Genomic DNA, 144179 nt, shown 5'->3' with positions numbered 1-144179 from the left:
TCTACTTAAAGTATATATATAAGAATACTTATCTTTTTTTTTTTATCATGTTGTTATCCAGGTTAAGAATCTCTGTTGCTTTTCCTCGGGCTACCATATAAATCTTACCTCATGCTATTGTTGCATGTGTACTCTGAGTAATATTTAAAACAGGCTCTTTCATTTGTGTAATACTTTGTACATAGGCTCATGTCAAAACAATGCTAACCGCTTCCTTCTTTCCCTCTATTGTATACTTATGCTCATTTCTATCCAAATGATTTTTCCTCATTTAATCAAGGGATGGGAAGTGGGGCAAAAAGTGAGAGGAAGATGTGTGATTTCATTATAGTAGGGACATTCCTAATGAGAAAATGCCTAATGAGAAAATTCAGGTCGGCAGCTCTTCTGCAACTCAGTCTTAGAGATTTTCCTTGGGGTCACTGAGAAGTTTTGACTTGCCTGGGTTCACAGAATCAGCATCTATCAGAAGTATTACTTGACCCCATATCTTCCTTATTTTCTTGCAAACTTTCTATCCCCTACACTATGCTGCTTCTAGTTTAATAAGTAAGCCCTTACTTTTTTTCTAGAAAGGGGTAGTTGAGTCAAGTTCTAGCTCCAAACCTATTTTTTTCCCATGAAGCCCTTAATACTTATTCCATACAATTCTGATTCCTTCTTGTTCTGAATGCCCTTTAGGATCATTGCCAGTCTTGTAGGTGTTATCTTGTTGCTGGTGTGTCAGTTATGTGTTCTGAGATTATTAGTTTTTGGAAAGCAGGAATACTGCCATGCATCTTTTTCATCCAATGTCCTCCTCTTCAAATTCTTTGCCTTAATTGAGGCACTGACTGACCCATTCTATTAACAGGTTCATGCCCTGCTAATAAACTATTATATTGCTTGGAAAAATGTGCCTCAGTCTACCTTTGCTGAATTTCACTCTCAAAAGTACATGAACAGGGGCAGCCAGATGGTGCAGTGGATAAAGCACTGGCCCTGGATCCATGAGGAACTGATTTCAAATCTGACCTCAGACACTTCACACTTAATAGCTGTGTGACCCTGGGCAAGTCACTGAACCCTCATTGTCCTGCAAAAAAAAAAGTACATGAACTTGGGCCAAATTTTCTTATCATATGCATCATATTCTTTTTCTCTCTTCCCATCCCATTTTAATCCCATTTATTTAGAATTTCATTTTTCCCCAAATTACCTGTAAAATTTTTAAATTTTTATTTAAAATTTTCCCCAAGTTACTTGTAAAAAAATAAAAACACAATTATTGACATGGATTTTTTTAAATTTTGTGTTCTAAATTTTCTTCCTCCCTCCTCAGTCCTCCCTTTGAAATCAAGCAATTCAATATGAGTCATACATGTGCAGTTATGTAAAATATCTTCACATTAGTCAGGTTGTAAAAGAAGATAGAAAAAAGAACTTTAGACAGAGGAACTAACAAATAAAATTACGCTACATCTGTATTTAGATACCATCAGTTCTTCTGTTGATGGTTTGCATTTTTTCATACGTCCTTCTGATATCATCCTGCTCATCATTTCTTTCACAATTACCATTGCTAACTGAATTACCCTCTATCCTATTCCCTCCCCTTGATATTTACTCTATTTTCTATTTTCCTTCATACTATCCCTCTTCAAAAGTGTTTTGCATTTTACTGCCCCCTCCCCCAATCTGCCTTCCCTTCCTTTGGCTCATCCCCCCCCCCATCCCTTTCCCCTCTCACTTTCCCTCAGGGCAAAATATATTACCATACCCACTTGAGTGTATATGTTATTCTCTCTTCGAGTCAATTCAGATGAGAGTAAGGATCGCTCACTCCTCTGCTCCTTGCCCATCTTCCCCTCCACTCCATAAGCTTTTTCTTGTTTCTTTTATGAGAGTTACTTTCCCCAGTCTACCTCCCCCTCTTCCTTTCTTCCAATGCATTCCTCTTAACCCTTAACTTATTTTAAAGATGTCAACATGGGTCAACTAGGTGACACAGTGGACAAAGCACCAGTCCTGGACCCAGGAGTCCCCAAGCCCAAATCCAGACCCAGACATAAGCCACCCCACCCTTCCTGCCCCACAAAAAAAACAAGGATAAACAAAAAAATAAATGCTTTATAACTATCATCCCTTCATATTCAAGTCACACCTATGCCATCTGAGTATATTCCTTTCAACTGCCCTAATACTGAGAAAGTTCTTATAAGTTAGAAGTATTATCTTCCCAGGTAGGAATGTAAACAGGTTAACCTTTTAATATGCCTAATGATTTCTTTTTCATGTTTAACTTTTTTTTTTCTTTTTTTGTCGAGGCAATTGGTGTTAAGCGACTTGCCCAGGGTCACACAGCTAATAAATGTCGAGTCAGGTCCTCCTAAGTCCAGGGTTGTTGTTCTACCCACTGCACCACCTAGCTGCCCCTACTGTTTACATTTTTATGCTTCTCTAGGTTCTTATATTTGAAAGTCAAATGTTCTATTCAGTTCAGGTCTTTTCATCACCTATACCTAAAAGTCTTCTTTTTAATTGAAGTCCTATTTCTTCCCCTGAAAGATTATACTCAGTTTTGCTGGGTATGTAGTTCTTGGTTGTAGTCCCAGTTCCTTTGCCGTCCAAATATCATATCCCATTCCCTCTGGTGCTTTAATGTGGATGCTGCTAGATCTGGGGTTATCCTGACTGTAGCTCCACAGTCTTTGAATTCCTTTTCTCTGTCTGCTTATAATACTTTCTCCTTGACCTGGGATCTCTGGAATTTGACTATAATATTCCTGGAAGTTTGCCGTTTAGGATCTCTTTCTGGGGGTAATCAATGGATTCTTTCAATTTCCATTTTACCTTCTGCTTCTACAATATCAGGGTAATTTTCCCTGACAATTTCTTGGAACTTGATGTCTAAACTCTTATTTTGATCATGGTTTTCGAGTAGTCCAGTGATTTTCAAATTATTTCTCCTGTACCTATTTTCTAGGTCAGCTGTTTTTTCAAGGAGTTATTTCATATTGCCCTCTATTTTTTATTCATTTGAATTTGCTTTATTGTTTCTTGGTTTCTCATAAAGTCACTAGTTTACATTTGTTCAATCTTAATTCTTAGACAATTATTTTTTTCTGAAAGATTTTGTATCTCCTTTTCCATTTGGCTTTTCAAGATGTTCACTTTTTTCTCATGACTCTTATGCATCACTCTAATTTCTCTTTCCATCTGTTCCTCCTTCTTTCTAAATGTTCCTTCTATGTTTTTAAATTTCTCTTCAAAGTCCATTTTGAGTGCTCCCATGACCTGAGACCAATTCATATTTTTCTTGGAAGCTTTAGATGTTGGAGCTTTACTTTGTTATTATCTTCTTCTGAGGGTATATTCTGGTCTACTTGGTCCCCAAAAAAGCTTTCTATAGTCTGCTGCTTTCTCTCCTTACTCATCTTGACCCTGAAGCAGATGTCTGATTGAAATATGATTCTCTGTGACTGGAAGCTTGGTGTGCCTGTGCCCCACCCCCACTGGGCCTCCTCCATTAGAGTCAGCCCCCTGACTCAGAACCTGGGCACTTTGCCCCAGCTCCAGCAGAGGCTGAAGCCACTTCTCCCAGGCCAACTGCCAAACCCCTTCACCAGTCTGTGAGCTGAGCCTCAGAAGAAGTTGCTGGCACAGAAGACTCTGAGGCCCTGGAGGCTTGGTCTGTCCAGGGCTGTGTCTGCACTGTGTGATGTGCTCTTCTCTCAGCCTGAGCAGCAGGTAATCCCAGTCATCCAATTAAGCTGTCTTTGGCTGGAAAATAGTCTCACTGTGTTCTTTTGTGGGTTGGGCTGATATGGGAGTTATCTTATGGAATTAATTTTGGAAGTGTGTGGATGGGTTGTTGGGAGCTTGGGGGAGTCACAGCCTCTCCTCTGCCATCTTGGCTCTGCCCCCATAAAACTATTTTTAACATTGATTCTTAAGACTTTGTGTTCCAAATTCTCTGCCTCCCTCCCTCCATGCCTCCCCCTTAAGAACACAAGCAATTCAATATAAGTTATACATGTATTGTTATGTAAAACATTTCCACATTAGGTTGTAAAAGGAAACAGACAAAAAAATTAAGAAAAATAAATGTTTAAAATTATGCTTCAATTTGTACTCAGAAACCATCAGTTCTTTCCCTGGAGATGGATTGCATTTTTCGTAATTCCTTCGGAGTTTTCGCGGATCATTGTTTTACTGAAAATAGCTGTCATTCAAAACTAATCATCTTACAATATTCCTGTTACTTTGTATACAATACATTTTACTTTGCATCAGCTCAGAAAATCTTTCCAGGTTTTTTCTGATAGCATCCTCCTCATCATTTCTTATGCACAATAGTGTTGCATCACAATCTCATCCCACAATTTGTTCAGCCATTCCTCAATTGATGGGCAACTCTTCAATTTCAAATTCAACATTTTGTTGCTTTATCTCTTTTTGGATACCAACCTAGTAGTGGTATTACTAAGTTAAAGAATATACATGGTAGGGGCAGCTAGGTGGCACAGTGGATAGAGCACCGGCTCTGGATTCAGGAGTACCTGAGTTCTAATCCGGCCTCAGACACTTGACACTAACTAGCTGTGTGACCCTGGGCAAGTCACTTAACCCTCAATGCCCAACCAAAAAAAAAGGGGGCAGCTGGGTGGCACAGTGGATAGAGCACTGGCCATGGAGTCAGGAGTACCTGAGTTCAAATCTGGCCTCAGACACTTAACACTTACTAGCTGTGTGACCCTAGGCAAGTCACTTAACACCAATTGCCTCACTAAAAAAAAAAAAAAAAAAAAATTAAATGGCCTTGCCTCCTCTTTCAGAAATTCTTGTTTGTCTTGTGTAGAATTCATCTTGGCTTTGCCCCCTCTTTCAGAAATTCTTGTTTGTCTTGTGTAGAATTCATATTTTTTTTCTTTGAGGCTTTGTTTGTTCCTATCATTATAGTTACTCCTTATGTTTGTGTTCTTTATTTTTCTGTTGTTTGCTTATTTTTCCAACCTATTTCTTGACTTAGAACTTTATGCTAAAGTTGGGTTTAAGAGAGGTACTTTGATTATCTATAGGAAATCACATAGCACCTTTAATTACTTTGGCATTCTCTCTCAAACATTCAGGTTTTATTTTTCCCCCAATGGTGGGATCTATATGAAAATTATGTAATACCGTCTTTCCTGACAAATTAAAATTTTGGTTTACTAAAAGGGCAATGAAGAGATGCTTAAAGAATATGAGCAAGCTGCAACATGTAACTAATAAGGAATTTTAAGAGACAATCACTGTAAACATTTGTGCCTGAGACGTGAGACACTAATGTAGTGAGAGGAAAGGATTAGCACTGGAAAAACCCACATCTTCAAGTGGTGTCTATAATGTCAAGAAATCTGCAGGATACCATATACAGTATTTTTAGGACTTAGTGAAGAATTTAATAGAATAGCAATCCATAGTTGGGCATACTTATATTGATGAAATAATAGATCATAAAATCATAGATTTCAAGATGGAAAGAAAGTCAGAGATCCCCAAGTTCAGCACTTTCCTATTACAGATTAGAAGAGTATATTTGAAGTGACTGAGGAAGAATCATGCAAATTTTAAATATTTTAGGTAGAATTTAAACCTGGCATTCCTGATCCCAAAATCCACTGTTTTATCCACTACATAATTCTGCCTCTCAATTATTGAAGAAGTGTTCATATTTGAGTGTGTGCTTGTGTGTGTATGTGTTAAGAATTTATAGCTATAAGTGAATAATTTCTATCAGGTCCTAAGAACACAAAGGAAGATTGAGACTTGGATAATCTAAGAATAGATAGTGAACTAAAATGAGAAAGAAACTTCAAGAGTTAAATTAAGTATGACCTTCCCTAAAAATTAAAATGTTATAAGTGAGATTTCTTGGAAACAATGAGAAATGAGGAATCCGAAATTTAAGAAACATCCTTTAAATCAAAGAAAAGAATGTTATTATAGACTTCATGAATTCAACATGAAACTGGAATATTTCTGCTTGAAGGTTAAGAAAATTATACCATCCTGGGGCTTTAGAATTGATCTTGCCTTATGGAGATATATTTTTTTAATTAGTAATCTTTAAGATTGAAATCTTTTTAATTTATTTTCACTCTCTCAGAGTGGGAACATTTTGACTTTTATTTTATTTCTCCAAACATAAAGAGACATCTTTTTAAAGCCTATCCCTAGAGGATAGAAATAGTATTTGTATGTGTTTGCATATGTGTTTACCTTCCTCTTTGAGAAGGACTTCTCTCTTTCTGACATATCCCTTTTCACGAAGGCTCAGAGAATGGAGACAGTCCCCCACTTTGAGGAATTATGCTATGTCCCCAGTGACATGTCTTTGTAAAATGCATTTCACCCCAGCACAATTGTTTTTTTAGTGAGGCAATTGGGGTTAAGTGACTTGCCCAGGGCCCCACAGGCAGTAAGTGTTTAGTGTCTGAGGCCGGATTTGAACTCAAGTACTCCTGAATCCAGGGCTGGTGCTCTATCCACTGTGCCATCTAGCTGCCCCCCGCCAGCACAAATTTAAAAAGAGCATGAAATGATTTTCTGTGGTGTGTGTGTGTGTGTGTGTGTATGTGTGTGTATGTATACATACACATATATTTGTGTATCTGTGTCTCTGCTTTTATTTATATTTATATATATATATATATATATATATATATATATATATATATAAAGGTATATGTGTATATGCATGTGTGTGTAAATACATACATGTATATATACTTATGTGTGTATGTATTTTTTTTCTTTGAACAGTAAATGAGATAGACTATTCATTTTTGGAGCCAAGAAACCTTTAATTCATTTTATTCTACCCTGGAGACTTTTTAACTTCTTGTAATATATTCTTCCCCAAGAAAAAAACAGGTTTCTTACCTTTATATTTTTTAACGTATTAATCCCATAGAAGAGGTATTAAAGATTTCTTACTTCATACCTTTAATTGGTATAATCAGTATATTTACTTCCATACTGAATCATGTGAGAGAATTTTCAAATTTTATTTCTATCTGCCAGCATATATGTACATACAAATAAAAAGATTTTCAGTCTCGAGGGATAAAAGTTCTTGTGTAAATAATGAACCTTCTCAAAACTTTAGAAGACACCATTCTTTCCAATGTACTTGATTTGGACTGCACTTCCCTTTATGTTCTAGTTCTAGCTTTTCTTTCTGGTTAACACTTGCATTCAGATTGGCAGGGTAACCTCATGCAGAGGAGCATTTGTTTGTATCCAAAGATCAGTTCTCTTAGGGCTGAAGTTTATACCACAGTGAGAAGTAACCTAGCCTAATGGATAACTCCTGCTTGATCCACACATGACAGTAACTCCTGGATCATCTCAGCATTTTTAACTGAATTATTACGGTTAATATTAACAACCACATTATTTCTTTAAATTTGCTAATAGTTTCTCATTTTAAAATCTCTTTCTCCTACATTTCATTACTTCAGTGTAGGACAAATTCCCTGCCACCCTCCACCACCCCCCCCACCCCTCCAACCTGGTATTATCAGTGAGAAAACTGCGACTCAGATTGGGGAAAGGGAAAAGGAAGAGCATAGATATTTATTATTTCCCCAGTATGTGCCAGGCAATGGGCTAAGCGCTTTACAAGTATCTCATTTGACCCTCAACAAAGTAGGTCCTGTTATTTTCCTAATTTTCCCAATGAGGAACCTGAGGCAGACAGATTAAATTACTTGTCCTGTGTAACAAAGTTAGAAAGTGTCTGAGGCCGATCTGAATCCAGGCCTTCCTCATGCCAAGGCTCTACTCACTTTACTATCTTACTGTCAGATTACATTAATTTCTACTCCTGTTAAATGAAGGCTAGATCTTCTGATTCCAAGTCCTATGCTGTTCATACATTGTCTGAGGGGAATTGAGGGGAGTTTACACCCTCATTTGGTGCAGCTTTTTCAACAGATAAACAACGAGGGATGATAGAAGCATATGAAGGAAGGAAAGAAACAAGGAAGGAAGGAATGAACGAAGGAAGGAAAGGAAGAAATGAAAGAGGATTTATTTGGCGCTTATCATGTATTAGGTACTATGTCAAACACTGCGGATACAGATGCAAGAGAACAAGACAGAGCCTACACTCAAGGATCTTACATTTGAATGGGGGACTCAGTATATAAAGAGAAGGTAGAATGTGGAGAAGGAAGAATGGAGGAAAGAATTTATAAAAATTACCAGCAATTTTTTTTTTTTTTGGTGAGGCAATTGGGATTAAGTGACTTGCCCAGGGTCACACAGCTAGTAAGTGTTAAGTGTCTGAGGTCAAATTTGAACTCAGGTCCTCCTGACTCCAGGGCCGGTGCTCTATCCACTGCGCCATCTAGCTGCCCCTAAGGTGCTAGTATTTATGAGCTAATAAGTATTTCTTTAATCTCTATAATCTTCCAACATTATGTTAGATCCTGGCAATACAAATCAACAACAACAACAACAACAACAACAAAACACAAAACACAAAAAGCCCTGGAAACACAAGTAGAAGAAATTATCAATAACAACATAGAACATAAAAATGAGAATGAAATTAATAAAATATATGAATGTTCATTGGAGACCATACACACATTGAATTAAGCACAAATATCTTATACTTCATCATAAACCTACACAAATACAACTAGCTATATAACTTATTTGAGAACTGTGCAGAGAGAGAAGATGCCAGATTTCATAGATTTTAGAATGTAGCACTGGAAGGAAACTTAGAGATCAGCTAGTACAACACTGTCAATTTACTAAAAAGGAAACTGAGATTCACAGGGGTTAATTGAATTTTTCATGGTTACCCAGGTAATAAGTAGCAAAGATGGGATTTGAACCCAAGTCTTCAACATTTATTTCTTTCACTAAGTATTAAGAGAAGAAACACACATACTCTAGACACTATAAATGTTCTTTTCGGGCAAGTGGGGCTCATTAGCCTTGGCAGGCAACCCACCTAGGGGAAGGAACCCTGATTTTAAACCTCCACTGCCTTGCAGCTATACCCATACATGGGAAAGGCTCCAGGAGTAACCTCGAGGAAAAATTAGGAGTCGGAGTCCCTTAGGCAGTTGGATGTTGGACATCACATCCCTCTGGTAACTCCTGTGGCGGCACTGGTGCCAAATTGTATTGGCTCTGCCTCTCCTTTGGATCCACCAATGTCACAGAGAGGGAAAACCTGCTGCAAGGGCAACAGCTTGTTTTCCATATTGATCTGCCCAGGCCTGCACCCTGGAGAGGACAGTCCAGCTACTCCTCTGGGGTAGATACAACACGGGAAGCGGCAGTTGCCGGTTATAGGTCACTCGGGAGCTGCAGTTCCCACATCAGACTGCACAGCCACACTGTGCCCTGTGGCTCTTCCAGGCACTGATCCATGGGTGTCTGTGACTGGTGGAGGCCTACTATAAATGTTTCATACAGTTGCAATGATAATGAACTTGCTCTTCTTATTTGAATACTGCCTGTTTATATTTTTTGACTATGTATCCATTAGGAAGTGCCTCATTCTTATAGACTTGATTCATTTCACTTTGTATCTTAGATACAAAATCCTTATCAGAGAAATTTGTTGCCAGGATATGTTGGTTTTGAAAAATATTAATTTCATACAAAGAAATTTCCCCATTTATCCTTTGTAATCCTCTCTAGTCTTTGTTTTGGTATGAACTTTTCCTCTATAGAGCAAAGAGTTAACATCTTCCTTGCTTCTCACATTTATTAATGATACTACCTTTATTTCATTTAGTATTATGTTGGTTAGCTTCTATGTTGTTTGCATGATCTGTACCTTTAATCCACCTTTCTTTCTTTATTCTTTAGCCAGTACACATTCATTTTTATGACTACTGTTTTTTCAGTATTGATTGAGGTCTGATAGTTCCAGTCAGCTTTCTATCCAACCTTCGTTTTTTTTTTAAGTTTTGTTCTTCCAGATAATTTTTTTATTATTTTCTTGAGTTCTATAATGTGGTTCTTTAGCAGTTTCATTAGTGTGGCACTGAACAAATTAATTTAGATAGTTTCCATTCTCTCCATTTACTCAGGAACCATTAATATTTCTCCATATTTCTTTTTGGTATTGGCTGCCCCTATAGAGTACTGCATAGTTGGATTCATATATTTCCTGTGTATGCCTTGAGAGACTCATGAATATTTTATGTAGTCCATAGTTATTTTGAAAGGAATTTATTTTTTTTTCTATTTTTCCTGCTGGGGTGTACTGGCATCAGGAATGTTGATAATGACATTGATTAATTTTATATCTGTTGGATTGTTTTTTAAATTAATTTTATTTAAGTCTTTAGGATTCTCTATTTAGACCAATATTATCATCCACCAAAAGTTATAACTTTGTTTCCTCTTTGCCTATTGCTTATTCCCTTGATTATTTTCTTTCTTTCTTGACATGTTACATTTAGTATTGCTAGCACTGTTAGTTATTGTGATAATATGCATCCTGATTTATCCCTGGTCTTATTGAAAAGCTTTTTAAATTTTGTATATTCCCAATAATGTTTGCTTTTGGACACATACATACACACATATACACACATATATGTATATTTGCATATATGTATATATAATATACACTATTTACAAGATTATTGCAATTTCATTTATCTTATGCCTTGTGGCATTTTTTTTTAAAGAAATAGAAATTAGTACTAGATTTTGTGAAAGCGTTTGTCAGGGCCTACTTATAAGATCATGTAGTATTTATTGTATCTATAGTCTGTATTTTTCTGATTCAACCTAGCATTACTGTTATAAATCTAAACTGGTCAAAATGTATAATCTTTTTTTAATATGTCATTGTAGCCTATCTGATAATAGTTTCATTTAAAATTCTATCAATATTAATTAACAATTTTTCTCTCTAATGTTCTTTAACTGGATTGTCTCTCCCTGATTTAAATATCAAGATATTATGTTAAAGAAAGAGATTGGAAGGGTCTATTTTCCTAATTTTCAAACAGTTTAAGAAATATTAAAATTATTTTTTTATTTGAGTGAAATTCATTATATTTCAATTTTAATGAAATTCACTTATAACTTTACTTGATCATTGAGGTTTTGAAGTTAATTTATAACTTGTTCTTTTTAATTTTTATATGGGGTCATTTATATAATTTTAAAAAAATATGTGTATCTTATTTTTTGGAGAAATGTCTTCCTTTTTATTTCTTTTGTTGATATCAACTTGATAAAATTACTTTTGATACTTTTCTTTGTTCTTAATTTTTGGTGAATTTTCCTTTATCATCTTGATATAACGAATATTGATTTCTCTCTTTTTTATAAAGTCAGAAAAATAAACTTGCTCTATTTTGTTATTTTTAAATATCCCATAATTTTATGAGTTCAATGGCATTTTCATTTAAAATTTTAAAAATCTCTTCGACTTTTAGAATTTCCTCTTTGTAGTTCATTTGGAAAGATTTGGTTTGATGTTATTCCAGTTTCCTTTTTGATTATGTTCCTAGTTTAATGATTTGTTCTATTTCATTTGTTGAAAAAACTTTTAGAGCTATACCATTTTCCCTAATGAGTACTTTACTATATGCCCTATATTATTTGCTATAGTGTCTCATTATTGTTATTTTCTTTGAAGAAATTTTCTGCAGTTTCTATGATCTGTTGTTTAAACACAATGATTATTATTATTCAAAAACATGAGGAAAAAAATGTCAGATCCTATAGTGTCTTCTGAGTAATCCACAAAAGGAATAAATAGTGTCAAATACAGTAGTGAGAACCACATTAATGATGAAGGAGAATTTGAAATTTTAATCTATCAGTAAGTTCTCTATCAGGATGGTACCACTGCTAGGTCTGCATCCCAAAAAGACCATAGAAAAGAGAAAAGGACCCACATGTACAAAAATATTTATAGCTGCTCTCTTTGTGGAGGCAAAGAATTGGAAATGAAGGGAATGCCCATCAATAGGGAAATGGCTAAGCAAGTTGTGGTATATGAATGTAATGGAATACTATTGTACTGTAAGAAATAATGAACAAGAGAAGTTCAGAGAAATCTGAAAGGACTTACATGAACTGATGCTGACTGAGAGGTGCAGAACCAGGAGAACATTGTACACAGTAACAGCAACATTGTGTGATGAACAATGGTGATAGACTTGGCTCTTCTTAGCAGTGCAATGATCCAAAAAGTTTCAAAGACCTCATGATAGAAAATGTTCTCAACATTCAGAAAAAAAAACTGTGAATTATGAATGCAGATTGAACCATACTGCTTCTACTTTTGGACTTTTTTTTCCTTCTATTTTGAGGCTTTTCCCTTGTGCTCTAATTCTTGTTTCACAAGATGACTAATGTAGGAATATGTTTAATGTGATTGTACATTTACAGCCTATATCAGACTGCTTTCCATCTTGGGGAGGAGGGAGGGAAGAGAGGGTGGGAAGAAAATTTGGAACTAAAAATCATGTGAAAACAAACCAAAATGCATGTTGTCATGCTTTCTCCAATTTATAGTCAGAGAACTGCCTAAAAAGCACTGATAAGTTCAGTGATTTGAATAATGTGCTGACTGTATTAACTGTTCCATGCTGCCCCTCATGGATTACAAAGTTTCATAAAATTAGTATATGGTAAAGAATATAATATGTATAATTTATGTTCAGTGCCCTTAGGGAACATGATACAAGTTTCATTATTTTTCCCTATTCAAAACAATTTAACCCCTTTAGATAAATATATCCTTTGTAGGCCCTAGAAATTATTATGTACTTATCTGCCTTTACTTTATATCCTACCATCCCATTCATCTGCCCTAAGAGAATGTTTACTCAGTATGGGAATAGTTTCAGGTTTTTCTCTTTTCATCTTCAGCACCTATATAGTACCTGGACTTCATGGACATTCGATAAAAATGTACCTGCTGAATTGAATTGAATTTTTGTTTTGTTTTATTTTGGTTTTTTGTTTGTTTTTTTGTGCAGGGCAATGAGGGTAAGGTGACTTGCCCAGGGTCACACAGCTAGTAAGTGTCAAATGTCTGAAACCAGATTTGAACTCATGTCCTCCTGAATCCAGGGCTGGTCCTTTATCCACTGTGCCACCTAGCCACCGAATTGAATGTTCTTACTAGCATTTCTATCCATTCATAACTGAGATACTCACACATTCTACATTTATAATTTCTATTGCAACTTCCAATTAAAAAAAGTTTGTTTAAATTACATAGTCTAAACATCAAATATACATTTGTACTTTAATGTGCAAATCAATGATGTTTAAAAAATATGAACTTGGAATTCATATGCATCTTGATCCCAATTTTTCTTTGATGAAGATTATTGAAACTTACAGGTGTTTCTGATCATTGGCTGTTCTAAATCAAAACAGTAAGTTACTAGTCATGTTAAAATGAAGCTGTTTGGAATTACAGTGCTGATTAACTTTTTAAAAAAATAATGCTGCTGCACTGAAAACATATCTTGACTTTAAAAAAATAAGTCTTTTTCCTCTAGGCCTATGGACAACTATAATTGCATTTAGTTGACCTATAAGGTTTTTCAGTGAAGTCATGATGACTATGCATTTTATATTATTTTGAAATGGAATAAAAACACCGGCAAGGCATAGCTAATCACTTGGAAGATGGAATTTGTTAGCATATTTTATGAATATTCCTGGAAAGCCAATGGAAATTAATTTGTGCTTACTATGTCTTTTTAAAAAAATCTTACATATAATTTGTAGTTAAGTTCATGAATATAAATGAAAATGGCTCCTAGTTCTGCTTGCTTACTTTTCCATAAATTCATAGAAGTCTTTCTGGCCATCCTTTAAACTATTGCTTGTGAGATCATAATATTTTCTCATATTCATATTTTGTTCATTCCTACTTTGTTTCTAATTCTCTGCTGCAATGAAAGATCTGTTATACATATCTTTCCACATAAAGGTCCATTCCCTCCATTTTTTACCCCCTCTGGGTTATAACTTTTAATTGGTTTCTTTGGGGTAGGGCTGACATAACAGTAAGAGTAGCTGGATCAAAAAGGTTAAGAGGTATAGTAATTTTGGGGTTTCATGCAAAATTACTTTCCAGAATGGTTAGACAAATTGATGCCTCCACAAATGATGCATCAATGTGTCTGTTCTTTCACAGTCTTTCCAACACTTGCTACTTTAATTTATTATTATCTTTCTTGATCTTTTGGATTTGAAAAGTACCTAGAATTGTTTTAATTTGTATTTATTTTATTCTTAGTGCATTGGAATTGAGAGGGCTAAGATCAATCAAAAAGATTGAAAGGACTCAACATTTCCTATAACTAGGAAAGTATTTTTTAAAAAAGTTTCTCATATTATTATAATAATACTGAAAAGTAGGCACTGCCATTACACCATTTTATAGATGTGGATACTGGGACAAAGAGATCAAAATGGTAACATAGCTAGTGTCTGACCAAGATTCAAAGTTGAGGTTTCCTGATCCCAATTCCAGCATTCTCTATATTGCGCCATCTCGCTCCATCCATACCATTATGTAATTGTGGATAGCTTGTCTTCATTTTCTTCCCCCTCATCCCCATAGCCCACATAATGCAGAAAAGGAAAAATCATTTATTAATCGGCTACTATGTACTAGACACTGTGCTCAGCACTTTTACATGTATTTACTCTTATGTTCCTCACCGCAGCTTATCTTTTTTGCATCACTTGAAACATTAAGAACACGATTCTAGAAAAGTCATAGGAACTGATGAGTGATGGCATGGGGGTGACCAACAATATGGTACAACATAGTTATCTTTGTCCATTGCTTCCTAACTTCTATCTTTAAAGGACTTCCCCTTGTGGGGGTTATGAGACTTGATTTAAACTCAGGTATTCCTGTATTCCTGACACCAGCTCTAGCACTAACGTAGTAGATACTTAGGCCTCACATTCAACTTCATCTGGAACAATTATGGTGCTTGAAATGACAAGGATATGAAGCAGACAAGGGGAGGAAGGTAGCAGAAAAAGAGTGTAGTCTAACAAGCTTAGCTCCTAGGGCTAAGAGTTAGGAGACATTCATCAAAGGGGTCTATGAACTGATTAGGCAGGTCCTTGAGGGATGGTGAGGGGAGGAAACAGTGGAAACACCAAGAGCCTGGGCTTGGAATAAGCAACGTAATAAGAAGCATGTGGGAAATAGGGTTGGAGTTGGAAGTGTAGAGGAAAGAAGAAAATTTGGCTAGGAGAAAGATAACCTTCTTTCTTTGAACATTTCCTGTTCATTTAAAAATATTTAATATTTATCTTTTTGAGAATAATAACTTCATCCTATATATTTTAATGAATTCCCTGAAATTTGCTGCACAGATTTAGTCCCAGTTAACTTTTCTCCTTCCAGTTCTTATTATATTGATTTAGTTTATGCAAAAGCTTTTCAACTTCATGTAAACAAAGTTCTTTTCTGCTCATTTTTATCACTGATTTAATTAAGAAATTCCCACTATTCATAGCTGTGAGGCTTATCTTCTTTTTCTATAAAGTTGTTTATATTTTACATTTAAATTATATTATATTTGGAGCTTATTGTGGAATATTGTATGAGAGTTGATCTAAAACTAATTTCTACCAGATTTTTTTCCAGATTTTCTTTCAAATAGGGAGTATTTACCCTGGTATTCATGGCCTTAAGTTTATCCAACACAAGTTGACAATGTTCATTTGCTCTAGCCCAGTCAGTGGCCTCCAAACTTTTTTGATTGTGCATCCCTATGAGTAAATATTTATTTAGCATTAATCTTCAATTTATGTATATTTTTCTGTTATATATTAATATCTACAATGATGTATTATTTATACTATACAACATATGTAATAGAAATAAAATGAGTGAAATAGGAAATTTATTTATACTTTTATTTATTTAAATTATTAAAGGTGCAAAACATTTTTCTCTCACTAAAAATAGTAACAACAATATTTTTATTGATTGAAATGATTGAATGGAATTCAATATTTTTTAATAAAACTAACATGGGCAAGAGGTGGGACTTAACAGTTAATTTAAATAAAATATATCTGGTCAAGCAGATGAATTTATTTTTAAGATACTTTTTTTCTTGAATGATATACACCATATTAATCAGATTATAGGTCCCTACAGTCATTGAACATAAAAAAGCTTTATGTAGGATTCATGTTCCCATCTGTGGATGTTCACCATACACAATGAAAAACAATAAATAAAGGTCAGTTGTCTATGATTACATCTTAGCAGAAGTTTTCAATGTATATCCATTTCTCTTCTATACATTATTTTTATTTAGTGACTTCATTTTATATTTATGTTTGTGTTTCTGATCATGCTTTTTATAAGTTTCAACCATAACAAAAAGGCCAGTTTAGCTGGACCATAGAATTTAGGAATGACTACAATGAATCATAAGGTTGAAAAGAGGAAGGGGCCACATTGTGAAAAGCTTGAAACATTATGAAAAGGAATTAGGAAAAGCCCTCTGCCAGATACATGCATGATGGACTCTTAGGAGTCTACTGAAGAAGTCTAGGCAAGTGGCCATGAAGACCTGAACAAAAGTAGAAGATACGTTTATTGAGAAAAGAGGAGAGATGCTTTGTAGTCAGAAACATAAAGATTTGGCAACTACATGGATATATGTAAAGCATAAGTCTGACCATGTCACATATATATCCTATTCCCCTCTGGCCTCTTTCCAGGCTTTTTACACATTATCAATGTACTCTCCAAATACAAAATCTCACTTACAGTTCCTCCAACATGACAGTTCACCTACCATCTCCCATCCAGCCTTTGCTCTTGCAACATTCACCCCCAGCACACTACACAAACACACACACACACACACACACACCTATACCTGTCACCTTCTCCTCAGTTTCCTTGGCTTCCTTCAAGACTCAAAATATATCACACCTTCTACAAGAGGTCATCCTTGCCCCCCACTTCATCGTTTATTCTTCATTGTAATATTCTCTTCTTGAGAGTGGGTACTGTGATTTTTTGTTATTATTATGATTATGATTTTTTATTTTGACTTTTTTGTCTTTTTTTGTATTCTTAATGACTAGCACATTGACAAGCAAATAGTGATGGCTAAGTAATATTTTTTTAAAAGTGAATAATAACAATTATAACTTTAATTTAGTACATAGTATGTGCCTAGCACTGTAATGTGCTTTACAAATATTATCTAAATTGATTCTCACAATAACCCTGGGAGGTAAATGCTATTATTATCTCCATTTTACAGATTAGGAAACTGAGACAAACAGAGGTGAGATGATTTTCTAATAGGTGTCTTATGTCAGGCTTGAACTTGGGCCTTCCTGAATATGGGTCAGGCACTCTAACCACTGCAATAAAGAGCTGCATAAATTCTTTCTGAATGACTGACTTGTTGAGTGATGAGTTGAAGATGATACCAAAGATGAAAACCTGAATAATTAGGGGTGGCTAGGTGGCGCAGTGGATAAAGCACCGGCCCTGGAGTCAGGAGTACCTGAGTTCAAATCCGGCCTCAGACACTTAACACTTACTAGCTGTGTGACCCTGGGCATGTCACTTAACCCCACTTGCCTCACTAAAAAAAAAAAAAAGAAAGAAAACCTGAATAATTGGAAGGAAGATTGAATCCTTGGTAAAAATAGGGAAGTTTGGAAGAAATGTGGGTCGAAAGGGAAAATTAATATAAAAAATTCTATGAAGTCAATTGCAATCTATCCATGTCTACCATGTTTATACTATTCCAATTTTAAAATGGAGGTTGAGCTCAGTCACTGGTCATAGGACATGCCCTCCAAAGGGCATTTGCCAAAGTCATGATATGATCTAGGGGGTAGGAAAAAGTTATGTTGTGAGGACTGAGTGAGGATTTTCAGATTCTGATAGAGATTCTCAGATTATAATTAGGTTATTACAGTTAGTCTATTGTTAGGCTTCAAGGGGACTTGGATAATAAGGGTAGAAGTTAGAATGATGGAGTATTAGCAGGGAAATGGGTAAGTTCCATGACTGGCTATTATAGTATGGGTAAGAGGTAAACCAACTTCCTACTCTCTCACTGTTCGATCATATACGACTTAGGGCCATGATTCCCACTTTGCAGACCACTGCTTCAGACCACTGTGCTAATTTACTTTCAGGCTAAGTTTCTAAATTGTTACAATTATAGAACCCTCCTCATTGACCTTCTTGGTGTTTAGTAGTCAGATTATAGGACCAATATGCCCCTGATCATTAATCAACAAAAAATAATCTTAGATTTCTAGTTTATGAATTGAAACTTTTAAAAAATACAACTAAATTCTGATCACCTGAACATTAATATATTAGATTACTAATATAAATGTAAATATAAACACGTATAAATATATATGTATATATGTGTGTGTGTATATATACACACACACACACACACACACACACACACACACACACATATATATATATATATATATATATGAGCCTAAAGAGAGAGGGACAGAGTGCCCAGTGCCAAATCATTAAAACTTTATCTAGCCAAGTGTCTTGCATAGAATTGACTTTCTGTAAATGCTACATGAAAAAGTAATTGAAAATAAAGTCTAATCATGAAAAGTAGAGAAAACATGAATTCTTATCCACTACCTACTTTTCCTGACTACTACTGATTATAATAAACCTTTTTTTCCTATTCTCTGTTTTCTCCCCCAGCAGTGTCCCACTTGTTTCATAATATACTGTGACTATGATCCTTGTTTTATTCTTTTTCTCCATCAGAATTATGATTCACTTGACTTTCTTATTTTTCCCCCAATGCATACCAAATTTCTTCAAAGCATAGAATCTCAGAGCTGGAAGATGCCTCATATAAAATAATTTTAAATGGCCAGAGAATTTCCATTGTTTTCCCAATGCTATATACCTAGATAGTACTAGACAGTGGTTTTAAGGAGTTTTGGTCTAGTGCATTTTCCACTCTATACAGGAATGTTCTTGACTTAGCAAACATAATGGCAGCACATTTTTAATGGACAAAAAACCAAACAAACACTTCCTTCATCCCTTTTGTCCTGTCTTCTAGACAATGTTATTGCAAATACAGAATGCATCATTCGGTTTCATTTACACATCAATCATGTTCAAACAGTCTACATTGGCGTAATTTAATTATTTTTAATATTAAGTATTCTGCTATGTGAGGTGTACCTCTGGGTATGGCTGTTTGCCAGGGCAGACTGTATTTTATAATTCATGAGATATTAATAAGAGCTTGTAATGAATAAACGTGGGACCATTTATAATTATTCATCAGCAGTTCATGAGCAGCAAGTCTAAATGTTTACCAATGATGTTTATGAGGTTGGTACATGTACATCTTTAAGAAACTGATAAAAAGCTAATGATCATTCATCACTAATTTCTTTATATATGGCGTGACAATATTTATCTGGAAATCTGATTGTAGTGGACAGGTTTGTAGATGCATAAAGAATGTATTTTCAGTGACCAACTAGACAAAGAAAGGAATTTACCTTTTTTATCTAGGATATGTAGAATTATGTTTATTTGTATTGTTAGTCTTAATAAGACATAGAGAACAGATGAGAGTCAGGAAAATCTGTACTCAGATTCCTCATTTCAAACTAACTGGTGCAATTATGGAAAAGTTTCTTAACCTAAATCTCAAGCAACTGAGTTGTAAAGTAATACCTTCTGCAGAGCAGGGTTAGTCTTTCGTCTTTCTTTGCATATGTAGTGGTTAGCACAGCGCCAGCACTTCATAGACACTTAATATTTGTTATTTAGTTACTGGATTGTGATTTGCTTGGTAGAGGGAATTCTCATCATCAGAAAATCACAGGCCTTTAACATATTACTGTTATTACTGAAAATATATTTCTTCAACCCCTAGCAACATTACCTGCATAAAATAGAAACTCCATAAATGTTTGTTGATTGATAAATAGCTTCAAATTAGGGAAGGAGAAAATGCAATAATTGGATTTACTAGTGGGAAAAAGTTAACAGGAATGATATAAACAATCAGGTGTAGGAGACAGTGGATTTCCTTTGTACCTTGATATCCAACGTCCTACAATTTGTCAGCATGAGTACTTTCTCCTCTAATCCAGATTACAACACATTTACATGTGGGGAGATAATCTTCATGAGTTGCTCTAGCCAAGAATATATTGATCTGCTGCCAATCCAGTGATTCATTTCAATTTATTTAAATAAATTTTCATTAAGTTTTATTAGTCCTCTTGTATGAGCAATTTAAGTAACCTGCTAATTAGCCTCTCTGCTTCTAACTTTCCCCTCTCCCATCCATCTTCTGCAAAGTTGCCAAATTGATATTCCTAAAGCATAGGAACGACCATGTTACTCTAACAGTTTTAAAGTTCCCATGGAGCAGTAGTTAGAGTGATGGGCCAGGAATCAGGAACACCTAAATTCAAATCTCACACATTTACTAGCTGAGATCTTAGGCAAGTCACTTAACCTCTGTTTGTCTCTCTTTCCTCATCTATAAAATTGTAGAACTTCCCTCTGTTTTCTTGATGATAAAATGATATCATATTTTTTTCTTTTTTCTTTTTTTGGTGGGGCAATGAGGCTTAAGTGACTTTCCCAGGGTCACATAGCTAGTTAAGTGTCTCAGCTGGATTTGAACTCAGGTCTTCCTGAATCCAGGGCCAGTGCTTTTTCCACTGAGCCACCTAGCTGCCCACTGAGATCATATTTTTTAAAAGTTTAGCATAAAGCCAACAAATAGTAAACATTCCTTCCCATTTACCTTTAGTATACAACTCAAATTCCTGCTTGGAATTTAATGTCTTTCACAACCTGTCTCCAACCTACCTTCACAACCAAATTTGCATGTTTCTATCCTTCAAATGTGTTACATATTCAGCCAACGTGGCAGTTTTGCACTTCTTTGCACAAGATATTCTACTTCTCATTTCTGTCTTTGGGGACATTGTGCCCTTAGTTTGGACAACCACTTCTTACCTCCAAGTCTCACCTCAAAGTCTGAGAATTTCTTGCTTCTTACAATGCTTACTTCATATATCATTTCCTATATGAGTCATAGCCTGATCACACCAGTTGCTGAGCTCTTCCCTCACCCACCAGATAGTCCCTATTTTTTCATACTTATTAGGTATTTTTCTTTATTTCATGGAAAAACTTTCTGTATCATGTAATATAAGATTAATGATAAGACAACTATACAAACAATTGTAAATTATAAACCAGCACTGATTGCTTTGGAGGAAGTGGTAGAAAAAAATATATGAAGAACTTAAAAAGAACCTCTAAATGCAATCAACACAGATCCTTGGTGACTTCAAAGCAAAGGAGGTAAACAGTAAAGATGAGGAGAACTATATGGGAAAGCATGGCCAAAAAATGAAACTAATACCTCCTTGAGAAATATTCTCCATAATTAGTTTCCACCTTTTTTTTTTTTGTGAGGCAATTGGGGTTAAGTGACTTGTCCAGGGTCACACAGCTAGTAAGTGCTAAGTGTCTGAGGCCGGATTTGAACTCAGGTCCTCCTGAATCCGGGGCCAGTGCTCTATCCACTGCTCCATCTAGCTGCCCCTAGTTTCCACCTTTTAAAGGTAAGATGTGTGAACTGTAGAAATTTAACTTACTATGGTAAAGACAGATTCCAAATACACTAACTTGTTACCCAATATGTTATCTATTATTTCTATCTTTGTACTATCATCTACAAAGGCCTACATTCCATATATATTCTATCTATGAGTTCCATTATAATTAAGAAGACTTAAAATATCAACAATTAGGATTTACATAGTGCTTTAAGGCTTGCAAAATGCTTTACATGTATTATTTCTTTTCATTCTTATAACAAGCCTTTGTGGTAGGTGCTACTATTATTCCTGTGTTACAGATGAGTAAGCTAAGAATATGAGCGATTAAGTGAATCACAAGTTATAAGTACCCAAGGTAGGATTTTTTTTGGTTTTGTTTTGTTTTGTTTTTTTTTGTGGGGCAAATGAGGGTTAAGTGACTTGCCCAGGGTCACACAGGTAGTAAGTATCAAGTGTCTGAGACTAGATTTAGTTTATCCACTGCATCACCTAGTTGCCCCCTTCAAGGTAGGATTTGAACAGAGGTCCTGACTCCCAGGACATCACCTCACCAAAAAAAAAAAAAAAAAAAAGGGTAAATGAGACTAGATAGGCATAATGTATTCTTTTTTTTTTTTTTTAATGAGGCAATGAGGGTTAAGTGACTTGCCCAGGGTCACAAAGATAGTAAGTGTCAAGTGTCTGAGACCAGATTTGAACTCAGGTCCTCCTGAATCCAAGGCTGATGCTTTATCCACTGCACCACCTAGCTTCCCTCCCCCCCCTCTCTCCCTCATAATGTATTCTTGATGAAATCATGCTGCCTCACTATTTCCTTTTCCAGACCATATTTTATATCTCATCAAGGACAATCAGGTTCTCTTTTACTACCTCCTTACTCCTTCTAGGTATCAATGTAGTATTAGACCACTGTTGTTCTGCCCTTCTGAATCCAAATATCATTCTTCTCAGTAGAGAGAATTGAAACAAAGAAAAAAAATTGCGTGCCCTTCTTGACAACTTCTTCTAACATTGTCCCATCTACCCCCAGCATCAATCCTATGTTTTCCATGATCCTTCTATCTTCACTAATATAAGTTAAAAAACAAACATTTTAAAAATGTTCTTTATCTTTATTTGCCAACAGCAATTCATCTTTACCTTTAACTTTTCTGACAGTATTATATCAGGAGTATTCCTTCATCTTCAGTTCTATGTACCTGTTTATATATTCTGTGTATATTGTGACATTTAAAATCTAATGTGTGGTCCCCCTTTTTCTGTTCCCAGTGTGTGGGGAAGCTAGGTAGAATTTACTTATTAATTTGAAGCTTCAGCAACAGTTTAGGCATTAACCACTTATTAAAGTATTTTACAGGTTAGCAAGGAGAGAACATGTGGAATTCAGAAAAATAGGAAACCTATCTACCCTAGAGGAGAGATCAAGAGTTCAGTCTGGCCTTCTTCTTCTGCCACCAATGACAGATCCTGCAAAAAAGAGAAAGAGAGAGAGAGAGAGAGAGGGGGGGGGGGAGAGGGGGAGAGGGGGAGAGAGAGAGAGGGAGAGAGAGGGAACAGCATTTCCTGAGTCCCCTCCCCGCCCCCCCCAAGAGGTGGTCCTTCAAGCTGATTCAAACTAATTGGCTGGTAGCATTCAAGCCCATTAATTGACATGACTTGAAGGCAGTCCATGAATAGAATGTGCTGAGGTCATAGTTCAGATCTTCTGGGAGCAACAAGGAACTTCCTGATGCTGGTGTAAAAACCTTCAGCCAGGCTCTCTCAGCAAGGGGCCCCTAGTAATAATTTTCTCACAATATAAAATAAATTGATTGATTAATTCCATGTGCAACCACTTCTCTCCTGTTAGGCTATTCTCCCTTTGTTCTTACTCAAAATTATCTCCCTTGTGTCTTCAATATTTAATTGACAAAATCATTTCACCCAACCTTGGCTCACTCCTATTGAATTTTAGAATCTTGTGTCATACTCATCCTGTCTCTGAACCCTTTGCAATCATGTTCTTTAATAAGTAGGGCTTCTGTCAAACTATGCCTGCCTTTTCTCTTCTCTCTCACAAATTTTAAGATAGAATAATAACTATCTCCCAAGGTTCATATCATTTATACCTCAACAGCCACATGCTTTTAATGAGAATCATATCTATAATAGAAAATTCCCTCATTAGTTCCTCTACTTCCTAAAGGATGAAATTCTTATTAAGGCATATTAAGAAATTAATAGCTTCTCTGTTGTGAGCAGGCATAGAGCTCCAACAGATGTCCAGATAATTGAAGTCCTCTATCACTTCTCTATTTTGGCCCTGAGTCACACTTGTGATCTGTTTCCCAAATTCCTTATCCAAATTCTTTCTATTTATTATCATCTGGGTTTACTTTGTTATTACTATTCATTTTATATTTGCCTTTATTGATTTCTCTGAATTTTTAAACAAACCCTCTACAATGCTTCTTATTTCTAAATTTTCTCCTTTAAATATATTGCCTTAATATGCATTTCTTACCTTATCATCTTGACCCCTTTATATCTCCTATTCGTTTAGAAGAAGGTAGACTATATGAAGGTCATATTCTAGCCATGGTTCTTATCTCATCCAGAAGTATACTTTAACGGGGCAGCTAGGTGGCGCAGTGGATAGAACACCGGCCCTGGATTCAGGAGGACCTGAATTCAAATCTGGCCTCAGACGCTTAACACTTACTAGCTTTGTGACCCTGGGCAAGTCACTTAACCCCAATTGCCTCACCAAAAAAGAAAACAAAACAAAAAAAGAAGTATACTTTAGAAATATCAGAGTAGGGGGCATCTAGTTTGTGGATAAAGCACCAGCCCTGGATTGAGGAGGACCTGAGTTCAAATCAGGCCTCAGACACTTGACATTTACTTAGCTCTGTGACACTGAGTAAATCGCTTAACCCTCATTGTCCTGCCAAAAAAATAAAAAAATAAAAAATAAAAATACATATGTGTGTATGTATATATATATATATATATGTATATGTATAAATATACATATATATATCACAGAGAAAAATGATGTGGGGATTTTTGTTTCAATTTGTTAACTATATTTTGTGCATTTTTACTTAAACGAACTGAAACTAGGATTTCTAAATCTTTTATCATACTGTGTTTTTCTATGACTTTTTGAATGTCTCTACCAGAAATTTTCATCTCTTTCTTGTACTGTGTTTCTTATAAATTACTGACACAATTTCTTATATTTATTTGTAGCTTCTCTCTAAAGTATCTAGGTTTCTTCTTATAAATGTTTTTCCCCTCCATTCTCTTTCCTTTTTGAGATTAATGGCAATTTAATTACCTATTAAAGATTCTAGGCAAATGCATTCCTACCATCCCCTGAGATGAATTCCACCACTCACAAGGAATCTGTTACAGCATTTTATTTTATTTTTTAATTCATTTTGAGCTTAAATGCAAAAAGACATGAAAAAGAATATTTCCATAAATGTAGCACAACATAAGAGTATTCAATATAAAATCATGAATTTCCATTTCACACCATTTAGTTTTTTAAAGAACTGTGTAATAAATAATACATATCATTTTCAAAGCTATCCTACTTTTCTGTGCTTCTTTCTAAGTTTTCTTTTGTTTTTTTAATGTGTATTGTTTTTATTTTTTCTCCCTCCCCACTCTGCCCTAATGAAGGATACTATTAGACACAAATATGTGTGTACACACACAAACACACACACACATTGTGTGTACAACATTCTTTTGGTTCTGCTTATTTTGCTTTTCATTATTTCATATAAGGCTTTCCATGCCATACCATTTTAAGCTGTGTTCTTCCACTATCTTGGTTTTCTTCCTCTGGTTATTATCCTATTTACCAACATCCATTTTAATGCCCTTTCCTGTTTCTTCTGTTCTTCCATCTCTAATTCACTCACTGCCTGGGTTCTCCTTCTATACGCCCTACAAACATCATCCTAAACAAGTCCTTCTCATCATCTTGGAGTATGTCTCTTTTAGTTTCAGTATTTTTCTTTCAACTCCAACCATTTTCCTCCTCCTTAAATGTGCCAAACTTTTCAAATCACTGCCCCCCACCAAAAAAAAAATAGTTCAAGGCTTTCATAGTTTCAAATGTCTCAAGTTCTACTTTGCAATCATCTTTCTTTCTGTTCCTCTTTCTGCTTAAATCTTTCTTCTCTTCCTCCCATATAATATATTCCCCCTCAAGCTGGAAGCCAAATTAAATTCAAAGAATGTCAAATATACAGAAAAATTTTAAAGACCTACTATGTGCATATAGGAAAATGTAGGTGATAGGTTGTAGGAACCTTTCACTAGAGTATTGCATTGTGTCTTTTGAAAAAAAATGTTTCAAGGGTGGGAGCTGTACATATGTGGCTCATGAGGTATTTAATAGTGAAGACATAGACCTTAGTGTGACAATAAGTCATTTGATCATCAGATTCAAGGCTATTAGCATATCCTTTGCCTATGTAAAGCCTGTCCTCCTCTCATACAAAAGAAATAGAATTGCACTCAAGACCCTGAGGAAGAATCTTATCATATCTCCATGAATGTTGTATTTATGCAATAAATGTGTAAAGCAGGATTTCACAAGGCTCAAGAAAAACACTGATATAATGCATATATTCATGTGTTAAAATACTCTAATCAAAATTTGTGAACAATATAATTTTTTGATGTATTAAGGTTTCTTTTCCCACTCTAGATCTAGTTCTTAAACACAGATCTCAGTCATTTCAGTTTATCTCATCTACCTTTCAGGAATCATACTCTTTATTCTAACTACTGTCCTATATTAAAGGTTTCTTCAGTTTAATTGGATTACAGACAATACCTATATTGAAAGAAAGACACAATTCTCTTCAAATCAGATACCTTTATTGAAAAAAGAAATAGACTCTGAGAAGCTTTTTTCCTAATTTACCTTAAATATTTCTGCCCTTGGGCCTTCTAAGGTCCTTCTACCATTAAGGAACTCTGATGTTTTAGGAGCAAATAAATGAACTGGAGAAACTTCCTACTCTTCTGTTTTGTTGTTCTGAACATTGGACACATAGTTTGGGCCATTTGAGGTCTTAGATATATGAGTCCCTTGGAATCTGGTCAATCAAATGCTTCCTAAGAGAGAACTGACAAAACTATCAATGGTGAGGTCTTTTGATTTATTTAAGTATATCTGTTACTGGCATATTAAGTAAAGGTTAAAATTAAATTCTTTTCTCATTAATATAAAGTCAAATATTACATGTACCTAACATAATTTGTTCAAAATTTATATATTATGGGAAATTGTTCTAATTCACCCTTTCAACCAAGAAAAATCTCATGAAAATAAATAAATAAATAAATAAATGCAATATTCTCTAGTCATTTTATATGCCAATAGAAATATCTCTAAGTATTATGGGTTCCCAAACTTTGGCTTCTATTGTAAGGATGTTCCTCTTCATTGACAAATAGGGTTACAAAGTCCAAAATAGAGAAGCAGAAGGAATATATTAATTCTAATTAACCTTTACAATCATCTCTTAATACCCAGTTGTTATTAAGTACCAATTAATATATCTGTGTATTTGCATAAATCAAAATGGATAAAGTTGCAGAATTATGATGTACTAAGAATAAGATTGTGATGCTTGTTATTAATTTACTTCAGGGCATGTGAGGAGGATAAAGATAAGAGAAGTTAGTTTTCATAGCTCAATAAAGTATATGGAAATGAATGCATTCATTAAAAATTGAATCAGAAATAATAACACGATACTATTTTTCTAATAGAATTTTATCAGCTACAGACCATTAATTTGATGAGGTGATCTCTAAGTTAAATGCCTTTCTACCTCAACAATACCGGGATCATAAAGTAGGTTTATCTTTTGCTGAAGCCATGTTGCTTCATCTCCCACCTCTCCATATTGCATTGATGATATGGGCCTTGGTTTTACTAGGTAACTTTGTTGATCCTTTTCAATTTATAATCCCACTTTATGTGCTCCACAATATGCCATATAATCAGTGATACTAAGGGAGTTGTTTTGTATTGTGTGTCTTAGTATCATTCTGAGGCTTACTAACATGATGTCTGCTATGAAACTTTTGAGAAAATATCTAAAATAATGGAATTATAAAATATGGAGTGGGGGCAACTATGTGGTGCAGTGGATAAAGCATTGGCCCTGGATTCAGGGGGACCTGAATTCAAATTCAGCCTCAGACACTTACTATCTCTTACTAGCTGTGTGACCCTGGGCAAGTCATTTAACCCTCATTGTCCCACAAGAAATAAAAAAGGTCTTTGATTCAGTAGCAGGAGCACAGCCAGGGATGAATGCAATAATTAAGAAAAATACTTCATATAAACCCATAGACTTTTTGGAGAAAAGATAGAATTAGAAATTACCCCATTTCCATTTATTCCCAATAATTTTCAGGATAAAAACTGACAAAATGGATATGCTTTCAGAAATGTGTAGAATAGTTTTCAGAAAAATTTTCATAATGCCCTTAGGAATCAACAACACTTTACTTACTCTCAAAAATGTTATGCTATAATGGCCTTTTTGGTTCTTATAATGACATAGTCTGATTTGAGAAAAGTAAAATAATCCAGTTTAGTTAGAGAAAACAATTTTTTATAATCAATGATTTTGTTTGTCAGCATTTTGGCACTTTTACCTTTCTGGAAATGTGGGTATCACAGAGACATATGCAGTAATGATAATAATAACTCTTATAAATGTTTTGTTTAAAAGTTTGAAAAGTTATTTACATATGATGCCTTGTTTTAATCATACAAAAATCCAGTGAGTATATGATGATGATGCTAACCCCCATTTTATAGTTGAGGAAATTGAGTGGCTTGCTGAGAATCATGCAGATATTAAATGTCAGAATTCAGGTCTTCTTTAAGTCCAGTGCTCTAGATGCAATGATTTTTTGCTTTCAACTTGTTGTGAATATTTAATCAGCCAAAAAATACTTTTGATATATGATTTAATTTGGAAAGTATAACTGGGGGCAGCTAGGTGGTGAAGTGAATAAAGCACCAGCCCTGGATTCAGGAGGACCTGAGTTCAAATCTGGCTTCTGATGCTTGACACTTATTAACTGTGTGGCCCTGGGTGAGTCATTTAACTATCATTTCCCTGGGGAAAAAAAGTATAACTAGGCAAAAAATTAGAGATCCTTTCTTGGTAAAAAACCAGGGTGCAGACCAGAAGAGCTATAACCACACCTTTCCCAAAATCACACTACCTTGTAAACACTGCAAACTCCCAAATTCCCAAAACTAGCTCTGAAACCAGAAGTTCACAAAGTCCTGAAGTTGAGAGAGTGTCTCTTCCCACACTCTATGTTGATGACATAGTACAGCATTATTAAAAAGTTCCAAATCAGAAAATTGGGTGGAAAATGAGCAAAAAATACTCCAACGTGACCATAAAAAATCTCAAGACACAAACTCAATATAAAACAACAATGTCAAAAGAGCTACATGGAACACTTTAAAGACAAATACTAATTGGATCCAAAGCAAGCAAGAATTCCTGGAAGAGTTAAAGAAACAGATAAGAGGCATAGAGGAAAAGTTGGGGAAATAAATGATAGTGATTCAAGAAAATTTTCAATGAGAAATAACACTTTGGTGAATGAGGTACAAAAACATACCAAAGAAAAGAACACCCATAAAAAACAACATTAGTCTAATGGTAAAAGAGACTCAAAAATTCTTTGAAGAATCTCTTAAAGAAGCAGGATTACACAAATAAAAAAGAGTTACAAAAGTTAACTTAAGAAGACAATTCCTTAAACCTTAGAAAAATAAAATAAAGCCAAAAGAATGAAAGAAGAAAAAATATAAAATGCCTCATTGGGAAAATAACATACCTGAAAAAATGATTCAATGAGAGATACTTAAAGAATTATTAGACTACCTGAAAGCCATGTAACTAAGAGCCAATGCAACACATTTCAAAAGTTCAAGGAAAGATGCCCTTGTATCTTAAATGCACAGCATAAAATTGAAATTGAAGGGATGCATTGATCATGGCCTTAAAGAGATCCCAAAATGAGAGCTCCTAGAAATATTAAAGCCCAATGCCAGAGCTCCCAGGTCAAGCAGAAAGCATTATAAACAGCCAGAAATAAACAATTCAATTATGAAGACACAGTGATTATTGCATAATATTCAGCTGCTTAGACATTAGAGAAGCAGAGAGCTTGGGACGTTATGTTCCAGAAGGCAAGGGAATTAGGATTACAACCAAGAATCATCTACAAGAAAAACTGAATATAGTCCTCCATTGGAAAAAAAATAGAAATTTAGTGAAATAGATTTCTAAGCATTCTTGATGAAAAGACCAGAGTTGAATAGAAAGTTTGACATTCAAACAGAAGACTCAAGAAAAACAGAGAAAAGGTAAACATGAAAGAGTAATCATGTGGAACTCAAAGTTAAACTTTTTAAATTCCTGTATAGAAAAAAATATATATTTGTAATACCTAAGAACTAAATCATTATCGGGGCAATTATAAGTAATCTGCATAGTCAGAGCATGTGGGAATATCAATTATGTTGGAATGATCACCAAAAGAACAATATAGGGGCGAAAAAGAGGGATCCACTTGAAGTAGGGAGAGGTAGAATGGGGAAATTTTTCTTACATAAAAATCTAAGAGCAGAATGAATTAGAAACCAGAATCCAATAATATGTTCTGTACAAGAGATACACTTGAAAGAGAAAGACACATAGAGTTAAAATAAAAGTTTGGAGCAGAATCTATTATGGTTCAGCTGAAGTAAAAAAAGAGAGAGGCAGCAATTAAGGTATCAGACAAAGCAAAAGCAAAAATAGACTTGATTAAAAGAGACAATCAGGAAAACTACATTTGCTAAAAGGTACCATAGACAATAAAGTAATATTTTTTTAAATTAAAGCAAGTTTCTCTGTTAAAGACATCATTTTTAAAAAATTTATAGGGAACTGAGTCAAATTTATAAAAAGTAAGCACTGATCTCCAACTGATAAATGGTGTATCTGTATGAACAGGTAATTTTTTAGAAGAAATTATATAAATATTTAAATTAGTATTGATTAGAAAAAGACATATTAAAATCATTCTGAGGTACTTACATCAAACCTATCAGAAATGAAAAATGCGGAAAGGGATGAGAAGGAATAAGTACATGAATGGTTGGTGGAGTAGCTAACTGTTCCAACTATTGTGGAGAAAAAGCTAATACTATGTCAACATGACATCTCTGATCAATTATCTAAGACAATTCTAATGATTTCATAATGAAAAATGCTACTCACATACACAGAGAAAACTGATTAACTCTAATGCCAAATTGAAGTATAATTTTCTCTTTTTATTTTTTGCTTTTTTTGTGATATGGCTAAAATGGAACTGTTTCCCATGATTTCATATGTGTAATTGATATCATATTGTTTGTTTTCTAATTGGCTGGAAGGTGGGTGGAGGGGAGGAAAAGAATCTGGCATTCAAAATTTAAAAAGAAAAGAGTGTCTAAAATAATTTTAAATCTTTTAAACATAAATATAAATAAATTGACAATTTTCAAAATTCTAACAGTAGAAACATTCTCATTCTTTTTTTTCTTTCTATAGTTTGGTAATATTAATTTGTACTATGAACATGAAGCTAAATTAATTGCCCAGGTATTAATAGTGTGAGAAGAGAGAATAAAGTACTTGAAAGAAACAATGTTTCTTTTATAAATTCTTACTTGGAAAAAAAGAGATTTCTAAGATTTACAAGGATATAAATCAAAATGTGCTCACTATGATTGAATACACAAGGTTGGATCCCCAAAGCCACAGTGCAAGGAGAACAAATTGTGAAAAGCTGTGATATTGTTCCATTCAAATAAAAATGATTAGCTGCTTGTGTCACAATTATTTCTCTAACTAAAGGCATGGTTATAATGAAACATGATGATGATAATAGCAGCTGAATTATGTTCCTCCTTCCCCTGTCCTCATCCTCAATCAAGAGCTACAATCATCACAAGCATTAATTAACCTGAAAATTGTTCCATTGTGGGTTGGTTCATTTTCTTATAGCAAATGTCTGGGCCAATGGGCAGGTTTCTGTTTATCAGATGTAACACAAATTAAAACATTGAAACAAGAAATAGTTTACTCTGATAACATTTTCCCTGAAGGAACAATGAGTAACATTTCAAGAGTTTATTTTTTCAATGCAATTTTTTTCAATTAACAAAAAATGATTTTTCTCTCTTCTTTCTCTACCTCCCCCCACTGGTAGGAGGAGGAAAAAGAAAAACTCATAATAAATATGCATATTTAAGCAAAGCCCATTCTTACAAATATAGGTCAAAGTATATGTACAGTTTAATGACATTTTGGAAATAGTTATAAACTGTTTTCCAGAATAGTAAAGCCAAGCTATAGTTCCATGAAGAGTACATTAACCTGCCTTTTTTCAACATTTGTCATCCCCCCCCACACTTTTTAGGGGTTACTTTGCAAAAAATGATGACTATAAGGTAAAATCTGAGAATTTTGTAACTTATATTTACCCAAGTATTTGCTATTTTAAGAATTTCTCGTGTCTACTGATAGTTTGGATTTCTTCCTTTGAAAACCACCTGTTCATAATAATTGATTTATTTAGGGAATGAGTCTTGTTGCTATAAATTTATATGTTACTTATACATCTTGTAAATGAAATGCTTTTTAGAAAACTTGCTGCCAAGACTTACTTTTTCAAGCTACCTACTTTCCATTTAATCTCAACTACATTGATTTGTGTGTTCTAAAATTTTTAGCCTCGTATAAGCAACATTATGTACCTTATTTTCTCTGATCTTGACATAAAAATATTTATTAATTCTTTCATTAACCATTGATTAGAAAGTTAATTTCTTTCTTGGTCCTGTAATTTGTTCATGTTATTAATCATTGTATTTTGGGTGTTTTTTTAAAGCTAATTTTGCAATATAGTATGACATATGGGCCTATATTTAGTCAGACTGCTTTCATGTATTCCCAGCATTGTCTCCCTAGTAAGAGGTTCTTAGTCAAGTTATTTGGGATCTTTTGATTTATCAAAAAAACCTACTTTGTTCAGTTTGTTTTAATAATGTTGACTGAATCTGTTCTGATCATCTTCTCTATCTCTTAAAAATACAAAATTGTTTCGATGATTGGTGCTTTGTAATACAACTTTTCCCTTAAGGTTCTCAATCTTGTTCATTCAGATATTTTTTTCTAGTTTGTTATAGTAAGACTTTCATAGTTAGTATAGTACTTTGCTAACTAATAATGGTAAAAATGAATATACTTGTTTAACCACTCATTATATTGGGAATACTTATACTTTATCACCTTATATGGTAGTTCTGGTACTTAGAAAAATATCACTTACCTTGTTAAAGAAATGTCCATCTGTCCCTATGTTTTCTAGGTGTTTTGTTGGTTTTTTTTATATTATGTGTGTTGTACTTCATCAAAAATTTTTTTCTAAATATATTTATGTAATTATGTAATTTATGTTGTTCTTTTTAAAATTGGCTCTATTCTTATATTTTTCTAATATTGAAACAAACCAGTATTTCTGGTATAAATTCAATGTAGTCATAGACAAAGGGAAGGAAAAAAAATATATAGAAGGTACATTATGCTAGACATTGTGGAAGCACTCTTACAAATATTTCCTTTGATCTTCACAATAACTCTCTTAGGTGATTACTATTATTATTTCCATTTTATATTTCTGAAAACTGAAGCAAGGTTGAATGATTTGTCCAGGATCACATAACTAGTAAATGTCTGAGAACAGATTAGATCTCAGATTTTCCTGCCCCTGACTCTAGACCCAGCATTCTATCTACTACACAACTTGCTACATGATAGTGTATTTTATTTTTATATGCTTCTGCAGTATCTTTGGTAATATTTTAATTTTGAAAATTTATATCACTGTTTGTTAGGGCTATTGGTCTATAGTTTTTCTTTCTCTCCTTTGATTATATTTGGTTAGGTGTCAAGACCATGTTTGTATCATAGAAGGTAGGGCACCTCTTTTTCATATTTCATGTACTCTGTCTTTACTGGAATTAATTACTGTGAATATTATATTTAATTTGCTCATAAATCCATCTAGCCTCAGGGTTTTTCCTCCATCCAGAAATTTACTTATGGACTGCTCAATTGTTTTTGCTGAGATTGTGTTGTTTAAACTTTCCAGTCTTGTTCTATTAATCTAAAGATTTGATATTTTTATACAGTGATGGAGGTAGGGTTGAAAATTTAAGAAGATAGAGAAAAAAATTCTAATACTCACTGTGCAGAATCAATAAGGGATGGGTAGAAGACTTGCCAAGCATCTGTGAGACCTCAGTTAAGATTATGCACCATGAATTTAGAAGTGGCGAAGCCAGCAAAATCTCAATTTTCTAGGAAATTCCTTTTGTGTATTCGTGATACTTGTGAAGGGTTATAGATTTTCCAGTATGACCATCTGTGACTTTGCTAATGGGTATACCCATTGCAACAAGTTAAGTCATAAGTATGTATTAAATGCTCACAATTTACCAGTCACTGTATTAAGTGTTGGGAATACAAAGAAAAGCAAAAACACTCCCTGCCCTCATGGAGATATTATTTAATGGATAGTCAAATGACTGTGTAAAACCAATATATATGCAGGTTAATTTGGACGTAAGTTTAGAAGGAAGCCATTAGCATTAAGGGATATTGGGAAAGGGTTATTTCAGGTGATATTTTGGCTGAGACTTGATGTAAATCAGACAAACCAGGATATACATATGATGTAGGAGAGAAGTCTAGGTATGGGATATGATGTAGGAGAGAAGTCTACATATGATGAAAATTCATAGAGTCAGGAAATGGAGTGTATTGTTTTGAAGAACAGTTGGAAGAAGTGTATCATAGAGTATATGGAAAGGAGTAAAGGGGAAGAAGCCTAGAAAAATAAGAAGGGACCAGGCTATCACGGGCTTGAAAATCAGTTTTCAATACTTCATTGCTGACTTTCACTCACCCTGATTTTGCCATGTTGAGAATTGAGGATTTGGGAAATGAAAGCTTTACCCTAATAACTCAGTGTATCTCCCTGATCTTCATATTGGGTTACAGATTGGCACCATATGTGGATATAAGGAATGAATTCCAAAGCAAATGAAGGAAAGGAGATTGTTTTATTAGCCAAACCATTTCTGTTGATTCAATGCCAAATATCTGAAGCATCCTTATTGTCACTACTTATGCTGACTCAGAAATTCTCTATCCTACTTGCAAAATAAAATAACAATACTTAAAACAACATAAATTTATAATTCACTGATTTCAATCAAACAGATATATTTTATCCTTTTCTAAATCAGAAATAAAGAATTCATCAAAACACTATTGCTCTGACAGGATAGAAAATATGACTTTCCCTTGTGATTTTTACCTTTTAATCATGTGTTGTAGGTTTAGAGACTGAGCAGCTTAGAAGGTACTGTTATGCCAGAATAATATCTTTTGTTTTTTAATCTAACTATTTTTTTTTTAGTGAGGCAATTGGGGTTAAGTGACTAGCTCAGGGTCACACAGCTAGTAAGTGTTAAGTGTCTGAGGCTGTATTTGAACTCAGGTCCTCCTGACTCCAGGGCCAGTACTCTATCCACTGTGCCACCTAACTGCCCAAATAATACCTTTTTTAAAACAAAATTTTGTAGTGAATTGAAAGTTCAAAACAAACCAATGAACCTTATTCTTTCTATAACTATGCAGTGTTCTTGTTTTTCTTTCTTTCTTCTTTTTTTTTTTTTTTTTTTTTTTTGCAGGGCAATGAGGGTTAAGTGATTTGCCTAGGGTCACACAGCTAGTAAGTGTCAAATGTCTGAGGCCAGATTTGAACTCAAGTATTCCTGAATCTAGGGCTGGTGCTTTACCACTCTGCCATCTAGCTGCCCCCTCAGAGTTCTTGTTTTTGTTGTTCTTGCTGTTTTGTTTTGACTACTGTCTTTTGCTTTGAGGTTAGACTAAGAAACTAAAAGATTTAACTTTGTGAGTAAAGTAAGTTCATTTCCTTTTTTTTTTTTTTTTTTTTTTTTTTAGGCAATGGGGGTTAAGTGACTTGCCCATGGTCACACAGCTAGTAAGTGTCAAGTGTCTGAGGCTGGATTTGGACTAAGGTACTCCTGAATCCAGGGCCGGTGCTTTAACCACTGCGCCATCTAGCTGCCCCCAGTTCATTTCCTTTATGACTTTTTCATAACATTTCTAAAGAAAAATATAATTTTGTCATTGGCATTGATACTGGATCTTCATTGCTGGTGGATATTTACATAAACAGCAGTTAACACTGCAAAGGACTTAGAGATATATTCCTTAATTTAGAAATAAAGAAACTGAGGTCAAGAGATGTAAAGTGATTTTCTAATGGTGAGTTAATGGCACAGTCAAGCCTAAAACACAATGATAAGGAAACCATTTCTTTTTTTTTTCTTTTCTTTTTAGGCTATGTGGGTTAAGTGACTTGCCCAGAGTCACACAGCTAGTAAGTGTCAAGTGTCTGAGGCTGGACCTGAACCCAGGTCCTCCAGAATCCAGGGCCAGTGCTCCATCCACTGTGCCACCTAGCTGCCCCCAGGAAATCATTTCTTTACAGTTTATTATTATCACTGTTAATTGTCAATGACAGATAATTTGCTATGATATGTAAAAGCAAGACTTTTGTTTCTCTAACAAATAGGTTAGCCCTCTAACATCAACTAGCTGTGTGACTATGATCAGATCCCTTATCCCTTTCTTACCCAAGCAATCTCTCTAAGAAATAAGTTTCAGATGAAATGTTTTCTGCATTATTGGAACAAGTTCCCATACTGGGGATTCTCCTAATGTGTTGAATCACAAGGCTAGACCCCCAAAAAACAATATTGATAATATCTAATTACTAATAATATATAGAACAGTCATTAGCATAAAACTTGTCTGAAACATTGTCAGAATTACATTACTATTTTAAAGGCCTGAAGAGAAATATTTTGTAAAGCTTAAATAAAATAAGTTTATTACATTTTGTCTTACTTTTTGGGGTTTTTTGGGGGTGAGTTTTATTTTTGTGGGGCAATGAGGATTGTGACTTGCCCAGGGTCACACTGCTAGTTGCCCAGGGTCACACAGTTAGTTGTTTTACTTTTGATGTTGCAAATTCGCACCCCTTTCTTAATACTAAAAAAACTTCCTAACTTCACTAGAAATATTAGAAAGCATATATATGAATTTGTATACATACATATCTATGGAGTAGGAATATATCCGTGTTAAACTTTTAGGAAATATATCATTTTGGGGATTTGTTATTGGTCACAGGACAAACAAAAATACTTCCATTGGTAGCTACTGTTGACTATTAAGACAACCCCTCCTTTGAGTAGCAGGAACACCAAAAGTCAGATCCATCCATCTTCCCACCATTCCCAGATTAATTTTCCTCAGACATTACTTGGTATATGCCAGTCTCTTATTTAACCACTTTTAAAGCTCTTGGTTTTGTTTTCTGTAGGGTAAAATAAAAAATAAATAACCATTTAACCTGAAATTCAAATCTCTGCAATATACCTATTTTTATCACTTTACTCCTTCTAGTCCTTTGCAACGAACCCACTATTGCAAAAAATGGCCTATTTGCTGTCCTCTGAGAATGGTGTATGCATTCACACTTTACACCAAGTTATCTACTGATAATACTCTATTTCAGGCATTTGGTACTCTATTACACAAGCATCTTGCAGTGATTTTGTGCCCAGTATTATTTAACACCATTAACAGACGAAAGAGTATCAATATGGAGACAAAGGACCTAAGTTAGTGTCCCAGGTCTGCAAGTGTGTTACTTTGGACAAGCCCCATAAACTTTCTGAACTTCAGTTTTCCCATCAGTAAAATGATATGATTGGAACAAATGATCTCTAAGGTCTCTTCCAGCTGTACATCTAAGATAATAATGATAATAACAACAATAATAATAACTGTCATTTATTTAGTGAATTTAAAGGTTGTAAATCCCTTTACATATATTTTCTCATTCGACACTTACAATAATCCAGTTGGGTTGGTATGATTAATATAATGCCCATTATAAAGAAAATTATATTCATTTTAAAGATGAGTTAACTGATGCTGAGAGGTTAAATGATTTTCCCAGGATCTTATAACAAGTAAATGAATGAGATAGCATTACAGTGCAGGTCTTCCTGTCTCCACATTCAGCATTCTAGCCTCTGGGACAGATGGCTGTCTAAGATCATTTGTCTCTGTGCAGATAGTTTTACTTTATTATAATGCAACATGAACTTCAATGCATCATATTAGTGACAGCCAGGATCTAAGTCCCTGCAGAGTGTGTGACACAATTAGTTACTATGTGCTTAGAAAGACATAGCAAAAAAAAAAGAAAGAAAGAAAGAAAAAGAAACAGTGTCTAAACTCAGGTATCACATAGCAAAGTAACAAAATAGGAAAATGTGCCATTCATATAAACATTGAAAAGGAGGTTGGAATGTACTAGTTTGTAGAGAAAGGTGAAAGCATGGCTTAGATAGGAAGCAGATTGTGCCCTAAAAGGAGGATTATACCTTGATAACCCTAGTGATTGATGCACCACAGAGCAATGCTAAACATTTTATCGTTATCCTGGTATCTCTGCCTCATATAGTTCAGCATCGATTGCTCCCATCGAGCAACCTCCTGGATGACTGCACACTTTGCAAAGCTCTCCTCAGCATTCTCCCTTCCAACCCAGATCAGGTCTAGAATTAGAGAAGTAGAGAAGTAGTCTGTAGTTCTTATCTTCTCTGGGTTGAATAGAGTAAACAAAACAAAACAAAACAAAACAAAACAAAAAAACCTTACCCTTTTCTTAGTTCACAGAATTACGGAGCTTTATCTAATAGTAAGTATCCTACTTCCAGTGTTGGAGATGCTTTCCTTGAAGGGAAAAGTAGTCTTAAATGGAATAATTATGCTTCCTTCACATGATTATGTAGAAGTACTGTTATCTAGGAAAAAAATTACTAAATTGGAGTCAGGATTAACTGGATTCAAATCCTCCATCTTTGCATTTAAGAATAAACACGCATCTATTAAATGCTTACTCTGGGACATTCATTATGTTAAGCACTGGTGATACAAAAAATGGTCACTATCTGACCCTTTGAAAGTTTTGTGACCTCAGAATATCTTTCTAGGACTTGTCTCTTCAGTGGAGAGAACTGATACCTTAAGAGTTCCCCTTAACTTATGAACAGCAAATTTTCCCCACATTATTTGCTTATGCTTTGCTAAAGAACAATTATTTGTTCAGTATTATGTATAGCTTTCAGTATAACTTATATTCTTATTCAGAATCACATTTAATGCTTTGAACAAGCCTGTGAGGAGCTATGTGAATTAGGTAGTGAGAGTAAAATAATTTTATAGATGCAAAAAAACAAAACTTGTTTAAAAAGATTAAGAAAAAAAAAGGGTGGCAGCTAGGTGGCGCAGTGGATAGAGCACCGGCCCTGGAGTCAGGAGTACCTGAATTCAAATCCGGCCTCAGACACTTAATACTTACTAGCTGTGTGACCCTGGGCAAGTCACTTAACCCCAATTGCATCACTAAAAAAAAAAAAAAAAAGATTAGGTGTGGGGCAGCTAGGTGGCACAGTGGATAAAGCACCAGCCCTGGATTGAGGAGGACCTGAGTTCAAATCTGACCTCAGACACTTGACACTTACTCTGTGTGACCCTGGGCAAGCCACTTAACCTTCATTGCCTTGTAAAAATAAATTAAAAAATAAATAGAGAGATAGATAAGATAGGATGAAGATAAATAAAAATAAAAAGATTAGATGAATTTATCCCTGTCACACAGCTCATAAGTGACTAATCAAGGACTCAAATCTCAGTTTCTAGACTGTGTTCTCCATGATAAAACATTGACCTCTTTCCTCTCTTGTACCATGGTTAGCCTTCCTCCTTTTTCCTCTAGTGATTTAATTTCATCTGTGTCAGTAGGAATTTTGTGTACTTATGTATATAAAAATAGTTTACAATTTTGGTCAGCATATTTTTTTTCCTCACAGCTAAAATGTCTAGATTCTTAGAGATGTAATTTTATAATCAAATTGCAAGTCATTATCCCAATATTACAAACTCATTTGAGAAGATAATTTGTATTTGCAGACATTTGAGTGAAGATGTTTACAAGAAATTTATAGTTGAACTGTCATGATGCAGCATGGGTATGAAATGATCATTTCATACATATTCCATTTCACAACTAAAATATTATGTCCATATACATTTAAATGTACACATTTGACAAAAATGACCATGGCACTATTTTTACATTTTATTTATAATTAGGTGGTGATATTTGACAATTTGTTATCCTATAGAATATAAATATTACATTGATACTTTTTTTGATAAGGCAATGAGGGTTAAGTGACTTGCCAAGGTCACACTGCTAGTAAGTGTTAAGTGTCTGAGGCCACATTTGAACTCAGGTCCTCCTGACTCCAGGGCCAGTGCTTTATCCACTGTGCCACCTAGCTGCCCCCAACATTTATGCCTTTACATATTTATTATTTAGTAGCATTGTGTCATGGAAAAACCATCTAATCAGATATTTGCACTTTATAGAAAAGAAACTGAGTCCTAGAAACAAAAATGTATTTGTTCCTAGGTCACAACCTAGAAGGAGTGTTGGAAGACATCTAATCCAACCTCATTTTACAGATGAGGAAACAGAGGCCAGAAATATGAAATGACTTACCAAAGATCACATGGGTACTAAGTGACTGAGGCAGATTTTGCACACAGGTCTTCTGATTTCAATCTCAATACCTTTTCATTGAACCATGATGTTTTACTCTGAATCATCATTACTATTAACTAAAGCAATATCACTTCCATAAGGTTTATATTGTCTCTACTAAGGTCATATAAATCAATGCATTTCTCTTTAAAATTTCAGTCTCAAGTTAACTATTATTCACACATTTGAATATGACTACACTCTGCAATCCTTGTATCATCCCAATTCGAGCAATCTATCCTGAATCTTGCTACATGATTAAATTTCTTGTAATAGAGTCTTCATCATACCACTCTCTCAGAAAATTTCAAAGGTTCATTATTGCCTACATCAAGCATAAAATTCTCTGCTACTCCCATTCAACCTGCCTAATTTTACCAGACTAATCTTTATACAATACATTTTGTCATATCACTATCTTGCTCAAAAATCTTCAAAGAGTTCCTTTTACCTACAACATCAAATATAATATTCTATGTCTGAATTTCAAGATACTCCCAAATCTAGCCTCAATCAAAACTTATTTTCAATTACTTTTTCCTCTCCATTTATTTTAGACTAAAATAATACTAGTATCTTCACAATACTTTGAACTGTACTCTTTTCTATGTTCATAACTTTGCTAATAATGTTTCTGTTGCCTATTATGTCCATTTCTTTCTGTCTAGCCCATTCAATTACTACCTATTATTCTGAAGAATGTAGTAATGCATTGATGACACAAGATAGAAACAACCAATCATTGTCAATCCAATGGAGGGAAGAGAGATGGGGAGAAAAAAAGATAATTGACATGTAGTTGGAAGTTGGATTTCTGAAGAAGGGTATCTGACATAAAATTGTCAATTGTGGCTACTGTTTGCATTAGAGCAATGTAACATGAAGGCTACAAAGCAAGATAAGGTTTGAATGAAATGAAAAAGTACAGTTCAAAGTATTTGTACACTGTACAGCCACAGGGAACTGAAGTTTGAAATTTGTAAGTAGAGAGGAGGAATTGTTTCTTTGGCAGGTAGTTGACATGGCATAAAGAATGCTGTATTTAAAGTAAGTTCAACCCGAATTTGAATCCTCTTGAAACATTTACTACCTATATGACCTTAGGCTAGACATTTAACCTTCTTTTGCCTTAATTTCCTTATCATTAACATAAATAAAATAATAGTACCTACTTTCTTATGTTGTTCTGAGGATCAAATTATATAACATGTTTTGTGTGTGTGTGTGTGTGTGTGTGTGTGTGTGTGTGTGTGTGTGTTTGTGTTAGCTATTATTATTGCATTCTGCTGTGGTTCTTCCAAAAGAATGAACGTCTATATATTTTTAAAATCTAAGTTGGTCTTCTTACTAAAGAATGAAATAAAATTGTTGGAGAAACTCTTCTCTACTCCTTAACTTGTCAAGACTAAAATTTTGCTTAAAAAGAATAGTAAAAATAATTTGAAAAAGACCTTTGGGTGCAGAGGGAACTTTGACCAAGTTTGGAAGTTTGGAAAATAGGAAAATGAAAGTAAGAGGGAAAATAGGGGAAAATATAGAATTATTGGAGTTACATATTAGATTTAAGGTCCAACCGGACCTAGTAAAGAAGAAGCAATTTTCTGATCTTATCAGAATATTTGAGCATATCAAAAGATACTAGTAGGATTGAGAATATGAAGATTTTGATGATTGGAACTGGTAGCTCTATTGAAAGCAGCAGAGATCCCAAAATGTTTACACGAAATGAAGGTAGGACATATACTACCTTCTGGGGGCATGGATTTTTGATGTGATAAAAAGTCCCCTAATACTTGTCAATCCTGATACACAAAACTGTGTTATAGTGATTGATGTGGAGATGAATAAAATTATTATCAATAAACCCAGAGGAGAGGCATTATATAGGGAGGAAAAAGTAGTCATCAGTGTTAAATGCAATACATAGTTGAAGAAGAATGAAGAATGAGCAAAGATCATCAGATCTGGTACATTGATAACTTTGCACAGAGTAGATTTCAAAGGGTTAAAGAGTTAGTAAGAGGATAAAAAATATGTAGAAAAGTAGACAGCTTTTTCAAGGTTTTTTTTTTCTTTGTGGAGAGAGGGAGATGTAGGACAATAGCTTAAAGACCTCTTGTTCAAATAATCTACAATTGATACATATCCCCTCAAATTCCAATTTTTTGCCACCACCAAAAGACCTGCAATAAATTTTTTTGTACATGTAAAACCTTTTCATTTTTCTTTGATCTCTGGGGGATACAGACCTAGTAATGGTATTGCTGGGTCAAAGAGTAGCAAGGATTTATTGCCCTTTGGACATATTTCTAAATCATTCTCCAGAATGGTTAGACCAGTTCACAATCTCACAACACATTATTGTACTTATTTTCCCTATCCACTATGACAGTTTTCATTTTACTTTTCTGTCATGTTAGCCAAGTTGCTTTAATTTGCTATTCACTCATCAACAGTGAGTTAGAGCATTTTCATATAACTATTGAAAGCTTGCATTTCTTCTGAAAACTGACTTTTTATATCAAACAGGCAGTTTTCAAAAGAAGAAATTCAAGCTATAAATAGGCATATTTAAATATATATATATATAAATCACTAATATTTAGATAAATTATATTTAAAGCAATTTTTAATTTCCCCTACACAAGATCGGCAAAGGTGACAAAAGAGAAAAAATTAAATTTTGTTCAAGGGTATGTGGTAAAATAGGTACACTGTTGGTTGAGCTACTAATTGGTCCAGCTATTATGAAAAGCAAATTGGAACTATGCCAAGAAAATTTCTAAACTATATTTATGCTTTGGCCTAGATATGTATCATCATTAAACTTATACCTCAAAGAAATCAAGAAGAAAATAATTTATCTGTATAAAATATGAAGATAGGCACAAGTCTTCATGTATGCAAGTATATTATATAGATATATACATATAGGTGTATGTTTGTATGTGTGTACACACATACCTGTATATGTGTGTATTATTTTCATGGTAAACAAGCATTGGATATTAAATACTTTTTCTCTTGGGTAATGACTAAAATTTTGATAGATGAATGGAAAGGGAAGTCATTGTATCATAAGAAATGCTCATATGTATAATTTCTTTTTTTGTTTAATAGTATTTTTCTAATTATATGTGAAGAGAGTTTTCAACATTCATTTTTGTAAGATTTGGAGTACCAAAGTTTTCTCCCTCTTCCCCTTCCCTCCTACCTGTCAAAGACTCATATGTATAATTTCAAAAGAAACTTGTGCGACACTTATGAATTCAGACAGGTTAATCGAACTGGGAAAAATATACATCAGTAACAACCTTTTTTTTTTTTTTTTTTTTGGTGAGGCAATGGGGGTTAAGTGACTTGTCCTGGGCCACACAGCTAGTGTCAAGTGTCTGAGGCCAGATTTGAACTCAGGTACTCCTGAATCCAGGGCCAATGCTTTACCACTGCACCATCTAGCTGCCCCCATCAGTAACAACTTTAATGAAAAATGACTAGAAAAAACTTGACAATTTTGATCAACATTATAATAAAATGATTAATTATTCAGAAACTATATGTCAATTTTTATATGTCATAATTCCAGAAGATTGGATATGATCTATACCATTCACCTCCTAAAAGAGAGGCGATTAATTTTTAATGCAGAAACAGTCATTTTTTAGATATGTGTAATAATATTTTTTTTGCTGTAGTATATAGGTATAGCTTTGGAAATTTGAGTATTTTTTCAATTAATGTGGAAAGAACAGATTAATTTAAAACTATTTTTTACATGAAAAAAGTTAAAATGGCTCTGAGACTATCTTTGCTCAAAATTCATCATTTACTGGTTTTTGTTGTTGTTGTTTGTTTGTTTGTTTGTTTGTTTCTTTTTGTGGGGCAATGAAGGTTAAGGGTCAAATGTCTGGATCCGGATTTGAATTCAGGTCCTCCTGAATCCAGGGCCAGTGCCACCTAGCTCCCCCCCCCCCATCATTTACTGTTTACATCTAAAGTTCAAATTTATGAAGGCTGCTTTGGGTAGCCACTATGATCTATGTTTTATCATTTGTAGTTGTATGATATAAATTTAGATGTTAATTTTAGCCTAATGTCATATCCTGCTTATGAATCAGATAAACTGTTTAGAATGCACAATGCAAAGTTCTAAATGATAAGATCTCTGCCCATTGGGACCTTGCAACCAATTGCAAAACAAATATGAGCATAGAGTAAGATCAAGTGAAACATTTTTCCCTGAATTTAATGAAGGATGGGAACAGTTTTCTTAAATTTTCCCTTAGGGTTTTCATATTCTTCAGGGCTCACTCAGCTGTGTCTGATGACACTGCATTTATCTATTTTTATTAACTCTATTACATGGGGCATTAACTGTCTATATTATGAATTATCCCATATCATGAGAACAACTGGATTTTGGCAACAGGTTATAACTTTGTGCCAATTGAGATAATTCTTCCTGTTCTCACCTAGGCATGATGACCAGGCAAATTAACAACTAACTTGAAAACTTTATTTTGCTAGAACTTTATTTTTTAAAAAATAGCAAATAAGCCATAACACACAAAAAATCTCTGTGTTAAATTCTACTAACTTCATCAGAAAAGTGTGACAAATATATACTGCTATACAGTGGAAGAAACTTACAATGAAAGCTCTGGGTCATCATTCTTCCAATGAGACAAACAGAGAAGTAAAAAGATGAGTTGTTCAAAAAGGATTCACCTGAAATTAAAGATCAAAGCTGATTTATTAACAAACTTTTTTCTAGGAACTTCTGCTATACTAGAAAAAGTAAGACACACAAATACTAATAGAGTGTATATAAAGGAGGCCCATATTTCTTGACAATTCAGGGGAGTTATTGTTCACTTTTCATTGGAGGGAAAAGCTATAATGCTTCATGCATTTGAGCAATGCCATTACAAATAGGCAAGACTTCCACAGATTGAGGTTGGGAAGGGAGAAGGAAAGGCATGAGAAAAGTTAAAGGAGTACATATTTAAAGATGGGATATCCTTTAGAGATTATCAAATTCAGCTGTCTTATTTTAAACATAAGGGAAGTTTGGCCCAGACAAGTTAAAAAACTTGTCCAACATCAAAAATTAATTGGCAAAGTTACTTGAAGTTAAACATCCTGAGGAGATACATGTGATAACTAAAGACAATTTTAAGATCTGAGGAACTATTTGTAAGGATAAGAGGCACCTATATGTCTATGCTTGTGATTCAAGAAAAGTGGATATAGACAGGTGTTTGTTTTTTTTCTTTATGAAGCAAAAAGGAAACAATTAATTGACTAAAATCCTAGAAGAATTAAGAAAGAATTAGAATCTATTGTATAGGTGGAGTGGTTTGTTTGAGAAAGAAAATATTATTTGTTGATAGAGTTATGAACTGATATCACCATTCTGGAGAGCAATTTGGAACTATGCCCTGTGATGTTTAAAATTTAATCTGTGGTCACCTTAAATTAGAAGCTTTAGCACCGGTCTTTGGGCATTAAGCATTTATTAAATCATACTAGGTATTCGTAAAAAGGAAAACATGTGAAGTTCAGAAAGTTAAGGAAAGGCCTATCTAGCCTAGAGTTCCAGCCTGGTCTGGTTCTTCCTCAAGTCCTCCACCATGAACCTGCTTCAATCACAAACTCCCCAGAAAACTGAATGTGGAAGCTTTTATAGGTCCAGAGTATAGGCAATACTTACACACTGCTTCAAGCTGGATTGGTGAATGTCATCCAAATCCATTGGTTCACTGGACTTGAAGATGATCTCAAGTTGAGTTCAAAGTCCTTAGCTTCTGAGAACAATACCTTCTTAAGGGCTAATCAAGTGTGGTTAAGATCTAGTAAACTTAAAATAGGCTAATCAGCAGTCAATCACTCTCACTTAATTCAAAGAGTTTATATTAATCTCCAGATGGGCCTTTGAGTATCTACCAAATCCCATTATTTTCTCACAGCCCAAAAGGCTATAAAAAATGCAAACCCTTTGACATAGAAATACCTAAGAATACTAGGTCTATATCCCAAAGATACCATGAAAAAGGGAAAGGACCTACATGCACGATAATATTTATAGAAGCTATTTTTGAGGGCAAATAATTGTATATTAAGGGGATGCCCATCAATAGTGAAATGGCTGAAGGAATTGTGTTATATAGGGGGCGGCTAGGTGGCACAGTGGATGAAGCACTGGCCCTGGATTCAGGAGTACCTGAGTTCAAATCTGGCCTCAGACACTTGACACTTAACTAGCTGTGTGACCTTGGGCAAGTCACTTAACCCCCATTATCCTGCAAAGAAAAAGAAAAAGAAAAGAAATTGTGTCATATGAATATAATGCAATACTATTATGTTATAAGAAATCATGAGCAGGTAGATTGCATAAAAACCTGGAAATACTTACATGATGCGATATTCAGTGAAGTGATCAGAACCAGAACATTATACACAGTAACAGCAACATTGTATGATGATTAACTATGATAGACTTAGCTCTTGTCACCAACATAATGATCCAAGACAATTTCATAAGACTCAAAATGGAAAATGTTATCTACATTCAGAGAAAGAACTATGGAATCTGAATGCAGACTGAAGCATATTATTTTCACTTCTTATTTTTTTCTTTTTGTGGGTTTTCCTTTTTGTTCTGATTTTTCTTTCATAACGACTAATGTGGAGAATTGTTTAACATGTTTGTACATCTGTAACCTAAAAAGAAAGAAAAAATGTTAATTCATTTGATATGGGAAAGAAGAAAGATTAAATAAAAATACAGGTGAATTTGGAGGTATTCAGGAGACATATTTGAAAAGCATTTCTGTCTTTCCTCAAAAGAAGATTGTGAGAGACAAATGTCAAGAAACCATTCTTTCCCAGAACAGGTGCTAAAGAAGTAGATTAAACCAGGCCAGAACTAAATAGGAAGTAGAAATCAGTGTGAATTGTGTTTAGGGGATTTTGAAGGGCTTCCAATGATCGCAAATTTCTCACTTTCACCACCAGTACCTTTTGTTTGTTTTTAAACAAGTATGTGTAAGGGATGCTAACTGACTCCAATCATGTGACATCACAACCACAGAAGGAAAGAAAAATTCACATGACTGAAATGGCAACAGAAAGATACATGGTAGATCACAGTATGCTTTTAACAATGACATACACGCAGAAAGTAGCAAAAATTATATGATGACCAGAATAGGAGTTGGGATTGCCATGTATCGAGAGTAAAAGATATAGGTGGCCAGTGTTCTGATCTGTTATCAACAAAAATATTAAAAGATACAGCGTAAGGGCTCCAGGACATGTGGAAGTTTATATACAAAGGATTTTTAAAAGGATAATAACAGTGGATGAGAAGGTATCAAGTATTTGTATACATATTGTGGGAGAACATAAATTCTAATGAGATAATGGGTCCCTCAATGTATTGAGTATTAGTAAAAAGAAAAAAAAAACTTACAAAAAAACATTCGATCCAAGGAACAAGGAAACAGCAACTGATTAACTAGGACAGGGTCAGTTTTCAGATAAGACATATCAGTAGCTTACAACTTATAACTGTCAGAAAACTCCTTCAACAAAGTTCAAATCTGAGTTTTTGATCAGCATGAACATGTAAAGATGGTCCAGCTTCCCAGCCATTCAGAGCTATATTGATACAATTCAATAGTTATTTTACAATTCCCATAATTGAATAAAGTTTTCTCACAAGATAGAAATTGAGCTAGACCCATAATTGAATAGAAAGGGAAATTAGCTAGATACAAAATTGTCACAAGATGGAGTCAGGTTAGTTCATTCAATTCCCACAATTCTCTCAGTAGCTAAAAGCAAAAGGCACTATACTATTTATTAATGATCTTTAAAATTAAGAGACAAATAGCACTAGAAGAAAGGAAAATCTGGAAATATATTTTCAGGCTTAGGTTTTTAGGTTAGAAAGCCAGAGAAGCTTACTATAAGCAAGGGGAACTGCCAATAAAAATGCCCCAAAATTGATGGAAGGTTTTGTTTGAGAAACAAGCAAGTCAGAGTCACTTGATCCCATAGTACTTTGTGAGCCTGGGGTGGGGTGGGGGGATACAAGGTATAAGAAGACTGAAAAGGTAAGGAGAGGTTATGAGGGATTTTGAACACCAAAAATAGAATTTTATATATGATCTTGGAAGTTATAAGGAGCCACTGAATTTTACTGAATAGGAGTATGACATAGTCAGACTTCAGATTTAGAAATAGTTTGTTAGAATTTATGAAATGCAGCCAAAGTAGTATGTTGGAGAGAATTTATATCCCTAAACACATCAACAAAATAGAGAAAGAAATCAACCAGAAAATGAACAAATTAAAAATGCCAAATTGAACACCAAATTAACAATTCTTAAAATCAAAGGAGAGATTAATAAAATTGAAAGTAAGCAAATGATTGAACTAATAAATAAAACTAGGAGCTGGTTTTATGAAAAAAATGAAACAGATAAAACTTTTAATTTGGTTAAAGAAACTAGTATAAAAATGAAAAGGGTGAATTCACCATAAAGAAGAAAATTAAAGCAATTATTAGGAGCTATTTTGCCCATTTATATGCTAATAAATCTGACAATCTAAGTGAATGCATATTTAATACAAAACACTTCACGCAAAGATCTAAAAAATTAGAGAAATGCTAACTATTCATGGGTAGGCCAATAAAATAAAAATGACAATTCTACCTAAATGTATTTAGTTATTCAGTGATATACCCATCAAACTACTAAAATGTATTTTATAGAGTTAGAAAAAATAACAAAATTCATCTGAAAGAACAAATGATCAAGAATATGAAGGGAATAAACCAAAAAAAAAAATGTGAAGGACAGTGGCCTATTTGAATCAGAACTCAAACCATAATACAAAGTGCTGATCATTAAAATAATCTGGTATTAGAAAATAAATAGAGGAGTTGATTAGGTACACAGTAGTAAGTGATCATAGTAATCTAGTGTTTGTCAAACACAAATATCCAAACATTTGGGACAAGATCTCAATGTCTAGCAAAAATTGCTGAGAAAACTTGAAAGCAGTTTGACAGAAACTAGGCTTAGACTACAATTTAACACTATATACCAAAAATAGTTGCATGATTTAGACATAAATGGAGACAGCATGAGAAAATTAGAGCCCCAATGAATATCTTACCTGTCAATATGTGGATAAAGGAATTTTATGATAAAAGAAGAATTAGGGAGCATTACCAGAAGTGAATAATATTGATTAGAATAAATTCAAAAGGTTTTTGCACAAACAAATACAATACAACCAATATTAGAATAAAATCAGAAAATGGGAAAATAATTTTATAGCAATTATCTCTGATAAAAGCCTAATTTCTCAAATTTATCAAGAACTGTGAGCTATAAGAGGATTATAAAACTGTGCATACTCTTTGATGCACAATACTAGGTGTATATACCAAAAAGATCTAAGAAAGAGAAAAGGAATAGGACCTATATGTCCACATGGCATCTCTTTTGGTGGTAGCAAAGAATTGGAAATTTAAGGGATTTCCATCAATTAGGGAATGGCTGAATAAGTTGAGGTATATGGTTGTAATGTAATACTATTAGGCTCTAAAAATAGGAAGGTTTCAGAAAAATCTGGAAAAACTTATGTGCAGTTTTGCAAAGTGAAGTGAACAGGACCAGGAGAATGATGTATACAGCAAAATTGTACAATGATCAAATGTGAACTAGCTATTCTCAGCAATATGACCCAAGAGAATTCCAAAGTACTTTGAGGAAAGATGCTATACACCTCCAGAGAAGGAACTGCCAGGATCCAAATAGAGATTGAAGTATGCATTTCTAACTTTCTTTATTTTTAAGTTTTCTGTTTTTTTCTGGTCACTTTTCTTTCACAACATTTCCAATATGGAATAATGTTTACATGGCTACACATGTATAAGTCTATATCAAATTGCTTTCCTTCTCAGAAAAGGAGGATGAGTAGGGAAGGAAATAGAGAATTTGAAACTCAAAATTTTAGAAAATAAATTTTAAAGTTGTTTTTCCATGTGGTTGGAAATTATTGAAAAAGGAAATATCACTTTGAAAGCTGATGGACTACAAATTGGAGAGATTTTTGGCAGAGAAATCAACTAGCAGGTAATTATAATCTAAGAATGAGGTGATAAGATCTTGAGCCAGGATGGTAGCAGTGCCAGAGAGATAAGTGCATATGAGAGATCCTGAAGAGTTAAAATTGATAGAACTTAGCAAAAGATTTGATATGTGGAGAGAGATTCATGAATTGAGAGTAATAGCAAGGTTGAGAACCTTGGTGATTTCAGGAGTATGTTGGTATCCTTGAAAGTAATGAGGAAGTTCATAAGAAAGAAGGTTTATGGGGTTTTTTTGTTTGTTATTTTGGTTAGGCAATTGGGGTTAAGTGACTTGCCCAGGGTCACACAGCTAATAAGTATCAAGTGTCTGAGGCCGGATTTGAACTTAGGTCCTTCTGAATTCAGGGCCAGTGCTCTATCCACTGCACCACCTAGCTGCCCCAGAAAGGAGGTTTTTATTTTTAAAAAATTAGTTCAATTGTTGAGTACATGTTGAGTTTAAGATGCCAGTAGGACTTCAAGTTGAAGATGTCAAATAGGCATTTGGATATGCTAAACTGGAAGTCAAGAGACAGATTGGGTGGATAAATAGAATTAAAAATAATCAGCACAGAATTGACATATACAGTATGATAGTATAGAGTGAAATAGGATAGAGAAGAGAGGCAAAGTCAGAGGGATACTCACTACTATAGTATGTGACTTGGATAAAAATAAATGAGTTCACAAATAGGAAGAGAACCAAGAGAATAGTGTCATAAACATCTAGAGAGAAGATAATTTTGAGGAGCAGAGAGTGATCATGCAAGTCAAAGGCTACAGAGTGAGTCAAAAATGATAAAGATTAAGAAAAGTCCATTTGATTTGGCAATGAAGAGGTCATTGTTAAATTCAGAAAGAACATTTTCAGTTGATTGATAAAGATGGAAGTCAGATGGTAGAGTTAAGAAGAGAGTGGGAGGAAAGAGTGGTGGAATCCATTTAAAATGGCCTTCTGAAAGGGTTAAACACAAAAGAGGAGAGAAGTATGGTATAATAGCTAGGGGGATATTTTTTTTCCTTTTATTTTTTGGGGGGTATTTTTTTGAGAATGAACACAACTTCGATAAGCTTTTTGATAATAAGATGTTAATTTTTTGTTGTTTTTTGTTTCTTCTTTCTTATTGTTTTTCTCTTTTGTTCTGATTCTTCTCTCACAACATGACTAATGTGGAAATATGTTTAACATGGAGGTACTGTATAACCTATATCAAATTATTTGCTTTCTTGGGGAGGGGAGAGGAAGGGAGGGAGGAAGAAAACTCTGAAACTCAAAATCGTACAAAATTGAATGTTGAAAACTTTCTTTACATGTAATTGCAAATAAAATACAATTTCAAATAAAATAAAATAAGTAATATGCAATAAGAATGCATTTAGTAAAAGGGAGATTGAAGTTCAGAGAGAGTGCAAATGATAGGGCAATTTGCTGGAGTAGTTGTAATAGAATAGAGCCTATTGCCTTGGTAATTGTTGTTTTTCATGTGAGACAGGCATGAAGGAAGAGATTCTAAGAGAAGACATTTGAATGATGCAAGGGTAGGAGTGTGGGACAGCTATTAAAATCTAAAGGAGGATAAAAATGTTTGGGAAAGCCAATATGATGAGTGTGATGAGTGTGATGGTGAGCCATTTAGGGAGGTGGAAAATAATTTCCTTTCCATAGTGAGGGCCTAGTTGAGACTATATAAAAGAAATCTGTAATACCCAAAGTCAGTACAATTTTGTGATTTTCTGAAGTTTTGTTCATCAGTGCAAGAGTAGGAGGAAAGAAAGTATATGATCAGGGTCATCCAACACTAAGAGTTAGAAAGGCAAGATAGGCAATATGATAAGTTTGGAAGAGACTCAAGAGAACAAGACAGTAAAACAGGAACTCAATCACTAAGATTTCAAGATGAGAAGAAAGTCAATTTAGATAGTGCAAGGTGATGATGGTCTAGGAAGGAATTAAAGGCTTGAGGGATTGTGGATCATGATGAAGATGAAAATAGGTTTGGGGGTTACAAAACAGAGGAAGAAGTTGAATAAGAGATTGTGATCAACTGAAGGAATTTTCAGAGTTCATGAACCAGGTTCATGTTTATTGTTGAGGTGGGTTGGAGGAGAAGCTCATGGAAAATGAGCAAATTGAGAAATGTGGAAGTTAGGATGTTTGAGAGAGTATTGATATGTAAATTGTAGTTTTCTGGTACAAAGGCAAGAGTTGGGGAAAAGAGAGGCATTGAGCCAGGCAAGGAACTCATAAAGAAAAGGTGGGGAATTTCTTGGTATTCAGTAGACAATATCTACCAGAATTTTGATTGTGCAAACCTTAAGAGTAGAAGTTTCTGAGTAAGTAAAAGGTAACAATTCAGCTGATAACTATACCTGAGGCATAGTAGGATGTTGACAGATTAGACTGAAAGACCTTTCTTTAGCACATTGAAAGTGAAATACCCCTTTCTGAATGGAAGCTTATCAAACACAGTCTTTCTCAACAGATATAGGTAGATGAAAGGGCAGGTTATCAGATTACCTAGAAAAGAGATATGAAGCCCACTACAGAACAACAAAGAAGTCCAGCAAAGAAGAGTTGAAATATAATGCTGGTTGGATTATGGCACCAGTGCCATCAGGGAACAGTGGCATGATGAGATTAGTATAACGCAGCCAAAACTTTTCAGTATTAGTGGTATGGATTGCCATTTCCATGTATACCTGGATAATAGGTATTTACTGTATATTCACTTTCCCATATGGAAATATATATATATATATGGGGGGGGGGCAAATACTTTAATCAGAATGCCCCACTTGTGATCTCTTTTTTTTAGGTCCACTTCTCTGCAATTTTATTTCTGGAACTAGGGAATTATTCCATTGGTATCAGAACTCAAGAAAAACAAAACAAACTACCAGTCCTGAAAGCCAGGATCAATTCAGTATATCCAGGAAATAAGTGCAGATTTTACACTCAAGGGAAATAAAGCACAGATATTGAATTCTTATAATACTGCATTTGAACATTTAAAAGTCCTATCTATATCTCCCTTATTTTAATGGCATGAATTCCTTTCCCAACTTTAGGTGTTCACAAAGCTGCCAAGACAGCTTCCAGTTTTTAAAGGAGTGAATATTATTTTTAATCATATTTGGAATATAAATATTGACACATAATTGTCTTAAAACAATTTCTGAGAAACATCCTTATATTAAGTCAATTCCCTCTCATATAGGCTTATGGATACTACAATAAAAATCAAATTAAATGAATTTTCTCACCTACATATGTGTCTTTTGATAAGAACAATTCCTATAATCTCCAACCACTGAAGAAATGAGTTGCAAAAAAGCTCTTGGTAGATATTTTTCATGACAGTAGTACAATGGCCATGCTGTTTGTTTATATATTTTCATGGCAGAATGAAGTCTCAAGAACTCTCTGTGGTATTGATTTTAATGTAACGTGTTTCAGGGAACCAGATGAGATCATTCCTTTCTTCATCTCCCTTTCAAGTCCCAATAGGGTAAAAAAAAAAAAAAAAAAACAGATCTATTATCCCCAAAGAGAAACAACATTGAAGACCTAAGAATGATTTCTAAAGGACAGAACAGTGTAAAGAAGAAATAGGAAATCAATGTCAGATGAACCAAAATGCAATTGTTATTCTAGTACTATCGAAGGACATCAAAAAGAGAAAACATGTGTTGCCCATTACGTTGATATGTACCAAAGGCATAAATGTGTTAGTTACTAGTTGCAGGTACTATTCAATTTAGAAGTATTCAAAGCTGATTTTATGTTCTATGAATACCATCTCTGACTTTTTGGAAGAATTTATGGATTCCTAGAGCTTTTGTTCACCTTTGACTCCTTAGGTCATATTTAGAATTCCAAGTCTTAACATAGCCTTTCCTAAGGTAGCTACAGTGGATTCCTATCTCTCCTCTCTGAAAATTTCCAATTGCTTTTTTTTGAATTAGGTAATAAAAAATAGCTGCAAATAACTTGGAAAATAACAGATATTGATTTCAAAGGGAGCACTGCAAGAAGAATACATGTGTTAACTTTTAAAATAAATGTGTCAGGAGGACAAAGCCATACAATCATTGGTATCTCAGTGACCAGGTCCAATTCAGGTTCTGACTATCCAGATAATTGGTTAATAAGAGTAAGTTGGGACAGCTAGGTGGCTCAGTGGATAAAGTACCAGCCCTGGACTCAGGAGGACCTGAGTTCAAATCCAACCTCAGACACTTGACACTTACTAGCTGTGTGACCCTGGGCAAGTCACTTAACCCCATTTGCCTCACCAAAAAAAAATAATAAGTCAGTTGCTTTTTAGTATTCAAAATACTGTCTGAGCTATGGACATGTATGAGAAGTGATATAAAGTTGGAAAATGTATAAGTACTTCAAACATCTAAATTAGGGTTGTTCCCATCAAATAAGGCACCTTGCAATGATGTGCATTTATTCCAACAATTCTGTTATTGGTCAAAACCTCCGTCATTCTTGGAAATGACCTTAGAGGCAATGGCACATTCTTTAGAATATCTTCAGTTGTCAATATTCAGATTACTGTGATCATTTACCACTGTATATTGTGTACCAAATCAGTTTCAAAGACCCCCTGCTCTCTAACTCATAAGAACTTTCTCGGTATTGGGGCAGAAGATAGGAATAAATGTAGACAGAGGGCACAGATGGGAATTGATTATGAAGGGATGATGTCTGGAAAGCATTTATTTTTTGTTGATCATTCTTTCTGGGGTGGTCAGGTTTAAGTGGCATGCCTGGGGTGAGTGTCTTGTGTATGAGGCCAGATTTGGCCCCAGCTCCTCCTGAGTCCAGGGTAAGTGGTTTCTCCCTAATCCACCTATATGCCCCGTGATGACATCTTCAGGTTATAATTGCAGGGGGGAGAGGATTGTACTGGGGGAGGTGGAAGGAGAGAATTATAATAGGTTGTAATCTCACATGAAAGAAGCAGGAAAGGGCTTATGGAATATGGGGAGATATCGAGGACGAGTGGGGCAGTGTATGAGCCTTATATTCATAAGAATTGGCTCAAACATCTTACCCTTATCAGAGTTGTCAAAAGGAGGGAATAACATACACACTCAATTGAATGGAGTAATCTATCTAACCTTGCAGGAAAATAGGAGGGGAAGGAGAAAAGGAAGGAGGGGCAAAAGAAGGGAGGGAAGAGTGGGGGAGGGGGCACTCAGAAGCAAAACACTTTTAAGGAAGGATATGGTAAAAGAAGATAGAAAATAGACTAAATATCATGGAGAGAGAATAGGATGGAGGGAAACAGTTAACAATTGTAACAGTGGGGGCAGCTAGGTGGCGCAGTGGATAGAGCACTGGGCTTGGATTCAGGAGGACCTGAGTTCAAATCCAGCCTCAGACACTTGACACTTACTAGCTGTGTGACCCTGGGCAAGTCACTTAACCCCAATTGCCTCACCCAAAAAAAAAAAAAAAAAAAAGAACAATTGTAACAGTGAAAAACATTTTGAAGCAGTGGCAAGAGTAATGTAAGATGGTAATAATAAAAAATGGATTTAAGAGGGGGCAGCTAGGTGGCACAGTGGATAAAGCACCAGCTTTGGATTCAGGAGGACCTGAGCTCAAATCCGGCCTCAGACACTTAACACTTACCAGCTGTGTGACCCTGGACAAATCACTTAACCCTCATTGCCCTGCAAAAGCAAAAACAAAAAAACAAAACAAAAACTGGATTGATGATGAGGACTGATGATGATGAGGACTGTGTGATGAAGATGAGATTAAAGGATGATGATTGATGATGATAATGACAATGACAATAACAAAAAATAGTATTTACTGGGTTAGCTAATAATGATTTGATTCAGTTCTTGGGGGTGGGGTAGAGAGAGAGGGAGGAAGAGAATTTGGAACACAAAGTTTTTTTTTAATGATGTCAAAATTTGTCTTTTATGTGTAATTTGGGAAAACAAAATTCTAAATAAAAAAACTTTCTAGGTTTCATTGTGGAATTTAAAGTAACTGAGAAAAATATGCAGAGAATCTTCTGATTTGAAGTCTCCTTTCTAGGCACTGGCTTTGGGTTCAGGTAGGAATGCCTCCTAGTACTTTACCAGTTGTTGTTATGTTTGTATTAATGATGCAAAGTCAGACTATAATATAAAATAGTTGCTGATGCAGATCTGCATTAGCAGAGATAACTTTTCTTACCAAAGACCTTCCCATAAATAAACCAAACAAATAAATAGAGATGGATATGTAGATAAATAAATAGATGAATGAGCCAATATAAACATATAAATAAATATGAAACAAATAAAAATCACCAGAAAAGAAAAACAATCACAAAGGACTGAAATTTAAGTGCTTTTTTAATGAATCATATTTCTTTCGGTTATTTCTACTAATAAAATAATAATATAATAGAAAAAAATTATCTTGCAAAAGAAATAAATTGAAAAATCATGTATTGTCACTTCAGTAATTTCTTCCTCTCTTTCAAAGAAGGCATTTAATGGTATTAAGCCCTATGGAAGGTAAAAAAAAAAAAAACACTGAAAATTTAAAATCATTCTATTTTAATGGTCCATTCCTGGTAGCTCATTATTTATGCAATGTTGTTCTTGTTCTTTGATGTTAGTTGTGTTTACTGAAGCAGCTTTTCTTGTAAATTTCTCATAGATAAACATAATTTTTGATTACAGAAGCCTGCTCCATTTGCTTATTTGTTAGTCATCTGAATATTAATTGTGAAGCCTCAACATGTCAAATGTTGTTGACAGCAAACTGTCATTCAAAGTCTGCAAAATACTTGAAAAGTTGCTGTTTAGGGCACTATCTGCATTAAATCATAAACAATTTCCCTCTGTTTGGGGACATTTGTGTCTTCAAAATGGGCATGGCTTTTTACTCTTACAAAATCTGTTTACTATTTAAGTGAATTTTCCATAAGAGTAAGCAGATTTTAAATTACTCTAAAATTTGTACCTAAAATTTGCAACAAACAATACTGGATATCAATAGCATAGGTTTTTTTTATTATACAGAGTTATGGTGATATGAATAAAAAATATCCATTATAACCTAAAGTCCCACTATCTTCTCTGAAGGGGAACTAGGATATACTTTAATGGAAAATGTATTAGAATTGGTATCACAAGATTTTTTTTTTATTATCCCAATTTTACAACCAATTATTTGTTTGATTTTATGCAAGTCATTCCATATCTCTGATTCAGTTTCTTCCTATGTAAAATAGTGGTTTTATTGTCCACATTATCATGGGTAGCCACAGGTTGGATTTATTTAAGAAAATCTTTATCTTTTGTCCATCTGACACATTCCTCCCCTTGGGACTCAAAACTTATTTATGAAATAGACCTACAGAATAATTTGTGTTTACTTATCAGCCTGGATTTGTCATCACCACACAAGGGTATCTATGGAGGCTAAACGGAAAGAAATATTGACTTTAATCTTAGTTATTTCAGGGAAAGGAGCCTTTCTCCACCCAAAATTTCCACAGCTGCATGGTACAATAGGTAGAATACTGAGTATCAAGGCAGAAAAACCTGAGTTCAGATCATACCTCAAGGCATTAGGTCTGGAACTCTGGACAAATCATTTTAAATCTCTATGCCTCAGTTTTTCCATCTGTAAAATAGAGATCAAAATACAATCAATCTACCAGAATCATCTTAATAATTTTTGTCACCTCACGGAATCATTGGCTTTATTTTGGTCAATTCTAATTTTCATAAAGTCTATTGCTTGGGAAATATTCTGAATCTCTTGTTCCAAGCACTTAATTCCGTTTCCAACTCTTCCTTTGATAGCTCTCATTTTTTTCTTTAATTGCTCTCATTCCATTTGTTTAAAAAATACTCTTTTTGCAACTCTTGTTTCTACTATATCAGGCATTCTGGTTGAGTGTTTCCCCAATCCATGTTTTGCATTGAGGTTTTGCTTTCAGATGTGTTGGAGTCCTTCTCTTCTGAGCTTATATCATGAGTTTTTTTGTTACCATAATAGCTCTTTATTTTAGGATTGCATTTTTTTTTGGCTTATTTTTCCAGCCTACTTCAGACTTGACATTATGACTTGGCTCTGCTGCAGGACTGGAAGAAAGATTTGTGCTATTCCTTTTGCTATTTTCTTATGCATATTGAGTGTTGTGTTAATCCGGTATTTCAGGGACAAGGTGGGATGCAAAATTTTCTTTTTTTTTTCTATTAAAACTTTTTTTTTAATGTATGAGGTATTTTATTTTTTCCGTTACATGTAAAGATTGTTCTCAACTTTTGTTTATACATGCTTTACAATTTCAGATTTTTCTCCCTCCCTCCCCTCCCTCCCCCCTCCCCTAGACAGCAGGTAATCTGATATAGGTTATATCTATATCTGATATAGGTTATATCTATACATATAGATATAGATATAGATATATACACACACATATATATATACACATAATAACATTAATCCTATTTCTGCATTAATCCTGTTATAAGAGAAAGAATCAGAGCAGTGATGCAAAACCTCAAAATAGAAAAAAAAAAAAACAACAGCACCCAAAACAAAAGAAATAATATGGTTCAATCAGCATCTATACTCCACAGTTCTTTCTTTCTTTTTTTTTCTTGGATTTGGAGATCCTCTTCTATCATGAGTTCCCTGGAACTCTTCTGTACCATTGCATTGGTGAGAAGAATATAGTCCATCACAGTAGGTCAACACTCAATGTTGATGATACTGTGTACAATGTTCTTCTGGTTCTGCTCATCTCACTCATCATCAGCCCACGCAAGACCCTCCAGGTTTCTCTGAGCTCTTCCTGCTCATCATTTCTTACAGCACAATAGTATTCCATTGTATTCATATACCACAACTTGTCCAGCCATTCCCCAATTGATGGGCACCCCCTCAACTTCCAATTCCTTGCTACCACATAAAGAGCAGCTATAAATATTTTTGTACATGTGGGTCCCTTTCCCCCTTCCATGATTTCTTTGGGCAAAAGACCTAAAAGTGGGATTGCTGGGTCAAAGGGTATGCACAGCTTTATCGCCCTTTGGCCATAATTCCAAATTGCTCTCCAGAATGGTTGGATCAGTTCACAGCTTCACCAACAATGCATTAGTGTCCCAATTTTCCCACAGCCTCTCCAACATTTATTATCTTGCTTTTTTGTCATTTTAGCCAATCTGATAGGTGTCAGGTGGTACCTCAGAGTTGTTTTAATTTGCATCTCTCTAATCATTAGAGATTTAGAGCATTTTTTCATATGGGAATAGATAGCTTTAGTTTCTTCATCAGAAAACTGCCTGTTCATATCCTTTGACCATTTCTCAATTGGGGAATGACTTGGATTCTTATAAATTTGATTTAATTCCCTATATATTTTAGAGATGAGGCCTTTATCAGAAGCACTGGCCTCAAAAATTGTTTCCCAGCTTTCTGCCTCCCTTCCAATTTTGGATGCATTGCTTCTGTTTGTACAAAATTTTTTTAATTTAATATAATCAAAATCATCCATTTTGCCTTTTATAATATACTCTATCTCTTGTTTGGTCAAAAAACTGTTTTCCTTTCCAAAGTTCTGATAGGTACACTATTCCTTTCTCTCCTAATTTACCTATGGTATCACCTCTTATGTCTAAATCATGTATCCATTTTGACCTTATTTTAGTATAAGGTATAAGATGTTGGTCTATGCCTAATTTCTGCCATACTATCTTCCAGTTTTCCCAGCAGTTTTTGTCAAATACTGAGTTCCTATCCCAGAAGCTGGAGTCTTTGGGTTTATCAAACACTACATTACTAGTGTCATTTACTACTGCATTTCCTGAGCCTAGCCTATTCCATTGATCTACCACTCTATTTTTTAGCCAGTACCAGATAGTTTTGATGACTGCCGCTTTATAGTAAAGCTCCAGGTTTGGTACCGCTAACCCACCTTCCTGTGAATTTTTTTTCATTATTTCCCTGGATATTCTTGATTTTTTGTTTTTCGAGATGAATTTTGTAATTATTTTTTCTAGCTCTATAAAATAATTTTTAGGGAGTCTGATTGGTATGGCACTAAATAAGTAAATTAATTTAGGCAGTATTGTCATTTTTACTATATTAGCTCTGCCTATCCATGAGCAATTGATATCTTTCCAATTATTTAGATCTGATTTGATTTGTGTGAAGAGTGTTTGGTAGTTGTGTTCATAGAGTTCCTGGGTTTGTCTTGGCAAGTAGACTCCCAAGTATTTTATATTATCTACCATTACTTTAAATGGAATTTCTCTTTCTATCTCTTGCTGCTGGACTTTGTTGGTCATGTATAGAAATGCTGATGATTTATGTGGATTTATTTTATATCCTGCTACTTTGCTAAAGTTGTTAATTGTTTCAAGTAATTTTTGAGTTGATTCTCTAGGATTCTTTAAGTATACCATCATATCATCTGCAAAGAGGGATAGTTTTGTTTCCTCCTTGCCTCTTCTAATTCCTTTAATTCCTTTCTCTTCTATGATTGCTAAAGCTAACATTTCTAGGACAATATTAAATAATAGGGGCGATAATGGACATCCCTGTTTCACCCCTGATCTTATTGGGAAGGCCTCTAATTTATCTCCATTGCATATAATACTTGCTGATGGGTTTAGGTAGATACTGTTTATTATTCTAAGGAAAGCTCCCCCTATTCCTAAACTCTCTAGTGTTTTTATTAGGAATGGGTGTTGTACTTTGTCAAAAGCTTTCTCGGGATGCAAAATTTTCAATGCTTCTGGAGTGGTCAGACTCTAAAGCCCCCTGAACTATGAGCACTGCAAGCTGCTGACCTGAAATTGTATCAGAGCAATTGTAGACTTTAATATTCAGGACTTGTGTTCATTTTGGATTTATTGTGGAACATGGTGTAAGATATTGATACAAGTTTAAATTCTGCCTGATTACATTGTTGCTTTCCCAACAGTTCTTTTCAAATTGAGAGTTCTTTATTACATGTTTTAGGGTTTACTGAACACTGAGTTGTTGAATACCATTGCTTCTGATTCTCCCATATTTACTGTGTTCCATTGATATAATTAGTTTTAACTAATACCAAATTATTTTTCATGACTGTTGCTAATAATATATTATGGAAACTGGAAATGCTAGTATCTTTTCATTCCTCTTTTTTCCTCATTATCTCACTTATGATTGTAGACATTTTGTTCTTCCAAATGTATTTTGTAATTATTTAAAATATATCATTGATTGGTGCTGCATTAAATTTGAATATTAATTTTGGTAGCATTATATTTTTAAAATACATATTGCACAATCCAGCTGTGAGCAATGAAGATTCAAAAAACAACTTTATTCTGTATTCCTTTTGCTCTCCCCCACCCCCGTAGTTTTGATTTCCATTCTCCTGAGTCAGTCTGTAGTGTTTGTGGGCACCATATTTTCTACAAGGAAATGGTCTCCCTGACCACCAAGTCTTTGCATGTTATAGCTAGATTCCAATTAGTACACTTAATGAACTCCTTGAAATGATTTAGTTACTCAAATTTTTTTCCTGCTTATTTCCAATGACCATAATTTACATAAAGATAATCTGAGACCATTTCAGGGGATTCATTATTAACACAATGGGACCTAGTTAGACCCATTTTAAGGTCTTTCTCTCCCAAGATATTATTTTATCTCACATATTTTCATTTTTCAATGGGACACCTTCCCATCACTTAGTCAAAATCTCTCCCTTTTTCCCCTGTTTAATTTTCTTCCATTTCTACCTCACTGATTCACCTATATCCCCACATCTTTCTGGGAAATTAGAGGAAATATATTTCCTTCATTGATTATATATCACCTTGATTAGGATATGTGACCCATTTCACTGTAATCTCTATCTTCCCTTTCTCATTTTATGCACCTTCATGTTTTGAATTTTATTCTCACAAGACAAATTGATTTGTTGTAGGGCAATTTAGACCATGGTTGTTGTTGTTGTTTTTAAAGCCTATTCCTCTACTGACACTTGTTTCCTTAAATTCCATGTTCATCTTTACCCCCTTAAGTACTTTAGGAAATAAATGTCTTAATGGTGTATTTGCCATACTTTATTGTACTGAATCTGTTAATATCTTTCTCTTTGTTTTAATAATCTCTATAGTTGGGGAAATTTTCATTACATGTGTTTTTATATTTATTTACTAATCTTGTGTTTTCTGTTGTTGAAGAAATTATTCAGATGCCTAGCTTTTATTGAATATCCATCTTTTTTGACTTAGTACTAGCCTCTGTTTTTCAGGGTATATAATTTCAGGAGGTATTTTTAGCTTCTTTGCTTTTTGGAATATATTAAGCCTTCCTCTCCTGTGGTTTCTGATGGGTACAGAATAGTTTTATTCTGTATTGTATGAACAGTAGTCCTTTTGTTTATATTTGGTCGTCTTTGTTTTATCACTTAGAAAATTTGTTTGCCTCTGAATTTGTTAAATTTAACTACAGTGGGTTTGAAATTATTAAATGTAACCACAGTGGGTCTTGGAGTTTGAAGCATATAGTTTATCATCTGAAGACAATCTGTGGATTATTTCTATTACCATTTCATCTTTCTACTTATTAGCAATTTAAAGCATTTTTCTTATCACTATTTATGGCTTTGATTTCTTCCTCTGAAAACTATATATTCTTATCCTTTGATGATTTATAAATTGGAGAAAGACTAATTTTTGTAATGTTGGCTTAGTTTCCTATATATTTGAGAAATGAGACCTTAATCACAAAAACTCGATGCAAATATTTTCCACAGTCTCTTGCTTTTCTTCTAATTTTAGCTTCATTGGCTTTGTTTGTTGAAAATCATTTTAACTTTATACGATCAAAATTATCCATTTACTTCCCATGAACATCTCTATATCTTGTTTCATCATGAAGTTTTCTTCTATCCATAGATCTGACAGATAACTTCTTCAGTGCTCCTTTAATATCATAATTCTATCAACCTTTTTGTCTAACTCATATATCCATTTTGATTTTTTTATAAAGATACTAGTCTATATCTGGTTTCTTCCAGACTGCTTTCCATTTTTCCCATCACTATTTGCCAAAAAATGATTCCTTGCCCTAGTGTCTGAGATTTGTAGGTTTAGCAAACACTACATAAATGTGATCACACACATAGTTTTGCTACTATATTCAGTGTATCTAATCTGTTCCACCAAACTACTATAATTCCCATCCAAAACTAAATTGTTTTAGTGATTATAACTTTGTAGTATGAATCTAGAGATCTGATTCTGCTAGGGCCCTTTTCTTCCCACTTTTTATTGAATCCTTTAATATTCTAGGCCATTTTTTTCCTAAATGAATTTATTTTTTCTAACTTGGTAATGTAATATATTGGTAATCTTATTGGTATAACATTTAATAAATTAATTTAGATAATATCATCTTTGTTAGTTTCAGCCTAATTATAAACAACTAGAATTTCTCTAATTGTTTAGGTCTTAATATTAATATAGCTATGTAAAAATGTGTGTTCATGCTAGAGAAGGCAAAATGATTTCTATTTCTCAGAGAGAAGTATAATATTTATCAGGGAATTGTTAGAGCCAGATGGTGAGAAAGATCTGATCATTAAATTTTTAGTGTGAGTATTTCCACCTCAGAGATTGGCAAACTACAAATCAGGGTTTAATTTATTGACTTGGTAATTGTCTAGACATAAGAAAGTGAAGGAGAAAATGTTAATACTGCAGAAAAATCTTAAACATATATCAAATGTATTTTTTTCTGGAGAACTTGTTGTTAAAAATTTAAAAATGTCTATGAAGCAAAAGGACATTGCTATACAAATAATAAAAATTAGTATAGAACTATACAGAAACCAGTTACATAAAACTTTATAGCCAATAAAGTTTTGTTAACCCTGACACAATAATTTTTAAGAACTAAACGACTGGGGCAGCTAGATGGTGCAGTGGATAGAGCACCAGCCCTGGAGTCAGGAGTACCTGAGTTCAAATTCGGCCTCAGACACTTGACACTTACTAGCTGTGCGACCCTGGGCAAGTCACTTGACCCCAATTGCCTCACTAAAAAAAAAAAAAAAAAGAAAAGAAAAAGAACTAAACAACTGTATTTTTGAGAAATGCTGATTAGCTCAGTGATCCCTTGCAGTATATGGTATGTGGATCTTAATCATCTAAATAACAGTGAAAAGACTGGAAGATTTGTGGTCTCAAGATGAAAGCAATTCAAATGAGAGATTAAATTGACAAATCATTGCAAATTTGTGTGGGGAGAAATGACAAGAAACACTAAAATGAATATAGAGAGCAAAATAATTCAGACAGCTGTGAAAACAGGTTTTCACTCAAGTTGACCTTGCATATAGCAATCCTTTTCTATTAGAAATGTTCTGATTTGAAATCCCATTAAGCCATGTAAAACATTAATCTCTTACTATGAATATTATGTATTCTAAATGTAGAGGAAATGGTACCCTTGGCATGGAAAACCTAAAACATATACCCTTGGTGGAGGTAGTCTTCAGATGGTATTTAACTGATCTCCAGATTTAATAATTTCCTATGACATTGTAAAATGACATCCTTACCTGGAAGAAGGCTAAGATATTCTTTCTGAATTATAAAATGCAAAAAATAATAGAAAGGTTAAAGATGTGTTTTGCTGCCTTATAAAAATAAATATTTCATCCTGGAAGTGGTTTATATTTAAATTTCCAAAATTTACCTAATCTTAAAATTCAAAGTCTTGGCTCAGAGTTCTAGAGTTCTGCACCATTGTCTCTAAACAATGAGAAGGTAGTGATCTGGCTATAAAGTATTCAAAACTCTATAACTGGGGCCTGGAAAACTAATTTGTATCTTTTATGAGCTTACTTATTCCAAATAATGTTTTCTGACATAGGCATGCGCAACTAAATAATCTTCAAAATTACTTGTTTTGCCTCAAACTGACAAGGTGTTGTAGTGAATCTCTATTTAATATATGGTTTATGTATATATTTTAATGCATGTTTTAGATGGCCCCAATATACTTACAAAAATTTTATTGTGGTATGTTATGTTTGTTTGTTTGTTTTTTTAATGCTAGAGATGTGAGCTTGCTATAGTGATTTTCCAAGAGGAAATATATAATCAGAGAATGAAATGAAGAACTGCTAGGGTGAAAATTTGCCTAGCAATAATTAATGGTTTATTCAAACAGGGCAAGTCAGCAAAGTTCTGTTAATTAAATAATCATGTGCATTTTTATAACCAAGATAAACCTATAGATGATTCAGCAAAATGACTTAATCGTCAATGACTTTGACTATTTTGGAAGAGTTTGACCCTTCCTCAGCCTCTCAAATGGTGAACTTAAGTAAAAGCTTATTTTTATGTGGTTACAGGAATACTTTAGGTCTCTAGGTATTCTCAGCATAATTTTATTTTGCTGTTTTCTATATATCCAGTCCATTGAAGACAAAAAGAGGAAAACAATTCTCTTGAGTAATAATTTGTCCTCTGAAAGACATAAATGCTTTTTGCTTTTACTTATTATGCATTGATAGATAAGTCAATATATATGTATAATTATATATGTATATATATACACACACACACACACACACATATATATATATATATATGTATATATATATATATATACACACACACACATATATATATATATATATATATATATATACAGAGAGAGAGAGAGAGAGAGAGAGAGAGAGAGAGAATAGAGATACATACACAAACATTTAGAAATAGCTGATAATACAGAGGATATTAAAGCCACGTATATGTGGCCTGGTTTAAATCTTATGTCAATTTATATTTGTATGTTTACTTCTTGTTTCCCTAATATGTACTGACAACTTTATGATGATAGCAACCAAGTCTTATGCTTTTCTACTTAATCAGGTTGAACTTAAGCAATAGGTAAGTTTTTCTTATTTACCTACATGAAGAGAAAAGAAGAAACCTATTTTAATATTTTGCTGATTGTAACTTATTTCTTTGTAATTGACAGAATTCTAAATAAACTGGCCTTTATTTTTGAAGATATGAGGTCAGGTGATCACTCAAAAATCCACGTATTGATTGTCAGCACTACATTCCTTATTGTGGGAGATGAAAAATACCTGTCTCTTGGCTTACCAACTCATTGGGGAGATGTGGCATTTAAATAGATATAAGATTATATTTTGAAGTGTCAAAATGTTTCATTCTCTAAATATAAGGAGGTAGACATCATTGTAACTGTGAAGGTCAGTGAAAGTTTCATCAAGTTAGATTTGAAGAATAGTTCACATATGCCTATGTAACTAGAAATTCTCTTGGCTGGGCAAGAGGCGGAGAAGGATATTGAAGGGAGGAGTTGGTGGTGTAAGATCTAGAGAATACGAGAAAAAGTAATGAGGTAGAAATATTAATTGATAGGGCACATACTATTAATTGTTAGGGCACTGGGCCTGGAGTTTGGAAGACCTCAATTCAAATCCACCTCAGACAGTTATTAGCTAGTTGGTCCATGTCAAGTCACAATATGTCTGCTTCATTTTCCTCATCTTTAAATTGAATAATAATAGCAACTACTTCTGAGAGTAATTGTGAAGATAAAAAGATTATATGTTTTGTTTTCTTTCTATCCACATTTCTCTATGAATTAATAATATGATTACTTTAGAAATCTATAAGATGTTAATCTTTATATTTAGAGTAAGTGTGAAGGGTAAAGTAATATAGATGGTATCTCGAGTAAAAATTAGACTTTTTAGAAATTGTAATTTTTCCTGAAAGTTCAAAAGATTGACTCCCCTAATCTTCCCTTATTCACTGTTAAAAAACAAAACTAGTAATTTCCCAATAGATAAATGATGAAACAATACACACGAGCACAGACATGAAGAGTTTTGTCCATATGACCTACAAACCATAATGGTAAGATAGTATCAGGGTGACCCTAAATACAACAAAATATTATTATTTGAGGAGTCCTAAATTTCCCTGTCCCCAAATATTAATTTTCATACATGTTTATTATGAGATTAGAGCTTTCTAAGCTTTGTGTAAATTTGAACTCTTCATATAATTAACTACAGAACATATAGTTCTAAAGCAAAAGAAGTCTTGGTGTGTCTAGGCCTTCTTGCATAGTAGATTATTCTAATTTAATAATACTGGCTAAAGGAGAGCTGGAGATATATATATATATTTATTATATATATACACATATATATGTATATATACATACATATATACATACATATACATACACATATATATACACACATATACATACATACATACATATATGGTCATGGGCAACAGAGAGCATAGTTTTCTGATGTCCTCATTGTGGCAGGAGCTACAGCTCCTGTATCAGACTGCACAGCCACACTGTGGCCTGTGGCTCTTCAAGGCGCTGATCCATGTTTGTCTGTGACTGGTGGAAGCCTACTACTACTACCACCTACTTTGGTCACATATACAAAATGGTATCTGTGAATCAATGGAACATTACTACTCTTTATAAAATTTTAGACTACATATAAATCCTAGTTGTTATCATTACTATACTTTGGAGACAGTAACCACTAGATTACTTAACTGGAACTGAGGTTTTGTCTTGAAGCATAAGGTGAAATTAGTTTGGAAAGAAAACTAGCATAGGTTGTGATAATGTGTGTAGGGCCTTCAGAGGCAAGCTAAGCTGTTTAAACAATATGGAGCCATTTAAGGAAAATGAGTAGGAAAGATACAATGTGAAAATGTCTCATTAGGCAGATGGATCTTAAAGGAGAGGGTACATTAGGAAGAGCCTAGGGTAGGAAGACTGGAGGGATTATTGTGTGGAAATTTATTTTGATTTGGGGACCCTACCTTTAGGCTGAGATTAGAAAGCCTTAGTTCCTCAGGGTCTCTTCTCTGTGGGAGGTGCTGGTGCTCCTCCCCCTCTGCTTTAGCTGAGCCAAAAAGCCATGTGGGCTGGACAAGATGCCAGGTCAGACGGAGCTGGGGGGAAAAAGCCCCCAGCTCCCTCTGACCTGAGCGGAGGTGTCTGAGAGATCCTGGCCTTGTCCAAGCTAGGCTCTGGGCACGTGAGGCTCGAGCGCACCCCCCCCCCCCCACCACCACCAGCTGCAGCTCTGGCTGGCAGATTAGCTTGGTCTGCAGGTGCGCAGGAAACTCTGAGATTTGAGTAGAGAAAAGAAAGATATATATAGACCTGGGGGTTAGACTGAGGGGGTTCGGACAAGGAGACAGGGGGCTGAGAAGAGGCCAAGAGGGTGGCTGATGAGATTAGAAAGGAGAGGAGGACGGACAAGACGAGGTGGAGAGGAGGTCAAGACAGCAAAGGTTGGAGAAGTACAGACAGGGGGCTACAAGGATGCAGGAGAAGATGAGAAGGACTAGGAGCAGAGAAAAGAGAGGCCAAAGGGCAGACTGAGGGAGCAGACAGACAGAAGGTCGGTGAGAAAGAATTACAGGGGTTCCGCAGTGTCAGTAAGGAGTGGAAAGTTAGAAGCAGGGGGATTTACAAAGTGAAAGGGGCTTGGAGTTAGAATAAAGGACCTGAGTGCCCTGAGGCAAGAAGCAGCTAAGGCCCTTATTGTATTAAAGAAGGTCAGGTGGGAAAGAGACACAGTGGAAAGAGACCACAATGCAGTCAGGTTGTACATTTTATTTCCCTGTATTCTTAATTTTAAATAGTATCTCATAAATAAACTCTGCTTTGATTATTTAGTTAAGAGGCTTCTTAATATTTTGCTTATCAATTTGGGAGTGGAGCAGTGTGGTGGAACTTTATAAACGGCCCATGTTAAATTAATTAATCAGATATTCAGTTAGTCAAGAATCCCCAGATTAGTCCTCCAGTCAAATTAGCCCTAGTCATCAAAAATATTCCACAATTGTAATAGTTCAGTCAGAGTAATGACCTCAACTAAGGGGATATCCCTGGTGAATGGAAAGCACAGAATGTATACATACTTAATGATTGAGCAGGTACAGAAGTGAAAAGGGTCTAAGGCCAATCCTAGGGCTTCAAATACAGGTGCCTGGAAAGTTTTTTTATGCCATTGACCACAATGGTAAATCTAGGAATGGGGGTCAGTTTTGAAGAAAATGGTGATGAATTTGGTTTGGGGCATGTATAGTTTGTGATAAAAACAGAAACATCAAAGGATACGTTCACATGGAAAATGGTGATTATAGATTTAGGATTGAGGCACCAGTTTTAGTCTTGAAAGTGGATGAGATCTCTGAGAGAAAATAGAAAGAAGAGTAACAAGAAAAAGGCAGAGCCTTATGTAATATCAGTAGACATGGAATTTCAATAAAAGACTTTAATCACTACTTCAACTTGAAACTGTTGAATTTCTCTCTCCCCTGGAACAATCCCTAAGCCAAAGACTCCAAGGTTTAAAAGGAGGTTCCTGTCAACAGTGCCAAATATCATTCATATGTCCAAATGGCCATCAAGGAGAGAGGGCACAAATAATATTTAATCATTTAACAAACCGAGGACTTTTTAACATAAAGGTATAAAAATATGATATTCCTTATCTGTAGGGAGTTTATAATTTGGTTGAATATAGAAACATTTTGAAAATAATTCCCTATGTCTGAAACATGTTTCAAGTTGAATATATAAATGCTAGAGGACCGCTTGGTCAACGAGCAACCAAATGTTTGACTATTTCTGCTAGGACAAAGTCATGTTTAAAAGAGAGTAAAAGCCTACTCATGTCTAAACTCACTATCTCAACAGCCAAACAGTGAACCATGTTGGTGCTGTTTGTTTTTTTTAATCTTTCTTATAAGCATGTAATCCTGTTCTTCTGTTTACTCTGATTTTAAACCAGTCAAGATTGATTTATGAACCAAAATGATTTAGAATTGTTCTTATTGATTCTTCATATTACTAAGAATCTTTTTTTTTCTTCAAAATTCCAATCCCTAAATCCAACTGAAGTTATTTATTCTTTTGTTCCCATTATGCCTGAGTTTATTTCACTGTGTGTATCAGTGTGCTGATATGATTGAAATCCTAAACTAACCAGAGATAAAAGGCAGGACAATCACTTAGCACTCTTTGCTAAACATAAATATGGCAAAAACTGAGTGCCATATAGATTATCATTATGAAAGTTACTAATTCCATTTGATTTGTAAATCTCTTCAGTTTTATGGGGCATAGAAAGAAAACTAATTGCAATGTGAGGTCATATCAGCTTCACTCAGAAACCTAAAACATCTATAAGCTTGCTGCATTGTGTTCAGGAGAAAACTAAAAGTACATATGAATAATGGAGGATATTATAATTTAATTATTGTATGTATTTCTGAGCATTTTATTAGAAATAGTTTTTCAGTGCCATTGTTCAATTTATTAATGCATTTTCTGTCCATACTGGTTGGATTTATTTGAGAAGATAATATCGAGCCTCTTTTTTTAAACCCCAAAATAGATTATGCTCTTAATTAAATGTTAAATTTTATACTGTTGGAATTGAACTCCTTTGAAAACTTATATGCACTGATTTTATTCAGGGGACTTTACATTTTGCTTAAATTGGGTCCTGGTTTCTTAAATCATCTTTTAATTTTGGTCTTACAGATTGTGATAGTTTTTTTATTAAATAATTTCTCTGCTTCTCACAAGTCATTGTCAGCATATTAAGTTGCAGTTTGTAATGAATGAGATAATAGAGCATATGATTATTGCAGTAGGACAACAAAAACTTATTCAATCACTCAGCAGTTATTATTAATTAATTGGCCCTGATGCATGATCTTAAACTGTTTTATCTCACTTCTGCATTCAGTTATGGAAAATCATCCAATCAAATCTTTAAAGGACACTCTAATATGTACCTTAACTTTCATATAGTAGGCTTCTCTCTGCTCAACAACTTCAGTATTTTACCCCCAGTTTGCTAAGACTGATAAAATAAATACATTAATAATTTATTATTGCAGTAACTATAACCTCTTGGGTAACTAATTTTGTTACAAAAGTTGATTTCATGTGATATGCTAATGGTATTCAAAAAGAGACCTTGCAGGTTTTAATATTTATAAATATAAGAAAGCTATTATTTAGAGTCCTTTATTCATCTCCTTCCCCCACCCTCAAACATTTTCCCCCCAAGTGGTCAGTGTAAAAGCCATTATTCTTAAAGATGTTAAGTTTTTATGTGAGCTGATCCAACCATTCTGGAGAGCAATTTGGAATTATGCCCAAAGGGCGATAAAGCTGTGCATACCCTTTGACCCAGCAATCCCACTTTTAGGTCTTTTGCCCAAAGAAATCATGGAAGGGGGAAAGGGACCCACATGTACAAAAATATTTATAGCTGCTCTTTACGTGGTAGCAAGGAATTGGAAGTTGAGGGGGTGCCCATCAATTGGGGAATGGCTGGACAAGTTGTGGTATATGAATACAATGGAATATTATTGTGCTGTAAGAAATGATGAGCAGGAAGAGTTCAGAGAAACCTGGAGGGTCTTACGTGAGCTGATGATGAGTGAGATGAGCAGAACCAGAAGAACATTGTACACAGTATCATCAACATTGAGTGTTGACCTACTGTGATGGACTATATTCTTCTCACCAATGCAATGGTACAGAAGAGTTCCAGGGAACTCATGATAGAAGAGGATCTCCAAATCCAAGAAAAAAAAAAGAAAGAAAGAACTGTGGAGTATAGATGCTGATTGAACCATATTATTTCTTTTGTTTTGGGTGCTGTTGTGTTTTTTTTTCTATTTTGAGGTTTTGCATCACTGCTCTGATTCTTTCTCTTGTAACAGGATTAATGCAGAAATAGGATTAATGTTATTATGTGTATATATATATATGTGTGTGTATATATATATATCTATATGTATATGTATAGAGATATATAGATATAACCTATATCAGATTACCTGCTGTCTAGGGGAGGGGGGGAGGGAGGGAGAAAAATCTGAAATTGTAAAGCATGTATAAACAAAAGTTGAGAACTATCTTTACATGTAACGGAAAAAATAAAATAACTCATAAGAATTATAAAAAAAAAGATGTTAAGTTTTTAGATAAAAAAACATAATTTTTTCTGATTATAGGATAAATATATAATAATTATACATGATAATTTTTTTAAAAATATGCTTAAATTATTTGATCATCAATATGGTCATCAAATAATGTTTCATAATTGAATTTTCATTTTCATCTATAGACAAAATCCAGCTAGACGAGCTTTAGGTATCAAATCAAGTTTCCAGTGTTAAGCAGTTCAAAAGTTTGCAGATAATGTATAAAGAAGTATCTTTTATCCAAAAATAGGAGGTAGATGGGTTAATCCAATTCCTTGGTTAATGAAGAATCACATACAAAAATATCAATTTTTAAGGAATAATAATTACACAACAAATTCATGACTCAGAAATTTATATTTAAATATATTAAAAAGAGTCAGAATGGCATAGAAGAATCTAAGACCTGGATTCAAATCTTGCCTCTGACACCTAGTAATTTTGTAACCATGAACAAATTCCTTAACCTCAATGATACCTAGTTTCTTCATGTATGAGTGTAATTCCCTAGTACACAGCACTATTGCACACAGGGAAAATAATACATGTAGTACCTATGCCAGGAAGCCTGCTTTGTAACCTTCAAAAATATTAAAATGATGTCAGATATGGTTTAGGTTTTTTTTGATGATTCAGGAGTCACATTTAGTTCTTACAATATATTGTCATTACTGTGATGTTTAAAATTTAAATGTGTGGTTGCCTTAAATTAGAAGCTTTATCACCAATCTTTGGGCATTAAGCATTTATTAAATCATACTAGGTATTAGTAAAAAGGAAAACACGTGGAGTTCAGAAAGTTAAGAAAAGTCCTATCTAGCCTAGAGTTCCACCCTGGTCTGGTTCTTCCTCAAGTTCTCCACCATGAGCCTGCTTCAACCATGAACTGTCCTCAAACTGAGTGTGGAACCTTTTTATAGCTCTGGAGCAGAGGCAGTCCTTATACACTGCTTCAAACTGATTGGTTAATGTCATCCAAATCCATTGGTTCACTGGACTTGAAGGTAGTCTTGAGTTGAGGTCAACATCCTTAGCTTCTTAGAAAAATACCTTCTTAAGGGCTAGCCAGGTGTGGTTACAATCTAATTAACTTGAAGAAGGTTAATCAACAAAGTCAATCACTCTCACTCAATTCAATCAACTTAGATTAGAGCCTTTGAGTATCTTCCAAATCCCATTATTTTCTCACATTATTTAGTTCTTACAGTATAGATAGTATCGACCAAAGGTGTTGGAGGTCATAGAGAGTACCATTCCATAGACTACACAATTAACTGGATTTCATTTTAATAGTATTGTAGGGGCCAAATTTATTATAGAGTTAATTGGGTGACTTGCAAAAATATTGGGGTTCAGAAAATAATGAGAGATCTCTAGGTCCAAATTTTCCTCCCTTCCAAACTGCCTTTTTTAGTTATTTCTTCCAGGCTAATAAGAAAGGAGATTATCAGTCTCTTTTCCACAAACAAACCAGGTTTTATTAATGGGAATAAAATTTACAACAAAGGTGAAGTTAATAAAGCCAGGGACAAGGGAATAGGGGAAGAGAAAAACAGATAAGCTCCCTGGCTCTAGGAAAGACTGACTCAAACCCCAAACTTGCTTCCAGTTCAGCTAGCTTGAAGAACTGGCCTCAATTCTACAACTTACCACCTGGGGTCTATATGAGAGTCAGTAATGCAGTCCCTTTCTAGAACACTCCGAAGCTCACCAAAAGGAAAGAAAGCTTCTGAGAGCCTGTGTTCCACTTTCTTTCCCTCTCCCTCCTCCAAAGGGGAAGTCCTTTAAGTTGGTTGGCTGAGAGTGGTCCCCTGCTGTCATCAGTAGTACATCAACACACCACTCAAGGCCAGTCAGATGGCTACAATCTAATCATCCCCAAGTAGGTACTCAGTCAGTTTCTCATTGTCACCCAATTCAAACAATAATAAATCAATCAGGTGGGGCCCCTGGGCATCTGCTAAATTCCATTATTTCATCACATTATAAATAGTACCCTGATCTGCTATGCTTATTCGCTATGGGAATCTGGGCAAGACTTTAACCTCTCTGTATCTCAATTAAGTTACCTCTGAAAAGTAGATAATAATATGTTTTATTGTATATATCAGATAGTTTTCCATGAAATACTTGCAAACCTTAAAGCCTGGTATACTGGTGAACTATTATTACTCCAAGTAATTCAACTATGAATATAGATTGACAGGTCAGTTGATGCAAAGATGTCCACAATGTATTGAAAGAACCAAGGAAAGGCTTTCTGCCAACTGAGTATTTGCTCAGTGGAGAATTCAGAAAAACACTATGGAAAAATCATCTCATAGGAGTGACATTCTATACAGAGTATCTGAGCTTTAGACAAATAAGTATTAAAACTGAGTTAAGGGGCAGCTAGGTGGCGCAGTGGATAGATCACTGTCCTTAGATTCAGGAGGATCTGAGTTCAAATTCAGCCTCAGAGACTTGAAACTTACTAGCTGTGCGACCCTGGGCAAGTCACTTAACTCCAATTGCCTCACAAAAAAACAAAAAAACTAACAAACAAAAAAAAGTGAGTTAATATAGTCATTGCTAATTTTAGTAATTCATTTTTAGAGTTTTGTCTTAATTTCATTAGTTTATCATGATTTATTCTGCTAATTTAAAAATTTTCTCCTTATACCTTAAATTCTGACTGTAATTGTCTGCCAAGTATTCCTTTTATCATTTTTTTTTTTTAGTGAGGCAATTGGGGTTAAGTGAGTTGCCCAGGGTCACACAGCTAGTAAGTGTTAAGTTTCTGAGGCCGGATTTGAACTCAGGTACTCCTGAATCCAGGGCCGGTGCTTTATCCACTGCGCCACCTAGCTGCCCCCCTTTTATCATTTTTAAAAGGAGTTCAAAAAAGACACCAAAGGTAGATGACATTATATACAATATTCCATAGTCATTCAATCAACAAATATATATTAAGCATTTACTATATGCCAGAAACTATGTAACTGCTGGGGATACAAAAAAGGCAACAAAGTTGGGTTTTGCCTTCAGCAAGTTTACCATGTATTATAGGAAAAACTTAGGTATGCAAAGAGAGGAGATGGGAACATTTTCTCACCTCTTTTCCAGGATCAAGCTTACTATTATAATTACATAATATAATTTTTAATTATCATAATTCTTTTCATAGTTTTATTTTTATATTGTTGTACTCATTCTACATATTTATATAGTTCTGTTAAATTCAGCTTGTTCATATATCTCCTCATGCTTCTCTTAATTTTTTATAGTTCATATTGTTACCTTAATGTATGTACCACAATTTATCTATTTCCCTATCAATAGTTTGTTAGTCTCATTAAATTAGAAGAATCTATTCCACTCTGTAAGAAGGCCTACTGCACACTCAAATTTAATTGCTTTAACACTAAATGCTTTGGGGCAGCTAGGTGGTACAGTGGATAAAGCACCAGCCCTGGATTCAGGAAGACCTGAGTTCAAATCAGGCCTCAGACACTTGACACTTACTAGCTGTGTGACTCTGGTCAAGTCACTTAACCCTCATTGCCCCACCAAAAAACCCCCCAAAAACCAAACACTAAATGCTTTATATTTAATCATAAAAATAGTTCATCTTTATGTAAAGTTTAGAAAGTACTTTCCTCAAAGCAATAATATAAGAATATTAATAAATTTATAATAGAAAACTTAGAACTCTTCAAATCACACTAATGAAGAATCTACATATTTTGGCTATATATAGAACCACCTAGATACTATGTAAAATAATGATTTCTAGATAATGTGGACAAAATTCTTCATTCCTATGCATATCTTTCCATAGTTTATCTATTGGAGAATGTTGTTTTTAATTTTTAATACAACAAATCATAGAAGATTAGGGAAACCAGTCTTTTGTATTATTAAGAAAACCTGTAGCTTCAACTTCTAAAATTTCTGATTTCCACTTGGGATGCCATCTGGTCTTTTGGGTAGATTTAGAAATCTAAAAATCTTGGACTCAACAGAATTTGTATCCTGCAAACTTTACATGTCTACGATAATTAATGACTTCCTTGAAAAATATAGAACAAAAAATATAGAAAAAAGGGAAACTAGAAGTCTATAAATCTAAATAAAAATTGGTTTGACTTTTATATAAATCACGTATAATTTTTATATTCTCTATATGCTATTTCTCAAGCATGAAATAAATTTATGCCTGTCATCTGAGAATCTGCCTAACATAGGTAGAAGAGACTCCTCATCAAAAATATTGGCAACTAGGAAGAAAATTTTCTTCAGCCAAAGAAATTCATGAAGATTATCTAATAAAGTATAGAAGAGTCTATTTCCAAAATTCAAGTCCTGATATTTAGAAAATAACAAATTTTTGAAGTATTAAACATGATATTTAATACTCAAATTCTCAATCATCTAAGACAGTTAAATAAACTGAGACCATGAATTTGATCCAAAAAATTAGAGAGATAGAATAAAAATATAGAATTAGAATTTATCTATGTAAAGCAATAAAAAAGAGAGTACCCAAATAAATTAAATCTGATTCTAACAAACAGAAGCCTTCTAAAACCAAATCAGTTTTATAATGTTAATATGTTGGTTTCATTTTGGTACCAGATGCATATATAACAAAGTAAAACCCTCACAATAGTTTGGTAATTGTGATTAAATTTTAGTCATTCTATCATTTATCTAAACAATGAACAGTTTCAATGAAAAATCAGGTAAATAATTAAATACAGCTAACTTTATCTAACAATGTTTAACTTTGTTTTTGTCATAATCACAAGGTTTTGCCATACATATTTATGCACTGGATGCTGTACACACTTTGTGATGAAATATACAACCAGTACGCTGATACATAAACTTCTTAGGAAGTTTGTCATTTAGAATTATCTAAAAGGGCATTGGACTGCTCCAGGAACTCATTGCCTCTACTTTCTCTCTTCTTACTGTTTAATCCTTTTTAAAACAGCTTTCATTCTCCTCAGTCAAATGAAAATTCTCTTTCCAAAGATACCAATGGTTCTTTATTTACCAAAAGTTATGTCTTTATCTAAGCCCTTATTCTCCTTGACTTTTTAACAGCATTTGAAAACTCTGACCACATTCCCCCTATTTGCTTCTTTTACCTGTCAGATCTTTCTTTTTTAGTCTCATTTCATGAATCATATCATGCTCACTCCATAGGGGTTTTCATACTGTTCTGTCATGAACTACCTCTCTCTCTCTTCCTCACAAAGTCCCATGGGTTTATCATCTGTATGTAGAATGGGGCAGTAAGATGGTACTATAGACAGAATGTGGGGCTTGAATTTAGGGATATTCACCTTCCTGAGCTCACATCTGCCATCAGATACTAACTGTATAACCCTGGGCAATTCACTTAACACTGTCTCAGTTCATCATCTGTCAAATAAACTGGAAAAGGAAATGACAAACTACTCTATTATCTTTGCCAAGAAAACCCCAAATGGGGTCACAAAGAGTCGGGTAAAGCTTAAAATCAACATACAACAATACACAGAATACTTTTTTTAGGGGGGGAGGGGGACTTGTCCAAGGTTATACAGCTAGTAAATGTCAAGTGTCTGAGGCTAGACTTGAACTCACGTACTACTGAATCCAGGGTCAGTGCTTTATCCACTGTGCCACCTAGCTGCCCCCAACTATATCTTCTTCAATGCATTCCTGCCTGAAAAGTGGTAGTAAGTTCATTCTACACCTTGGTGATTTGCTATAGCCCCAGAGTCAATCCTTCCCCAGCTCTCTATGCTCGCTGACAGGCTCTATTTGCATATTTGCTCTACTGCCATGGACAGGCCCCAGGATTCCAAGACATATAGCCTCCACCATGATTGCCAAGGAACTCCAAATGACCTTTTCTGCCTTGTTACCTATTAATGGATATTAAACATGTGATGGTTCATGAAAACTGGCATTCTTGCTTTCTTTCATACAAACTATTCCATCTGCTTCTATGAATTTGTGTTGGCAAACCTCCATGCATGAGATGCACTCCTTCCCCTCTTCTTCCTACTATTTTCATTCAGGAGTCAGCTCACACATGCCCTTTTCCCCTACCCTCATATTACTTTGTATCCAAAGCACTTAGAATGGTGACCAGAAAATATGAAATACTTAAAAAATACTTATTGGTTATTAAGAAACCACATTTCCCTCTCTCCCCTCATTAGAAGGGGAAAGTCTTTTTATCAAAGAGTAAATGATCTTTCATCCCTTAGTCATAACTCATAGATGAGATTCTTGATTAAGTATATGTTGGACTAACTGCCTTCCAAATTTTAAGTTTCTATCATTTTGTTAAATGAGAAGTCTCTGGATTTTTTTTTTAATAAAAAGCATTTAACCAAAAAGAGTGGCAAGTCAGTTGGGAATCATATTTGTATTTTAACCAAAAATTGTCAAAATATTCTTTAGAAAACACCTGTGAGAAACATTCTATATCTATATGCATATCTACTTGAAACTCTTTAAGATATCTAGTGAAGGTTTTCAAGAACCCATTAAAGTGTTTCTCCCTCTTTTTTATGCACAGTCTTTGCACTTAACCTAAAATTAATCAAGTTACTTGAATAAAACCATATGTGATTAACACAGTATTACCTCCATCAACATAGATTACAGCCCATTTATTCATTGCCATTTTGTGCCACTTGTCCTCATCTTCACATAAGTTCATCACTGAGTTTTCATCTAATATGTTACAAACATATCTAATTTTTTGACATCAAAAGAATTTGTGGCACTCTTGAGCTTTCCATTACTTAATCTGATTTTATCCCTCTTAATTTTCTTTTTTTCTTTTTTTAAGGTTCAATCTGCCTTCAGAAACCACATTTCATTTTTCTGGATGTTGAGAAAATTTTCTATCATGAAGTTATTTGAAATTGTTTTGGACCATTGCATTGCTAAAAAGAACCAAGTCTATCCCCATTGTTCATAACACAATGTTGCTATTATTGTGTACAATGTTCTCATTCTGCTCCTCTCAGTCAGCATTAGTTCATTTAAGTCCTTTCAGGTTTCTCTGAACTCCTCTTGCTTATCATTACTTTTCACATTGATTTTTTTTGGGGGGTGGGGCAATGGGGGTTAAGTGACTTGCCCAGCGTCACACAGCTAGTAAGTGTCAAGTGTCTGAGGCCGGATTTGAACTCAAGTACTCCTGAATCCAGGGCCGGTGCTTTATCCACTGTGCCACCTAGCCGTCCCCCACATTGATTTTTTTAAATTTTGTGTTTTAAATTTCCTTCCTCCCTCCCTCCTCATCCCTCCCTATGAAATCAAGCAATTCAATAGAAGTCATACATGTTCAGTTATGTAAAACAGCTTCACATTAGTTAGGTTGTAAAATAGACAAAATACCTTTAGAAAGAGGAGCTAACATATAAAATTATACTTCAATCTGTATTCAGATACCATCAGTTCTTTCTCTGTTGATGGTTTGCATTTTTCATACATCCTTCTTATATCATCCTGCTCATCATTTCTTTCACAGTTAGTATTTCTACCTGTATTACCTTCCATCTTATTCCCTCCCCTTGATAATTACACTATTTCCTATCTTCTTTCACCTTATCCCTCCTTGAAAGTGTTTTGCTTTTTACTGCCCCCTCTCCCAATCTTCCCTTTCTTCTTTCACCCCCCCATCTCCTTCCCCTATCACTTTCCCTCAGGGCACAATATATTACTATGCCTACTTGAGTGTGTATGTAATTCCCTCTTTGAACCAATTCTGATAAGAGTAAGGTTCACTCACTCCCCCACTCCTTCCCCATCTTCCCCTCCACTCCATAAGCTTTTTCATGTTTCGTTTATGTGAGATACTTTCCCCTAGTCAATATCTCCCTCTCCCTTTCTTCCATTGCATTCCTCTTACCCCTTAACTTTACTTTGAAGATTTTATCATGGGTCAGCTAGGTGATACAATGGACAAAGCACCAGCCCTGGACCCAGGAGGCACCAAGCCCAAATCCAGCCCCATACATAAGGCATCCAACCCTGCCTGCCCCACACAAAAACAAGGTTAACGAAAAATAAATGCTTTACAGATATCATCTCTTCATATTCAATTCATGCCTGTGCCCTCTGTCTAGTATTCCTTTAAGCTGCCCTAATACTGAGTAAAAAGTTTAATCTTTTAATATCCCTCATGATTTCTTTTTCCTGTTTAGCTTTTTATAGTTCTCTAGTGTCTTGTATTTGAAAGTCAAATTTTCTATTCATTTCAGGTCTTTTCATCACAACTGCCTGAAAATACCCTTTTTCATTGAAGTACAATTTTTTCCTCTGAAAGATTATACAGAGTTTTGCTGGGTAGGTGATTTTTGGCTGTAATCCCAGTTCATTTTTCCCTCTGGAATATCATATTCCATGCCCTCTGATTCTTTAATGTAGATGCTGCTAGAACTTGTATTATCCTGACTGTAGCTCCACAGTATTTTAATTCCTTTTTTCCTAGCTGCTTCCAATATTTTCTCCTTGACCTAGGATCTCTGGAATTTGATTATAATATTCCTGGAAGTTTGAATTTGGGGATCTCTTTCAGGAGGTAATCATTGGATTCTTTCATTTTCTATTTTATCTTCTGATTCTGGAATATCTGGGCAATTTTCTCTTAAAATTTCTTGGAAGATGATGTCTAAACTCTTATTTTGATCCTGGTTTTCAGGTAGTCCAATAATTCTCAAATTATCAATCCTACATCTATTTTCTAGGTCATCAGTTTTTTCAAGGAGATATTTCATATTGCCCTCTATTTTTTTATTCAATTAGATTTGCTTAAATATGTCTTGGTTTCTCATAAAGTCACTAGCTTCCATGTGTTCATCCTAATTCTTAGGCAATTTATTATCTTCAGAGAGTTTTTATATCTCCTTTCCCATCAAGCCAAATGACTCTCACCTGCCTTGCTCTCATTTCTCTTTCCATTCTTTCCTCCATCTCTCTAAATCTTCCTTCTATGTCTCCTACTTTTTCTTCAAAGTCTCTTTTGAATGCTTCCTGGCCTGAGACCAATTCATATTTTTCTTGGAAGCTTTGGATATTGGTGCTTTGATTTTGTTATTATCTTCTTCTGAGGGTATATTCTGGTCTACTTTGCACCCCCAAAAGCTTTCTATAGTCTGCTGTTTTCTTTGCCTATTCATCTCAACACAGAAGCAGATGTCTGGTTGAAATCTGATTCTCTATGGTCAGAAGCTTGTCTTGCCTATTCCCCACCCCTTCTGGGCCACCACCACTCTATTTGGCCAACTGGTTCAAAACCAGGGCATTTCGTTCCAACTCCAGCAGAGACTGCAGCCACTATACCCAGACCAACTGTCAAACTCCCTAACCAGTCTGCAAGCCAAACCTCAAAGGAAGCCTCTTGGGGCAGCTAGGTGGTGCAATGGATAAAGCACTGGATTCAGGAGGACCTGAGTTCAAATCCAGCCTCAGACACTTGATACTAGCTGTGTGACCCTGGGCACCGGAGGTGTGGTCTCTTCCTGTCTGGGTCTGGACCCTGTGCTGAGCTCCTCTTTCAGCTGATCTGGTGGTACCAGTTGCCATCTTTGACTGGAAAGTAGTCTTACTCTGTTCTTCTGTGAGTTAGGATTCTCTTTTTTTTTTTTAATGACATTATTTGGGAGTGAGTGGATGGGTTTATTGGGAGGATGCAGGAGTCACAGCCTCTCTATTTTGGCTCTGCCCTTCCCTCTTAATTTTCTCTCAAAATTTATTTCTATTAATTAGGCATTAATGCATATATTATCATTCCATTTATAATGTATAATAATAGTATGAATTACTTATTAATACATTAGGCACTTACTATATGCCAGGCTATATGTATACAAAGATAAAAATGAAACAGCTCCTGTCCCTAAGGGGCTTACAGCCTATTGAAAGAATACAAAACATACAAAAATAAATGTGAAATACTTAGCAAATAATTGGGGAGGGGGTAGGGGAATAACAACTGGGAGGGCAGGGCATGATAGGCCTCTGCATAGCTACTGTTAATTTCTGTGCTCTTGAGATTTCTCTGTAAGAAAATCAGATGAGAAAAGTTTAGAATTGGTCTGTGGTCTCTCTGTTAAGGACCATCATGAATTAGAGAGGCTTACTCTCTAAAAAAATCCTTTCTTAAGAATTCAAGTGGGGGCACCTGGGTAGCACATTGGATACAGCCTCAGCTCTGCATTCAGGAGGACCTGAGTACAAATCTGGCCTCAGACACTTACTAGCTGTGTGACCCTGAGCAAGTCACTTAACCCTCATTGCCCTGAAAAATAATAAAATAATTCAAGCAAGCTGGTTCATATTGGGAATAGTCACAGTACCTGTGATTTATTGCTATGTCTTTATTCTTCTACACAAAGAGAAAATGGGAATGGTCATATTCAATAAGGAGATCAATCCAAACTACCAAAGGAAGACAGGTAAGTAAGTAAGTAAGCTTACTTACTAAGTAAGCTCATCAAATCTCACCATACTTCTCATGTTTTAAGTTCTGGAAGTTAATAACGGTTTCCCCTCATATATCCCTTACTTTTACAAAATTGAAGTCTTTCAGGCATCTATAGTTTTATTCTGATTTTTATGGTATTCTATACATTTATCAGGGAAAAAAAATCCTTCAAACTGGAAGACTTTGAAATAATGGTTTGAAAGTTCCATGATCTTAATTATGTGAATTATTTCCTTCATAGGATGATATCAAATAAACCATGCTTTCTTCATCTTGGAATTAATTACCAATGACCTTTCATCAATCCTCTATAGTTTACTCAGCACCCTTGATATTTCCTGGGTCATTTGCCTGTCTCTTTTACTTGCTAAATGACTCTCCTCTCTCACCTGCACATACTTGTCTTTTAAAAGTCACTATCAATAATATTCAGTAGCCTACTTACATAGAACATGCATGTTTCATTGTCCTTTGTCACATAGATTTCATTTAGTTATCCATGACCTCTGAACACTGGGAGAAGATACCAACAAAATACCAACTTAAAAGTTGTGGTTTTTAGACAGAACACAAATTGAAATTATGTAAACTGATATATATTTTCCTCAATTTAAGTAGGTCTTATTCCCTCCTATTCAATTCTAGACCAGACTCCTAATGTACCATTAGTACCTACATAATAGGCAAGTATTGATGAACTACCTCAAATAAAAACTTATAAAACCAATATTTTATAAACTGAACAATACACCATTCTCATACATTATTTTTCACTATGTGGCTAGCTATATCAATTTCTTGATTTCCAATATATCTTATTGAAAAGTCTAAGCTGTACTCCAGTGTTTTATGAAATAAATACAAGTTCATGAAAAAAAATACATTTTCAACAATATGACAATGTTGAAAAACTTTGGCAAGCATACCTTTCCCTAGTTTTGTCCTCATTTGGTATCAATTACTTAATTAAAATATTCCTGATTATTCCTGTGGTTTCATTTTTTTAGAAATCTTATATGATCTTAGGAAAACTAACTATATGAGGAATCTTGAATTCTTTTAAGCTAAAAGTTGCTTTAATGCCTCAAATGATTTTGTGTAATAAGGAAACAATAAACAGGGACTTCTGGGTCACATGAACAATAAGATGAAGAACTAGACATTTCCCTGATCATCACAACTTCTGCAACTTCTCTCGAAAAAAATTATGTACTAGGGGGAAGCTAGGTGGTGTAGTGGATAGAGCACTGGCCCTGGAGTCAGGAGGACCTGAGTTCAAATCTGGCCTCAGGCACTTGACACTTACTAGTTGTGTGATCCTGGGCAAGTCACTTAATCCCCATTGCCCCACAAAACAAACAAACAAAAAAAAAATGTGTACTAAAGGAAAAGCAATTTCAGCTTTGTCTATTTTCTAAGACACCAAAAACTTAAAGAAGGTAAACCTCTATGATTTGAGGCCTAAGTTTCATTTTGCACCCCACCACCACATTTTAGGCAGCAAATGTGGTATATATACCTGACCTGACCCACAAGTCTGCAAAAAAATGCAACTCTATACCCAAACCTCACTCTTTACAGTGTCTCATAGCTCCAAATGACAAAAATGTGCCCAAGCTAAAATAGAACTGCTATGGAAGTATATTATGCCCCTAGACCAGAAAGCTGATTTTTAGAGGGAATGGAGAAGGAAGTAATGTATGGTTGACTGGTTGGCAGTCAACTTGGCCAGAAGGATAGAACCTGGTATCCATCTGGGAACAGTTCTGCCCCTACAAAGGTCACTTGAGAAAGAGACCATGAGTTGCCAAACATGGGAGGAGGCTGTGGGTCTTTAAGATCCAACCCACAACAAATCCACCTGTAAAGGGGAAGCAGCACGAAATTGAAGAATATGAGGAAATAAATGGGAAAAGACTGAAATTGTCAAAGATATCGGATTGTAGAAAACTCAGGGGCCATGACCTTAAGGAGATAAATCAACAAGGATAATATTAGCAGCAGAAAGAAATATAGCCTTTTGATCTAGCAAAAGCATTTAGGCATCTATGAATTAATATTTAACAAGGAGAAATTATCCAGCACGTGACTTGTGTATGGGAACTCGTGAATTTTGAAAAGTGTATGGAACACCATCACATTGTTCCTTGGTGCTTCAATAGAGAAATAAGAATTGAAAGAACAGTGTTTATGGCCTACATGGCAACAATAATTGTAGAATAAAAATTGAATCTAGTGACAAATCTCACCCAAGAAACAGAGGACAAGTGACTGAGAATGCAAATACACTGAAGTGTGAAGGACACTTTTGAAGAGAAGCAAAAAGCAATGATATTAAATAAAATAACAAAAGAAAACATGTTCTTTATGAAAGATAAACTCATTGATCTCAAATACAGAATGTATAACAAGACAATGTGAAAAATAAAAAAAAAAACCTAACTAACATAACTTAGGAAAAAATACAAGAACACTGCTCAGAATTTCTGAGCACAGAAAAGAGAGCCAATTGAAAGTATACATAGGTATTATTTTTTTTAAAAAAAAGGATGAAATCACCAAGACACAGTGGTTAATTTTAACAATCCCATTAAGAAAGGAAAAGAAAAAAACCTCTTGCACTCAACCAGGAGGATTTTCACATACAAAAGGAAAGGAAACTTGAAAAATAGAAGACCACTTTGCACTTATCAGAAAATTAAGGAAAGAAGAGAGTAATAAGTTCCATAGAGTAATAAAACTCAAGATAGAGCAAAATGACTTACCTGCAAATTTCAACTCAAACACAAATGAAAATAAAAGATGTACACTCAATAACAAAAGAGCATTCAAAACATTCTAAGGGAGGAGAATGACAGACCTGAAGAAATTAGTTGATTGTTGAACAGCTCAGACAACAGAAATGTGGGAAGAGTAAATGAATGCAATAGCTAAGGACAGCAACAGAGAGACTAGTAAGAAACATCCTTCTAAATTAAATTTTCTAATGGTGAAAATCAAGTATAATTGAGGTGAATAGGCAGGCCTACATCATTATGGACAGAACTATGTAGCAATATGCCTAAAGGTGAATTAATATGTGTGGGGTGGTGGAGGGGAAGGCCACTAAATTACTAAATGAGGAGTTTCAAAGGGGGAGAATCAATATGTGTGATGTTCCCTGGTCAAGTTGAGGGTTAATAAAGTGAAAGTTACATTGGAAAATAATCAATGTAATTGATCATATTAAAAACTTAAACATTTAAAACCAAACGGTTATTCAATAGATGCACCCAAAAAGCCGAGACAAAATACAAGAATCATTTATTCTAAAAACCCTACAAAGAAAAGATAATCTAAAAATACATCATTAAAAACCAAAAACAAACTTCCTATGCAATGAGTTTACACTAGATCCTTTTTCAATAAATATGTCAGTAAAAGAAGGCTGCACACCCTCCCAATTTGATACAGTTCTGAAAATGCTAGAAATGGCAATACGATAAAAAAAAAATAAAGGCATTAAGATAGGAGAAGAAGAGGGGGGCAGCTAGGTGACACAGTGGATAAAGCACTGGCCCTGGATTCATGAGGACCTGAGTTCAAATCCAGCCTCAGACACTTGACACTTACTAGCTGTGTGACCCTGGGCAAGTCACTTAACCCTCATTGCCCCACTAAAAAAATAAAATAAAATAGAGGAGATAAAACTATCTCCATTTGCTAACATTATGGTGTACTTGAAAAATCTCAGGGAATCAGAAGAGATACTGCTTGAGACAACAGCCTCAGCAAAATTGTAAACTACAAAACAAATCATGAGAAGACACATTTTTCTATATAAGAACAAATTTGTAGAATCAATAATAGAATGGGAAGTCCCATTCCAAATAACTATAAAATGCTAAAGCATCTGGGCTTTGAGCTACCAAAGTACACATGGAAAGGGTTTACCTATATTCGGTTACAATGTTCTCCTTAAATAACTTAAATAGCTACAAGAATGCTCATAGATAAAATACATTAATATATAAAAATGACAGTAATACCAAAGTTATATTAGACATACAATTCAAGTTGGCACTTTATAGAACTTGATAAAATAATAACAAAAGATCTAGAATATCAAGGTAAATGGTGAAAAAATATAAAGATGAAAGAATGGCACTTCCAAACTTTAAACTATATTAATAAAGCATCACTCATAAAAATTATCAGTTATTGGTTTAAAAAAATAGAGATAAATTAATGGAACTTATTAACCGAGTGTTTGATAGGATTTCCCAAACAGTTTGTGTGGAAACCAAAATTACCTGGGAAAGTGCTCCCTATTAGAATTAGACACACACACTATTTGAATAACTGGAAAATAATCTTGTAGAAATTAGCCTGATACTAATACCTTATAGTTTATACCACATTCTACAAAGTGTACTAAATAGGTATGAGACCTTATTTATAATTAAATATCATATATTATAAGACATTTAGAAAATATTCAGATCATTACCTGCTCACTGCTAAGAAGTAATTACAAAAATACAATAGATACTTTTTACTACATGATACTTACATATTTCTACACAGAAAAAATTAATCCATTTATGATATGAAGAGAAGTGGCTGAGGGAGGAGAAAAAATGTGGTACAATAATATAATGGAATACTGATACACTTATAAGAAACAATGTAAGTGGTAAATTCAGAGAAACATGGAAAGATATAAAGATGCATATTAACTGATTCAGGGTGAAGTAAATAGAATAAATAAAACAGTATACATGAATACAACAATATAAATGAAACATACACATAAATCAAAATAAATGTAGCAAAATTATAAATATCAAGAAAGTCCCAAATGGAGAGGCATGAGAGGAAAACCCAGTCAACCCTGTCGTGGAGGGGAGAAGTCAACAGGTGTTAGAAATTTCATGTATTTTCAGACTTCTTCAGGTGCTGATCAATTGTGTTGATTACCTCCTACTTTTTTGTCTTTAAAAATATTATTTGTTATATAGAATATATTTCTTGAAGGGGAAGTAGAAGGAAAGGAATAAAGAATTTATATAGCACCTACTATATGGTAGGCATTGTGGTAAATGCTTTTTATAAATTTGTTCTCATGTGTTCCTCACAAGTGTGTAAAATAATATTTTTTGCCTTTTTACAATTGAGGAAACTGACTGCACAAGAAGTTTCTGAGGTTGGATTTGAACTTGAGTATTCTTGCTTCTAGGTTCAGCACTCTATCCACCATACCACCAACTGTGGGGAACAGATAATGGGGGAAATTATGATTATGTAAAAGATGAAAGATATCAATTAAAAATAAACAATTAAAATATATTATATTCTATGTACATCTAACAACAGTGAGATGATGAAAATATGGTCTGCTATAGGTAATGTGTTATGGAAACCTGTTTATGTTCCTTTCTCATATTTTCATTATATACCTTCAAGAAGTACTTATTTTTCAACAATTTTAGGGAGATATAGATGTAATTATGTGAGTTAGAAGTTGTTAATTTCTTCTTAGTTATATTATGGAGGGTACTAATAACATCTGTGTGGCCAGATAGATTGCATAGTCAATAGAGTGCTAAAGACAGGAAGACATCTTCCAAAATTCAAATCTGTCATAGCTGTGTGACTTTGGGCAAATCACTTAATCCCATTTGCCTCAGTATCTTCATCTGTAAAAATCAATTAAAGAAGAAATGCCAAAGTACTGTTTTAGTTTCTTTGCCAAGAAAACTCCAAATGGAGTCATGAAGAGTTGCACATTACTGAAATGACTAAACAATAACATCTATGACCATTTTCATTATTTTAGAATTTATCCCTCTGAAAATAAGAATTGATCACTGCATGCCTTTAAAGTAATGTTGCCTCAAGAATGTATTTCTCCTTTATGTATTTAGTTTGCTGAAGTCACTCTTCCTGATATCTCAAGTATTATTTCCCATTTCTTATACAATAAATCAGGAAATAGTAAATGTGGTCCTATTTTCATTAATTATGATAACAATTTGCTACTGAAAAACTGAAAAATCTTTCTTATTTTGTGTATTTGATGTCATTCTTCCAGTTTCATCCCTAAATGTCCTGGGAATGATCTAGCTTGTTTGTAACTCATAACAATCTTTCTACATGCTCATTTTCCCCTCCACTGCTTTTAGGTGCTTTGCGAAGCAATACTCATAAATCTTCTATTATCTCTAAATAACATTGCCCTTGTTTTACCATTGAGAAGGTACTTCTTAATGGAATTTATTTGGCCTTTTGTGGCAATTATTTTAAATTGGTTAAACTTTTCTAAAAAAGTAAAAACCTTTATTCTCATCCATTTCCAATTTTTTAGTCATTATTTTGTGTCATTTTAAAGATTTTATAATTTCACATGTTCTTTCTAATCTATATATTTTCTTTTAATTAGATGTTAGTTTTGACTTTGAGTAAATTCACATGATGATCCAATTTTACACAAATATTTGGAAGTAAAATATGTTTCAAGTGGATATTGTGTTGTCCATGATGATGTCATTTGTGGTTTTATAATACAATTATTTTCATTATATTCAATAACTTTTTACTTAAATTATTCACGATATAGATATTCACTTTCTGATTAATATATAATCCTTCTGTCTCCTTTATTTTATAATCCTAACATATTTCAACACATTTTAAACATCTCCTTTGTATCTATTCATTTTGAAGTTATTTAATGTATTGAGTTAGAGGTTTACTTGCATTGAAGGTTGTTATTACATCTTTGTACATGATCTTTTTTATCCGCTGAAATAGATTGTGCATATATTGCAATGATCTATGTGGTAATGGGTTTCTTTATGCCCCGGACCAGTGCACATCGAAGTTACCAAACAACCCTTTAGATAATATTCCTTGTTACTTTTTGGAAAATGATGGAAGCATACCTGGCATGTTCTCTCTATGATACCCTCTGAACCATCCTTCTGTTCACCTGTAGGCTTCTGGTTTCATTTATAGCAAGAACATCAACATTAATATGGTTACATTTCTATAATAGCATAGCAGTTAATTAGTGAAAAAGTTACAACATTCAACAGAGTGATAAGTTAATATTTACAGATAATCTAATTAAAATGGATGTCAAACAGATTTGTCAGAAATCTATGTTCATCAATGATGACAGTGGAACTTCTTGTGTACAATATAAGTACATAGAAATGGTACCGAGTAATCAAGTTGCACATGGTATCTGGAACTTACTAAGTACAAGAAGAAAAGCTGAAGAAGGCCAATGTATTTTTTTTTATTTAATTTAATTTTTTTTTTGGTGAGGCAATTGGGGTTAAGTGACTTGCCCAGGGTCACACAGCTAGTAAGTGTGTAAAGTGTCTGAGGCCTGATTTGAACTCAGGTCCTCCTGAATCCAGGGCCAGTGCTCTATCCACTGCACCACCTAGCTGCCCCAAGGCCAATGTATTTTTAAAATGCCAAAGGAGGGACGAGTCTTAAATAATGTAAAAAGATCAAAGATCATATTTAATGAGGTTATCAAAAGAGGCAACATGATATAGTGAATTTGGTACAAGAGTTAGAGTCAGGAAGTCTTGGTTTCCGATCTCTTTTCTAAAACCTTAATTGTACTATCAACAGGTCAATTAATTACTCATGATAAAGACAAGTTTATAAATCAGTAAATGGCAGAGTTAAGTGCTGACTTGCATTGGTTGTGTTTCATGACAGCATTCTGAATAGTCATGGAGAATGACCATAAATTAAGATGATAGTAAAAATAATTCAATTGGAGGGAGAAAGGAAGATTTTAAAAAGATAGTTCCAAAGAATCTCAAAATAAATACAAACCTCAAATACTGGTGAGCCACAAATTATAAAATTTCTTAAAATATCAGAAGGCAAAATAGAAATGTAGCCAATGGAACTCTAAGAAAAGGGGAACTGGTAGAATGTTAGAATATGGTAGATAGTTAAACATAAATGTGATGTAATGCATTTAAATGAATTGAGTTTAGGACTCATGATATCAATATAAGAAAATTTCATAAAGATAAAATTTAAATGAAAAAATAAATATTCAAAAGCTATTACTCTTTTGGAAGGTATAGAGAGCATTTATGAAAATTGGGAAGGGGAAAGAAAAAAATTGTGTTTCTTTTATCCCCAAAGACATGTGAGAAGTTAAATTAAAAAAAAAAAAGACTTACCTTCTTCTTTTCCAGGTATACAAACAGGAGAGCATGAAATAGGATTCCAATTGCATTGTTCAAAATTTTAATAGAAAATAAGAAAGTTAAAGAGATGAATAGAATTTTAGAAATTTAGATATGATAGACTTCTGGAGAAAATTTAATGGGGATAGAAAGGAATATACCTTTTTCTCAGTAGTATATGATACATACACAAAAAATAACCATGTATTAGGGCACAAAAATGTCACAGTCAAATGCAGAAAGGCAGAAATAGTAAATGCATTCTTTTCATATAATGAAGCAATAAAAATTACATGTAATAAAGGGCCATGGAAAGATAGACTGAAAATTAATTGGAAACTGAATAATCCCCTTCTAAAGAATGAGTGGGTCAAACGACAAAACAAACATAGAAACAATCAATAACTTCATCAAAGAAAATGACAACAATGAAACATTGTTCTTAGGGGACATCTTTTTCTTTCTTCCTTTCTTTCTTTCTTTCTTTCTTTCTTTCTTTCTTTCTTTCTTTCTTTCTTTCTTTCCTTTCTTTCTTTCTTCCTCCCTTCCTCTTCCCTTCCCTTCCCTTTCTTTCTTTTTCTTTCCCTTTCTTCATTTCTTTCTTCCTTTCTTTCTTTTTTTGCAGGCAATGAGGTAAGTGATATACCTAGGGTCACAAAGCAATTTATCACCAGGACAATAGACTATGACCAAGAGGGATTTATACCAGGAATACTGGGATGGTTCCAAATTAGGAAAACTATCAACATAATCAACCACATAAATAACAAGACTAACCAAAATCATATGATTATTTCAACAGATGCAGAAAAAGCGTTTGACAAAATACAGCACTCATTCCTATTAAAAACACTAGAAAGCATAGAAATAAATGTAATAATTTAATAGAGCTGGAAACAGATAAAAATGATACACTACAATAAAGTGACATTCATAATGAAGAAAGGAAGAAGTATAGCAAGTATGAGTAGATACATGCACAAATACAAGCACATATACATGCATCCACACTTTGGTGTGTGCTAGCTCTGTGGAATATGTTTTTTGTTTCTTTGTTTGGTTGGTTTTTAAGGAGCCCGGTACAAAGACATGTAAAATATAGCATGATGGAGGCATGAAAGATAAGTGTTGAGTTCAGATAAAGTAACAGATTTTTGACTAGATGGATCATGCTTGTCTCAGTGTGTCAATTAATCTAAAGTGGAAGAATATAGAATATATAAAATCCTGGGTTCTATCTCCATTGGTCAATGGAAAGGCAGAGAAGTACATTAGGGTGGGGAAGGAGTGAGGCTAGCATTATCATCTAACTAGAGTTCTAAATTCTCTCTCCCTTTCTGTGTGTGTGTGTGTGTGTGTGTGTGTGTGTGTGTGTGTGTGTGTGGACACACACACTCATCAAATTCATTTTTATTCTACTAGGATTTATTCCTTTTGTAATTTTTTTCAGTCCCATAGTTCCTCCAACCCATTGAGAAAGCAAGAAATAGGATACCCATTATACATATGAAGTTATGCAAAACATACTTACATTTTTACATGTTGTAGAAAAATAGCAAGAAAAAATAAAATGAAAAATATTTTCATTCTCCACTGTTACTATTTTTTCTAGGTTTATACATTAGTTCTTTGTTAATTTTATGGTAAGATACTAAACAAATTAATTTAGATGGTTATATTGATTTAGCCTATCCATGAGCAATGAATATTTATCCAATTATGTGGATCTATCAATTTATGTGAACATCATTTTGTAATTGTGATCATATAGTTCCTTTGTGTGTCATAAAAGGTTGATTCCCAAATACTTTATGTTGTCTGTAGTAATATTAAGGGAAATTCCATTTTCTATTTCTTCCTGATGGTTTTGTTGATAATATATTGAAATACTGGTGATTTATGTCGGTTTATTTTTGTATTCTGCAATTTTTTTTCTAACATTTCTAATAAAATATTGAATAATAATATTTATAATGGACATACTTGCTTCAGCCTTGATCTTATTCACTAGGCCTCTCATATTTCCACATTATATATAACTGTTATTCTTAGTTTTAGATAGAGACTATTTCACATTTTGAGAAAAGCTCCATTCATTCCTAGGCTTTCTAGTGGTTTTAATTAGGAGAAGTTGGTGTATGTTATTTTTCTTCATTACTTGATATAATCATGAATATTGCCATTTTGATATTGATATAGACAATTAGAATTACAGTTTGCCTAATATTTAGCCAATCCTAAAGTCCTGTTATAAATCCCACTTGGTTACAATATATGATGTTTATGATATATTGCTATAATTTCCTAAATAATATTGAATAAGTGCTCAGACTTTGTTCTGATAGTTGGTTTCAATCAAAAAGTATTTTTTAACTAAAGAAGGTAATTATTTAGAAGTAGGAGAGGGTAATTAATAAACTCCTACTCAAATATCTGTTTGAAGACACAAATGACTAAATCCATTTGAAGTTTGCTAGGCAAATGTTAAAATGCTATAGAAATATAAATATATAAAATATAAATTATTTTATTTAGCATTTTTCCCTAAGAAATTACACTATTAGCTTTATTTTATTTTGTTTGTACACCCTTTTCTCAGTGGCCATGTTTAAAAATAAGTCCAAAAGTTCAATAAATCTCTTTCCTGCAAAGATAAGTTTTCTTCTTATCCAATAGTATTGACTTACCAGTTTCAAGAGACAGAAATCAGCAGGGAACTTGCAAGATGATTTGTAGTGAAGAACATCTGATGCCCCTTTATGAAAAGAATTAGATTTCTCAGAAAATTGAATAATGATTTTTGAAACTATTTTCATTTGAAGACTTTTGTCGTAATAATTTCTGAAGGCAGTACATTTAGAGTATATAGTTTTCTGGCATTTTTCTGTCAACTGCATTGCCTTACTCCCACTCAGTTTAAATCTTTTGACTAACTCCAATGCTAAGGAATAGAAGCTATCCTTAATGAGCCTAAAAAGTATAATTTTATTTTCCAATAATAAATATTACAATTGCGTATCATAAAATAACATTTATCATCCTCATAGTGCATAAGCAATATATTCCATGGATAAATAATTTAAGGAATCTTAGAGATAATGTTACTTCCTAGTAATGGTAACAATCAACTATATCTTGTTAGTGACATTTCTCCATATGGTTCATACATAAAGGAACTTAGCTAGATCAAAATCTTAGAAGAAAAATAACAAGCTAATATTTTGTGCTTCCTTCCCATTAGGTCCAGTACTTCTTGGGTAAACTCATTTATATAGAAGCAAATCAATAAAAAATGTGGTGGAATAATAGAGACAAGTATGCCCTAAAAACATTTCTACATGGTCATTTCAATAAATTAAACTAGATTTAAAATGAAAAACGTTTTATGCCCCAATAAATATTTGGACTTAATCTTATCTTCTGTTGTTGAAAGCTATGTCAACAAGTGAGTTCCTGAACAGATATCAGTGTTCCAATAAGGAAACAAAATGTTCTCCCTACAGCCAAACATTTAAATAAATTTTCCCATTTAGAAATGTTTGATATTCAAGTACTTGTATTAAAAATAAAAAAGATTTCTTAAAACCCTATACATTTTTATACTAACTTGAACAACACAATTAACTACATGACTTATGAAGCTGATAGCAAAAGTTCTTATGGAAATAAATTCCAAATGAGTATGCAATGATAGTTCTATGCAAGATTATTCTCCAATGCAAATCATCAAAGGAAACTTAATTAACAGTGGTACCCTTCCTTAGACTTGCCTGAAAGGATAATTTGATTGTTTATCACTTTAGATGCCATAACCCCAAGATGAGTTTTTCTGCAGAAGCCAATTAAGCTCATTTACCACTTTGTAATGCTTTATCTTGGAAGTATTTCTAATAATGCATTTGTCAATTGTCAAGTGATCAATCAATGTTTGTTTGCAGTAGATGGTTTGTTCCATTCTTATAACCAGGTGTCACTCTTTATCACATGCCACTACAAGGTCATCCCACATTTAGATTATTACTTTGCTGGCTTATACTCTGACTGAAGCACTTCTGTGACTTTCTTGTGCAAATTCTCTCAGCATTTTCTATTATAGTTTCTGTGAGTATAATGGCTTTGTTTTATTAAAACCATGCAGTTATTTCAGTTAGGGGCTATGTAGAAGTTTTAATGAATAGTTTTCCCAAAATATTTGTTAAATGGCTATGTTTCGCTGTTACCAATTCCCCCTCGGCAATAATGATTTAAGCTGCTTCTTGGGGCTAATGGTCATTAAGTCTCCATTTTATTAACTTAATATAGCATGTGGCAATTAACTGCAAGACTTTTCCTCACTGACACTCATTTGGATACAGTACAAAAGTAGTTTCTTTATTCTAATTCCAATTTAAATAGTTTTGTCCTAAGAGTGTTACTATTCTTCTGAGAAAAGTCAGGTAACATACCCAGATATACCTTTCTTATATCTTTGCAAAAATTCCCCACTCCACCCACACCCCCCCATTCAGATATTTCCTATCCTCAGCAATTCCCTAGCCAGTACAGTGGAAAGATCTCTACTTATGTTATTCATAAATCATGTCATTATTTTAGGATTAAAAAGTGGAATGAAATCTTAGTACAATATTAGGTTTTGTGGTAATAAAATGAAAATATTGCATTTTTAGGGACTCTAGAACACTGCCTTGTTACTCTTGGAACTAAAGTAATGGAGTAGATAGGCGAAAAGTTCTGACACCTAATGATAAGAAAATACACAGGGAAGGCCTTACCCACTGCAAGATAAGCAGGCTAAGAAACCTTATAGACCCTAGCCTGCGGGAGATATTATTCAAGAACAATAGTCTTTGTGAATGAGCTAAGAAAGGAGAGGTAGACTGATAAAACAAAACAAAACAAAAACAAACTGGGCATTAGATATCCTGAGAAATAGCTCAAAGAATAAACAGGGTTTCTACCACATAAGGATAGCACTTCTCAAAATAAATATCCCAATGGGGAAGATAGCTGGAGCAGTGGATACAGCACAGGCCTTGGATTCAGGAGGACCGGAGTTCAAATCCAATCTCAGACACTTGACACTTACCAGCGGTGTGACCCTGGGCAAGTCACTTAGCCCCAATTGCCTCACCAAAAAAAAAAAAAGACAAATATCCCATTTCCTTTTCTTTTTCCTTTGAAGGTAGAATGAACCTGGGATTTGGGCCTGTGATAATTTCATTCAGTCTGCTGGATTTAGTAGATCATTATGTATTATTTAACCTAACAGCCCTAGTACCCCCACCACTACCATACACATGCCTTCTGATGATATCATATGGATGAAAAAAATATTTTTATAGAAATGAACTTTCAATAAAAAGGAGTAAAGCAATGGAATCCCAATGAGAAATTGAGTTTTAGAGCAAAGAAAGAAGTACAGCATATGTGAATGCTCCTTAGAGAAATTAACTTTAGTATTTAAAGGGGAGGTGGGGAATGTGTAAGGGAGATTAAACCTAATAAAAAGGTCATGTAGAAGAAATCAAGTTGAATGAATGAATCACCCCAATACAACATTTTTCATGAATATTTAATAAATGCTGTTGGGCACCTAATAGGAGCTCAATTGTTGTTTGCTGAAAGAATGATTAACTATGAGAGGAATAATACTGTAGCAGAATACAGAACTTAATAATGATGTCTTCTACCATGTATGAAAGAAACCATTTTCTCAAGGAAATTTATGAAATAGTAATCTCTTCTGAAGATATAGAAATACCTTAAGCGAATCTGAAATTCTGAAGTCCAGATTTATAGAAAGGATGAATTGTGATACCTGCTTTACTAAGGGATTTATTTAAAAATCCCTTTTAAATAGCAAACTCAACTAATGCATTTAAAATACCATTTGATTCATTCCCCCACCTCCCCAAATAGTCATTTTATACATCACTTTTCCCATAAAATATCTTCATCTTCCACAATAGTTTTACTCTAAAAACTCATCATTACATGATGTTGACCCTGGAACACTTGAAAACCAAGTAGAGAGTAAACTCTAGAATTTCTACAAAGGTGAAATGATTCTACACCTGGATCAAGCAATACCTCACAGGCAGTAAGAGAACATTTTGGGGGATTAGCACTAGTAGTTTGGTCACCAAGGGATAGATTCTTTGGACCACTGAGATCCATTAAATTGGAGGGGGGTCAAGAAAATGATTGATCCTATATATCTTTCATCAGAATCTGCAGTGATACTCTCAGGGTCATAAGTATAGAGAGGGTAATAAGGAACTCTTGTATGGATTTCACCATTCCATTCCTTCTCTTCCCACCCTAAATACATATTCAGCTTTTCTGTAATGTAACAATCTTTAATATGGTCTTAATTTAAAACTTTGAGAGATGAAGTGAGTTGCCCATGGTAACCTAGCTGTATGTATAACATATAAGATGTGAACTGAGGTCTTTCTAACTCCAAATGCAGTTCAGTAAAAAGAAATCTTTTAGTTTTTTTTTTTTTTTTTTTTTTTTTTTGCAGGGCAGTGAGTGTTAAGTGACTTGCCCAGGGTCACACAGCTGGTAAGTGTCTAAGGCCAGATTTGAACTCAGGTCCTCCTGAATCCAGGGCCAGTGCTTTATCTACTATACCACCTAGCTTCCTCAAGAAATCTACTTTAATAAGCCATTTATAACTATTAGTTTCATTGTTCTTCTGATGATCAGTGAATTTACACAGCAGAGGAACTTGTCTAAAACTGAACTCATCACCTTTACCCCTAAACTCACCTGTCCTCCTAATTTCTATATAGCACCTTATGAGAAGTGCCATAATTTCCCAGTTACCCAGGTGGCAAAGTAGGTGACATCCTCCCTTTTACACTGATACTCACCATATGTAATCACTTTCTAAATCTTGTTCATTTATCCCCACATCTCTCACAAGTTTTTAATAAATGCTCATTAATTGATTTAAAATAGCCTCTTCCTGAAGGAGAATCACATTAATAAAGAAGCCAGAAGACACAAAAATGTTGCTAAACAGAAGGATGGTCCCCATGTTCTCCTCAGATAAATGGGAGTGTTGGATTCATTATCCAACCAGAGGCAACAAGAAAGGTCGGTGGTATAGTGGATAAAGCACTGACCCTGAATTCAGGAGGACCTGAGTTCAAATGTGGCCTCAGACACTTGACACTTACTAGCTGTGTGACCCTGGGCAAGTCACTTTACCCTAATTGCCCTAACCAAAAAAAAAAAAAAGAAGAAAAAGAAAAGAAAGGTCATCTTACCTTGAAGTGTTCATGGTGGATTGAAGTAAACAGAACACCATAAATTTAAGTGTGATTATAAGCCAGTTCCCTTTTCAAATGATGAAGTAGTCTTCCCATACTGCACATAAAGAGTTTATAGTTGAAGGTTGCTTTTAGAATTTTTGCTTCTAAGTTTTCTCCTGTGATTTATCGGTAAAACATAATATTTTCCTTTTGATTATCAGAGTCCAATGTTCTAAATATCCCTATCATATGATAGTTAATAATAACTAACATCTGTATAACACTTATTATGTAGCAGGTACTGTGCTAAGGACTTTACAAATATTAACTAACTCATTTGATCCTCACAAAAAGCCTAGGAAGTAGGTGCCATTATTAGTCCCATTTTATATATGAGAAAACTGAGGCACACAGAGGATAAGTTACTTGCCCAGTGTGATAGATGAGAAAATACTGAGACCCATTTGTTTTTTGCTATACCTAAAATTAATCTTTGATAAACAAAGGATTAAAAACATTTGGGGGAACCTCAGAGAAAAAAGGAAGCATTTTCATCATTCCTGTCCTTTCCTCCTCAGGAAATTGCAAAGGCAAAAGACAGGAAAATGAGACCTTGTACTGTTGACAATATTCAAACCTGATTGTCTAGGCAAAGTCTTTGGAATGTAAAAGCACCTTCTAGCTTCTGGGATAAATTAAATGTAATTTTATACTGATACTTTGAAAGGACTGACTTTGGAATGACTTTTTAGAACTCATAAGACAGCTGAACTACAAAGGTAGGAAGAATTAAGGGTGGAGAAAATCATTTCAGGTGTAATTATGCCCTTCCTGCCTTGACAATTTCAACACGTATATTCCCATGACTAGATTGGCAAATGTCTTTTATAAGTTTTATGTTTTCCCTTCATCATTTATAAAGACCTCTCTGCAAAGGATAGCTTTATGACTCCTGTCAAATAGAGAGAATATTGACATGAGGACATGCCAGGTTTGTTGTGATCCCGCTTTGCTTTTGGTTCCATACATTCTGTTGAATCAATCATTAAGAACTTATCAAACACCTACTATGTTCCACACACTGTCATAGGTGAAGTGATAAAAAAAAGCAACAATAAAATAGTCCCCAAACTCAAGGAACTTACATTCTATACATGGAGTCAACATTTAATATTTTTGGATCAAATTGCTATTAAGATTTATTGTTGGGGGCAGCTAGGTGGTGCAGTGGATAAAGCACTGGCCCTGGATTGAGAAGGACCTGAGTTCAAATTGGCCTCAAACACTTGACACTTACTAGCTGTGTGACCCTGGACAAGTCACTTAACCTTTATTACCCCACTAATAATAATAATAATAATAATAATAATAATAATAATCTTTAAAAAGATTTATTATTGAATTAAAGTAAAATTAAATTAAGATTTATTGATGAGTTAAAGTAAAATCAGAGTCACTAGTACTACTTTCTTGATGTTGATAAATAAAACAAGTTATTTATGAATCCCAATTGTAAAAAGCATTTTTAGACTACAAATTATGAACCTTTACCCCTAGGTAAAAGGACTATATCTCTAGTATGTCTAAAAAGATCTAATGATGCTAAAGGGTCATGGGTTCATTCTATATGACATTCATTTAGGTTAAAGAACTGATCATATTTAACCTGAAGGAGAAAAGATTTTGGAAAATATGATAGCAATCTATCAAATAAAGTATGGATTCAGTTTTTTCTATTTGGCTCCAAAAGAGTAGGAATTAGGAGTAGTACATTAACTTGTGAAGTGCAAATTAGGTTTAGTATCTGACGAACTTCTTTTTAAAAAGTAAAGGAGAGGGGCAGCTAGGTGGCGCAGTGGATAGAGCACCGGCCCTGGAGTCAGGAGTACCTGGGTTCAAATCTGGCCTCAGACACTTAACACTTACTAGCTGTGTGACCCTGGGCAAGTCACTTAACCCCAATTGCCTCACTTAAAAAAAAAAAAAAGTAAAGGAGAGTGGAAGCTAGGAGGCACAATGGATAAAGCACTGGCCTTGGATTCAGGAGGACCTGAGTTCAAACCCAGTCTTAGACACTTGACACTAGCTGTGTGACCCTGGGCAAGTCACTTTTAAACCTCATTGCCCTGAAAAAAAAAAAGATAAAAATAAAAAAGGAAAGGAAAGAAAGAAGGATGGAGATTTTATCTGTGATTTAAGGAGAGCTATAGATGAAGAAAATCCTGCTATCAATGAGGGCATAGATCTTCTGAGTTGTATATACCAGGACTTCTTAAACTTTTTCCACCTGTGACCCCTTTTTTCCTGAGAAATTTCTACCAGAATACAGGCATTTAGGTATGTAAAATAGTTGTACAAACCACACTTACTGTCAAACTTTTCATGACCCACACATTTAGTTACATGATCCTATCATGATCACAATCCAGTTTATGAAGATTTGTCCTGTACATGATAAATATTTAAAAAGCAGGATGGGAAGCCTGGGAGTTCCCCTCTTTGAACATCTTGAAGGTTAAATAAACTTTGGTGGCTGGGATGAGGTTGTAAAAGGGATTGTTGATCCATTGGGATTAGATTAGGAGAACATTGAGTTCCTTCTGTCATTGAAATACTATGAGATTCTATAATTTCTTAAAAAAAATCAACATTGCTTTGTGCCCCTGTATCTACCCTTTCCCTTATCCATCCTCCATATTCCTGCTAAATTAATACTCTTAAAGAACAAGTCTGACCTTGTAATTCACTTCTCAAGAAGATTTTTGGACTCCCTATTTCTTCTTGAATTAAAAAAAAAATCTATGCTATTTAAAATTCTTTGGTATCTGAATGGCAGCTATCTTTTCTGAGAAAAAATGGGATTTGGCAAATACTCAAAGGCCCCACCTGGAGATTAATCTAAACTGATTGAATTAGGTAAGAGTGATTGACTTTGCTGATGAGCCTACTTCAAGGTAATTAGATTGTAACCACACCTGACTGGGCCTTAAATAGGTATTGTTCTCAGAAGCTAAGGACTTTGAACTCAACATGAGACCACCTTCAAAGCCCAGTGAACCAATGATTTTGGATGACTCAAACCAATCAGCTTGAAGCAGTGTGAAAGGAGTGCCTCTGATCCAGACCTATAAAAAGCTTCCACACTCAGTTTGCTCGGGCAGTTCCTGGTTGAAGCAGGCTCATGGTGGAGGACTTGCGGAAGGACAAGACTAGACTGGAACTCTAATCTAGATAGCCCTTTTATTAACTTTCTGAACTCCATGAGTTCTCTTTTTACTAATACCCAGTATGCTTTAATAAATGCTTAATGCCCAAAGACTGGTGCTAAAGCTTGTAATTTAAGGTGACCACACATTTAGATTTTAAACATCACACTTTGATTACCCATGACTCCTCATATGCTTTATGTTCTAGCAAAAGTGGCATACTGGTTATTCTTCATAAACAATACTCCATGTCTGTGCCTACAAACAGGCTCTCCCCATTTCTAGAATAGTCTCCCTCCTCTGCTTCTTGGAACGCTTAGAACCTTTCAAAGCTCAGTTCAAGTTCTAGCTGTGTCAAGAAATCTTACCTGAAGCTCCCTCCCTTAAATGATTTTGCACGTATTTTCATATTTACTTATTTTTATGAATATCTCAAATAATGCATACTCCCTGATGCCAAGAACATTCTGGTTTTGTAGTTGGATATCTACCACCAAGCTTCTCAGAAGTGTCATCTAGTAGAGATTAAGAAATTCATATCAAACTGAATTACTTACAATTTTCATTTTCCTTAACCTTTGAGAATGAATCACCCTTTCTGAATTGCTTTTTTTGCTCTTCCAATTCTAGAACAAATTTTCTGTATCTATAAACTCAATGTACACTTCAGGAAATTATAAAGAATATAGACAGTCAACTAAAATTAGCATGCTAGAACAAGATTTCTATTTACATATTGTGAAATTTGAAGCTAAAATTAAAAAAAAATCTTTGACATGTTTAAATGGTTTCTTCCATTTGCTCATTAAAATTCCCTGGTTAAAAAAATCAATTTTAAATTGAATTAAACACAATACACACTATTATAAATATTATATTTCTCTGACCTATTATGTTTAAATAAAAATATTATTGAAAAATAATTTTCAATAAAGAATAATTTATAAAGGACCTACTATGCGATAGGCAATGCACAATGTCCTATGAATATAAGTATGAAGAGGCAAACCATTAACAACTTTTATAGCCCCTACAGAAGTAAAAAAATATATTTTATAGAAAAAAATAACATTTTAAAGCCCACAGTTGACAAAAGAATAACTTGGTATATATAAAATATGATCTACCTTCATGTCAAAGTGAAGAAAACAGGGGCAGCTAGGTGGCACAGTGGATAGAGCAGCAGCCCTGGAGTCAGGAGGACCTGAGTTCAAGATGCTTGACACTTACTAGCTGTGTGACCCTGGGCAAGTCACTGAACCCCAATTGCCTCACCAAAAAAAAATCAAAGTGAAGAAAACAACCTCTGTGAGTAGAGTGTAAAATAGACTAAGAGATTTGCTCATAAAATTTGAGCTATATAGGATTGCACTGCCTGACTTGGAGGAATTTACTCCAAAAAACCCCTAAATTTAATATTGCTAACTATGTTGTGAACATGTTACAATGAATTTCCTAATGTGCTAGGATAATTATCTTTTTTCTCCTAAGGTCTTTTGAAAATGTGTTCAGAGCAACACAAATTTACTTAAAGTAAATTTAATATGATTGATTGCTCCCTTGGAATTGAGTACTGGGCATGTAGGGAATTGTTGGCAGAATGGCAAATTTAAATATATTTTAGACACTGTCCACTCTTAATTGTCCACTGGGTATATTCTTTATGGATTTAAAAAGAAAAGGTTTCATATTCTTATTGGTTAAAAGAAAGGAAGACAAAGGACAAGTTGTTTCTTTGAAGTTGCTTTTTTTCTCTTATAAGATCAGCTTTACAAATATGCATTGAGAGACCTTATGCACATATATTAAACAGTGGATATTATAATTTAAATGTATTTTTACATATGGGAGCATTTTTATGAGGGATTAGAAATCAGTGGTAAGGAAAAATTCAATATTTCCAATGCTATATGTATAAATAAATAAAAACATGTTGAATTCAAGGAAAACATAATAAATAGAAGAAAGCAGGCTTTATAATATTTGGAAATTTGGGAAATCATGCACGTATTTCAACAATAACAAGCTCTTTTTTGTAACAACAATGATTACAGTAACAACATTTTATTTTTTTAGCATCATGTATCTTGCGGTGGTTCTATAAGGTTCAAATAATAGAAAACCAGAATCTCCCAAGAATCAACATGTTGTGTGATGCAAGAGTCACCCTCAAAAGTACATTTCTCTTCCTATTACCATTGAGAGCTTCTGTGTCATCAGGGAAGAGCAAAACACAAACTCAGATGAGGACAATACTCTCAAATTGCCTATATGTGAAGCCTCAAGAGGGAAGATAAATTGGTCTCAAGAAAAAAAGCCTTCTTGGAAGAGCTCAAAAAGGATTTTAAAAATCAGTGGAGAGTGGTAGAAGAAAAATGGGGCGAGAAATAAAAGCTACATGAGAAAATTATGAAAAAAGAATCAACACCTTGGAAAAGGAAGCAGAAAGACTGACTTAAGAAAAAAAAATTCCTTAAAAAATTCATTTGGCAAAATGGAAAAAGGAGGTACAAAAGCTTACTGAAGAAAACAATGCTTTAAAATTTTGATTTGGACACATGGAAGCTAAGAACTCCATGAGACACCAGGAATCATTCAAAAAGAATCAAAAGAATGAAAAAAATAGAAGAAAATGTGAAATAACTCATCGGAAAGACAAATGACCTGGAAAATACATCTAGGAGAGATAATTTAAGAATTATTTCTTTGTTATGTTATTAATAAATGTTGGAGAAGCTGTGGAAAAATTGGAACACTAATGGAATGTTGGTGGAGCTGTGAACTGATCCAGCCATTCTGGAGAACGATTTGGAACTATGCCCAAAGGGCTATAAAACTGTGCGTACATACCCTTTGGCTCAGCAATCATTCAATTACGTCTTTTTCCCAAAGGAATCATAAAAAAGGGAAAATGACACACATGTACAAACAATATTTATAGCTGCTCTTCTTGTAGTAGAAAGGAATTGGAAATTGAAGGGATGCCCATCAACTGGGGCTGAGCAAGTTGTGGTATATGATTGTAATGGAATAGTATTGTGCTATAAGAAATGATGAGCTGGGGCAGCTAGGTGGCGCAGTGGATAGAGCACCGGCCCTGGAGTCAGGAGTACCTGAGTTCAAATCCGGCCTCAGACACTTAACACTTACTAGCTGTGTGACCCTGGTCAAGTCACTTAACCCCAACTGCCTCACTAAAAATAAAAAAATAAAAATCCAGAAATGATGAGCAGGCAGATTTCAGAGAAACCAGGAAGGACTTACATGAACTGTTGCTGAGGGAAATAAGCATGACGAGGGAAACATTGTACACATTATCAACATTTTGTTTTGATCGACTGTGATAGACTTGACTCTTCTTAGCAATACAATGGTCCAAGATAGTTCCAAAGGACTCATGATGGAAAATGCTATCCAAATCCAGAAAAAAAAAAAAAAACTGTGGAATCTAGATGCAGATTGAAACATATTATTTCTACTTTTTTTGTTTTTCTTTTTTAGGTTTTTCCCTTTTGTTCTGATTCTTCTTTCACACCATGACTAATGCAGAAATATGTTTATTCTGATTGTACATATATAACCTATATTGGAATGCATGTTGTCTTGGGGAGGTGGGAGATAGGCAAAGGAGGGAGAAAAATTTGGAACTAGAAATCTTATAAAAACAAATGTTGAAAACTCTCTCTACATGTAACTAGAAAATAATAAAGTACTTTTATGATTAGAAAAAAGAATTCTACATCTAACATAATTTTCTTTACTAGATTATCTTCTGTGACAATGCAAAGCTTCCTCCCACTCAGTGACCTACCTCTTTTGAAGGTTGAGAAATGACAAACACTTATTGCTATCAAATATGATATGTTCATCCTCAATATAATCCCCAAATATTCTTTGATTCACAGTTTATCAAATGTAGCCTTCAAATTTCTACAGAGTCATATATAAATTGTTCAATTGTTTAAGTTATATTTACTCTTTGTGACCCCATATGGGATTGTTCTTGGGGAAAAAATATTAGAGTGGTTTGCTGATCCTTCTCTTCCTTATTCTAAAGATGAGGAAACTAAGTGTTTTAGGCCACATTTGAACTCAGGTTCTCCTGAATCCAGGTCAGGCACCTCCTAGCTGCCCCATATGAAAATTAGGGAATGGAAAACAATGCTCAGCAGCCTTTTTTAAAATCAATGATTTTGTTTCTGAAAGGCTCTTTTCAGTCAGGTCCTCCTCTATGTCTCTTCTCAAGCACTTTTATCTGAGGGACTACTTTTCTCTAAAAGCTCAAAACTATCTGTATTTCACTTCAAGCTGCTTTCTTCTGTATTTCTTGCACCTTTTCCTAACCATTCAGTAATGAAAATGATCACATTAGGAAAAACTAACAACCTGCAGTTACGCTACTATAGCTTAAAACTACACTAAGATTTGTGGGATACATAGTATATTCTTTTTATGTTGCAGCCATTCAAGAACTGAAAATTGATGAGCTTATGTCTAAAAAAATTATAAAGAATATAAGAATCCACTCATCTTCCTTGCCTTTCTTAATGTTTAAATAACTTAATCTTTTCTCATTTATTTTAGTCGATGCCATTCACTTAGGAATGTATTGCCAAACCACCTTAACAAACATATAAGCAGTTTAATTAACCTAGGAAAATGTCACTTTCTGCTCTGAAAGAGGATAATAGGCAAATTATATTCAATCACTCCTTTTGTATAATTAATGTTTATTCTATCAAACCCTATTGATCATTTAAAGGCTTTAACATACCAGCAAAACTACACTGGTACTAAAGGTGAAAATGAAAGTGAAGATTGCTTTCTCCATTTGAAAACATGTATCTCTTTTTAAAGGAATGTGGAGCTAACCTGACAAAAGATTATTTTCTTTGGAAACTATAGCTTTTATTTCAAGTGGTCATTAGCAGAACAATGTGCTAACCTTTCAATTTAAAAAGTCTCCAGCTTGGGAAACTGGGTGAAAATGAAATGATAAATAAACAAAAGTCTCCATCATTTTGTCCCTCCTTGATTGCAGAAGCTACATTGTTTTCCCAAGTTTTACAGCCCTACAACCTAGAAAAGTGGATGGAACAGAGTAATTCTTTTTTTTTTTTTTGCAACAAACATTTATTTTATTTTTTTCTAGTTACATGTAAGGGTATTTTTCAACATTCATTTTCATAAGATTTAGAGTTCCAAATTTTTCTCCCTCCCTCCCTTTCCTCCCCTCTCCATAAGACAGCAAGAGGTTATATATGTACAATCCACACTTGCTCTTTTTATCAGTTATTTCTATGGATGTGAATAGTATTCTTTATCATCAGTCCCTTGGGATTGTCTTGGATCATTGTATTGCTGAGAGTAGTTAAGTCATTCACAATTGCTCATTGAACAATACTGCTGCTATTTTCTCCTTGACCTGAGGGTTATGGAATTTGGCTATAATATTCCTAGGAGTTTTCCTTTTGGGATCTCTTTCTGGAGGTAATTAGTGGATTCTTTCAATTTCTATTTTACCTTCTGCTTCTAGAATATCAGGGAAATTTTCCTTGACAATTTCTTGGAATGGAACGAACATAGTAATTCTTGATTAAATAATTGTTGAATTTGACTTGTTTAATTAAATATTAATTTACAGAAATGTAAATATAAAATAACACAAAAGTTTCTGATGAATAATATGCAAATTCTCCTACTTTATTTTTATGTTCTTTTTAATATGAAGTTAATACCAACAAACACAAATATTTTTTTAAAAAATGAGGATTTTATAAGAAACCTAACTTTATATATTATATAATTATAAATATGTGTGTACATATGTGTACATATCTGTATATCTATATACACATATATATACATTAATGTACATACATATATGTAAATACACATAATTTTACAGTTATGAGAAATTAATTCCTTGTAACCCTTCTGAAATTTTATTCCTTTCCTTCTGTTTATTTTTTACAAATAGTTCTTTTTCAGGGAAAGAGCATATATTACCATTCAATAAGTTCATTGAAGGAAAAATCATATTACTATAAATTTGTGATATTCTAATATCTCTGGTTACATACTGGCATTGAACTTGCATCTTTTTTGTACTTGAGCATTTGCCTGTGGAATTTAATGTGAAAAAATTTTTCACATTATTTCTAAGAAACCTTTTAAATGTTTTGAAAAGAAATATTTTACTGAAATCCACTATTACTTATGCTAATCCACTTTTAATTATGGGAGAGTCAGTCCCAATCTAAGAAAGCTCATGGGATGCCTGAAGTAAGAGCAAACAAGAATTATTGAGTATAGTACTCATACCAGTGGAATATGATTGTGGCAAATTTGCCAGATGTTAAAAAACTGATGCAATGTAGTTCTATTCATCCACAATTTGGATAACATAGATAGATAGACAGATAGATATTTCTAATTAAATTGTGAGATCCTGATTTTTTAACTTTCTTAGTGTCCCCAACAGTTCATTAAGATAACAAAGTAGGCAAAGCCAAGATAACAGAGGAAAGGCAGTGACTCACATGAGTTCTCCCTTCATATAATCCCATAAGAAAATTCCTAGAGTGGCAGAAACCTCAAAATGATAGGGTGAAATAATTTTACAGCCAAAGACAACTTAGAAAGAAAGCAAGAAAAGTCTGTTGTACCCAGGTGAGAGCAGAGTGCAGTCCAGTGCAGACCACACCAGTGTAGACCCAGACCCAGAAAACCAGGAGCAGACCTTGGGAGCCACTGAATCAACTGCCTTAGAAATTGCCTCTGGAACTTGCAGCCCACACAAGTTAAGGGAGTCAAACAGTTGGCCAGAAGATTACAAGGGTCTTTTTGTTAATAATGTGGCAGGACTCTCTTTCTTTTCCCATACTCAGATCAAAGTCAAAGCCTTAAGTGAAAGTCCCAGGGTGGGTAAGAGCCCAATCACACCTGAACTTGCTGCCACAATGGAATGGGGACCCTCCTCACAGTTACAGGTTAGAAAAGAAAGCTTATGATTACTCACAGGCCAAAAGAGTAGTAAACACACCTCTCCTTACATCATAGCATCTTGGAAGAAATGAAAACTTACAAGTTCCTAGAAGTATCTATGAAAACAGCTGCACAAATTCCCTAAAGCTTGGGACAGTACAACTTCCACCCCGGAAGCAGAGTCCTACTTTAACAAAGAGTTAAAATTGAAGAAGACAGATTAAATCAGCAATCAGAAGAAATTTTGGACCATAGAAAGTTACTGTGGTGACAAGGAAGGTCAAAACACACCCTCAGAAGAACATAAAAAAGTCAAAGCTCCTAAATCCAAAGACTTTAAAAAAATATGAATTGGTCTCAGCCCATAGAAGGGTTCAAAAACGACTTTGAAAACAAAGTAAGAAAGGTAGATGAAAAAGTGGGAAGAGAAATGAAAGTGACACAAGAAAATCATGAAAATAAAGTCAACAACTTGGTAAAGGAGACACAAAAATACTAAAGAAAATAACACCTTAAAAACAGACTAGGCCAAATGGTAAAAGAGGTACAAAAAGTCAATGAGGAGAAGAATGCCTTGAAAAGCTGAATTGGCCAAATAGAAAATTCCACTAAAGAAAAAATAAACCCTCTAGAGGAAATTGACAAATATTTTAAGGTATATGAGGAAAATGAGACATTAATGGACTTTTGGTGGTGTCATAAACTGATTTAACCATTTTATAGAAAAACTTGGAACTATGTCCAAAGGGCTATAAAGCCATTCATACTCTTTGACCTAGCAATACCATTATGAGCTCTGTATCCAAAAAGAAAGAAAGAAAAAGAAAAAAGAAAAAGAACCTAAAGGTATAAAAATATTTATAGCAACTCTTTTCCAGTGGCAAGGGAATTAGGGAATGACTGGAAAAATTATAGAATGTGATTATGATGGAATACTATTGTGCTATAAGAAATGATGAGCAAGATGCTCTCAGAAAAACCTGGTAAGTCTTACATTATCTGATACAAAGTGAAATGCACTGTGTACAAAATAATGCAATATTGTAAGATGATCAACTGTAAATGACTTCGCAATTATCAGCAATATAATGTTCTAAAACAACTCCTATCTAATTCAAATGAGTGAATGCTTGGAAGGAGAGGAATATGAAGAATATATAAAATATAATTTCCTATCAATTATGCTACTTTATAACAACTCTGATCAAAAATCAAACTCCAAATAAGAACACATCAATATTTTATTTTTAAAACTGACAAATTACTGAAAAATTACATTTCTACCTGCCACTTACTAAAATTTCAAAATGAGAAATATATTCATATAGATAGATTATAGAAACCACCTGAAAAACACCAATAAGTGGATGAAATTAAATTTATGTATTATAAAATTTAAATTTACCTCCAATGACTCAATAAGTGTTAGAACATGGTACTATCAGTAAAAAAAAAAAGTATATAAATTAAGAAGCATTATTTTCCCCACTATGGCAATTGTCTTTGATTTGGATGTAAACATAATCAGAAACTCATTTCAAATCAGTCATTTTTTTCTGTTTTTTTTTTAATCAAAACATACTGATTAACTATCTCCAATCAATGCTCTATAATTATGCAAAGGTTTCTGTCATTTCTACATGACAATGTGCATTTCTTCTAACTCTTCAAATTTTCTAATGTGTCTCCAACTAAGCAGAAGAACCTGGACAAGACTGGTACACTGAATCAGCACACACAAGGGCTGTCAAGTAAGTCTACTGAATGACATAGATGCATTTAAATTAAGTTTTTATTATTAAAAAAACTTTAAACATTCTGCATCAGACCCTTAAAGCATCATTTCTTATTTTATTAAAAATAAATTACCCATTAATTAGGACAAGATTGATCTCACTCTAACATTTTAGAATCCTGAAAAAGGAAAAGCAATCAGGCTACATGAAACTGATTACATTATAATGGACATCCTGATAAAACTTCAGAAGGAAGAGAGTTGGAAAGGGATATTTATCAGTCCTTCAAAGGTTTAAGTTTTGAGATTAATTAACTCAGTTCTTAAATTCTGTCTCTAATTATCTTAAAGGCACTCTGCCAAATGTCAGAAACTGTGCAAGGGAAAAGAAAGGTGACCAGTTTTTTTAAAAAATACAAACATGAGCAGCAAGAATTGACAGTTTGTTCAAGGCTGCTTTTCCCAAGGTATATTCCACTGGGGATAGACCTAGGGTAGGTTAGGAAGATTGAAGTTAACCTCAAAATAATTTAAGAGTAAGTTATCTAGGACATTCTTTGAAGGTAGCCAAATAGGACATCGAGTATTTTGTTAGATCTAAAAGCAGTTTTATTTTACATTAAAGAGAGGGGGATTTAGGAATTTGACCTAATTTCTTTTAAACAAGGACTCCCTGTGTAAAATACTACAGAAGGCTTTGTTCAAGTAAACTCAAGGACATTAGCAAAATTACATTTTCTTATGGTTTTGCTTGCAGGGTCAATAGATGAACTATCCTAAATGACCCGTTCTTCATAAAATGCCCTTTTAATTTGCTGATTTTGCTCCCAAGACATGTGGCTCTGCTGATGTACTGATCACTGAGTTCTGTTGGGATAATTATTGCAGAATTATTTCCCTGAGTTGCCAGGCAGGTCAAAAGGGAACAAACTTGCAGAGTTTAATGCCTAAAGGAAGGGCACTGGTAAATATTTTCAAATTAATGGAGTAGGCAGAATCTCAAAGGCAAGGGAACCCTAGACAGACACTGCATTAAAATGTTGCTTACTTTTAAATAAATACTTTACTCTGTGCCCCTGAATTGTTTGCCCTCACATAGAATCAGGATGGTGTTTAAAAAAAAATAGGATAGGGTACTGGAAATCAGGTTTGTCATAAACTCTCCTTCTAAAGAAATGAAATTTATCAAGGTGAAAAAATAGGGTTGAGAATTAAATCTTTCAACTATGATATCTGATTTATATTTCAACTTTTACCATTAGTTTCAGTGTATTTCATGCATTTTTAAACTAGGAATTGAGGGTCTGTTGTTATTGTTTGTCCTTCATTCTCAAAGAGGGCCAGGGCAGATGTCATGACTTGCACTGAATTGGATTTAACTGAAAGAGGGCTTCAATGTCACCAGCCTCACTCTCTCCTCCAGAGCCATCTGTATGCAGTGGTAAGATAAACACCAGGATGACTATAGATGGCCCCAGATGTTTAAGGCAATTGGGGTTAAGCAACTTGCCCATGTTCATAGAGCTAGTAAGCTCCTGAGGTCATATTTGAACTCAGGTCCTCCCAACTTCAGGGCGAACACTCTAACTGTACCACATAAGTGTGCCTGTGAGGTAACAGTATTACAAAGGGGATTACTGGATCATTACATTGGAATCTGTATGCTTGTGTGTCTTCATCTGGGAGAGGCAATCAGTAGTAGATAACAGAATTCATATCAAGGAATATTTGGGTTCAAGTCCATCTCTGACACATATTAACTATAGGATCCTGGACAAGTCATTTAGTCTCAACACTCTAGGTTATTCTATAATATTATAAATTGCATGGAAGATACCAACCTTCATAAGAAGAGGGAGTTTCTGGACATCCAGGGGAGGAGTAGAGGAAGCACTGAACTGAGCATTCTCAACATTCTCCTCCAAAAAAAAATTTAAATTAACATCTCAAATTGATTTCTGCAGTGGCACAAACAAGAACAGGTCATGGGACAGAAAGAGCTTACGGGGAACCCCTGTACTAGCTCTAGATGTAGGACCTATTGCAGGATGTTCTTTGGAAACTTCATTGCATATACCCATTCCTAGGTCACAGTACAAGGATGGAAAGGAATGCTTTCAGTAAAGAGAAAGCAAGGGCATTGAAAAGCAGTATTGGTTTCAATCTCAAGGGATCAGGGATCCTTAATGGATAAGGATCAAACAACAGACCCAGAAATTAGTGACCACACCTTTCCATGGATCACACTAACTTGGAAGCATTAAAAAATTTCAAAACCTCCACAACTAGCTCTCAAATCAGCAATGTGAAAAAGGTTGAAAGTTGGGATAATGCTCTTCTCCATCCCCTACACACACACACACACACACACACACACACACACACACAAACACACAAAAGAGAAAGAACTCAAATTTAACATAAAGTTCATTTTTTTTAAATGTGGGAATGTGAGCAAAAGAACAAAAAAAGAACTTGACCATAAGAAACTACTATGTGGACAGGGAACATGAAGACACAAACTGAGAATACAATGAAGTCAAAAGAGCTACCAGCAATACCATAAAAAATAAATTAGACAAAGCACAACAATAATTCCTGAGAGAGTTAAAAATGATGTTTGGAATCAGATAAGAATGATAAAGAAAAAATCAATGAGAGAAAGGGAAGAAAATTATAAAAAGACAACAGCTTGGTAAAAGGAACAGAAAAGATGAATAAAATAATGCTTTACAAACAAAACTGTCCAAATGGAAAAAGAGTTATGTAAGCTTGCTGAAGAAAATAATTCATTAACAATTAGAATTGGCCAAGTGGAAGAAAATGACTCTGTGACACAATAATTTTTTTAAAAAGTCAAAAATGGGGGGAAAAAGAAAGAAACCTGAAATATTTCATTGAAAAATCAACTGACCTGGAAAATAAAGGAAAGATAATTTAAGAATTATTGGACTACCTGAAAGCCATCATCAAAAATAAGAACATAGGCATCATATTCCAAGAAATTATCAAGGAAAACTGCCCGAATATCTTATAACCAAATGGTAAAATAGGAATTTAAAAAATACACTGATCACTTCCTGAAAAAGATACCAAAATGAAAATTCCCAGAAATATTATATTCAAATTCCAGAGCTCCCAGGTTAAAGAGATAACACTTCAGGCATCAAGAAAGAAATCATTGAAATAACATGGAACCATAGTTGGGATCTTTTAGATTTAGAAGCTACCACATTAAAGAAGTGGAGGGTTTGAAATATGATATCCTGGAAGACAAAGGAGGTAGGACTACAACCAAGAATAAACTACATACCAAAACTGATTATAACCTTTCAAGGGAAGATGATGATATTTAATGAAAGAGAGGACTTTAAAGCATCTCTGTTGAAAAGCAGAGAGCAGCATAGACTACATGAAGTTCAAATAAGAGAATCATAAAAAGATAAACATCAAAGAGAAATAAGGGAGTCAATAAAGTTAAACTGTTCACCTTTCTGCAAAGTAAGATGATACATGTATCTTCAAATGTTATCATTATGATGGGAGATAGAAATGCTCAAAGAAATAGGGTTCAAGCATAAGTCGATTATGTCTAGGTGGTGTAAAAATATGCATAGTTGAGAAAGAGAGAAACCCTTATAGAAGGGAAGAAGAGAGTGCAAAAATAAGAAAAACAAAAACTAGCTCATACAAGATAAAAAAGTTGCACAAGAATAAGTTTTTATGGTGGTGGGGAGGATGGTAATGGTAGGTGCAATCCTTGAACCACATTCACATCAAAAGTGGTTCAAAGTGGGAAAATATATGTATATATACTCTATTGATGACATAAATCTATCTTATGTAGCATGGAAATAGGAAGAGAAGGAGATATGATTAAAAGAAGACTAGATAAAAGAAGGCAGTAGTTAGAAGCAGAATAGACTTTAGAGGAGGGATAGTATAAAAAGAGAGAAATCAGGATAAAAAGGAAAAAAACAAGATAGAGGGAACTGCACAGTTAATAATGACAATTATGGATATTAATGTTAATGTGTAATTTAAAATTCTAAATGTGGGTTCTAATCTGCCCCCCCCCCAGTTTTGGGGGTAAACTGACTAAAATCACTGATAAATGAGTTTAGATTTTTTAAGGGTTTATTGAAAGATAAGTAAAAGAAAGAGAAAGATTGAGAACAGATTTCTTATAACCTGGCAATGTTAGCCTTCCTAATCTCCCACTTCTGAAGTTCTCTGCTGCCACACTGATGTCTTGCAGCCAAAGAGGAAGAACACTCCCCCAGTGTCTGCTTCCTGCTCCCCTCCCAGAAATGGGAAGTTCCTCAAGCTGATTGGCTAGTGTCATTCAAATTCATTAAGTACCCTTAAGTACCAGCCAGATGTGCTTACAATCTAGGAAGCCAGTCAGTCACTCTTCCCAAACTCAATAAACCCAGATCAATCTCCAGGTGAACCCCTGAGTTCCATTAACTTGACACAATGTGATGAGCTTGCCCCTAAAATGAAGATATTAAAAAACAGAATCCAATGCTATGTTGTTTAAACAAACACACTTAAAATAGAGAGACACAAGATATTAAAATAAGGGACTAGAGTAGAATCTAATATGATTCAGCAAAAGCAAAAAAAAAATATAGCAGTAGGAATCATGATCTCAGAAAAAGCAGAAGCAAAAAATATATATTAATAAAAGGGATGAGCAGGAAAAAGACACCTTGCTAAAAGGCACCATAGACAATGATGCAATATCACTACTTTACATATGGGCACCAAATAGTATAGCATACAGATTATTAAAGGATAAGTTAAATAAATTACAGTAGGGAATATACATTAAAACTATACTGGTTGGAAACCTCAACTTTCCCCTCTCAGACCTATAAAAATCTAACCATAAAATAAATAGGAAAGACATAATCTAGGAGATGAATAATATCTTAGAAAACTTAGGTATGATAGATCTGTAGAGAAAACTGAATGGGAATAGAAAAGAGTATAACTGTGTCTCAAATGTACATGGCAGACCTCCACAAAAATCAACAATATCTTTGCATATAAAAATCCTCCAACCAAATTCAGAAAAGCAGAAATATTAAATGTACCCATTTTCAGAAGATAATGCAATAAAAATTACATTTATTAAAGTGGCACAGAAGCATAGATGAAAAGCTAATTGGAAACTAATAATCCCACAAAATGTAATCGGGTCAAAAAATAAGTCGCAGAAACAAATCAATAATTTCATTAAAGAAATTGACAACATTCTAAAATTTGTGGAATACACCAAAGCAGTACCTGGGGGAAAATTATCTCTCTAAATGTTTACCTCAGTAAAAAAAGAGGAAGAGCAATTTAAATGAATTGGAAATGCAATTCAATAAAACAGAAAAAGACCAAATTAGGGGATAAAGCACTGGCCCTGGATTCAGGAGGACCTGAGTTCAAATCAGGGAACAGACACTTATTAGTGTGTGAGCCTGAGCAAGTAACTTAACCCTCATTGCCCACCACCCCCTCAACCCCCCAAAAAAAAGAAAGAAAAGAAAAGAAAAAGAACAAATTAGAATCCCCAATTATATACCAAATTGGAAATTCTAAAAATCAAAAGTGAGATGAACAAAATCAAAAGTAAGAAAACCATTTAATTAATAAATAAAACTAGGAGGTGGTTTTATGAAAAACCAACAAAATACATACATCATTGTTTAATTGGATTTTTAAAAATGGAGGAAAACCAAATTACCACCATCAAAAATGAAAAGGGTGGAAGATGGTGGAGAGGAAGCAGCAAGCTGCCTGAGTTCTCCTTTTGTTCCCTCAAAAAGAACATTGAATCAAGCCTCTGGACGGATTCTGAAACTACATAACCTGCAAAGAGACAGAGAGACACAGTCTTCCAACCAGAGATAATTTAGAAGACTTCAGGAAAAGGTCGGTCTGACTCAGGCAAAAGGGAGGCCCAGCTCAGAGCAGTAGCCCAGCGCCGAGGAGGTCAGGGCAAGTCAGCAGGAGCTGCGGGCCACAGCCAAACAACTGAGGTCCCAGGAACCTGGCTCAAAAATCTGGTGGCCAAGAAGGACAGTGGAAAAACCTACCTGCACCAGCTGGGAGGGCCACGAATGGGTCAGACGGGATCGAGCACCAGGATCAGGCGCCTGGCCTAGAGCACTCAGACAGGAAGTGCAGGGGGGCAAACTGCACACACTATAAAGGCCTCAGAGTAAAAAGCCAGTCACACAGCACCTATGTCCCTGCAAAAGAAGCCCAAAACAGGGACCCTGGTGACCCCAGAGCAGACCTCAACTTAAAAAATAAATAAATAAGCTGCAATAATGAGTAAGAAGCAAAAAAGAGCCCTCTCCATTGAGAGCTTCTGTATCAATAGGGAAGAAGCCAATGCAAACTCAGATGAGGACAATACCCTTCATGTGAAGCCTCACAAGGGAAGAAGAATTGGTTTCAAGACAAAAAGCCTTCTTGGAAGAGCTCAAAAAGGATTTTAAAAATCAATTGAGAGAGGTAGAAGAAAAAATGGGGAAAGAAATGAAAGCAATACAAGAAAACTATGAAAAAAGAATCAGCAGCTTGGAAAAGGAAGCACAAAAATTGACTGGCCAAATGGAAAAAAAAGAACATAATTTCACTGAAGAAAACAATGGCTTAAAAAATTCATTTGACCAAATGGAAAAAAAGGTGCATAATCTCATTGAAGAAAACAATGCCTTAAAAAATTCACTTGGCCAAATGGAAAAAAGGTGCATAATCTCTTTGAAGAAAACAACACCTTAAAAATTAAAATTGGTCAGTTGGAAGATAAGGAATCCATGAGACACCAGGAATCAGTCAAGCCAAATCAAAATAATGAAAAAATAGAAGAAAATGTGAACTAAATCATTGGAAAGACAATTGATCTGGAAAACAGATCCAGGAGAGACAATCTGAGAATCATTGGTCTGTCTGAAAGTCATGACCAGAAAAAGAATCTAGACACAATATTCCAGGAAATGATTACGGAGAACTGCCCTTATATCATAGAATCAGAGGATAAAATCATCATTGAAAGAATCCACCGATCACCTCCTGAAAGAGACCCCAAAAGGAAAACTCCAAGGAATATTGTAGCCAAATTCCAGAATTATCAAGTGAAGGAGAAAATACTCCAATCAGCGAGTAAGAAGCAATTTAAATATCATGGAGCCACAGTCAGGATTGTTCAGGACCTGGCAGCTTCAACATTAAAGGACCACAAGGTTTGGAATATGATATTCTGGAAGGCAAAGGAGCTTGGATTGTAGCCAAGAATCTATTACCCAGCAAAAAATGTGCATTCTCTTCCAGGGGGAAAGATAGTCATTAAATGACATTAGAGACTTTCAATCTTTCCTGATGAAAAGACCAGAACTGAATAGAAAATTCGATCTTAACATACAAGACTCAAGAGAAGTTTAAAAAGGTAAACAGAGGGAAAAAAAAAAAAAGGTTACTCAATTAGGTTAAACTGCTTATATCCCTACACAGGGAGATTATACTCATAACTCTTAAGAACTGCAACTGTATTTGGGCAGAGAGAAGGAGTTTACACAGAAGGTATAAATATAAATTGTCTTTGATGTGATGATACAAAAAAATTAAGGGGTTAAAAAGGGAGTCTAAGGGGCGGAAAGGAAAGGGGAGGAGGAATGGGATGAATTATATCATATGAAGAGGTAAAAAAAAAAAACCTATTTCAATAAAGGGAAAGAAAGTAGGGGTGAACATTGTTTCAACCCTAATCTCATTAGATTTAATTCAAAGAGGGAATAACATATATATTCATTGGGATAAAGAAACTTAACGCATCCTCTAGGGAAGGAAATGGGGAAGGAAAAGGGGGGGACTGATAGAAGGCAGGACAAAAGCAAGGGAGAAAAGGGTAAAGAAAAGAGAGGGGGGTGATAAAAAGGGAGGGCAGATTGGGGCAGGCAGGGGTAAGAAGTAAAACATCGGTGAGGAGGAATAGGGTGAAAGAAGGGGGGGAAAGTACAAAGGGGGTAAATAAAATGGAGGGGAATAGACAGTCAGTAATAATAACTGTGAATGTGAATGGGATGAACTCTGCTATAAAATGGAAGCGAATTGCAGAGTGGATTAAAAACCAGAAACCTACAATATGCTGTTTACAAGAAACACATTTGAAGCAGAGAGATACACACAGAGTAAAGGTAAAAGGCTAGAGCAGAATATATTATGCTTCAGCTAAAGTAAAAAAAGCAGGGGTAGCAATCCTTATCTTAGACAAGCACAGGCAAAAATAGATTTCATTAAATGAGATAGGGAAGGAAATTACATCTTGCTAAAAGGTACTATAGATAATGAAGTAATATCAATATTAAATATGTATGCGCCAAGTGGTATAACATCCAAGCTCTTAGAGGAGAAGTTAAATGAGTTACATGAGGAATTAGACAGTAATACTATACTAGTGGGGGATCTGAATCTCCCCCTCTCAGAATTAGATAAATCTAGCCAAAAAATAAATAAGAAAGAAGTGAAAGAGGTGAATAGATTACTAGAAAAGTTAGACATGATAGATGTCTGGAGAAAATTGAATGGGGATAGAAAGGAATATACCATTTTCTCAGTAGTACATGGCACATTTTCAAAAATTGACCATGCATTAGGGCACAAAAACATCATAGTCAAATGTAGAAAGGCAGAAATAGTAAATGCATCCTTCTCAGATCATGATGCAATATACATGTAAGAAAGAGCCAAGGAAAAGTAGAATGAAAATCAATTGGAAACTAAATAATAAATTAATAATAAACTAAATAATAAAGAATGAATGGGCCAAACAACAAATCATAGAAACAATCAATAACTATATCCAAGAGAATGACAATAATGAGACAACATACCAAAATCTATGGGATGCAGCCAAAGCAGTGCTTAGGGGAAAATTTATAGCTCTAAATTCCTACATGAATAAAAAAGAGAAAGAGGAGATTAACGAATTGGGTATGCAACTTAAAAAGCTAGAAAAAGAACAAATTAGAAATCCCCAGTTAGATACTAAACTAGAGATTCTAAAAATTAAAGGAGAAATTAATAAGATTGAAAGCAAAAAAACTATAGAATTAATCAATAAAACTAAGAGCTGGTTTTATGAAAAAACCAATAAAATAGATAAAATATTGGTTAATTTGATTTTAAAAAAGAAAGAAGAAAACCAAATCACCAGTATCAAAAATGAAAAGGGTGATGTTACCACCAATGAAGTAGAAATCAAATCAATAATTAGGAATTATTTTGCCCAACTGTATGCCAATAAATCTGACAATCTAAATTAAATGGATGAATATTTACAAAAATACAAACTGCCCAGGCTAACTGAAGAGGAAATAAAATCCTTAAATAAATCCATATTAGAAAAAGAAATTGAATAAGATATTAATGAACTCCCTAAGAAAAAATCGCCAGGGCCAGATGCGTTTATGGGTGAATTTTACCAAACATTTAAAGAAAAACTAATTCCAATATTATACAAATTATTTGGAGAAATAGGTGAAGAAGGAGTTCTACTAAATTATTTTTATGATACAAATATTGTGGTGATACCAAAAGCAGGCAAAGCAAAAACAGAGAAAGAAAATTATAGACCAATTTCCCTAATGAATATTGATGCTAAAATCTTAAATAAGATATTAGCAAGGAGATTACAGCAAGTGATCACCAGGATAATACACTAGGACCAGGTGGAATTTTTACCAGGAATGCAGGGCTGGTTCAACATTAGAAAACTATTAACATAATCAACCACATCAATAAGAAAACCAACCAAAATCATATGATTATCTCAATAGATGCAGAGAAAGCTTTTGACAAAATACAGCACCCATTCCTAATAAAAACACTAGAGAGTTTAGGAATAGGGGGAGCTTTCCTTAGAATAATAAACAGTATCTACCTAAACCCATCAGCAAGTATTATATGCAATGGAGACAAATCAGAGGCCTTCCCAATAAGATCAGGGGTGAAACAGGGATGTCCATTATCACCCCTATTATTTAATATTGTCCTAGAAATGTTAGCTTTAGCAGAGAAGAGAAAGGAATTAAAGGAATTAGAAGAGGCAAGGAGGAAACAAAACTATCCCTCTTTGCAGATGATATGATGGTATACTTAAAGAATCCTAGAGAATCAACTCAAAAATTACTTGAAACAATTAACAACTTTAGCAAAGTAGCAGGATATAAAATAAATCCACATAAATCATCAGAATTTCTATACATGACCAACAAAGTCCAGCAGCAAGAGATAGAAAGAGAAATTCCATTTAAAGTAACAGTCGATAATATAAAATACTTGGGAGTCTACTTGCCAAGACAAACCCAGGAACTCTATGAACACAACTACCAATAACTCTTCACACAAATCAAATCAGATCTAAATAATTGGAAAGATATCAATTGCTCATGGATAGGCAGAGCTAATATAGTAAAAATGACAATACTGCCTAAATTAATTTACTTATTCAGTGCCATACCAATCAGACTCCCTAAAAATTATTTTATAGAGCTAGAAAAAATAATTACAAAATTCATCTCGAAAAACAAAAAATCAAGAATATCCAGGAAAATAATGAAAAAAAATTCACAGGAAGGTGGGTTAGCGGTACCAAACCTGGAGCTTTACTATAAAGCAGCAGTCATCAAAACTATCTGGTACTGGCTAAAAAATAGAGTGGTAGATCAATGGAATAGGCTAGGCTCAGGAAATGCAGTAGTAAATGACACTAGTAATGTAGTGTTTGATAAACCCAAAGACTCCAGCTTCTGGGATAGGAACTCAGTATTTGACAAAATCTTCTGGGAAAACTGGAAGATAGTATGGCAGAAATTAGGTATAGACCAACATCTTACACCTTATACTAAAATAAGGTCAAAATGGATACACGATTTAGACATAAGAGGTGATACCATAGGTAAATTAGGAGAGAAAGGAATAGTCTACCTATCAGATCTTTGGAAAGGAAAACAGTTTATGTCCAAACAAGTGATAGAGTATATTATAAAAGGCAAAATGGATGATTTTGATTATATTAAATTAAAAAAATTTGTACAAACAGAAGCAATGCATCCAAAATTAGACGGGAGGCAGAAAGCTGGGAAATAATTTTTGTGGCCAGTACTTCTGATAAAGGCCTCATCTCTAAAATATATAGGGAACTAAATCAAATTTATAAGAATCCAAGTCATTCCCCAATTGAGAAATGGTCAAAGGATATGAACAGGCAGTTTTCTGATGAAGAAAGTAAAGCTATCTATTCCCATATGAAAAAATGCTCTAAATCACTATTGATTAGGGAGATGCAAATTAAAACAACTCTGAGGTACCACCTGACACCTATCAGATTGGCTAAAATGACAAAAAAGGAAAATAATAAATGTTGCAGAAGCTGTGGGAAAATTGGAACACTAATTCATTGTTGGTGGAGCTGTGAACTGATCCAACCATTCTGGAGAGCAATTTGGAATTATGCCCAAAGGGCGATAAAGCTGTGCATACCCTTTGACCCAGCAATACCACTTTTGGGTCTTTTTCCCAAAGATATCATGGTAAGGGGAAAAGGACCCACATGTACAAAAATATTTATAGCTGCTCTTTATGTGGTGGCAAGGAATTGGATGTTGAGGGGATGCCCATCAATTGGGGAATGGCTGGACAAGTTGTGGTATATGAATACAATGGAATACTATTGTGCTGTAAGAAACAATGAGTAGGAGGAGTTCAGAGAAACCGGGAGGGTCTTGTGTGGGCTGATGATGAGTGAGATGAGCAGATCCAGAAGAACATTGTACACAGTATCATCAACATTGTGTGTTGATCTACTGTGATGGACTATATTTTTCTCACCAATGCAATGTTACAGAAGAGTTCCAGGGAATTCATGATAGAAGAGGATCTCCAAATCCAAGGAAAAAAAAAGAAAAAGAACTGTGGAGTATAGATGCTGAATGAACCATACTATTTCTTCTGGTTTTGGTGCTGTTGTTTTTTCTATTTTGAGGTTTTTCATCATTGTTCTGATTTTTCTCTTATAACATGACTAATGCAGAAATAGGATTAATGTTATTATGTGTGTATATATATATATGTATATATATATGTATATATATATATATATATATGTATATATATATGTGTATATATATATATATATATATATATATATATATATATATATATATATATATATATATATAACCTATATCATGTAACGATTGGAATGATGCCTGCTGGAGACTTACTGTAGAAGAGTTCCGCCCATGAGGCGAAGGTCTTTGAGGGCAAGACCAGGAGTCTTTTCTTTGGTGTCAGGAAGTGACGAGGGCTAGTGGGAGGAGGAAGGAAGAGACTGGCACTCGGTCTGTTGCTCTTTCTTTTGGACTCTGGTGGAGAGTGGAGCTAGAAATGTGCTCTCCCTTTAAAAGATAGGAATCTAGGCCTTTCTCTCTCTCTTTACCAAATTCTTGTTCTCCTTAATAAATGCTTAAAAGTCTAACTCTTGCTAAAGCTTATAATTTATTGGCGACCACTCATTGGATATTTTAGACAGACTAGCTAGAATTTTAGCCCTTAACAATCAGATTACCTGCTGTCTAGGGGAGGGGGGAGAGAGGGGAGAGAAGGAGAAAAATCTGATATTGGAAAGCTTATATAAACAAAAGTTGAAAACTATCTTTACATGTAACAGAAAAAAAATACTTTATTAATTTAAAATAAAATAAAATAAAAACACTTAAAAAAATGAAAAGGGCGAATTCAACATCAATTAAAGCAATAATCAGGAACTATTTTGCCGAACTGTATGCCAACAAATCTGACAATCTAAGTGAATTGTATAAATATTTACAACAATGTAAATTGCCCATATTAACAGAGAAGAAATAGAATACTTTAAAAACCCCTTCTTAGTAAAAGAAATTGAACAAGCCACAATGTATCTCTTTAAGATAAAATCCCCAAGTCAGATAGATTCACAAGTAAATTCTTTTAGAACCATTTATCCCAATACTATATAAATTATTTAATAAAAATAGATAAAGGAGGAATCCTACCAAATTCATTTTAGGACACAAACATAGTGCTGATACCTAAACCAGGAAGAGCCAAAACAGAAAAAGAAACTTACAAACCAATTTCCGTAATGAATACTGATGTAAGATTTTGAAATAAAATATTATCAAGGAGAATACAGCAATTTATAACCAGAATAATATATTATGGCCAGGTGGGATTTATACCAGGAATATTGTGCTAGTTCAATATTAGGAAAACTATCAACATAATTGACCACATCAATAAAGAAAACTAATGGAAATCATATCAGTATATCAACAGATGCAAAAAAGCTTTTCAGAAAATACAGCAACTCATTACTATTAAAAAACAAACACACTACAGGAATAAATGAAATTTTCCTTAAAATGATAGGTGTGTGTGTGTGGGGGGGGGATCCAACACAGATGACAGAGGAAAGGTAGTAAATGCTCAGACTTTCTGACATAATTAATCCAAAAAATCCCCCAAAAGTCCAAACACAGCCAGAAAACAACTCCTGAAGCAGCAGAACCCACAAAAAGATGTGTGAGAATATTTTCTAGTCAAAGCCAGCTTGGAAGTTTGGCAGAAGGGGGAGCCAAGCTCAAAGTGGAGTCCATCCCCATAATCAAGCAAACACAGAACCATCCCCAGGTAGACTGAGGCAGAGAATCTTACGAGCCTCCAAATCAGTGGCACTGCCAGCAACTTCTGGAACTAAGGTAACAGTCTTGTGAGAGGGCTGAAAAACTGAACAGGGGAGGGGGGAATCTACAGGGGTGTATTCAGGGGCTAAGGTGGGATTTGGATGTCCTACCCCCGTGGGGAACCAGGAAGAAACCTTGAGCAAAAGCAGCAGAGATGGGGAGAGGGACAGGCTCGTTGGAGCTAGCAACCACAGCACATAAAGTTTTCCTGCCTGGTTGATTTGCAAGTTGGCCTGGGGTTATCTATGGACCAGAGAAAGGCCCAGGCAAGTGAAGAAATCACCCCTCATTGAATCATAACACTTGGGACCCCCTGAAGCTTGGGACATTATATCCTAGAAAGAGGACCTCACACTCAGAAGGTGTTAAAAATCAAGTGAAAGATGGGCAGGATGAGCAGGCAGAGAAAGTTGTGAACCATAGAAAGCTTTTTTTAGTGACACTGAAAATCAAGGTGTACCCTCAGAAGAGGATGGCAACATCACAGTTCCTATAGCTAAAGCTTCGGAGAAAAATATGAATTGGTCTCAGGCCATTGAAGCACTCAAAAAGGACTTTGAAGATAAAGTTAGAGAGGTAGAGAAAAAATGGAAAGAGAAATGAGGGTGATGCAGGAAAGACATGAGAAAAAAGTCAACAGCTTGAAAAGCCAAATGGAAAAGGAGATACAAAGGCTCTCTGAAGAAAATACTTGCCTAAGAATTAGGATTGAACAAATGAAGGCTAGTGACATTTTGAGAAACCAAGACACAATGAAGAAAATCCAAATGAATAAAAAAAATAGAGGGCAATGAGATATATCTTCTTGGAAAAACTGCTAACCTGGAAAATAGATCCAGAAGAGGTAATTTGAAAATTATTGGACTACCTGAAAAGCATGATCAAGGAAAGAACTTAGATAGCATCTTCCAAGAAATTGTCAAGGATAATTGCCCTGATATTCTAGAAGCAGAAGTAAAATGGAAATTGAAAAAATCCACTGATCACCTCCTGAAAGAGATCCCAAAAGGAAAATTTCCATGAATATTGTAGCCAAATTCCAGAGATCCCAGCTCAAGGGAAAAAAAATATTGCAAGCAGCTATAAAAAGGAATTAAAATACTGATAAGCTAAAGTAAGGATAACACAAGATCTAGCATCATTTAAATTAAAGGACTGGAGGGCATGGAATATGATATTCTGGAGGGGAAAGGAACTGAGACTACAGACAAAAATCACCTACTCAGCAAAACTGAGTATAATCTTTCAAGGGGAAATAATAGGACTTTAATGAAAAAAAGAAATTCAGTAATTTGTGCTGAAAAGACCTGAACTGAATAGAAAATTTGACTTTCCAATGCAAGACCCTAGAGAAGCATAAAAAATTAAACAGGAAAAAGAAATCATGAGAGATGATAAAAGGTTAAACTATTTACATTCTGACATGGGAAGATGATGTATCTAAATCATAAGATCCTTCTGAGTAGTACAGCAGATGATAGGAATAAATTTAGACAGAGGGCACAGGTAGGAATTGATTATGAAGAGATGATACCTGTAAAGCTTTTTTTTGTTTCTCTCTTTTTTTGTGGGAAAAAGGGGGTGGTCAGTGTTAATGAGTCTCTTGTGTCCAAAGCTGGATTTGGGCTCAGGTCCTCCTGGGTACAGGGTGTGTGCTTTGTCTACTGTATCACCTAGCTGCCCAATGATGACATCTTTGGGGTAAAATTGAGGGGGGAGAGGAATACACTGCAGGAGGGGAAAGGGGAGTGGCAGAATGGGATGAAATCTCACATGAAAGAAGCAAGAGAGGGCACATGGACTGGGGGGGAGGTGTGGGGAAGTGAAGAAACCTTAAACACATCAGGATTAGCTCAAAGACCTTTATCTCATCAGAGGTGGCTCCAGGAGGGAATAACATACACACCCATTTAGGTGGAGTAATCTATCTAACCCAGAAGGAAAGTAGGAGGGGAAGAAGATAAGGATAGAAAGGTGAAAGAAGGGAAGGCAGAGCAGGGGAGGGGCTAGTCCAAAGCAAAACACTTTTGAAGAAGAACAGGGTAAAAGAAGATGGAAAAATAAAGTAAATATCATGGGAAGGGAATAGGATGGAGGACAACAGGTATGATGATTGATTATAATGGCAAAAGGTATGGTACTTAATTTTTTGTGCTATTGTGAAGAAAATTCTTTGTCAAGTTTAAGGTACTATATAAAAGTTATGAGGAACAGGATGCTATCAGAAAAACCTGGAAAGACCTACATGAACTGAAGCATAGTGAAATGTACTGTATACAAAATAACAGCAATAATGTAAGATGATCTTCTGGGAAGGATGTTGTTATTTTCAGCAAAGCAATGGTCCAATATAACTCTGAAGGACTTATGAAAATTGCAATCCATCTAAAGAGAAAGAACTGATGGTATCTGAAAGCAGATTGAAACATATTATTTTTAAATAGTTCCATAAACTGAAGTTTTGTTTTTGTCTGTTTTCTTTCACAACCTGGCTAATGTGGAGATGTTTTACGTTATTACTCATGTATAACATATTGAATTGCTTGAGTTCATGGGGGTGGGAGGTGGGGAGGGAGGGAGGAAGACAAGTTGGAACACAAAGTTTTTAAAAATTGATGTCAAAATTTGTTTTTACATGTAATTTGGAAAATAAAATTCTAAACAACAAAAAAATGATAAGTAGTATCTATCTAAAACCATAAGCATGTATTTTGTGTAATAACAATAAGCCAGAAGGTTTCCCAATATGATCAGGGACAAGACAAGGATACCCATTCATTATTACCACTCTTATTCCATACTGTACATTAAATGTTAGCATTAGCAATAAGAGAAGAAAAAGAAATTGAAGGAATTAGAATAGGCAATTAGGAAAGAATCACTCTTTGCTGATGTTACACTTAGACAACCCTAGAGAATCAACTGAAAAAACTACTTGAAATAATTACCAACTTTAGCAAAGTTGCAAGATCTAAAATAAATTCACATAAATCATTAGCACTTCTTTTTATTTCCAACAAAACCCATCAGCAAGAGATGGAAAGAGAAATTCCATTTAACATAACTATAGAAAATATAAAATACAGGGCAGCTAGATGGTGCAGCAGATAAAGCACTGGCCCTGGATTCAGGAGTACCTGAGTTCAAATCCGGCCTCAGACACTTAACACTTACTAGCTTTGTGACCCTGGGCAAGTCACTTAACCCCAACTGCCTCACCAAAAAAACTTTAAAAAAAAAAAGAAAATATAAAATACTTGAGACCCTACCTGCCAAGACAAATGCAGGAACTATATGAACAAAAGTACAAACCATTCTTCATACAAATAAAGTCAGATCTAAACAATTAGAGAAATAACAATTGTCATAGGTGGCAGAGCTAATATAATAACAATGACAATTCTACCTAAATTAATTTTACCTATTCAGTGCCATACCAAAGTACCAAAAAATTGTTTTATAGCTCTATAAAAATAGTAACAAAGTTCATCTGGAAATACCAATGATCAGGAATATCAAGAAAATTAATGGGAAAAAAAATGCAAAGGAACATGGCCTAGCCATACCAGATCTATATTATAAAGTAGAAATCATCAATACTATTTGGTATTGGTTAAGAAATTATATTATATCCCAAGATAAGGTCAAAATGGCTACATGGTTTAAACAAAGACTGATATCATAAGCAAATTAGGAGAGCAAGGAATCATTTATTTGTCAGATCTATGGATAAGGGAACAATTTATGACCAAAGAAACAATAGAGAACATTATAAAAATGCAAAATGGATCATTTTTATTACATTAACTTCTTAAGAAGTTTTTGTACAAACAAAACCAATACAACCAATATTATAAAGAAAGCAGAAAGCTGAAAAAAGTTTTTATAACCAGTATTTCTTTTAAAAAGTCTCATTTCTCAAATATATAGAGAACTGAATAAAATTGATAAGAATACAAATCATTCACCCAGTTGAGAAATGGTCACAGTATACCAACAGGCAGGTTTTTTGTTTTGTTTTGTTTTGTTTTGCAGGGCAGTGAGGGTTAAGTGACTTGCCCAGGGTCACACAGCTAGTAAGGGTCAAGTGTCTGAGGCTGGATTTGAACTCAGGTCCTCCTGAATCCAAGGCCAGTGCTTTATCCACTGTGCTATCTAGCTGCCCATGCTATCTAGCTGCCCCAGGAAGTTTTTTAGATGAAATAATTAAAGCTATGCATAGTCCTATGAAAAATGCTCTAAATAACTATTGATTAGAGAAATTCAAATTGAAACAACTCTGAGCTACCAGTTCAAACCTATTAGATTGGCTAATATGACAGAAAAGGAAAATGATAAATGTTGAAAAAGGTGTGGGAAAATTGGAACACTAAAGCATTGGTGTTGTAGTTGTGAACTGACACAACCATTCTGGAAAGCAATTTGGAACTATGCCAGGAAGACTATAGAGCTGTTCATACCCTTTGATCCAGCAATACCACTACTAGGTCTGTATCCCAAAAAGATCATTAAAAAGGAAAAAGACCCACACATACAAAAAAAAAAAACAAACATATTTATAGCTGCTTTTTTGTGGTGGTAAAAAATGGAAATACTACTGGGCTATAAGAAATGATGAGCAGTTACATTTCAGGGGGAAAAAAAAAAACAACTCACATGAACTGATGCTGAATGAAGTGAGCAAAATCTGTACATTATACACAGTAACAGCAACACTGTGTAATGATCAACTACGATAGACAGCAGTAGTCAGCAATTCAATGCTCAAAGACAATTCCAAAAGACTCATGATAGAAAATGCTATTGACATCCAGAGAAAGAACTATGGCATCAAATACAGATCAAAGCCTAATATTTTCCCTTCTTTTTTTTTTTTTTACCTCTCTTGTAGTTTTTCCATTTTGTTCTGATTTTTCTTTAACAACATGACTAATGTGGAAATATGTTTCACATGATTGTACTGCATAACCTAAAAAAAAAAAAATCCCTTCTACTTCTTAGATTCTTTGTGAATATGGGATTCATTTCCCTGTTTTTCCTCTACTTCCACATCGCGAATTTTAAGGTTCTGTTCTTTCTTACTCATATCTCACCAAACAGTTCTCTTTGTGATCACAATCAGATCCAGAGCAATAATAATTCTTGGCAACTTCTTTAGTTCTTTTTTTGTTTGTTTGTTTTTGTTTTTGTGGGGCAATGAGGATTAAGTGACTTGCCCAGAGTAACACAGCTAGTAAGTGTCAAGTGTCTGAGGCCAGATTTGAACTCGGGTCCTCCTGAATTCAGGGTTGGTGCTTTATCCACTGCACCACCTAGCTGCTCCAACATATTTTCTAAGGCCATTATAAATCCAAAAAATCTTTCTTCAGTGATTTTAAGGCACCTTACCTATTCAGTTATTTAGAAGAAACAGGCTGATAGTCATGTATATGAACCAAATATTGTTCAATAGCTATATATTTTCTAGCATACACAACAATTGGGAAATTTGTCTGAGATCTAAGGGAATATCTTAAAATGGGAAATTTAGCTAGAACCCCAGTAAGATTTAGGGAAATGTCTGATTCTACAACATGCTCTGCAAATATCCTCCAAGTTGTTTTGATGGATTGTACTTGACAACTAATCAAGATCCTGTGAATAGATGGTGAAAGGTAAATTTCATTAAAGAAAATACCATTCAACCTAAAAGGTTTTTGGTCCCTTTAGAATGTTAATGGTGTCAACAATAGTTTCTAGATCCTTCACTTATAAATATAGTATGGAAGAACAATGTGCTTAAAGACTTACTTTTTTAAAAAATTTATTTATTTTTGGTGAGGCAGTTTGGGTTAAGTGACTTGCCCAAAGTCACACAGCTAGTAAGTGTTAAGTGTCTGAGGTCAGATTTGAACTCAGGTCCTCCTGAATTCAGGTCAGGTACTCTATCCACTGTGCCACCTCACTGTCCCTACTAAGCTTTATTTAAACTGATTTTGTTTTCCACTGCATCCCCTACTTCATGAAAAAAGTACTGCTCATAATCTACCATCATCCATTTTTGGATAATTTCACAAATTATTTTATAATCTAAGCTGGAGTACTTTTGGTTGTCATCTCTTACATTTAGCAAGGTTTAAGGTACTTTTTTGCTCTTTGGTCATTTTGTTATACCAATTGACATATCAAACATGGATATGAAATGATTATAATTGTAATTGCTTTCCTTTCTACTATCCATTATCCATTTTCTACTTTAACTTGTCAGGACTGAGTTGTTTCAAAATATATGTGCCGTATGTTTTTTCATTTTTTTCCCTTTCTTGCATAATGTTAATTTTTTATCCTTATCCTAACAAGCCCATTATCTGACTGTACACAAATAGCTCATTCAAGAATTACTGGCCAGGGGCGGCTAGGTGGCACAGTGAATAAAGCACTGGCCTTGAATTCAAGAGGACCTGAGTTCAAATCTTGCCTCAGATACTGTGACCCTGGGCAAGTCACTTAACCCTCATTGTCCCACAAAAAAAAAATTGCTGGATTTACCGATCAGTAACAGGTCATTTCCTTGACTTTTCATATATACTAAAATGTCACTTTGGGGTGATATTCAGAGATTACCATATTCAGTGCAGCCCTATTTATTTCTCAATGAATATAATCATGATATAGCAGTGTGGACCTTCTGTGTAGTCTGCAACCTTTGCATTCCTCTTATTCATTAACCATATTTTCCAATATATTTCTTGCTATTTTTAGCTATTTCTAGCTTTGTATTTAAGTAAAACAATTATCAAAATATATCCAGATATTGTCATAATCTCCATATAATCTCTCTCCTTTATCCTGTATAATCTATATTGGTATATGAGCTGTACTTTTTTCACATGATTTTCATTTGACAAATGTTTTTTGGTTTTTAGTTTTTTGTTTTTTTTGTTGAGGCAACTGGGGTTAAGTGACTTGCCCAGAGTTACATAGTTAGTAAGTGTCAAGGATCTGAGGCCACATTTGAACTCAGATCCTCCTGAATCCAGGGCCAGTGCTCTACCCTCTGTGCCACATAGCTGCCCTAACAAATATTTTTAATATCATAATACAGTATGCTCAAATGGTGCATTAAATAATGTTTTCTTTTTACTTTTAAGTTTCTGATAAAGTCAAATCCAACAAGTCTTCTAACCACCCCTTCAAGGAGTACTTTTTTTTTTTTGTGGGGCAATGGGGGTTAAGTGACTTGCCCAGGGTCACACAGCTAGTAAGTCTCTAGTGTCTGAGGCCAGATTTGAACTCAGGTACTCCTGAATCCAGGGCCAGTGCTTTATTCATTGCACCACCTAGCTGCTCCCAAGGAGTACCTTTGAACATGATTTGATTTACCTGCAGATTCATTTGTCATTCTAGTTCTATTCATATGAGAATACAAAGATTGATATGATGCAATTTCCCTAGTGGCACATCTCCTTATTGGTGATTAAATAAGAAAAACACAGTTAGAGAGTCAATAGTCAAATGAAAGTGGATAGATAATCTAAAAACTGTGATTGTGAGCTTCCTCTGTTACCTTTTCCACCACTCTGACATTGGTCTGGATTAATAGCTTCTGACTGGTCTTCCTTGCTCAAGCCCCTCATTGCCAATCTATCTTCCTTCTTCTCATTTGCCAAAGCTGATTTCCCTAAGTGCAGGATGAAGCTTCTCAGTCCCCTAATCAAAAAATCCCAGTGGCTTCCAGTTACTTCTAGTATGAAATGTAAAATCCTCTCTTCAGGAGTGAAAACCAATCCCAGTTTTGCCCATCCCTATCTTTCCAAATTCATCACACTTTCCTGACTACCACATACTTGCTGATACAGCAGCTTTGGCCTTTTTAATATTCTTCCAATTCCCAACTCTGTACCATTGCATTGTGGTCCCCTATAGTTGTAATATTTTCACTTTTCTGTGTCCTGAATTTCCTATGTCCTTTCACTACTTAACTCAAAACCTAGTTTCTTCACACTTCACATCTATCAGAGTGGCAAATATAACAAAACCAGAAAATATTGGATGTTGGAGGGAATGTGGGAAAGCTGGGATGCTAATCCAATATTGGAGGAGTTGGGAAAGGATCCAACTATTCTTGAGAGCAATTTGGAACTATGTCCAAAGGGTTATACAACTGTGCATACCCTATGATCCAGCAACACCAATGCTAGGTTTATATCCCAAAGACATCCCCTCAAAGAGAAAAGAGAACTATTTGTACAAAAAATATTTATAGCACCTCTTTTTATGGTGGCTAAAAATTGGAAATCAAGGGAATTTACATCAATTGGGGAATGGGTAAACAAGCTGTGGTATATGATGGTAATGGAATATTATTATTCTGTAAGAAATGACAAACAGGATGATTTCAGAAAGACCTGGAAAGACTTGTATGAACTGACATATAGTGAAGTGAGCAGAATCAAGAGAAGATTGCACAAAGTGCCAGCAATATTGTTTGAGGAAGAACTGTGAATGACAACTATTCTCAGTAACGCAATGATCCAAGACAATCCCAGAAGATGAAAAATACTATCCACCTATAAAGAAAGAATTGATATTGACTGAACACAGACTGAAACATGTTGTTTTTAATTTTCTTTCCTTTTTTTTCTTTTATTCAAGTTTTCTTTTACAAAATGACTAATGTAGGGGCAGCTAGGTGGCGCAGTGGATAGAGCACAGGCCCTGGAGTCAGGAGTACCTGAGTTCAAATCCAGCCTCAGACACTTAACACACACTTACTAGCTGTGTGACCCTGAGTAAGTCACTTAACCCCAATTCTCTCACTAAAAAAAAAAATCAAAATGACTAATATAGTAATGTTTTACATAATCACACATGTATAACCCATATCTGATTGCCTAGCACCTTAGGGAAGGGGTAGGGGAGAGAGGGAAGGAGGAAAAAATTGGAACTCAAAACTCTAAATAAAAATGTGGGTTTTTAAAAAAAAAAAACTATCTTCTGTTAGCTCTTTTCTTGATCCCTTCCCCACTTCCAGTCCTCTACTAATACCGATTTTCCTCCTAGAACACATCCTTTTTATGTTGTGTGTGCCCTGTATGTACACAGTTGTCTCTCCCATTAGAATGTAAGTTACTTGAGACCAGGGGCTGCTTGTCACATTGTATCTATAACATTTAACATTGTGTTTGGCCCACTTTAGCAAAGTAGTGGTAGACTCTGAACCCCAGTGCGGTGGGCCAAACACCAACACCAAGACCTCCCACATGCCTCAGCATAGCCAGGGGGATGGCAGACCGTAGGTCTGAGAACCACTACTTGCTTTAGTATATGCCGTGGCAAACAGGCAACCTCCAGTGGCCAGACAGAACTTACTTCAGTGTAGCCCCAGGCAAACAGGTAAACACCAACCTTACAGGTACTTAAGCAAAGAGGCAGCCCTAGAACTGCCCTTGCCCTACATGTATCAGTTTAACCTAGGGAAAACAGGCAACCTCCATTGGCCAGGCTACCATGTGTTTCAGTGTATCCCCAAGGGAAATGAATAAACATCCCACCAGCCCCAGCACTAGGAACCTGGCTCAGCACAAGATAAGTTGCCAGACCTTCATGGCCTCCAGCAGCGCCAGCCGCCTTCCCGCCCCACCCCTTCTCTGCAGCACCAGACACAACAATCCCTGGTGGACCTCAGGATATTATTAATAGAGTACCAGGTAAACAATCAGGCCTTGCTGTCCCTGCAACAAGAAGGTGGAAATAGTCCCCATTTTACCCACTGAGCAAAGCTCAAATTTAAAAGAAAGGCAACAAGCCAAAAAAAAAAAAAATCATATGAGAGGCAGAAGAAAAATTGTGAAAAGAAATGAGAGTGATGCAAGAAACCTATGAAAAAAATTCAACAGTTTGGAAAAAGAAAACAACTGCTTAAAAAGTAGAATTGGCCGAATAGAAAAGAAAGTACAAACATTAATTAAGGAAAATAATGTGTTAAAAATTAGAATTGGGCAAGTGGAATATAATGTCTCTCTGAGACATCAAGAATCAGACAAATAAATTCAAAGCAATGAAAAAATAAATGAAAATATTTTGTTCGTGATGTATTTTACAACTGATTTGTAAAATAGCCTCAGGAGAGACAATGTCAGAATCATCAGACTACTTAAAAGCTATAATAAGAAGGAAGACCTGGACAGCATGTTTCAAGAATTATCAAGGAAAACTGCCCTGATATCCTGGAACCACAGGGGAAAATAGGCATTGAAAGAATCCACCAATCACCTCAGGAAAGAGATCCCCAAATAAAAACTACAAGGAATATTATAGCCAAAATTCAGAACTATCAGGTCAAGGAAAAAAAAATACTGCAAGTGGCCAGAAAAAAAAAATTCAAATATTAGGGGAGCCACAATCAGAATTACTCAGGACTTAGCAGCTTCAATATTAAAAGACCAGAGGTCATGGAACATGATATTAGAGAAGGCAAAGGGCTTAAGACTACAACCAAGAATCACTTAGCTGGTAAAATTAATCATAATATATCAAAGGAAAAAAATAGTCATTCAGTAAAATAGAAGGATTTCAAGCCTTCATAAGGAAATTAAACTGATTAAACCAAAAATTTGATCTCCAAGATCATGTTCCAGGAGCAGCTTAAATAGGTAAAAAGGGAAAATAAAACATAAGGGATTAAATAGAGATGTACTGTTTATATCCTTACATGGGAAAATGATACTAGTAATTGTTAAAAAATTGTATCACTATTAGTACAACTAAAAGGAGTATACCATAGACAGAGGGTACAGGTATAAGGTAAATTTGAAGGAATAACATTAAAAAATGAAGGGATAGGGGCAGCTAGATGGCGCAGTGGTTAAAGCACCGGTCCTGAATTCAGGAGTACCTGAGTTCAAATCCGGCCTCAGACACTTGACACTTACTAGCTGTGTGACCCTGGGCAAGTCACTTAACCCCCATTGCCAGCAAAAAACAAAAACAAAAACAAAACAAAAAAAAATGAAGGGGTGAGAAAGAAGAGTACACTGGGTGCAAAAGAGAGGGAGAGGAAGGATGGGATATATTATTTCACATAAAAAAGACATGAAAGACCAATTACAGTGGAGGGAGAAATGGGAGGGTGGGTGATGGGCATTGTTTGAACCTGACTCTCAACAGCATTGGCTCAAAGAGCCAATAATATACACAATCAGCTGAATATAGAAATCTATCTTACCCAGCAGAAAAGTAGGACTGGAGAAGATTAAATAAAGGTGGAGGACTGAAAGAAAGGGGCTCAGATCAGGGGAGGTGGTAGACAGAAGCTAAACACTGGTAAGTAGGGGAAAGGTGAAAGGAGTGAGAGGACAAATGTGAATAGGATAAACTCTCCAATAAAGTAGAAGTGAATGGCAGAGTAAATAAAAAAACAGAATACTATAAACACTTGAAGCAGAGAAATACACACAAATTAAAGGTAAGCAGCTGGAGAAGAATCTATTATGCTTCAGCTGAAGTAAAAAAAAAAGCAGCAAAAAGCAGTGATATCAATCCTAATCTCGGGCAAAGTAAAAGCAAAAATAGACCTAATTAAAACAGATTAAGGAAGAAACTACATCTTGCTAAAAGGTAGCATAGACAATGAAGCAATATCAATACTAAACATGTATGCAACGAGTGGTATACTAACCAAATTTATAAGGAGAAGTTAAATGAGTTTCAGAAAGAAATAGAAAGTAAAATTATACTAGTAGAAGACCTCAACTATCTCCTCTCAAGCTCAATCTAACCAAAAAATGAAACAAGAAAGAAACTGAGGAGGTAAATAGAATATTAGAAAAGTTAGATATGACAGAACTTTGGGGAAACTTGAATGGGAAGAAAAAGAATATACTTTTTCCTCATCACCACATGGCACCTACACAAAAATTGGCCAAGTATTATGGCATAAAAACTTTAAAAATTAAATGTAGAAAGGCTGAATTATTAAGTGTATTCTTTTGAGATCATAATGCAATAAAATTATATTAATAATGTGCAGTAGAAAGATAGATTAAAAGTTAATTGGAAGGGGGCAGCTAGGTGGCACAGTGGATAAAGCTCCAACCCTAGATTCAAGAGGACCTGAGTTCAAATCTGGCCTCAGATACTTGACACTTACTAGTTGTGTGATCCTGGGTGAGTCACTTAACCCCCATTGCCCTGCAAAAAGAAAAAAAAGAAAACTTAATTGGAAACAAAATAATCTAATCACAAAGAATAAGTGTGTCAAAGAACAAACAATAGAAACAAAAAAATCATTAAATAGAATGATAACAATAAGATAAAAATGCCAAAATTTCTGCGATGCAGCCAAAGCAGTACTTAAGGGAAATTTCGTTTCTCTAAATTCTTGCATCAATAAAGTGGGAAAAAACATCAGTGAACTGGACATTCAACTAAAAATATAAAACAAAACTAGAAAAAGAACAAATTTTAAATCCCCAATTGAGCACCAAATTGGAAATCTTGAAAATCAAAGGTGAAACTAATAACATTGAAAGTAGAAGAAAACTATTGAACTAATAAATAAATCTAGGAACTGGTTTTATGAAAAAACCCAATAAGTTAGATAAGGCATTGGTTAAGTTGATTTTTTTAAATAAGGAAAATCAATTTTCCAGTATCAAAAATGAAACTGGTGAAGTCACCACAAATGAAGAAAAAAATTAAAATAATCATTGGGAAATGTTGTCCATTTATATGACAATCAATAAATCTGACAATTTGAGTGAAAAATGGAAAAATATTTACAAAAATATGAATTTTCCAGATTAACAAATCTGGAAATAGAATGCATAAATAACCCCATTTTAGGAAAAGAAATTGAAAAGTCACCAATGAACTCATTAAGAAAAAATCCCCAGGGACAGATGGCTTCACAAGTGAATTCTACCAAACATTCAAAGAAAAATTAATTCTAATCCTACATAAACTATTTAGGAAAATAGGTGAAATCCTATAAAATATCTTTTATAACATAAATATGGTTCTAATTCCTAAATCAGGAAGATCAAAAACAGCGAAAGAAAATTATAGACCAATTTCCCTAATGAAGATCTGTATAAAAATTTTGAACAACATACTAGCAAGGTGACTTCAGCCATATTCCAGGAATATCTCAAAAGATTCTGAAAAAGCTACTGACAAAATACAGCACTCATTCCTATTCAAATCACTAGAGATCATAGGAATAAATTGAGTTTTCCTTAAACTGATAAGCAGTATCTATCTAAAATCATCAGCAAGCATTATCTGTAATGGAAATAGGCTAGAAGCCTTCCCTATAACATTGGTGAAGCAAGGATGGCCATTATCACCATTATTATTTAATATAGTAATAGAAAATGTTAGCTATAGTAAAAATAAAAAGAACTCAAAGGAATTAGAAGAGGCATTGAGGAAACAAAACTGTCACTCTTTGCAGATAATATGATGTTATGCTCAGACAACACTAGAGAATCAACTAAAAAACTATTTGAAATAACTAACCATGTTAGCTACTTTGTAGGGTATAATATAAATCCACATGAATCATCAACATTTCTTTATACAAGCAACAAAGCCCAGCAGCAAAAGATAGAAGGAGAAATTCCAGTTAAGGTAACTTTAAATAATATAAAATAAATGGGAGTCTACCTGCCAAGACAAACCCAGGAACTATATCAACACAATTACAAACCACTATTCACACAAATAAAATCAGATCTAAATGACTAAAAAAAATATTGATTGCTCATAAAAATGACAATTATGCCTAAACTAACTTGCTTATTCAGTGTCATACCAATCAAATTACCCCAAAATTACTTGTTAGACCTAGAAAAAAATTAAAATAAAATTCATCTGGAAGAACAAATAATCAAGAATATCAAGGGAATTAGTAATATATATATATATATATATATGAAGGAAGGTGGCCAAGTAATGCCAGATCTCAAACTATATTATAAAGCAGTAGTCACGAAAACTATCTGGCAATGACAAAGAAATAGAGGGAAAAGATTAGGTACACATTAGGTATACATGCTAGCCAATGACCATAGAGACCTAGGGTTTGATAAACTCAAAGGCTTCAGCCTTTGGGATTAAAACTCACTATTTGACAAATGAAAATGGAAAACAATAGGACACAAATTAAGCATAAATCAGTATCTAATACCTATTAGATTGGCTAATATGCCCAAAAAAAGAAAATAATAAATGCTGTGGAGAATATGGGAAAATTGTTGGTAGCGTTGTGAACTGATCCAACCATTGTGGAGAGTAACTTGGAACTATGCCAAAAAGGCAACAAAACTGTCCATACCCTTTGATCCAGCAATACTATTATAAGGTCTGCATCCCAAGGAGAGCCTTAAAAAAAAAAAAAGAAGAAAAGACCTAAATGTGCAAAAAATATTTATAGTGGCCCTTTTCATGCTGGTAAAATATTGGAAATTGAGAAGATGCCCACAAATTGGGGAAAGTCTACAAAAGTTGTGGTATATATAAATGTAACAGAATACTATTTGCAATAAGAAATAGCAAACAGGAAAATTTAAGAAAAAAACCTGGAAAAGATGTTACAAAGTGACACAAAGTGAAATGAGCAGAAGTCGGAAAACATTGTATGCAGTATCAGCAACATTTTGTGATGATCATCTGTAAATGACTCAGCTCTTCTCAGCAAGACAGTAATTCAAGATAGGTACAAAGGACTCATGAAGGAAAATCCTATCTACATCAAGATAAAGAACTGATGGACTCTGAATGCTGATTGAAGCATATTTTTCATTTTATTCTTTTTTTCCCATGCTTTTTCCCTTTTGATCTATTTCTTCTTTTACAGTTATGACTAATATGGAAATATGTTTTACAGGATAGCACATATATAACCTATATCATATTGCCTACTATTTTCAGATGAGGGGAGGAGAGGGAAGGAGAAAAATTTGGAACTCAAAATCTTGTAAAAATGAATACTGGTGGCAGCTAGGTGGCACAGTGGATAAAGTACCAGCACTGGATTCAAAACGTGTCTGGCACATTACTCAGTGTATACAGCATTGGAATAGGAATCAAGAAGACGAGTTCAAATCAGACCAAAACAATTTTTGATTGTGTAGCCCTGAGCAAGTCATCTAACTTGACATAACATCACTTCCCTCATCTGTAAAATGGATGCCACCTATCCCATGGGTATGAGTATCAAATTCAAAATTACATATAAACACTGTGCAAACTCTAAAATAATACATAAATGTTGCTATTGTTACTGTTTTGGTTGTTACCTTTGGAATGTATATTTTTCTGTTATACCCCCTGAGAAACCAAGACCATTTCCATTATACAGTGAAGCTTCAAACAGAAAAATGAAAAATAGAGAACTGAATTAGGTAGTCAGTTTGGAACACATACCTAAATCAACTGGCATCCCACACACACCACCTCTAGGATAATAATACTGAAATCCTACTTTAATCTCTCAGTTGACCATGCTATGGCAGGAGGATAATAAGGAGCATAACCATCTGTTGCTTGAGTTTCTTTCCCTCTAGTCTCAGCTGAGAAGGCTGACACTCCAAGGCTAGAGATGTTAGGCAATCTCTTGTACTTCTTGTGACAGTTCTAGAATTATCACTCCATAGGCTGCCTAAGCCAAGCTAAACCACGGAGTCTTCTCTGATGTAGTCTTGCTGAAGGCTTCTCTTATCTTCTACTTAGTGTCTCCTGACAAGAGCATGTCTCCTCCCCACATATACTGCTATGCGTGTCTAGCCTTTTTCCAGGGCTGTCTGCACCCCACCCCCACCCCCTTATGCAGCTGCTATATCCTTCTCAGCTCTGACTCCTGTCCACCCAGGAGAGTCTTATCCCAGACCTCCAAGAAGGAACAGTTCTTGCCATGTTAGAGTTCTGGGCAGGGAAAAAAAGCTACTGTGGAAAACTTGACAAAGTAGCAGAAGCACAGTCTACTCATATTACATTTTCAAAATATCTGCAGCAACAGAAGGGGAAAGATATGAAATTCTAAATACGCTGGATCGATCATCATATGTGCACCAGCTCCTTTTAATTTCTTAACAGCCTTGTTCCTATTTCAATTGTAATCTGTTCAACTGTTCTCCCTTATTTCATTATGTGATGCTAGGGTAAGTATTGTCAAAAAATAATCACAACATCTCATTATGTGTTTTTCTCTTCTATGATTCATTAAATTATTTTATGTTATGCTTTTTAGTGCAAAACAAAAGCTTTGGGGATGCCCAAATTATTTTTGTCTTATTCAAGCAAAAGAATATTTGAATTGCCTAAGACGTTTTATAGATACAACTAAATGTGCAAAGTGTTTCATGGGGTTTTGTCTGCATGATCCCCATTAAAGTCAGTAGGGATCGTTGACTTTAATGGGAATCATGTAGCTAAAGCCTCATGCAACACTTCACAAAATTTGAATTAGGGTCTTTTGATTTAAAAAAAAATGGAATCAAATCGGGTCCTTACAAATAAAGTGTTCTTTTTTTCTTCTCACTTTTCATCCATCTAAATTCTAAACTTAATTCCTTTCTCTAGATATCCTTAAGTGCCAATAAACCAATTCCCATTTAAAGACTATGATTTATTAAATTCCACAATAAAAAGGTGCTGGAAATCTGTATCAATTAATGTGTCCAAACGAGATAGATCATTCCTGTTTCCTAAGAGTCACTAGTATTCACTCAAGTCACCTCAGGTAGATGTGGTGGAACACATTTGTAATCCCAGCTATAGCAGATCCTGGTACCCTCTGTACTTCTAGCCTGAATGAGATGGGAAGTTCCAGTCTTTAAAAAGAAACTTTAAAAAAGAAATAAAGTTAACTTCCAAGGCAACAATTATTTTAACTCTTGTCATAGAACTAGCAACAACTTGGCCATAATTGAAGCAATGAACTTTTCTCAGCTGACTTCTATTGAGTATACACAGTGATACATTTTGTATACAATCTCAAACATTTACTAATTTTATACCTTTATGATAGGGATCTCTTTCCCCCCTTTTCACTTTTTTTTTCCATCCTTTGCATCAATACATGAAAGGGGACTCAGAAAACTTGAGTTCTAGTTCATGCCCTGTTACCAACTAGCTCTGTGAACTTGTAAAAATACCCACATCATTTCATCCCTCTACGGCTCAGCCTTCCATCTATAAAATGAGAGTAGGGTAATTAATTTATCTCTAAAGTCCTTTCTAGCTCGAACATTTTAGAATTCTAAAATTCTATAGCCTGCCCTATATCCTGTTCTGTTACCAGTTTATCTCTCAGATTTACCAAAAACCTCCATCATAACCCTTGACTTTACCCTGGAATAGTACTGGCCCAAAGGTAGAGCAGAAAAGGTGAAAATTATTTTTCTTCTTATGGTTCTGTGCCCATATTTGTTTCCCTAGGTCCTTGAAAACTACCCAAATCACCCTACACTGACATCCCTACCTATTAATATGACAGTTAGCCCTAAAATATCCACACAATCATTCTCCATGAAAAATCACCTGCACAGAATTTATTAAAATCCAACTGAAATCTATCATTTTTAGAAAAGGCAACATGTAGTTAAGTAAAAGAAGCAACATGGAACTATTTTGAAATAAAAATTCACTGGAGTTTGTGTAACAAAAAATAAGTGGAGGAGCAAGGACTCCAAACCTAGGTTTTTTGATGCAATAAGGAAAATGTCTGGGAGTAGAACCAAGTATTTCCAAGTCTTGGTCGGTCATTCCTCTTAACATCTCATTCTGCCCATTGCAAACAAGGAGCTTGACATGAATACTTTTTTTTTTTTAGTGAGGCAATTGGGGTTAAGTGACTTGCCCAGGGTCACACAGCTGGTGTCTGAGGTCGGATTTGAACTCAGGTCCTTCTGACTCCAGGGCTGGTGCTCTATCCACTGGGCCATCTAGCTGCCCCTGACATGAATACTTCTGATTGATGTCTCCAGAGCTCATTGGGAAATGCTGATAGCCCTTGGAAATAAAGGACTACAGCTGTTTACACCTAAAGCTGAGCAAGCCAGCTGACATTATCTAGGAGATAGGTAGATGAGGAATGTTGAAGGAATTGCTCAAATGGATTCTAACTGAGCAGTAAGAGAAATAAATATAAAATTATTTTTTTGCAAATCCAGTATGGCAAATATAATTCTTTAAAATTAAGACAATTATAATCCTAGGTTTTTTTTTTATTTAGGAAATGTGATTTAGGTTTTAATTTGTATTCATTATTACTCATTAATTTTTAGTTAGCTTAGAAAAATTAGATCCCTTATAATTAAAGAAAGAAGTGAAAAAAAAAGAAGTGAAATGTATCATTTCCATTTTATATGAAAGGAAACACACACATATGTACATATGTATGTATACATATAAGTACAGTATACACATATGTATTTACCTTCCTTAATATATGTATATATGTGTTTATGTACATGTACACACACACCCTTAGCTTCATTCAAAAGTCAACTAAAACATATCTCCTACATGAGACCTTTTCTAATCTTTTTGACTGCTAATGTTTGCAAGTCAACTCCCCTGGATTTATTTCTTTGATATATATATGTTAGTTCTTGCTTATTCTCTACCTTGGAGGAAGTTACATTGAGTTTCATTTTTGTCTTTGTATCTATAGTGCCTAATAAAAAAATGCTTGTTGACTAAATAAATAATGTAAACAAATATGGGAATCTCCATTTTTTAAAAAAAGGGTTATGAATGCCATTTTAAAAATCTCAAACCAAATGTTATTTGTGGCAGCTAGGTGGGGCAATGGGTGGGGCATAGAGACAGGAAGACTCATCTTTCTGAGTTCAAATCTGGCCTCATACACTTACTAGCTATATGACCCCGGGCAAGTCACTTAACCATATTTGCCTCAAATCTTAATCTATAAAATGAGCTGCAGAAGGAAATGGCATACCATTCCAGTATCTCTGGCAAGAAAACTACAAATGGGGTCATAAAGAGTCAGAATGGGAAAGCTAGGTGGTGCAGTGGATAAAAGTGCCAGCACTGGATTTAGGAGGACTGAGTACAAATCCGGCTTCAGACACTTGATACTTACTGGCTGTGTGACCCTGGGCAAGTCACTTAACCTTCATTGCCCAGCCAAAAAAAAAAAAAAAGAGTCACACATGACTGAAAAATAACTGAATATGCATTCTTAACCTGGAGTCTATGAATATATTTTAGGGGACCTATAATCTTGAATTGGAAAAGAATTTATCTTTATTTTCCCTAACTCTTGGTTTCCTTTCAAATCCTTTGTGTTCTATTTTATAAATTAAAAAACCCATTCTGAGAAGGGGTCCATGGGCTTTACAAGACTATCAAAGGCACCATGAAATTAAAAAAAAAAAAGATTAAGAACCCCTAGTCTACACTTAAGATTTCACTGGTTCATGGAACTCTTGTTGAGGAAATTCCTTCTCCCAATATACAGTGGCAAGTCTTTTGAACTTTATAATCTTAGTAAGAATTGACTTGGGGCACTAAACATAAGAAACTTGCCCAAGGTAGCACAACCAGCATGTGTAATTGGCAAGGTATTCCTCACTCTGAAGCAAGATATGCAACTTACTTCATGTCCCCAAAGCAATGCTGTCACCAGCTCTACATGCTGCTAAATTCTTAATTGTTTCTGTTTCCAGTACTCAGGACATTCAGGTTATGGCATCATGTACTTGGAGATTGAAAGGACCTGATAGGCTACCTCCTTTGAAT

Source organism: Dromiciops gliroides, chromosome 6 (genome assembly GCF_019393635.1).
Source record: "Dromiciops gliroides isolate mDroGli1 chromosome 6, mDroGli1.pri, whole genome shotgun sequence".
NCBI classification, from domain to species: Eukaryota; Metazoa; Chordata; class Mammalia; order Microbiotheria; family Microbiotheriidae; genus Dromiciops; species Dromiciops gliroides.
This window is presented reverse-complemented; position numbering follows the sequence as displayed.